The sequence below is a fragment of the Hyaena hyaena genome, unplaced genomic scaffold, assembly GCF_003009895.1.
Source record: "Hyaena hyaena isolate Hyena2069 unplaced genomic scaffold, ASM300989v1 scaffold_178, whole genome shotgun sequence".
In the NCBI taxonomy this organism is placed as follows: Eukaryota; Metazoa; Chordata; class Mammalia; order Carnivora; family Hyaenidae; genus Hyaena; species Hyaena hyaena.
This window is the reverse complement of record NW_024080807.1, coordinates 193,460-337,638: the sequence shown is the minus strand read 5'-3', so window position 1 is coordinate 337,638 and position 144,179 is coordinate 193,460. Positions and strand designations below refer to the sequence as shown.

Sequence of the window (144,179 nt, the reverse complement as noted above, 5' to 3'; positions counted from 1 at the left end):
TCTTATAAGCTGGACTTGCTCTGATAGATGCTTCCAGCCCTATGAGAAGGCACTGTGTGCCCAGCAGACACCAGCTCTCCTGTGCAAGGCCATGGTGCTCAGAAGGTCATGCTACCTTCCAAAAGTAAAAAAATACTGTTAATCAACTTCGACCTCATGGACTCCTCAGGGAATGTTGCTATGGAGAGATGAGTATTGGTTCTAAAGTAGAGTATTTATTCCCTAACGTATCATATGTCCATTTCAAAAGTAATTAACTTCAACATAAATCTTCCAAATGGTATTTTATATATTTGTCTTTATGGACAAATCCTATTCTTTTTGAACAGAATAAAAATTGAATACAATTCACCAGTATGGACATCTCTTAATGAGCTCTGTTGCAAGGCTTTGATGGTGCTGAGGTTTATCAAGTTGAAAAGGATTTGGGCTCTTACCTAAATGACCTTACATAACTGATAAAATGTAAGGGTTTTCTTTCCTTTCTGCGTTTCCCCCATGTTTTCCTGTGTACTCACTCCTTTCTGTGAATAATGTCAACGATTGCAGATCTGAATTGCCTTGGCTTTGACAACCATTGATGTCTACAGTGACAACAGAGAAGTTGTGTGATGCGGTCACAACTCTGATGTATGTGCGGTAACAATACATACAGTTGGCGTGAGGGCAAGCTATGCTCTCCCAAGAGTACTGTATCTGTACTTTGGTGCCTGTATTTGGCTTGTCTTTTTTTTCAATGTTTTATTTATTTTTGAGAGGCAGAGACAGCATGAGCAGGAGGAGGGGCAGAAATAGGGAGAAACTGAGGATCCAAAGTGGGCTCCCCATTGACAGCAGCGAGCCCAATGTGGGGCTTGAACCTGCAAACCATGAGATCATGACGTTAGCCCAAGTCGGACACGTAACCGACTGGGCCACCCAGGTGCCCCTGGTTTGTCCTTTTTAACTGCTCACAGCTGCTTTGGTATTTTTTTATTCCTGGCTTGCAATTGTATTCAAAACATGTAAGGTTGCCAAATAGATGAGTTTCTTAATAGACCAGGTGCTGAAGTAATGAGTTCATTTATTTTGTACTTGTACAATTATTTTCATCTGCGGCATTCCAGAGCATGTATTGTGTAGTGGTAACTGGGTTCTGAAACCTTGGCCTTACTACTTGCATTTCCTTTCTGACACACTTAGCAGCTGTGTGACTTTAGGCAAGTTGCTTAACCTTTCTGTGTCAGTATTGTGGTCTCTATAAAACAGAGGTTAATAAGAGTACTTAACTCATGGGGCTATTGCGAAGACTAAATCTCTAGGGTCTATAGCACCATACTTAGCATATACTAAGCACTCATTGAAAGTTAGGTTTTGTTAACATTGCTATTGCAAACCTAAAACCATAGATCTTCTGTGTTAAATTGGATCAACACAGGTGGTCAATATCCCTGATCTATCTGTAATTTTGCTTCCTGCAAAGATCTTTTCTAAGTGTAATCAACCTTCACTTTAAAATACCAAGGGAACTACGACGCCCTTTTCTTTAGGTGCTTACTGTACTGCTGATTGCAGTTAGGGGAAAAAATTAATCTCCAGAGGGCAAGAACTATGGTATTCATTGCCATGACCTAAAGCACAAGCACTCAATCAAAAATTAATTTTGAATGGAGAGCAGACATATATTTATGTATTTGGTAGCTTTTTCACTCAAAAAATATATAAATGCATATAAAATAGCTTAATTGTAAAACACATAGAAATGTATATGTGTGTATAAATTTAAATACAAAATATATTGTGTATATATATAAACATACATATATATAGTGTGTATATGTGTGTGTGTGTGTGTTTATATTTATACAGTGTGTGTGCATGTGTGTGTATAAATTACTTCTTGAGGAACACCCCTGATTAATGATACAGAGGAAAACTTGCCCTGGGAATGAGTAATGTTTACTTGGTAAACAAAATTTTCAAAGTGTTTTTTCAGCTCTGCAAATCGCTAGAGAAACCAAACATCCCAAAGAATGTGACTCTCAGTAATAACAGCAGGACTTTCCTCTCATGTCCAGATCTTTCTCTGGGAAAAGGAAAATCAATACCCTGCAGGGGATTTTCCAGGTTGACTTCCTCCAATGTTGTTTGGCTCTGACGATGCATGTTGACAGCCCAGATGGAAAATGTTGAAACTCTTAGAAGAGCGCTCTTCCAACTACATCAAGCTGAAGCCTGTGGAATATCTCTTTGATATAACTACTCTGTTTCATACCCTTCCAATTCGCTCAAGTTCAGAAGGAAAGCATGTGGATTTACCGTGTACCACTTATCAGTGATATCCAGTCTGTCTGGGTCATTGGTTATCTATTATAGTACTTGCCCAGTGCACGTTCTCTGAAAATATTCACATTCAAATGTGTGTTATGGCTAAAGAAGAAACGTTGTACACTGTAGGGTGTGTGTTTTGTGTCGCTACTTCCAAAGACAAACTTCACCTTTGAAGGCAGCTGGAAAAGAAGAGGAATTCACCTCAGTTAAGCAGGAAGAGGTGGGAGGCAAAGCACAGGAGGACATGAAGTGGCCTCTGCATAAAGTACAGTGGGTGTGCCCCAAGTGTCTCTATGTACAAACATCCCTTACCCACACTCCCACCTCGCTGCTCCTCTTCCCTGCTTTCCCTCCTCTGAGGGGACACTCCCCTTCTTACCTCTCCTTACTACCAGAGAAGCTAGCTTGGACTCTCCGCACCACCTTGTGGCGACAGCTAACAATCTTTTAAGAGTGCTTTTTGTTTCTTTTGCTCAGAAGCTTTCACGCAGCCATTCTTTTTCTAATTAAACAAGTTTTATTTTTTTAACCATGTAGGATCACTAAAAATTTGTTTCATACCATTAAATACTGTCACAGATGCTATTTTATACCTTTGTAGTATAGTGGTTGTTAAGGATGCTTTGTCACCGTTAGTTTTTGCATACTTTTTCTTTTGTGCCAAGGATTAACAATCAACTTGGGGGTGCCTGGGTGGCTCAGTTGGTTAAGCATAAGCGTCTAACTCCTGATTTCAGCTCAGGTCATGATCTCGATCGCACAGTTCATGATTTTGAGCCCCGTGTTGGGCTCTGTGCTCACAGTGCCAAACCTACTTGGGGTTCTTTCTCTTCCTCTCTCTTCCCCTCCCCCACTCGCTCTCTCTTTCTCTCTCTCTCTCTCTCACAATAAATAACTTTAAAAAAATCAACTTGTATAATATAAACATTTTTTTCTGTTAAACATAAAGCAGAACTACCACTGAACCAAAGAAGCAATAATTTTATGAAATAATAATATAAAATGTTAATGTCAGGAAGGATGTGGAGACAGAATCATATTCTGGGCTTACAGAACTCTGCTTAGGGTTTCAAAGCTTCATTCCAACACATCACTAGAAAGCACAAGGGAATTGGTTGCCTTTCTATCTTCATAAGCTAAGGCGTCCTCAAATAGTTTATAGCAGTAATAGGCCTGCTATTATTCACCTCTCTTTCAATACAACTACACATTATTGATATATCTCAGACTCTCCTTTGTTCCTAAAGATTCAGTAACTTGGAAGATAGATAGTGTGTCCTGGTTGAAGAATAAAGTCTCCATATAAAAGAACGGTTGAATTTGAAGAAAACTCTTTGCAGTGCTTGTATTGATCAAATAGAAGGCATATGAACAAATAGCTAAAGGCATGGAGGTGTCCATGGATGAAAAGAAATAGCAAATGAAATGAAATTTTCATCTTCAAAGAAAATAGCAAAGAGAGACTTCTAGGTTTGGAAAGAAACTTCCAAATCCAGATTCATTAGCTGAGAAAAGGAAGAGACATAACCAAGGTCATCCATGCCGCTTTGGAGCAGTGTGGGACAAGAGCCAAGTGTCTCTGATCTCCAGTTAATTGGACCTTCTTGCAACAGAGGACGAGATTCAGGCCGTGCTGAAATAATGTCCATGAAGCTAAGCAGGACAGAGTGTTGTTCTAGGCTGTAATACAGAGAACTGTAGTTTTCTGTATTACTCTGTATTACAGAGTTCTACGTAGAAGAAGAGGAGGATTTGATCAGAACCGTAGGTACACCAAACCACCTTGTCCATATTTCTAGATGACTCCATGAATAAAGAAACAAAGGCTACTTTTGGGTTTCTTGCCAATCACATTAGCAGATTTCAACAGATTGTTAGATTAAAGGTTAATTAGGTAAGTTCTGAAACTGTTTCATGCTTGGGCTTGTAGCAACTACAGACATGGCCCTCCAGTTTGCAATAGGAATTTCTTGAGCAAACTTAGATTGAGGTTCTTGGTGGGTAACATCCCTCTTGGCATATCTTTTTAAAAAAACAAACAAGGATTTTATTTTACGTAATCTCTGCAGCTTAATGTGGGGCTTGAACTCACAACTCTGAGATCAAGAGTCGTATGCTCTACAGACTGTGCCAGCCAAGTGCACCCCTCTTGGCATATCTTATTTCCAAAGAAGCCAAGCTTCCATGTAACTGTTATCTGTTCTAATCTCAGTCATGGATTTCAAGGAAAGTTCTGCTTATGTAAATAGAAAAACATCACATCTGATTTATATCATATTAAGCTAAGGAGGATTTCCCTCCCTCCGATAGAGATCCTCTCTCAGTAGAGCTAGGACACTCTTAGTATTTTTTATGGGATGGTGGCCTTTGCACTTGAGGCATAAGTGACAAGGAAGACACATGGCGTTGGAATGCAACACGCTCCCCCAGCATGTGCTGTGCCGTGATCTGTATCACTTTTGTGGAGCACATCAGAGGCATTCATGCCGGGACATCTGCAGTTGTGTGATGTCAAAGAAAAATTTACAGCAGGCTTTGGCTTGACAAGCTTTGAAATATTTCCCAGCTTTTCAGAGATATTACAATATTTTCCACATATAATGGATTTATTTTCTTTTATGCTGCTGAAATGTGCTCTTTAGGAAAGACACCATGGAAAGTTGCCTATTGTCTACAGGATTCTAGCTCCTGTACATTTCAGTGCTCTACACATACAAGTTAGGGCCTGGGCTGAATAGGGAGAGCAATTATCACTAACACGTTATGTTGCTGAGCTACCAATCTTTATATAAAATGGGGTGTCTAGGTATTCAGACAACGAAGGTGAGATCATACAAAATAGTGGCTAAGGATTTGGCCTCACAGACATTGTTGCTATTATGTAAAATGAGAATAGCTATCCTTTAGATTTGCTGTAAGTTTCAACTGTATAATACAAGTTGAGTACTACTCGTACTTGCACAGATTGAGTGTTCTAGAAATGTTATCTATAATCAGCATGACATGATGCTAATACCTTGGATTGGAAGTGGGAACAAGACAATAATCTACACCTTGTTTAAGTGATTGGGGATATTAAAATATTTGAAGTGACTTGATCAATTGATTTTTTAAAGATTTGGAATAACACAGAATTACGCTTAACTTGCCTTCTTTAAACAGTTCATTTCACATGGAGTGCCTAGCATAGTGCTTTGCATATCATTTTGGAATAATAAATACTTGCAAAATAAATTCAGTTTTAACGGAATGAATAAATGCATTGTTATTTATCACACACATGCAATTTGTTCTTTCACATCCCATGCAAAAACTGCATAGAGATTTATCTTTCACCTTCATTTGCCTGAGAATATATGAGAACTCTAGGAAGATACAAATACAAGACGATGAGTACTCTTACGTTTTGGGCCCTCATTTAAATAAACATGTTCATTCTGAGTGACAATATGCTAGTCATGATGATAATATGTTACTATTATACAGTGTCTTGCAGTTTTTAAAGTACATTCACATGAAATATTTCACTTAGACTTTCTGGGCAAAGGATGTGGAGATGATTGCCATTATTTTACAGAAAAGGAAAAATGTTCAGGCAGAATGACTTGTCTAAGGTCATACAATTAGGAAATGAAAGAGAGAGAAGAGTCTGTGAAGGGCTTTCTCAATACATGTTTCTTGGATGGATGGAAGGATGGATGGGTGGATATGTATACATGAACTAATGAATTAGTTATACATATTCTAAATCTACTGCTTTTTCTACTACAGCAAAACAAAGAGATTAAAGAACTGTATCTTACTGCTTGTATCTATTCCTATTTTTATTTCTTTTCTATTTATGGCAAAATTACCTACCATATTTGAAAAACAAGTTAATCTGTGCGCAAATAATTATTGGCACCTACCAGGCATTAGGTACTGGCAATATAGTTGTAAGAAAAAAAGCAACCTCCTTAAGGAGTTCATATTCTATTTGGGGATTAGAGAGCCCAGAAAAGAAACACTACGATAGAATAAATGTGATCTGCTCAGCTGTTGCTAATTTATGGAGAAGGGAAAATGGAATAATATGATAGGGACTAGAATATAGAACATTACAAGGAGGTTAGTGTTCTTTCAGGGCTAACTGAGAAGGCTTTTCTTCAGAGGTAAATGGGGAGAAAGCAGCTGTGAAGATATTGGGACAGAACCTTACTTTTTCTTTCATTATTTTTATAAATGGCTTTAAGAAATCTATATTTATATGCCTCTCTTTATATTTTTGAATATTAATTATAAGCAGTCTATTAATTCTAAAATCTTCATAACTCTTTATTATTGCTTATAAGCATTCTCTATTAATTTGTTTGTTTATTTTGAGAGAAAGAGAGGGAGAAGGAGAGAATCCCAAGCAGGCTCTACACTGTCAGCGTGGAGCCTGATGTGGGGCTCGAACTCATAAACGGTGAGATCATGACCTGAGCCGAAATCAAGAATTAGACGCTTAATTCACTGAGCTACCCAGGTGCCCCGCAGTCTCTATTAATTTTTCAAGTTATTGCTAATTCTCAGTATTTGTAAAGCTACTTAGATTTTATAGTGAGAAGGTTTATGCTTATATCTTTAAATCATTTTTTATCTTTCTATATTTTGCCTTAATTGGACTGAATCAAATTTGGGGAACTAAAATTTTGCTTTATCTTTTTAAGAAATTCCATTTGTATTAAAACAGTCTGAAGAGAATATGCGGTACCAAATGATTTAAGACAAACTGGAGTAAGACAAGAAAATCATGAGGGCAGGAGCAAATGAAAATTCCCTTTTTCCACAAATTTAATTGGATCCTGGTCATTATTTTTTCCACAAATAATGCTTAGAGGAAATTCATGATTTAAGCAACCACAGTTTAAGAGATGTGGAATCTCTCACCATAGCTAGACTGACGTATAGTAAATCCAAACTAGAACCCTAAGGAAAGTCTTGGAAAGAGCCCAGTAACTTTATTGTTTTTGAAGATAGTTGCAATAAAAATGTGCAGAACATACCAAATTTTGGCGTGACCTCAGATCCTCTCCTGACAAGTCCAATGCATCTCTGTGGGTGCATCACAATGGCAAGTCAGGGGACAGAGTGACAGACCATTATGTGCTGTGAATTTTAGGCAATGAAACAATATGCCGACAAAGGAAGCCATGAATTGTAAAAATGCTATTTGCAATTTTCAAACTCACAGACAATACAATGTTACTCTAACTGTAATGTAATCCAAGTGGTAGAATAGACAATTAAACCATGGTATTTCTGTGTTCAGGAGGAAATAAGCTAAATGCATGTATGTAAATAATATACAAAAATAATTTAAAAAGTGAAAACCAACATGGGGGGTTTGAAAATACAGGCATTTATTCACTAGACAGCTTAAGAAGTTTTTTCTTTTTGCTTTCTTTTTTTATTAAGATGCTTATTTTAATTCCAGTATAGTTAACATGCAACATTATATTAGTTTCGGGTGTACAGTACAGTGAGTCAACAGCTCTATACATTACTCAGTGTTCATTGTGTCAAGTGTACTCTTAATCCCCATCACCGATTTCATCCATTCCTCACCACCACCACCTTGTGGTAACACATCAGTTTGCTCTCTACAGTTACGAGTAGGCTTCTTGGTTAGTCTCTCTATATCTTTTTTCCTTTACTCATTATTTTGTTTCTTAAATTCCACACATGAGTGAGATCATATGGTATTTGTCTTTCTCTGACTGATTTATTTTGTTTAGCATTTTACTCTTTAGCCCCATCTGTGTCATTGCAAAAGGAACAATTTCATTCTATCTAATGGCTGAGTTATATACACACAAACTCACACATACACACCTCATCTTCTTTATCCATTAATCAGTTGATGGACATTCGGACTCTTTCCATAATTTGGCTATTATTGATAAGTACTATAGGTACTGCTATAAACATTGGGGTGCATATGCCCTTTCTAATCAGCATTTCTGTATCCTTTAGATAAATACTTAGTAGTGTAATTTCTGGGTGATAGGGTAGTTCTAGTTATAATTTTTTGAGGAATCTCCATACAGCTCTCCAGAGTGGCTGCACCAGTTTGGATCCAGGAGAACCATCAGTTCTATTTCTACTATACAAAGACTAATGGCATCCACTAGATTAACAGAAGATAAATTTGGACATTTGGAGCTAGAGTGTCATCATAATGTCATACTTACTGTCACAATTAAAAGATATTAGTTTAGATATAATATTTTTAAAAAAGATCTCTCTGGGTTCATGATTAGAATATATAGCTTCATAGATGTTTCCCAGCAGACACATAAAAATGCTGCTATTCTGTCTTTAATATCTTAATAGGAATTCCCAAGGGCATAGCACTGGATTTAAATGAAACATCAGTCATTTTTGGTTGGCAAGTGCCACTTCCTCATTTGAAATTTTAAGTGCTTTCTGAAGACAATGACATTTATAAACTGAAAGGAAACCTGACATGCTTACAAACTGTGAAGAAAGTTAATCTATAGCTTGTGGTAGAGTGTTCTGATTTTTAGCTTATGGTTACAAAACCAAATTTAGTTATCCAACCAATATCTAGTATGCTAAGCCAGTTGAATGGATAGAGTTCTCAGAAAATTAAATGAAACAAAATGAGCTCTTTTAAGGTAGGTAAGTCTTGTACCATAAAAGATAACGGCTTTTCAAATAACACCAATTGGGTTTTTCAATATTACCTATTAGAATTTTGTTTTCTTTCCTTTTTTGGAAATGTTTTAAGTGAAACATAGAACCAAAATCTACAATTTGGCTTTCTTTCCTCCAAGGCATTCTTATGTTCAATTCCCACTATTTTTAGCTTTATTCAGTTGTTCCAATATTTTTTTCTCAGAAAGTAATTTTTTCTCCACCTTCAAAGAGAAAATTTAGGAAAGGTCAGAAAATGCAGACTCCCTAAAAATGTACTTGGCCTACTTCTTCTCAGAACTTAAAAACAATTGGGTTTCTTTAGTTCATTCTCTCCACAGAACAAAAGCAATAACAGAATTTGTTGTTGTAACTATATAACTTGACCAATGGCAGACTATTAAGCTTAGAGCTCAGGACCATCAAACCACTTATGTCTCTACTGGTAAGTAACTTACCTTCCTTTATAGTTGGTCTCTTTTTGTCACTGGTTCTTATAGTCGAGATTGATCTTTATAGCCACATGCATTCACCCAAAAGACTTCACTGGTTTTCTTCAGGTTTCCTGTTCGAAAAAATCAAGAGCTTGGCAGTAGCCGTATGTCTGACCAGTGTGCACTGATCAGGTAGGGTATGCAGAGGTGGCTTTTACAATTCATTATAGGGATTTGATATCATGATATAATGGTAGAATGTAGGGATGTGATATCATGTGATATGTGATATAATGAGTTACAAATAAATAAGAACAAGTGATACCTACAGAATTCCTAGAAAAGCATGAAGCCAAGAAGGAATCCAGGGTAATTCACAGGGATGGAAAGTAGTAAAATGAAAACTGTGGTGATTTCAACTTTCTAGGGAGTTGAGTAGGTGTTTGAATAATATGAAATAAATCTCTATTCTCTTCCTTTCCATGTACAGAAGCTACTGAAGAAGGGGGAAGCCTGAAATGTCAAAACCCCTGCTATATGATGACACCCAGAGTAGATGATTCTTTGTTGAGTGGAGCACATTAGTGAGTCCTTCGGGGCTAAATGTAGTCTCAGAGATGAGTGAATCACCAGTGGCAGATTACCTTGAAAGACATCATAAGGTGATGGGCCAGAAAAATGACGGAGCAGAGTAAGTGAGGTAGGAGAGTCCTTGAGAAGGGGACAGGCTGAGTAACACGATCAGGGAAGTAGCTTAAAGACTTAAGAACAAGGATAGGCAATAATTCATTTTGTGTTATTTGCATCCCATCACTGTAGAAAATCACTGTGTTGCATCTCAACTGTGGTAAAAAAAATTTTTTTTAATGTTTTATTTATTTCTAGGAGAGAGAGAGAGAGCGTGAGCAGGGGAGGGTCAGAGAGAGAGGGAGTCACAGACTGAAACAGGCTCCAGGCTCTGAGCTGGCAGTCAGCACAGAGCCCCACGCGGGGCTCAAACCCACGAACCGTGAGATCATGACCTAAGCAAAAGTCGGACGCTTAACCGACTAAGCCACCCAGGTGCCCCTCAACTGTGGTAAAATTTGAAACAAACACAGAGCTGCAAGTCTGGTGAACTCAGTCATTTTTAAGATTTGGCTCAAATGTTACCCCCTCTTCATATCTTCACCTGACCCACCCATACCTCAAGAAGTCCATCAGAGAAAAGCAATTTCCTCTTGCTCTATGTTCATAGAGTACTCCATACATAACTTCTAGAACTTACCTACTGAATTATATAGAGTTGCTTTGAAAATGTGTCTCCTCCATTAGACTATGAGCTATGTTAAGTGAGGGCCCTTTTTGATTCATCCCTGTAGCCCCCAAATATTAACACCATGCTAGGCTTGGTCCCAATAACCATTCAAAAAAATCTGGATTGAAATAAATCAGTCAAAGCAGTTTTCTAAGAATGAATCAATTTTTTAAAAAGAAATTAACAGATAAAAATAGAAAGTTTCAACAACTTGTTGATCACATAGCTGGGTAAATAGAGAGGTACTATAATTAACTGTATTATAGTAGCAGTTGGTATGGACTTCTAAAGTTTTTCAGAAGAAAACCATGTCACTTCCAGAACACATGGCACTTTGTACACAAGTACAAGTCCCTTATGGCCTTTATATGACTGTATTGCTACTAATTATTTTCACGTCTCCCATCGATGGTAAACAACTCTTCTTCATTCCCCAAATCCACCCCTGCAGCTATAGCACCTGAAGTACATAGTATGGATCTTAAAAAAAGTTTGAGAAAGAAGGGAGAAGTGAGGTGAGGGGGGAAAAACAGACAAAGGGTAAAATTTTAAGAGCATGATATAAAAATATTACAAAAGAATTTTTGCTGGGTTGGAGGCGTCTAGGCCAAGTAAGGCAGTCAAACACACACACGTTTCCAACTTGACTGCGATTGAGCCAAAAGAAAATCTGATTCCTTCCGGTCTCCTCCTTGTTCCTCAGGTGCCACATGCGTATCTGACTAATGTCAAAACAGAAAGCTGGACTCTCCATACGAAAATGTGCTGGCAGGCCATCCGGTGACCTTTAAGAATCAATCGCTGCAAATGGGCATTGGAGCAAGGGGAAATGGTCCTCAAGTGGCTGTCTCCCTTCTACATACACTGGCTGGCAAAGTGGTGGGCAGAAAATTACAAGGAGCACATTTTTTGTTTTCAAACTGCCTGCCCAAACCTTTCAGTATTTTCCATAGCTTTACTGCAAAAAATAACACTAGCCTTAAATTTAACAGGATGTGAAGTCTCCGTCCATGTTTTGTGACAATTCCCCTCCTATGCCGCAGCTCAGGCTCCTGGCCTCTCGCTGCTTACCCAGTGTGATCTGCGTAAATTGTTTTAACAGCCAGACACCAAGAGCAAATATTGCCCTTCTTCTTCCTGTGTCCCGGAATTTTCCCCTTATCCAAATGCAACCTGGCAACTGGCCAGAGTCAGAAGGGATTGCCTAGGTCTTCTTATTAGCTCGGTGTGGATAAACAGAGCTGATTGGCAGCCCCCAGTCTTCCTTCTGTACTGAGCTACTTCCTTTCCCTTTGCAATCCTAGGGTCCAACCTACCTGAAGCTGCCCACGGGGTTTCTTTTTAGAAGACCGTGCAGCGTGGGGTGGGAGACAGCAAATGCAATGCCTGCCCAGATGGTTAAAATACAGCTCTGGAATAAGATTACTCCTTTAGCATTTCTCCAAGTACCTGTTCACAAGCTTAACACATTCTTTGTTACTGAATAATTCATAGAAATTGACAGCTCCTGTTGTTCTTCTCATGAAGTCACGTTCACACAGGAAACACGTGTTTATTTCTTCATTTCTCTTTTGTTTGGTTTTGGAATGGAAGGAGGTGAGGAAAGGCAGTTGCTTCATTTTTTAGTATACCTTCATTTAAGATTACAAAAACCTTTCAAAATCACACTATATTCGAACTTTGAATATAGGTCACATTTTCCTAAAAGATAAGTTTCTACCATAGGCAGAGGAGGTCAGTCAGAAGTAAAGTTAAGCTGCTCTCTAGAGCAATGCTGTATAGAATAATCTGCCTGGTTATAACATTTTGTCAGAGGCTGATGGCAAGCAATTGCCTCACGGAATAAGTTTATATAACATTCAGAAGTGAAGCGAATATAGTAAATGAAATACAATCGACAAAACTATTTTGTTTTTCATTTTGAACAAATCTGCCCACTATGATACATACATGTAATAGTCACTGTATATCCAGCTGTCAATAAAATGGGACAATGTAAAATCTTTTGAATAAAATGTATATTACATTACCAATGAAAGCACCTTATTAGCATTGTCTCTTCTTATTCATGTATCATATGGGAATAAATTTCAATGTCTCTTCATCTTTGTCCTCCTTCTTCATATTTCTTGGAAATTTGCTGTGAATGTGTCTTCAGGGCCATACAGTCATTGAGCTTGGAGAGTCTATTCCTGTGATCTTAAAGTCTATGGATGCAATGGGAAAGGCTTCTTTGTGACAGGTTGGTGCAAAACTACGTTTGTTATACAGCACAATGGACATCCTTCCGCTGGCTCCAACACACATAGTAGACAACATTAATGAAGGAAGCTACTTTCTCCTGCAGAGTAGAGATTAGACTCAACCTTGCCAAATACGGAGACCCAGACAGCTAAGTAAACCTATCTCTTGGACTGCTTATGGAGCTGGGTTCTCTGAAGTCCCACTATATGTTTTATCATTGTGATCTCTTACCTATCACGAACACTCTTGGAGTCTGTCAAGGCCAGTTGGAGAAACATGGTCAGGACACAATTAGCTACTGCATTTCTTCAGTTCTGAATTAGAGAGAATGAAGTTTTTGACCTCTCCAGTTTTATGAGTCAGAGAACTTTCCAGAATACTAATAGTCCTGGACAAACCCTGTTCCTGGAGCAGCTAGTGCCACGACAGGGGGGTTCTGTGCTTGTAGAAGCAGCACATTCTGTTCCTTTTCTTGTTCAGCCAGCCAGAATAAATAAGAGCAGGGCTCCCCTCCTGCCTACAGCTGCATTCCAGTGCGGAAGGAGAGGTGCCCCTGACACACGGCGTTTCCTACTGGGAAATGTACTAAACTTAACCAGAAGTTCCTGGCGAGGTTGGTATCACACAGTCGGCAGAGCGCACTTTGCCTCCTTCCGCACACTCTTTTTCCTCATTATCTCTGGAGCAAGTTTCTTTGGCACTCTGGAGGATTTATAATTATTGTGTCTTAAACTTGTAACTCTCTAGTAATGACCAAATAGTGGAAATTTCAGTGAGCAGAGCATTTTACTATACTAATTCCAGGCATGAGCTACATACAGGAAGATTTTTGTGTGTGGCTTTTGCTTCCACAGGCCCCATGCGGAAGTGAAACTTTCCGGTGCTCCTGTCTGCGGTGTATTAGGCTTCCTGTCTAATGTTACCTCTTGGGGACAAAGGCACCTTGCTTTTCAATACGCCATCCAGGGGAAGAGGGATGAGGGGTCCGATTCTCTGATGGCTCTGGGGCACCACGTCGCTGAGGGCTGCAGGCAGGAAGCCCCACTCCAGGTGAGAGCACCCCCCAAGCGCGCTCCATGAACCTCAGCAAGTTCATGACAAGGCCTTCCTCTACCTACTCCAGGCCTGCAGACCCCGCTGCAAGCATTTGACTCTGGATCCGCTCACCTAGCGCCACCCTCCCTAGCCCTGGTAGCACTGGCTTTGACCAGAGTGGACTTCCCACCCCACCTCAGCCCAGACTTCCTATCCAACGCCTCACACAGCTGAGGCGTTCTCTCCTGCGTCCCACACAGACCTGCATTCCTGCCTTCCTGCCAACCAATGCCCCTGTGCTCTGGGGTCCTTTCACTCCACATCTCTACTGTGTCTCTGAAATTAAGGTCTGTGTCTCGGAAAGCAGGACGTTGGTTGGACCAGAACACAGAACAGCGGCGGCCGGTGGGATGGGAGAGGGCGAGATGCTGGGATTCTAAGCATGGTCTGGGGAGCGTGGGTACTTGCTGGTTCCCTGACCTCACGCAAGTCTCTGACCTGCTCTCAGGCTTGGTTTCTTCATCCTAAAAAGAAGATAGTACTAATACTCAAGGAATAATGGCGTATTCTCTTTGAAGCCTTTAGGACTGGGCTAGCAGGCTCCTAGGGCTTCTCACTAATTGCTTTTTTTTTATTACAGTGACACCAACATACCTTTTGAAAAAATGAATCTCACCAGTTGCCATACCAGAAAGCTTTCAAATCAGATATGCCTGGGAAATGCTGTGAACAGATGCTTACCCAAGGTCACATGGGGGTGGAGCCTGCCAAGTCTACTTAATGGCTCTGTCTCCATTTTTCTGACCCACAAAATGGGACCAATAATAGTCTCTTCCTCCTATTATTTTGTAAATCACGTGCCACATATTAAGCATTGAGCAAAATACCTGGCATATCACATGTTAATGAGGACTTTTACAACTGTTATTATTACAACTACTTAATGATACTGAGCATTCTTGCAGTTAAAAAAAAGAACTTTCTAAGTTACTGAACCATGTGTTTCCCAAACTTACCTGGCCACCGATCTCCTTCCTGGTGACCAGGGGAAAACATGAGCTAAAGAAATGAATCCTTTATTTTTTAAAAAATTTTTAATGTTTATTCATTTTCGAGAGATGGAAAGAGACAGAGCATGAGTCGGGGAGGGGCAGAGAGAGAGAGAGAGTGGGAGACACAGAAGCTGAAGCAGGCTCCAGGCTCTGAGCTGTCAGCACAGAGCCCTATGCAGGGTTCAAACTCACAGACTGTGAGATCATGACCTGAGCCAAAGTTGGACACTTAACCAACTGAGCAACCCAGGCACCCCTACTCATGGACTTTTGAAAGTTAAATGAGAAAATTCACTTGAAGAAGGTGGTCCAGGTAAAGTGTTCACTATAAAGCTACTCTTTCCCCAGCTTGTACCTGACTATAATATTTATTTTTTAATTTTTTAAATATTTTTATTTATTTCTGAGAGAGAGAGACAACATGAGCAGGGGAAGGTCAGAGAGAGAGGGAGACACAGAATCTGAAACAGGCTCCAGGCTCTGAGCCAGCTGTCAGCACAGGTCCTGACATAGGACTCGAACCCACAAACTGTGAGATCATGACCTGAGCCAAAGTTGGACGCTTAACCAGCTGAGCCATCCAGGCACCCCGAACCTTACTGTAATATTGATTGTATCCCATTTTATACTGGTCCCCATTATTTCTTATATTGAGACTTTTTTTTTTTTTACCAGACGGTAAGGCAGATTATAAATTCTCTCCCCTCACTTGACCCTTTTCTAAATGTCTAGAATATACTGAACACATAGGAGATTGTCTGTGGATCACTGTGTGAAGAAATAGTGGAATGTCAAGTATTAATCAGATAAGTGTAGGAAGAGAGTGTCAACCTGGCTTCTTTCTAGAACCCTTCAAATCAAGACCTAAAGGAAACACCTTCTCTAGTTTTATGTTCCAAAGTGAACAGGACCGACTTCTCCACAGATCCCTTGGCATATTCTATTCTGCTTGGATTGAAGTATTATTATATCGGATATGCCTTAAAGTTCAATCACAAAGTCTCCAAGTTGAGGCAGCAAATTCCTATAGGTATTTTACTCTGTATAATCCTATCTTCCCAGAATTAGTCTGCTCTGTTCATTTCACTGTTCTGAATAGCTTCCAGAACACTGCCAGTGGTTACCCACAGCCCCTAGGGCAGAAGTCAAAGTCCCTTAATTGTTTTAAAGATTTTGTGTTAAGATAATTATGTGTAAGATGAACCTTGCATCTGAAAGTCTAGTGACCTCAAATTTCTACCTTCCATAACTACTCAGAAGACAAGAATGGGCTTTGTGATGGCTAATTGTATATGTCCACATGACTGGGCTAAGTGATGGCCAGAGAGCTGGTAAAACCGTGTTTCAGAGAGTCTGTGAGGGTGTCCCCAGAAGAGATTAGCATTTGAATAAGTGAACTGAATAAAGGCAAATCACCCTCACCAATGTGGTAATCTTCATCCTGTCTCTTAAATTGAGAGTTTAGGTAGAACAAAAAGGTCAAGAAAGGATAAATTTGTTCTCCCCCACCCCCTCCGCTTAAGCTGAGAGATTCATCTTCTCCCACCCTTGAACATCCACACTCCTACTTCTTGGGCCTTCAGATTTAGCTAGGGATTTTCACCATCAGCCCCCATTTCTCAGACCTTTGGACTCGGACCAAATTACAACACCAGTTTCCTGCTTCTCTAGCTTTCAGGCTGATGTCTGACTTCACAACAATGTCTGCCAATTCTTATAATAAATCTCCTCTAGTCTATTTGTTTATGTCTCTATCTATCGTTGATCTCCTATTGGCTCTGTTCCTCTGGAGAACGCTGATGAATATATACCTCATAGGATGGCTATACTACACAGTTTCAAATTAAAAGTTCGTTTACACTCTCTTTATTTTGGAAAGCTGAGAAGGTAGGAATTTTTTAAAGTTTATTCATTTTGAGAGAGAGAGAGGAAGACAGAGATGGAGCAGGGAGAAGGGGGAGGGGCAGAGAGAGAGGGAGAGAAAGAGAATCCCAAGCAGACTCTGCACTGACATGAGGCTCGAACTCATGAACTGTGAGATCATGACCTGAGCCGAAACCAAGAGCTGGTCGCTTAACCAAGTGAGCCACCAGGTGCCCCAAAGATAGAAAAATTTTAAAAATTAGCCAGAAAAGTATATTTCCATTTGGGAAAACTAAGTTAATATATATTTTATTTTTAAACAAACATACATTGTGAACAACAAGGTTTATTTAAAACAAAATAAAACATAGGGAGTTTTTTGCTTATTACCTAGCACACGTTTTGAAAGCAAGAAGAGCTTTATCTTTTCTCCCTATTCAGTACAGGTCCTGATATTTAGCAAGCCATAAATATGTTTTTCATATAACAATTTCTATTCAAGTAGAAATATTAATCAAAATCTATTCCTTAAAAAATTCAATGAAACCAATATGTTTTTATTATGCCAGACACCAGGTAAACATTCAGGATCTTGAGATAAAGTCTAAATTTAACAACACTTCTCACAAATGCATATTGGCAATAAATTGAGCAGTGTTTCATTGTTGCAATTGGAAGTGGCTGGGAACACTGGGCCATGTCATTAGTTTTGACAGAGTCCACTAATGTGCAAGACAAGAGACTGGGAATCACTGGGCTCAAAACCAGTACTGTACTTTATGACACATTAAAAGGCATATCTAATAAAGGGTTACTATCCAAAATCTAGAAGGAATTTATCAAAATCAACCCCCCACCAAGAAAAACCAAGAAATCCAGTTAAGAAATGGGCAGAAGACATGAACAGACATTTTCCCAAAGAAGACATGCATACAGATGGCCACCAGACACATTGCAAGATGTTCAACATCACTCATCATCCAGGAAATTCAAGTCAAAACTACAATGAGATACCATCTCTCCTGTCAGAATGGTTAAAATTAACAACACAGGAAAACAACAGATATTGGTGAAGATGCAGAGAAAGGGGGGCCTTTTTACACTGTTGGTGGGAATGCAAACTGGTGCAACTGCTCTGGAAAATGGTATGGAAGTAAAAAGTTAAAAATAGAACTGCCCTCCCTCCTACACTGTTGGTGGGAATGCAAACTGGTGCAGTCCCTCTGGAAAACAGTGTGGAGGTTCCTCAAAAAATTAACACTATAACTCCCCTATGACCCAGCAGTAGCATGGCTAGGAATTTACCCAAGGGATATAGGAGTGCTGATGTATAGGTGCACATGTTTCTCAATGTTCATAGCAGCACTCCCAACAACAGCCAAAACATGGAAAGAGCCTAAGTGTCCATCAATGGATGAATGGATCAAGAAGATGTGGTTTATCTATACGATGGAATACTACATGGCAATGAGAAAGAATGAAATCTGGCCATGTGTAGCAACATGAATGGACCTTGAGGGTGTTATGCTGAGCAAAATAAGTCAGACAGAGAAGGACAAATACCATGTTTGCATGTATAGGAGGACTAGGAGGAACTTGACGGAGGACCATGGGGGAGAAGGGGGGAAATAGTGGAGGAGAGGGAGAGGCAAACCATGAAAGACTCTTGAATGCTGAGAACAAACTGGGGGGGGGGGGGGGGGGGGAGATGGGCATGGAGGAGGGCACTTGTGGGGATGAGCACTGGGTGTTATATGGAAACCAACTTGACAATAAACTATTTGTAAAAAAAAAAAAAAAATAGAACATCTATGACCTAACAATTGCCCTCCTAGGTATTTATTCAAAGGATACAAAAATACTGATTCAAAGGGGCACATAACACCCCCAATGTTTATAGCAGCATTATCAACAATAGCCAAATTATGAAAAGAACCCCCAAATCTATTGAGTGATGAATGGATAAAGATGTGATGTACACACATGCGCACGCGCACACACATGCGCGCACACACACACACCCACACACACACACTGGAATATTTCTCAGCCATCAAAAACATGAAATCTTGCCATTTGCAACAATGTAGATAGAGCTACTAAGCAAAATAAGTCAGTCCAGAGAAAGACAAATACAATGTGATTTCACTCAAATGTAGAATTTAAGAAACAAATCAGATGAACATAGGGAAAGGGGGAAAAAAAGAGGAGGCAAACCATAAGAGACTCTTGACAATAGAGAATGAACAAGGTTGCGGGAAGAGAGGTGGGTGGGGAATGGGTTAAATGGGTGATGGTAAGGAGGGCACTTGTTGGGATGAGCACTGGGTGTTGTATGCAAGTGATGAATCACTACATTCTACTACTTGAAACCAATCATACATTATACGTTAGCTAATTAGAATTTAAATAAAAACTTGAAACAAACAAAAAAGGATGAACTTTGTTGTCCTTCTTACGCAATAATAATAGAAAATTAGGATTGCGTTCAAGATTTCTATTTTTTTTAACATTTATTTATATTAAGAAACAGAGAGAGAGCATGAGCTGGGGAGGGGCAGAGAGATGGGGTGACACAGAACCTAAAGCAGGCTCCAGGCTCTGAGTTGTCAGCCAGAGCCCAATATGGGGCTTGAACTCACAAACTGTGATCATGACTTGAGCCACAGTCGGACACTTAACCAACTGAGCCACCCAGGCGCCCCCCAATCAAGACTTCTATGCAGATCCTCAAATCCCCACCCAATCTTCTGACAAAATTCAAATCCTTCTTAACTCTTTTTTGGATTCCTTCCAGAGAATTTACCATTCTTTTCGCAGAGGTGACAAATCTAGCACTGTGCTCCTAATTGGGTCCAAAAAAAAAAAAAAAAAAGAAGCTAAAATCCAAACCGCATTCTGTCTTGACTTATCCCCAAAGGTTCCAGCTGTTGCAGAAAAAAAATAGGTTACATGTGTCTATTGTATCCGGATGGTGATAAAACAGATGCTATTAGGAACTCGATTGTTCCAATGCAAGGAAATAAATATGTAATGAGAACTTTTGGCTTGACTCCACTTCAAAGCATTTTTCATTTGTGCCACAAGATGGCACCTCGTTCCCGCTCACAGCTCTGTTGCCGGCACTGAGCCAGCAACAATTTCTTTTTTTTAACACTTAGGGTTGATAATCAGCACTGTCATTTTGAAAGGGTATTTCTTATAAGTAGAAGTTTTATTAAGAAACTTTGTTAACTGTTACATTAGCTTTTTAGTCTTTTTCATGTAACTATGAAAATGTATTATTTTTGGAGAATGCGTTTCTATTAAAGATGAACAAATGTTAGGACAATAAAATGGAAAGCTACTTACTGTGTCCGAGGGATATTCACTAGTCCACTTAATATAGGCAAGGCTGTGTTTCACGTGTCTTTCATGCCCAGTATTAGCTTTAAAATCTGTCAACAAAATGATAGAAATCTTTCTTTTAAACAATCAGTAAAAATTTTTCCATGAGAACCATGAAGAAGATACATTATTTTTTGAGGAAAATGATTTCATTTCTTGGTGTTGCAATTGGATTTTGGGCTCTGACTTTCTGGATAGTTTTGTAACTCAGGAAGCTTGGCCTTGTTTCACCTTTTGCTTTGCATGGTCCATTGTTACAGTTCTGAAGCTTGAGGCATTTCTGGGCTGTTTTGCAGCGTCTTGAACTGTGGCTTCTTTTTGTAGCATGAAGGTGATGGACTCTCCTCTCTAGGAAGAGGAAGGAAGAGGGCAGCATGAGAGTGTGTATGTTTGTTAGAAATATAGACTGAGATGATGTAACGATAAGAATTTTGATGAGTATTTTTGAGAAGCTATCAGATTGCTTTAATTAACCAATTATGAGTGTTCCAAGCCCATCCCCTGAGATACAGGGGGTATGACAGTGGGTATGACATACCCCCTCAGTGGGGATGAGACTAGGCAGCTTTATGTTAACAAATTGTCCAATATGATTCTGACACTGCCAGGTTTTGGAATCTCTGACAAGGTAATTGGCTAAAGACCAAACAAAAGATAATAAGAATTTGAATGGGGGGTGCTGGGTGGCTCAGTCCATTAAGCAGCCTAAGCATTGGACTCTTGATTTGGGCTCATGTCATGATCTTACAGTTCGTGGGTTTGAGCCCCCAGTTGGGTTCTGTACTGACAGCTCAGAGCCTGCTTGGGATTCTCTCTCTCACTCTGTCTCTACCCCTCCCCGCTTGTACGCGTGCTCTCTCTTTCTCTCTCAAAATAAATAAATAAACTTTAAAAAATAGAATTGAACTCATAACATTAGAGGATAGAAAAAGTATTCAAGGATCTACAAGGCATAGGAACAGACCACTGTGAGAATTGAAGAGGTGGGTGAAATCTATGATGAGTTCAAATTTTCCAGTTGAGGTGAATGGGAAGACTATGGGGTCAGTCCATGAAAAGGAAATAAATAAACAGATGAACTTTTTGGAGCAAGATGAGTTCTAATAAAATTTGAACTAAATATATATGCCATATATTATAAAATATAATATATACCTATATAACATAACATCCATATTATATAATATATAATGTAACAACATATATAAATAATATAAATAATAGTATAATAGTATATATGTAATACATATATCCATGTTGCTGTATCTAATCCAATATGGTGGAGGCCAGGAATTATCAAGATACAAACAATAGTGAACCCCAAGAAGGACAGAACCCTAAAGAGCACCAACATTTAAGCCCGGAAGTTGCAAGATCACATAAAAAAACATTTTGTATGACTGGTTCAGCATTTTACAAATTTAATTTAATTTAAGAAGTTGAAACTTTAGGGGCGCCTGGGTGGCTTAGTCGGTTAAGCGTCCGACTTTCCGACTTTCGCTTAGGTCATGATCTCGCGGTTTGTGGGTTCGAGCCCCGCGTCGTGTTCTGTGCTGACTGCCAGCTCGGAGCCTGGAGCCTGTTTCAGTCTGTGTCTCCATCTCTCTCTGTCCCTCCCCTGCTCACGCTGCCTCTCTCTCCTAGAAATAAATAAAACATTTAAAAAAAAAAAAAAGAAGTTGAAACTTTAGACTTGTGTTCTTTAATTTGACCAGAGACGTCTTCTTTCCAAATTTTCTAATGATTGATAAGTATAATGCTTATTTATATTACCTGCTTGGCCACCATAGTTATTGAATTTGCCACCTTAAAGTCAAGGAGTGGGTAGGGTTTGGGAAAAGATGGAAGCCTGGGAAAGAACAAGGAGAGAAAGTATGAAGAAGAAGGACGTAGTGATCCTTGTGTTAAATGAGACTGGGAAGTTAGATGAGACTGGTACTAGAAACAACCTAAATTTTCACCTAATAATTTGTAAAAGAATGCATTTATTCCGCAAGTGTTTATTGAGCACTTTCTCTGCACCTGGTAGTATGTTAAGAGAAAGTGAGACAACAATAAACAAGATAGTTATAATTCTTATCTTTGTGGAATTTAAAGGTCAGAGGACATAGAAAACTATGCAGGGAATATACAGTAATAAATCTTCTGAAAAAGGGAGCACCTGATGGCATTGGGTAATGGATGAGGAGCCACTAACCCAGATGTGGGGGATGGGAAGAGTCAAAAGACCCCTGGAGGAATAGATACCTACAGCTGGCCCCTCCTGTTTGGATTTCTGGCTTCCTGTGACTTGAACCAATCTGACTTGAACTTTGGCTTCTGCTCCTCTTGCCTTTGCACTCTTTCTGGCCTTCCTGTTCCCTTTTAAACTGGGCCCCAAGAAATGGATGGAAAGTTCCCTTTCCTGTCCTATGCCCAAAGAACCCCCCCATTGTCCAGGTAGGGAAGCTTTTCTCCTTCCTTTGTGGGAAAAGTAAAAATTCAGGCAGAAACCAAGCCATTTCAGATATCAGCCCATAATGAGACTTGTTGACGTATAAGCTTATCAATTTCATAAGTATTTATCTAGGCAGTCCTATTCAGTATCAAAGGAACCCAGTAGTCCCCTTGAGCTGAGAAGACAGAACTGGGCTTCCAAGAAAGTCAAGGATGCTAGTATTCACAGGAAGGATATAAAAGAGGAAAGAGATGCACAGAGAGAAAACTCCAGGCATCTGCAAGGGTCCTCATTAAGTATTCAGCTGACTACTAATCAGCTCATGCTGAAGCCAGGGGAAAAACCATCTGAATCATTTGGACGGAAGAGTTAACACTACACTAAAAGTAATGCTAGTGTCTGTTTCCACTGGCCAGAGTGAAGAACTCATAATTAATGGGGCATTGGTCAGAATGCTAAGACAACTCTTGCTTCAGAAGTGAGGAAAAAATTAACCTGAAGCTAAATGTTTCCACCAACAAAGCTTAAAAGATCTGGGGATTAAACTGTTTCCAGGTTACTTAAGAGTGATCCAGAACAAAATTCAAGAATATTTATTGTAAGACAGGGACACCTGGGTGGCTCAGGTGGTTAAGTGTCTGACTTCAGCTTAGACCATGATCTCACAATTCATCACTTTGAGCCCCACGACAGTCTCTGTGCTAACAGCTCAGAACCTTGGAGGCTGCTTCAAATTCTGTATTCCCTCACTCTCTGCCCCTCCTCCACTCACATCTGCCTGTCTCTTTCTCTCTCTCTCTAAGATAAATAAACACTTAAAAAATTTTAAAAGAATATAGTAATACAAAAATATCCAGCAACCATTACTGTAAATATCAAAGTGTCCACCATTTAATCAAAAATTACTGCCCAAAAAAAGTCCTGTAAAGAACCAAAAAGATACAGTCCATAGTGGGAGGGAAAATTCAGACAGTTGAAAGTGATCTAGAAAAGTGAAGGTCATGGGATTAGTAGCCAAGGGCATTACAATAGTTTTAACTACATTCCATATGTTTCAGAAACTAGAGGAAAGATGGAGCATGCTAAATAGAGAAATGGAAGATATAAAAGATTCGGTTCAAACTTCTAGAGATGAAAACCACAATATCTTTGATGAAGAACACAAGGAGTGGTAATAGAGTTTACACTACTGAAAAGACATAGCAATGGGAAGTGACCAAAATGAATCACAGTGAGAAAACAAGACTGATCTGAAAAAGTAAATACATAAAGCGCCAATCACTGTGGAACAACTTCATGAAGCCTAATATATAAATAACTGGAGTCCCTAAAGGAGGAGGCTGGGAGACAGGAAAAATATATTTGAAGAAATAATAGCCAAAATTTCTCCAAACGGGATGAAAAGTCTCAATCCCAGATCCAGGAATCCCAACAAGCCCCAAGGGCAAAAAACATGCCGAAAAATATATCCAGGCATATTATGGTCAAGTTGTTCAAAATCAGCGATAAATTAAAAACAGTCAGAGAAAAAGACCCACTACACACAGAAGAATAAATATGATGACAGTACATTTTTGTCAAAAATAATGCCAAGAGCAATGTGTTTAAAACACTAAAAGAAAGATAACTAACATCCTAGAAGTCTTTTTTTCTTTTTTTTTCCTTTTTTTAACTTTTAAAATTTATTTTTGAGAGAAAGAGAGAGACAGAGCATGAATGGGGAGGAGCAGTGAGAGAGGGAGACACAGAATCTAAAGCAGGCTCCAGGCTCTGAGCTGTCAGCACAGAGCCCGATGCACGGCTCGAACCCACGGACTGTGAGATCATGACCTGAGCTGAAGTTGGACGCTTAACTGACTGAGCCACCCAGGTGCCCCAGCCTAGAAGTCTTTACCCAGCAAAATGTCTTTCAAAAAGAAGGTGAAACACAGACTTTTTCATAATATAAGCTGAATGAATTCACTGCTCACAGACCTGCATTTTAAGAAATGTTGAAGGAAATCTGATAAGCAGAAGGCAAATGATACCAGATAGAAGGCTGGAGCTACACCAAGAAAGGAAGATATTGGAATGTTGATTGCATGGGTAGAATGCTTTTCCTTATTATTGAAACTTCTTTAAGGGTAATACACTGAGAATGCCACATATTATGGGGTTTATAACACATGTAGAAATAAAGTATATGACAATGGCAGAAAGCTCTGAAGAGGAGAAATGGGAATATTCCATGGAGAAGTTCTTACACTATACAGAAAAGTAATGAGAAATCACTTGAAGGCAGAATGGGAAAAGTTAGAGATACACACTCTACACCCTCCAGCAACGACTAAAATAACATAACTAAGAGTCATAAGTCACCAGCAAAAAAACAAGGCAGAGTTATAAATGAGACTTAATTAATCCAAAATAAGGCAAAAAAAAAAAAAAAAAAAGNAAAAAAAAAAAAAAAAAAAAAAAAAAAAAAAAAAAAAAAAAAAAAAAAAAAAAAAAAAAAAAAAAAAAAAAAAAAAAAAAAAAAAGAGAGAGAGAAAAGTGGAAAAAAAACCCAGATGGAACAAATAGGAAACAGTAATGTAATAGATTCGGAACCAACCATATCAATAATGATATTGAATGTAAATGGTCTAAACACCCCAATTAAAACACAGAAATGACCATATTGGATAAAGTAGCAAGACCCAACTATACACTGCCCCAAAGAAACTTTAAACATGAAGACACAAATCAGGTAAAAGTAAAAAGATGGAAAAATAAATACCAGGCTAACACAAACCACTGTCAACTAAATATATAAAAATTACTTTGCTATGAATAGCATCAGTCTCCCAACTAAATTTATTTGTGTGAAAAACAATATATAGGGGGAGGGCTATGGAATATGTGAGGAATTTCTGTACCTTCCTCCTAATTTTGCTGTAAGCATTAAACTGTTCTTTAAAAAAATAACATCTTTAAAAAAAACAGTGTCTACTATTAAGCATCTTCTGTTAAACGTCCTGTTAACTGTTTGTCCCATAAACATTATCCAACTATCTTTCATATATTTCCTAACTGTAGGAGAGATGAAAATGTTATTTGTTAGAGTGCAGTGACATTTTAGAGCCACTACTGATGGAAACCAAGTGTTCAATGGGAGAGGGGACCTTGGCACCAGTAGATACATTGTTGGTGTCCAGACATCACCAAGAGAAAACAATGTCATGTTGTCCCTCTACACTCTGACAGAATCAAGTTGGCAATGGGCTTTGAATAAGAAAGACTGTTCTACAGAAGTTGAGAAAGTCTGGCTTTCTCGGGGAAAGGTTTTCATTAAAAATCACATCAGCCCTGGCGGTGAGTCTGAGACCATGGAACATTCTCAGACACACCAGGGGCCTTCGCAGCTCCAGCTGAGATGAGTCACCAGACAACAGAGGCAGCACAAATGACTTCAGCTGAGTAAAAGGGCACAGCAGCTCCTGTCCTCGGTGTAACGGCAGCTGGCCCCAAGCTGGAGGAAAGCAAATGTCCCAGATTGTGTTTCCCAACTCCCATTCCTGAAATCAAATATTCTCCCGACACTCTGCACTCCCCCAGTCCTGATATCATTTGTTTGTGTGAGTTATCCAACAAACACGTAGTGAAATGTTTTGTTACTTAAACATTTTACATTTACACTTTTTATTTTTGAATAGTTTAAGATTCACAACAAGATGAAAAGTGAATATAGATAGTCTGTACCATTCACCCAGCTTTCCCTAACGATAATGCCTGATATAACCATGGAGCATTGTCAAAAGCTGCAAATTGATACTGGTACAATACAATTAACTAAACTACAGACAATGTTGGTATTTCACCAGTATTTTCATGGACTTTTTTTTTTTGAGAAAAAAGGTACATGGACTAAGAAATCTCATCACATGTATATATTTGTGTAACTATCACAATCAAGAAACAGAACTACTCCATCACCACAAAGAAACATCCTCGCTTTCCTCCTTGATAGTCAAATCCTACACCCAACCCTAATTCCTAGCAACACCTGGTCTCTCTTCCACCGCTATGACTGTGCCATTTTGATAATATTATATAAGTGAAATTGTACATTGTGTAACCTTTCTAGATTGTCTTGTTCACTCAGCATAATGACGTTGAGAACCATCCAAGTTCTCATATCAATAGCTCATTCCTTTTTACTGCTAAGTGGCTTTTTGGTGGTTGCATGTACCCCAATTTGTGTTTCCATTCACCCATTGAAGAACAGTTGGGTTGGGGTGCCTGAGTGACTCAGTCCATTCAGCGTCCAACTCTTGATTTTGGCTCAGGTCATGATCTCATGGTTGGTGAGATTGGGCCCCACATCGGGCTCTACGCTGAAAGTACAAAGCCTGCTTGATATTCTCTCTCTCTCTTTCTCTGCTCCTCCCCGGCTCATTCTCTCACCCTAAATAAATAAATAAACATTATAAAAAAAACATCTGGGTTGTTGTTTCCAGTTATATAAATAAAGCTGTTATGAACATTCACGTATGTTTTAGTGTGAACACAAGGTTTCCTATGTGTAGTATAAATACCCAGGAGTGTGAAGGCTGAGTTATACATTAAATGACTGTTTCAGTTTATAAGATACTAACTGCAAACTTGTTATCAAAGTGGCTGCGCCATTTTATATTCCTATAATATAAAATGGCTGCACAGTGACATGTGAGTAATTGATACATCTTTGCTTCATATCCTCATTGGCATTTTTTCAGTGTTTTTTATTTTAGCCGTTCTAACATATGTGCAGCAGTATTTGTATGATTGTTGTTCATTATATTTCTTTCCCATTAGGCAGCCAGTTCAAGAAAGTTTGGAAATGTGTCTTGTTTCCGGCCTGACCAAGTTGGTGCTCGGCACACACGTGCTATCCAGCTAAGAGGATGTAAGCAAGAAGAAAGAAAGGAAGGGAGAGTCCAAAGGTGAAAAGTAGAAGGTAGCAGGGAGGCTGGGGAGAGAACATGAGGGAGGAAGAGTGAGGAATCTGAGGGGCCACAGCATTGGCTCAAACTCCAGGCTACTGTGTTATCTGCACGAGTAGATGGCTGGATCCCCAGTGATGAGAATATTCCTGCTGCTGACTGGGTGTCCATTCACACAGTGGAGAGGCCACATCACTTAAAAGCAAATGAGACCTTCGACAGTATGTCGCTCCTTCCTTTCTTCAGTAGGAGGAAGGTCACACCTACCATCAAGAGGGGACCTCCCTCTCCATGACTTTGTTCTTTATTAGCCAGGCTCATTTCTTCTTACAGCAGACTGAAAGACAGTGCACCTGCTGTGTAGATGGGGCCCGTGTCCAACTTTGCAGTAGACCTCTCCTCTTCAGATAGAAACCTCTTGTTTTCCTTCCTGTTTTATATTGATGCTGCTTTTGTGGGTGACAGGAGAGAATGCTTTCAAGGCTAATGATCTTGCCAAATCTTGACTATGGCTTATGCACATGCCTAGTGCTAAGGAATGGGGAGAGAAGCTTGTTTTAGGCTCCTTTTCAGCCCCTCTTACCTCTTGCAGGAACACTTGCTCGTTTTTTCTTCGGAATACTCCTCCACCCGGCTCAGCGCCTTGAATCCTTTTACTCCCACCACGTCCCACTGAATTCCTTCTCTCTTCGCAAGGAATAATAAGATTTGCTGTATTATTTTCCCTATGACCAAATACTAATGTTCCGTTTTTGGAATTTTAGGCAACAGCCAGGGAAGCAGAGTTTTTCCATTCTTCCCAACAAGCCTTCGAATTCATGAAGATGGATCACATGTGGGTTGTCCATTTTGCCTATTTACAGAGTGAGCCCTACCTAAAAAACCTAGCCTTATACTAGTTCCGTTTGCTGTGTTTTTCTACCGGAAATAAGCTATCCCATGAAAGAACTTCACACAAAAACACTTTATTTATGCTGATACTACATGCTTTGTATCACATTTGTTACAAAACACTCTAAATTCAGAATTTTTTTAGAATTTTAAATACTAAATATATTTAGCTTCTTGGGATTTGGCAACCTACTTTAAAATTTTGGAGGGGGGAGGTGCCTGGAGGGCTCAGTCAGTTGAGCATCTTGACTCTTGATCTTAGCTCAGGTGGATCCCAGGATCATGGGATTGAGCCCTGCGTCAGGGTCCATGCTATGTGTGGAGCCTACATAATCCTCTTTCTTCTTGGCCTCTCTCACCTTCTTGCGCGCTCTCTCTCTCTCTAAAATAACTTTTTTAATTTTTAAAAGATCAAAAAATTTTTTAATGTTTATTTACTTATTTTGAGAGAGAGAGAGCAGGGGTGGAGCAGAGAGAGAGGGAGACATGGAATCCCAAGCAGGCTCCACACTGTCAGTGCAGAGCCCAATGAGGGGCTCAAACCCATGACTGTGAGATCATGACTTGAGCCCAAATCAAGAGTGGGATGGTTAACCGACTGAGCCACCCAGGAGCTCCAAAAAAAACCCTTTTTTTAAAAGTTAAAGCATATTTGGAGATACTCTAAACTACATATTTCAGAATTATTCAACTAATATTTATAATGAAATGACTATAGACAATTCACTGTGCTAAAGTCTGGAGGGTTTACAAAAGGAAACGAAAACTTTTCAATTAAATAACATTAGGCAGTCTACTGGACGTGGATTTTTCAATAACCCTCATAAGAGGATTTTTAAAAATTTAGTATTATATCCTACCTTTTTCATTGTTCTTGGGTCACCTTTAAATCAAACGTTTGTTCATTGTAATGATGTAAGTCACAGATTTAAACTCAATTTCTTATGTCAAAATAGGACCTTAAAGCTACTGTGGGCTGGAGGCTAAGCACATGCAACAATTGTCTTCTGTAGATGTGTAATATCGGCCAAGGACACAGTCCAAGCTCTCCTCCCTGCAGGCTCTCCGTTCATACATCCCGGCCCCCAGTTCCCCTTTCATTCTGGTAGGAGAGTGTTCAAGAGTATAATATATAGGGGTGCCTGGGTGGCTCAGTCAGTTAAGCATCTGACTTCAGCTCAGGGCATGATCTCACGGTTCATGGGTTCGAGCCCCACGTCAGGCTCTGTGCTGACAGCCAGCTCAGAGGCTGGAGCCTGTTCCAGATTCTGTGTCTCGCTCTCTCTCTGACCCTCCCCTGCTCATGCTGTCTCTCTCTCTCTGTCTCTCTCTCTCTCTCTCTCTCAGAAATAAATAAAACATTAAAAAAAATTTTAAGAGTATAATTTATAAACTATATAGAATTGAATGGAACCAAATTGCATACAAAATAATATTCTTATTGGAGATCCAGGCATATCTTTCTTAAAGAAAGCTCTTTTATTTTTTTTAAGTTTATTTATTTATTTTGAGAGACAGAGAGAACACGAGTGAGGGAGGGGCAGAGAGAGAGGGAGAGAAAGAGAATCCTAAGCAGTGCTCTGACAGTGTAAGCTTGACGGGGGGTTCAAACTCATGAACCCTGAGATCATGACCTGAGCCAAAACCAAGGGTCAGGTGCTTAACTGACTGAGCCACCTAGGCGCCCCCCAAAAAGCTCTTTTAAACTATTGTTTTAAATAAATTCATCTACAGATAATACCAAAAATAAGTTAAAATGTCTAAAAATACCACTCACATTAAGGATAAATACAAAACTTAGCTGTCAAATATTGCAAGTAAAGATGTGTATAATAGGTGAAAAAAACCCATGTCCTGTGGCCAACAGAACTGATGCCATATTAGCTATGCAAAGGGACTCAAAAATAAGAGAGCTGTAAAATCCAACGTACAACCTCTGTTTTTCTAGTTAAATTTCAGCTTCAGCTTTCTTGTTTACCAGTGTATTTCAAGTCTGTAGCAAAGTGTCTGACTCAAGGGTGAATGACTGACAAAAAAAGTTAAAATTGTTTAAAGGATGCATAGACTTCCTGCAGAGCCCATATGTACAACCACATCTCAATTAAGAAAAGACAGACTGAAGGAAATCTCTGTTAACCATGAAAATAGATTTTTAAGAGAAGGAAAGAGAAAAATTCTCTTTAATTAGGAATCACAAAAGCAACAGAAAAAAACTGGCAGCGTAAGAAGTGAGCTCGGTATACCACACATGCCCAGTGCTCCAAGCGCAATTACAGTACAAGCTTCCTGACCAGGGGATGACATTGTCATAATTAACTCGAAGCCCTGTGGCTTTATAGCTTGGAGACTATGGAATTTTAAAGGACAGAGCACTTAGTATGAGGACTGAATAGATCTGTGTAAAGCAACACCATTCTTGCAAATCCACCGTGGCATTAGAGTGATGGGGTCTATGACTCTAGCATCTACGGCATTAAGCATTGGAGAATTTCCTCCACTGTCCTGAGAAATCCTTTCCAAGGAGCCAGTGATGTAGATTCAGAGAGTTTTGGGAGGTGGAATTCCTCTACTGCTTCTTGTTTGCAAATTGCATCCTCACTCACTGCCCAGGATTCTGATGAAGAGCTTCGAGCCGTTAGGAGAGTAAGGAAGCATACTTTTAAAGAATAAAGAATGAATGGACTAAGTAATAAAGAGACTGGGAAGTAGTGATCAAGATGGTTAGATCCGAATTAAAAGCAAAAATTAAATTAGAAAACAAAACCAAAAAGTGAGAAGATAACGGGAAGTTAAAGAACCAAATAGTTTCAAAATGCAGGGTGAAGTATGAAAAGCGAGCTATAGTAAAGCAGCAATTTGGAAATTTTTTTAATGTTTTATTTATTTTTGAGAGAGAGATAGAGACAGTGTGAACAGGGGAGGGTCAGAGAGAGAGGGAGACACAGAATCAGAAGACAGGCTCCAGGCTGTGAGCTGGCTGTCAGCACAGAGCCCGACACGGGGCTTGAACCCACAAACTGTGAGATCATGACCTGAGCTGAAGTCGGACGCTTAGCCGACTGAGCCACCTAGGTGCCCCAGCAATTTGGAAATTTTAAAAGGAAGCTTAGAATCATTTCTGTAAAAGCTTAAGAGACTTACAATTGATCTTGGAGCTAAACCCTCAGAAAGAAAGTTTAAGCTTCAGGTAATTGATGTTAGAATTAGCTCCTATAGGAGCACCTGGGTGGCTCAGTTGGTGAGCATCCAACTTTGGCTCAGGTCATGATTTCCTGGTCTGTGAAGTCTGTGCTGACAGCTCAGAGCCTGGAGCCTGCTTCAGTTTCTGTGTCTCCCTCTCTCTCTAACCCTCTCCAGCTTGCTTGTTCGCTCTCTCTCTCAAAAAATAAATTATCTTTTTAAAGAAAAGAATTAATAGTTCCCAATAGTTGTAATAGGGAAGGAAGTAGATAGAGTTGGTGTGTAAAGGTCAGGCCAGGTTCTGAAAGGCCAGCAGATAAACAGAACGCCCTCTAGCGGCTAATAAAGAGAAATATTTGCCTTGTAATACAGATTCCCTCTTCCACACCACTCCCTTTCATTTCCCATATTCTTGCTTATTCTTATTCTTGCTTAACAGAAGACCATCACAAATAGTAGGGTTGTTTGGAAAAGCCTGTTTTTCCAGATATACACTATTAAAAGAAAACAACTTATGGAATAATTGCTCCAGGTGACGTGAAGTTACTGGTAATCAAATATGGAAGAAAAAGGTTCACAAAGCAATTAAAAGCAGAATTTATAGCCATTCACATACAAAACTAATCATATAAAGGACAAGAAAGGTAAATTGGTTCATTTTAACTCTGAAGTAGCTTCATTTCAGTGAAAACAGATTATCCCCCAGAGGAAAAAAAAAAAAGCAAAAATCCAATGTTTTTCCTCTTCAGAAACAAAAGACATAACTAGTAGTCATTAGAGATTCTTCTGAGTGAATGACTGTCAGATTCACTCAGATCTAATATTCATTTGAGTAAGTATCATTTACTCAGCAAAAGTGGTTTGTTAAAGTCAAATTTTTGCTGATTATGTCTGAAAGGTGAGAGAATAAAATCTCCATTTCTTGTCAGATAATGTACATCTCAATGTGGGGTCTTGCAAAGAGAGGAAGAAAATGACCTTGACAGCTCATTGTGCCAGGTGCTGAGTCTTCATCACTGCTTTTAGTCCACAAGCAACTTTGTGAGGCTAGAGATTATTATTCCCACTTTACTGGTGAGAAAACAGAAGCTTAGTAAGTCCAAGCAATTTGGTTCTAATTTATCGACGTGTAGTTTGTAAAGTGATTGAAATAGGTCTTCATGATCACATGTTGTCTACTTAGATTTTTCTGGATATAAGTATTCACTTATAAGAGCAGTTGTAATCAAATGAGAAATATTGTGAAAACACTTTGCAAATTCCAAAGCATTATATAAACTTATGGCATTATTTTGCTTGTGAATATTTAATGGGGTTATTTAAAAATATTAAGGAGGAAACTGGTTCAACTCAGGCTTGCATCCCACATTTGTAGATTATTCCCCGCTATTTCCAATTTTTTTTGGCATTCCATCTGTTGCACCCCATTAGTCTATGTCCATAGGTCATAAACTTTCCAAAGACATAAAACCTTATTTGTCAACTTTTCTCAAATACCTTATTCATTTCGTGCAATTCATTTTAGTATATTTCTCTTTACTATTTCCTTTTTAAAATTATCTCTATATATACCACCTCTAGATTAATAAAAATGTAGTGTTTGCATGTTGGCAAAATAAGAACAGGAAATAAGGAACAGACCAGTTGAGCACAAGTGAAAGGCCTATGTCTGTTGGGATATGTTTCGTAGTTGCCCATGAGTAGCTTGGAATCTTCTAAAAACTCGTTACAGAAACCTGGGCATGTTCTTCCAGGAAGGTAGTGTGCCCTCAGGCATGTTTCTTGGCGAATGCTGCTTCACCACAGCATGGCACACTGGGAGATGTTTCATAGTACATAGCTTCTCTTGGACTTTCAAATGTATATTTATATATATATATTTTTTTAATGTTTGTTTTTGAGAGAGAGACAGATACAGAGCGCAAGCTGGGGAGGGGCAGAGAGACAGGGAGACACAGAATCTGAAGCAGGCTCCAGGCTCTGAGTTGTCAGCACAGAGCCTGATGCAGGGCTCGAACTCATGAACCACGAGATCATGACCTGAGCCGAAGTCGCACGTTCAACTGACTGAGCCACCCGGGTGCCCCTTGTATATTTATAAAGACTCTGAGAAGTTCTGCTGTGAGCCTGTTTAACTCTGAAATAATTTTCCATGACTTTTTATATTTTCCATGGAAGACAGCTCTGGCCAGGGGAGTAAGGGATGCTGCCATCTGTCTATTCAGTTATCTGTTTCCTGCACATGAAGTACCAGTTTGACCTTGCTGGACTTGGATGGCTACAACTGTCAGTCAAGATTTTGAAGGGCTAAGATGATCAAACTAAGATATAAACTAGATTCATGGTCCAAGTCTATGGAAAAATGATGGTCCTTGATGATGAATAAGCTTTTCACAAAGCTCATTTTATTCGAGTTGAAGGATGGGCATTTATTCTGAATCCCTCCACTTTGTAAAATGAAATGTTGGAGATGGGAGATTTTAGCTGACTCGGTCAGCTATGAGCCTCATCATGGGACATCACAGGACGATCATCTCCATCACGGTGGAGACAATATCTGTCTTTGTTCACAGTTCTAAGGCCAACACTCTAGTGTAGAGCCTGGATCCGAGGAGGCTTTCAATGAAATTTGTGAAACAGCAGTTATTCTGATTAGTGTTTCATTTGACAAAATGTACAGCTGGCACCCCTATATTGGTCTAACTGCTTCCAACTCAGAAATCTTGGAACCACTGAACTAGATGAAAGTCAATTTTGCTAAAAATATATAATGCAGCAGGGATAGCTTCTCTTCTATAGTGTTGTCACTGGGAGGCAGCTTATAATTAAACATTACACACCCGGCCCCTTTTGCAGCCTAGGGAGGCATGTGACTAATTTCAATCGACAGAGTGAGTCTGGAAGTGATTTATGTCACTTTTAGATCAGGTGTCTCTCCATTAGCAAGGTGAATACACAGGAGTCCTAGGATTTGGGGATAATGGAGTCACCGGATCTCGGGTACCTGAATCATCTTAACAAGCAGAGTCAGTTACCAAACGAGTCACACGCATTGAACTATTAAATAAACATGAAACAAACTTTATTGTGTTAAACCACTCATATTTTGGTATTTGTTGCATTAGCTAGTGCTAGCTGATATCAACATACGGATTCACAATTATGGGCATATACTAGAAGCATAACCACCAAAAGGTTAATTCTCTAGGTAATGGGATTAACAGATTTTGCTATGTACTTTTTCAAACTTACCATTTTTTAGATTTCCTTCAGTGAATAGGCATTACTACACATTAGTTTTATAATTAAGGGGGAAACACAAATAAATTATAACTATTTTTGAATGACTCCAAACTCCAAGACCTCTTGGTCTTTTGTTTTTGGGATCCTTCCTCACTCCCTGGATTTTTCAAGCCCTTTGTTCTGGACCTCCAAATGGGCATATTCCCATCATCAGTCAGAACTGGCAAACCGAGGAATAATCCCCCAGAGGCATGTGAGGAATAATCACAACCCAACTTCTCTTTTTGCTGCTCCAAAATTGTGGACTACTGCCTAGCAGAGGAAGACCAGCTGGGTCCCTGTACTGTATAGGTGGAGCCTTCATTACTTCATTCACATTTGTAACTTTTTATTCTGAAATAATTTCAAACTTCAAAAGAAGAGATTTTTTAAAAACCCTTCACCCAAAGTCTTCTATTGTTATCATTTTACCATATTTGAGTCATCATTCTCTTACTATAGATAGATGATAGGTGATAGATGATAGATAGATAGATAGATAGATAGATAGATAGATAGATAGAGGATAGATTATGGATGGATGGATGGATAGATAGATAGATAGTAGATTATAGAGAAATGATAGAATTCTGAAGCATTTGAAAAAAAAAACTTAAACAACAAGCTGAAGACATCTGGCAATATTCATCTAAATTCAAAGTGCAGTTATTAATTTAAAATTCTTGAAAAAAACAATTATTAATTCTGTAATTTTATTCATAGTAATTTATTGGAAGGAAACACTTATAATCACAGCAAAGTTCATCGCACTGAAAAACAGATGGTCTACGTATCCAACAACTTTCAGTGAGGAAATCGTACAGTGTCATAATGTACAGTGCACTTACGGGGCTTCCCTGGGTCCTCCTGTTTGCTATTCATCATTGGCCTCCACAGCCATTAAGATGAAGTTCAAAGCTCTTAATAGGTCTGCCTCTGTGCATTGCATCTCTTTTATTACCACTAGGACTCTCTTGATCCTGCCCTGCCTTAGACTCCTTCAGAAAAAAATGATCACCCAAAATACCCTCAACCTCACATGGCTTTGATGAGTGTTGGTTTTATCACGTTTGTCCCACCCTTCCTGTATTAAGGATCAAACCAGGAAAATCATATGTGGACACTCTGTCCTCCTTGGGTCTCAGGCCCTCCTTCTTGCAGGCCTAGGAAACAGGGAATGCAACTTGCCCAAGGGCAGCAGCAAGAAGCTTGGGCTGTTCAGGAAGGTCTGCTCATTGTCAGAACAAACTAATTTAGAATGTAAGCAGAATCCTACCAAATTTTCAACAGATAGCCTATCCTAACTCCAAATAAAGAGTCAGTGCCTCAAACTTATACATATTCATGAGAATTCCTAAGAGAAGAAGAATGCCAGCTTCATTGTTTGCCACATCAGCTGAAGAAGTTGATTCCCCGGCTCCACCAACACGAGCTGCCAAGATCTGTGTATCCCTTTCTGGCCTGTAGATTCACCTTCCTGACTCAGAACAGTGAAAACAAATATATTGTTACAGAAGTTCCACAGGAAATCACTTTACTTTGACATCCCAAATTCAGACATTCTGCAGTAAAATAAACACAAAATATCAAATAGGGAGTGTTAGGGGTAATTGTGTTCCTTATACAAATACTTGTATGGAAAACCATAGAATTCGGTATAGCGCTTCTGAAATAAAAACAAGTAAACTATGAAATACGCCTCATAAATATTACAAATATTTCAATAAATGGATAAATTCTGAGAACTAAAATGGAAACACTCCAAAATACAATATTTATTCAAAAAATGGCATCATTTGCAGGAGAGAAAGGGCTTAAAAAAATGGAATACAAAAATGCAACATTTTCAATCCATTTGACTGGAAACATCAGTACTGAATCTCTTGCTTCTCCCAAAGAACGTATGTGATACCACATTAAAATTTAATTTTATTTAGTTTATTAATACGATCCAAACAGACTTTGCTTAAGAAATGAGGAAAAGACACACAACAAGATTTGGCTGAACGATACAAAGGAACCTAAAAAGTGACAAGATCTTCCACTGGTGACAATTTTACTCAGGAAAGTTAGTTCATTAACTAATATCAAAAATAAATCGACAATAGCAACTGTGACTCAAACTGAGCCAGAGTGCAGCACGTGTGACACCCAACATGGTCAGTGAGGCACTGCAGGGACCTCACACCCTCCTAGGTTGGCTCATACCATCCACCTTTGACCTGAAACCTCATAAAGGACCCCTCACAGCATGGGGTGTCCAGCCAGCTACATTTTCTCCTCAATCAACAGTCCACTGTAGACCATTTCAGTGTTTCTCATAGCTTCTTTCTTTTTAGAGAGTGGCAGAGCTCAGGAAAAACTCACCTGGCCAGGGCAGAGCAGGGAAGGATAAAGAAAATACTTTGAGATGGGTTTGGGGTCATTTGGGGATACCAACAGACTCAAATAAACCAAGAAACTAGAATGGACATCTTCAAAAAGCACTGAGGTAAGGGGCTCGTCAGTTTTTCACAGAAAAGGACAGAGCTGGATGACAATGAAAGACACAAAGAACCATTGTTGCACGTGGGAAGTCCCACCCAAAGAACAATAAACAGGAGGAAACACAGAACAGAGAGTGCTTTCTTTATATGGTTCAGATGACAGTGTTTTCAGAAAGGAATATAGAAGTCAAATGACCAATTAAAACGTGAAATAGTGATAATGAGTGTTTACATAAAATGAAATATGGAAGGAAATCAAACACTCTTTCACTTCCACTTGACTTTCTCCAAATTTTTAAAAGGCTTGTGTCAAGTCAGTCCAGTTTTGCCTTATTGGCAATAGATATATTTTATCAGACATATCTATGCAAAAAAAAGAGAACCCAATCGGCATCGCTCCGGTATATAGGGAAGGATGGATGTAGGGAAGTACATGTGTGACAAGAGGGTCTCCACCCTCCTCATGCTCCACTCTTCATATCCAAAGTGTCTTTAACCTGACACGTTCGGATCACAGAAAACATCGTCCCCCAGCACAGAATTATGACCACAAGTGTGTGCTGCGCGTCATGCTGCCGAGTACCGTGAAACATATGAGCAGCTCAAGAGGGTGATTTCTGTGCGGAGAAGATGAAGAAGAGGCCCCACACACCAAGGGCTCTGCTTTATATGGTCTTTCCACATGTGGAGGTAATGCTGTCATCCCTTGAATCTGAAAATGAAAAAAGTAAACAACGCCAGTGATTGAAGAGCAGGTCTGCGGCCAGGCTTCCTCAGCCCCCCACTTTTGCAGGGTAAAAGGGGTGGGTGGCATAGGGTGGCTGCTTAGGGAGTCAAAGTTCAAGGGAGTTGGAGCCTTAGGGATTCTGAGGGAAGTGGAGAAGAAAGCCAGATGCGCCTTTGGGAGTAAGAGATACAAACCAGGCTCTGTTGCCTTTTGAAGCTCTCATCCCAGCCTGTCCCCACTTTATTCTAACCTTGGTTTAAGAGCCAGTCTCCCTCTTCAAAGGAAGTGGAATCAGGAGTTTTAGGGTCAACCCAAGCAGTTATTGAACAAATAAACTATCAGACATATCGAAAGACAACCGATATGTTGGATTCATGGATAGTTGTCTGTTCCTTAGACTTTACCTGTAGGGCATTAGGTAAAATGTGACATCGGGTTTCTCCGAAGATGAAAACAAAGTAGGGCTTACCGACCACTCCGCGTTGTCTGTCTTGGAGCATCTCACGTTCACGGGCAAGCTAAGGACAAGCTTGTTGAAGGAGAGACCTTCCTTTTTAGCCCATTTAAATTTATTCATTGCGTCCATGAAAGAGAGGTTTTTATACTGCTTGGGGCTTTTGATAATGAAAGGCCAGGTCCTGAATTTAAAATAACCACAATTGGTCATATTTAGAACAAAAGCATGACATGTTTCCATCACCTTTCAACATTCTAAAATAGACCTCATTTTGGTCCAGTTTTACACACATAGAAAACTTAATGGAAAGGGTTGATAAACTCAGCAGCAATTGCCATAAGAAATACATACCAAGTAAGGATTCTTTTGGAAAGAATGAAATTCCTTATTGTAGTAGCAGATGGGTACTACTCTAGACAAATAATTTTGACTCAGAAAGCTTCCCCAGCCTCAAAACTCCTTGCTTATTTGTTTTGGCTCTAGTGAACAGCGTAACTTGGTATGCATTCTGTTCTGCAGAATGTAACGCTAATGGCAAAATGAAGAAATCTGTAGGTTTTTAAAGAGTAAGATGGGGTGCCTGGGTGGCTTAGTTGGTTAAGTGTCCGACTTTCGCTTAGGTCATGATCTCACGGTTCATGGGTTCGAGCCCTGCATCGGGCTCTGTGCTGACTGCCAGCTCAGAGCCTGGAGCCTGTTTCAGTCTGTGACTCCCTCTCTCTCTGACCCTCCCCTGCTCATGCTGTCTCTCTCTCTCTCTCCTAGAAATAAATAAAACATTTAAAAAAATAAAAAATAAAAAAATAAAAAAAAAATAAAAAGTAAGAGATAGACATTCAATTCCATACAGTTGAATAGCCTGACCCCTGCTGGCTGTCCTGTTTTGGCTTGCCTAAGAGATAATCAATTTAAAAATTCCGAGACTGAACCAGTCAGTGTTCTAAAAGTTCTACTGAGCCAAAAAATACTCCGTAGAAGACAGACTCTTGCTTCTGCTTGCTGCTCTCAAAGACACATGCTAAAGGAAAGAAGAGATCTCAGAATGAGACAATCTTCTTGAAAAGATACTCTTCAATTGATGTCTTTCATTAAATGTAAGTTATTTTTTTTATTTTTACTTTTTTAATTTATTTCTAGGAGGGGGGGAGAGAGAGAGAGAGAGAGAGAGACAGCGTGAGCAGGGGAGGGTCAGAGAGAGAGGGAGCCACAGACTCTGAAACAGGCTCCAGGCTCTGAGCTGGCAGTCAGCACAGAGCCCGATGCGGGGCTCGAACCCACGAACCGCGAGATCATGACCTAAGGGAAAGTCGGACGCTTAACCGACCAAGCCACCCAGGCGCCCCTAAATGTAAGTTTTATATTATTGATTCCTGGAAAAAGGAAAAGTGTAAGGAAGTGTTGGAACACTACCGGATTTACATGATAAATCCATGGATCTTCCCGGATATTATCATGGGTAACGAGCTGGTATTTGCTCCCATAACATCTTAAGAAGATATTTCAGGGATTTCGGTAATTACCAACTAATTAACTTCCAGTTGAGGAATATATACTTTTAATATTAGATCTTCACAACTTCTTCATTTATTTATGCCTTTAATTACTCTCTAATACACACAAGCTACTCAGTCACATTGCATATTATCTTTTTAATTAAATTAAACATCTTTCATTGACTTTTAAAATAAAAATAAATTTTAATGTCTAAAATAAAATTATTTCCCCCTTACTCTAATGAGCGAAACAATGAGTAAAACATTGGGTAATTCTGTCTCCCTCTCTCTGTGTTCCTCCCCCGCTCGCATTCTGTCTCTCTCAGAAATAAACACTAAAACAACGTTCTAATCAAATATTAAAAATAAAATTTGCTTTTCAAAAAAAAAGATGTCTTTCTTGAAAAAAAGAAAATCAATTTCATAACTGGTGAGAAATGCTGAAAAGGAAATCATTGGGATGTAATTCCCTAAAACACCTCAAGGTGGCACTAGAATCTGTACTAAGGCGCTAAAGTGTCCTGAATCCACAGCGCTGTTGGCTGCCTTGCTGGGAAGAGTGAATAGTGTATTGTACGCAGATGAAATGTTTAAAAAGCTTTGCTGCTAGAATAAATCAGGAAAATAGTATTTTTTTTAGATATCACAGCATAAAGTAACAGAAATGTTGTAAGCAAACTTCCTAATTTACTGTCAATATAAGAAAAAAGATGTAGAAAAGGGCAAACCTAACAGTTTTCACTGAGACAAGCATCACTGAGGCTGGTGACCTCCGGACATGGTTGTGAGCCTCTCTGAGGTGGCAGCTTGACTGATACTTATTATCTCCTCTCCATTTCTGCTGACTTTGTTCTGGCCTCTATTCTATAAGGACATCACTTCAGCAAACCTCCTCCCCTCTCCAGTCTACCCTACACCGTACACCTCCTGATTATCCCTGGAGAGAAGAGAAGGAAGAGACAGAAAGAGGAAAAATCTTGAAAAAGTAAATATTTACCCTGAGTATTTTTTGTTAAAAGACTTAGCTTTACTTAAACATTTTTTAATGTTTATTTATTTGTGAGAGAGAGACTCAGAGCATGAGTGGGAGAAGGGCAGAGAAAGAGGGAGACACAGACAAACCAGGATCCAGGCTCCAACCTGTCAGCATAGGGCCCAACGTGGGGCTCAAACTCATGAGCTGCGAGATCATGGCCTGAGCTGAAGTCGGACGCTTAACCGGCTGAGCCCCCCAGGTGCCCCTAAAAAATTTAGCTTCAAACCAGAAACAGGTAACACTGAAGTAGCAAGTTCTGCTCTTACTGGGACTGGGAGTTGGTCACGGACATTGGGAATGGTCTAGAAATTCAAACAGTTATATTTCTGCACATCTGAGCAGGGTGTAAATGTCTACCCAGATGCATATATAAATAAGAGGGTATTATTTATGTTTCACTGTAGTTGATAAAAACAAATTATATTAACGTGATGATTTATTATGGGTGAGAAGTTTTCCTTCATAAATTTAATTGACAAGTTGATTTTAAAAGTATATATATAAATCAAATGAACATAGACTACCCTAAATAATTCTGGGAAAAGAAAAAAATGACATTTTGGAACTTACATGCTCTTATTTCAATACTTCTCATAAAACTATGATAACAGAGTGATATGAGAGAAAGGCTAAACTTGAACATCAGTGAAACAGAATTTAGAGTCCAGAAATAGTCAATATATGATCTAATGATTTTCAACAAACATTCCAGGGTAATTCAAGAGGAAAAAGGTGGGGTTTTTTCATCAAATGGTTCTTGAGTAACTTGATATTCATATGAAAAAGAATGAACCTAAGTATTTACCTCATAACATACAATAATTTACTCAAAATGGATCATCAACCTAAATGTAAAAGCTGAAAACTGTAAACATTTTAGGGGGAAAAAAACCAAGAAAAAATCTTTACAACCTTGGGTAGGCAAAAATTTCCTACACAGAATAATCAAAAGCACAAAATAAACCCCAAAAATATGATTAAAAGGTCTTTAAAAAATACAATTAAAAAATGAAAATGAAAATCTCCACAGACTAGGAGAAATTATTTGTAAAATGTATCTGACAAAAAGCTTGTATCTTAAGTATAAAGAATTCTTTAAACATTATAAAGAATTCAGGTGCCTGGGAGGCTCAGTTGGTTAAGGGTCCAACTTTGGCTCAGGTCATGATCTCACAATTCATGAGTTCAAGCCACACCACAAATGGGGTTCTCTGCTGTCAGTACAGAGCCAGCTTCAGATTCTCCGTCTCCCTCTTTCTCTGCCCCTCTCCTGCTTGCGCGTGCTCTCTCTCACAAAATAATAAATACATAAATAAATAAACATTAAATATATATACATATATATAAGGAACTATATTCCTAACTATATTAGGAACTCTAACAGCTCAGAAATAAGAAAACAGTAACCTGAGGCACCTGGGTGGCTCAGTCGGTTAAGCGTCCGACTCTTGACTTCGGCTCTGCTCATGATCTCATGGTTCTTGAGTTCGAGCTCTGCCATCAGGCTCCGCACTGACAGCACAGATTGTGCTTGGGAATCTCTCTCTGTCTCTCTCTATATATACACCCCTCTCTTCACTTGTATTTGTGTGTATATGTGCTTTCTCAAAATAAATAAATAAACTCAAAAAAACTTAAAAAAGGAAAACAAGTAACCCAATGAAACAAAGAACAAACATTTGAACAATTAAAAAGAAACATATATAAATGAGCAATAAACGCATGAAAAGTGGCTCAACACTGTTAGTCTCAAGAGAAATGGAAAATAAAACCACAATAAGGCACCACTACATACACATTAAAATAAATAAAATCTAAAATATTGTAAATACAAAACACTGGGAATAATGTTAAGCAATAGTAGCTACTATACATTACTGGTGAGAATGTAAAAAGGTACATCATTTTTTTAAAAATTTTTTTTAATGTTTTATTTATTTCTAGGAGAGAGAGAGAGACAGTGTGAGCAGGGGAGGGTCAGAGAGAGAGAGAATCACAGACTCTGAAACAGGCTCCAGACTCTGAGCTGGCAGTCAACACAGAGCCCAACGCGGGGCTCGAACCCACGAACTGCGAGATCATGACCTAAGTGAAAGTCGGACGCTTAACCGACTAAGCCACTCAGGAGCCCCAAAGGTATATCATTTTGGAGAATATTTTGAGAGTCTTAGGAGATAAACATAAATTTAGTATACAATGCAGTGACTCAACCGTTCCGTCTTAGTTCAGTGTTTTTATACAAATTAAACAAAATTATGATTTAATGTTTTTATTTGAAACAGTGCACAAATTACAACCTTTATAACAGTAATTTATTCATCTTCATAGCAACACCTCCATAGAAAGACATCTGTAATAACCTTCAATTAATGTTAGTATTGTTTATTTCTTTTTTATTTTATTTACTTATCTTGAGAGAGAGAGAGAGCACGTGCATTCGAGCAAGTCAAGGAGGGACAGAAAGAGAGAGGGAGAGAGATAATTCCAAACAGGCTCCGTGTTAGCACTGAGCCTGACTCAGGACTCAATCTCACAAACCTTGAGTTCATGACCTGAGCAGAAATCAAGAGTCAGACACTCAACGAACTGAGCCACCCAGGTGCCCCAGTATTGTTTACTTCTAACAGAATTTGAGATGATTGTGTCTTCTTTTTAAAACCTTTTCTTCTTCAGTCTTAAAACCCCTATAATAAGCATGTGCAATTTTTACACAATATAAACACAAAGTGATTTTTCTTACAAAGAAAAATACGAACACGACCCTTGACTCTTTTTTAGAAGTAGAATAAATTATATCAAATTTTCCATCACATCAGCCTCACTGGAACTACGAAGTGTTGATGCGTGGTGCAGCAGAGAATACAGAATTTATCTAAACTCATGATCTATTCTGTTATCTGATCTTTATGAGTGTTTTGTTTTTCCTTAAGCCTTGCCAGATCTGTAGGAGGTAGAGAAACACTGCATCCCCTAGAACAGACAAATCCCGAGACAGGATATAGTGGTCTCTGTGTTTCTATCAGTTCCTCCTCTAATCCTAGGATTGTTACAGAATGTTTAAAATAAGACAAAGCACCTAACTGATCATTATATTCAAAGCAAAGAATATGTGATTTGAGGCTACATTTTATAGGATATTCCTCTTTAGTACTGTACCCTGAAACCAAATTTCCAATATTCTTTTAAATAAAATAGAAAAAAAAATCACCCAAACTATTTCTCTTTCTGATCTTTTAGCCAGCACCTTGTTGGTTTGGCTTTCAGTAACATTATGTCAGTATGATGAGCTAGCTTCAAAGTCTGATTTAAAGCCTACACATTAATTTTATAACAGAGGCTTCTTTTCACTCATATTTTTGAATATGTAAATTTAACCATGTAGTTAAATGGTTCCATGTGGGCAATGACATCTCAAAACTGGTCTTGTTCTCTGATGGGATTCTCCGTGTCTTTTTAAGTAATGAAAAACCCAACTTCAACATTTCCTGGGATAGACCACAGGGGTGGACTCAGAGGTCTCTGTAACATGGAAGTGGAGCATTTTCAGAGGATTTACACAAGTTGAACACAAAAGGAAATGATGAGGCTGTACAATACACTTTGAATCTCCTTGCCTTATAAAACAAACAGCTTTGAATGTCCATGTGTTTTCAACGTTCTCTCAGATTAATCCTTGAATAGGAGACGTTTCTAGCCAATATGTAAAAAAAAAAAAAAAAACAAACAAACAAACAAAAAAAACCCCCATAATATTCTAAAGGGAAAAAAGGCTACTAAGCATTTGTAAGGAACAATATTGATATTTTAAACAAGATTATCCTCTAGTGCTTTATAATGACAGATATAGACTTCTGGCGGTCATTGGGTTTTCTGGATAGGAACTCACTAGAACATATTCGTCAATAGTAAGTATAATTCAAAAGAAGAGTGCTCTTAGTTTATAATTTACAATCTCTATAATATTTTGGAACAGAAAGGTAGACCATAATTATATTCTACTTCAGTGAGTGCATTTGCTGCAGTCTCATTGAGTGTTTTTTAGTCCTTAAACATACTCCCTCAAAAATTTATGCGTATCTTTTGTCCAATTTCATCAATCTCTTTTATGTTGAAAAGTCCTAGTCATTAGACAATTCTTCCTTATATTAAAACAAAGTCCATGCTCCAAAACTTCTACCAACCACTCTAATTCTTTGTGCTATTACTCAGAACGAATAAAATCATTTTTCCTACATCAGCCCTACTATATTCAAAGCAGAACTTTTGATTTCTGCTTCAAATATGTTTCCCTACAGTATTCACACATCCTTATTTACCCCTTCCTCTTCTTTTTCCCTCATCATCTCCCTGCAATGCCATCCACCGACAAGTCCAGTGTGTACTATCTTGAGAAAGTAACCTGCTTGCAACCATTTCTCACCAGCTCTACTGCCACCACCTTGGTCCTAGACACATTCACCTCTCAACTGGGAAATCACAATAGTCTCCTGGTCGGTATTATTATTTCCAATCTGGTCCTCCTAGAGTCCTTTCCCAATTCGGTAGCCAAATCAATGTTGTTTATATCCTACAATGGGTTTTCTTTGCACTTAAAACCCAAAGTATTTATGTCACCTATAAAGTCCTACATGATCTTTATGTCAACAGCAAAGTCCCACTTGAAGACAACCTCCTCACTTACTCTCTACCATATTTCACTCTCTTCCAGCCAAACTCACCTTCTGGCTGTTCTTTGAACATGCTACCTTCATACCCACCATAAGGTCATTACAGTGGCTCTTCTCTCTGCAAAGAGTATACTTTAGATCTTTCCATAGCTGCCTCTTAGACAAATCACTTAGGTCTCTGCTCAAACATATTCTCCTGCTGTGGATTGAATGTTTATGTCCCCTCCCCAAAATTCATATGCTGAAATCTTAACATGCAAGGTGGATGGTATTAGGAGGTGGGGTTTTAGCGAGGTTATTAGCTCATGAGGGCGAAACACTCATGGGATTAGTGTCCTTCTAAAAGCAGCTTGAGAAAGCTCCCTTGCACCCTCTGCTATTTGAGGTTACAGGGAGAAGATGGCCATCTACAAGGAAGTAAGTCTTCACCAGACACTGAATATGCTGGTTACTTGATCTTGGACTTCCCACCTTCCAGAACAGTGAGCAATAAATTTCTATTATTTATAAGCTACTCCGCCTATGGTATTTATGTGATAACAGCCTGGACAGACTGAGACACCTTCCAGAGAGGCTTTTACTACCCTAACAACAACAGCTACATACTTTCTTCACTGTCTCAATTATTTTCATAACTAAAATTTTATATTTATATTGCTTATTGCCTCTCTACCACTGTGGAATATAATCCGAAGAGGGCAGGCATAATATGTATCTTGCCTATTATTTACCTTAAGTAGTTTCTATGATGTGCAATTGTGCAGACAGAGTGAACATAGCCAGCCTGAGACTTCTATCCTTAGAAATGCCCATTTGGAAGGCTGCCCTTTGGCTGATGTCAGGGAACTTAATTAGTAAACAATTTCCTATACTGATATAAAACTTTCTCCAAATGAAGAGTGACTCATTGTGCCTAGATTATTTGTACACATAATGCAATTTATGTTGACCATCTGCTTTTCTTCTAAGACTCTAGATTTTGATACTTACCAGGCAGAGGACACCTATGTAACCAGCCCTTCATAAAACCTCTGGGTATTGAGTCTCTATGAGTGTCTCTGGTTGATGACACTTCATGCATTTTGTCATACTTTGATGCTAGTGCTATTAAGTACATTCTGTGTGACTCCACTGGGGAGGCCCCCTGGACACTCGTACTGGGCTTCCTCTGGATTTGATCCATATCCCTTTTCCTTTTGTTAATTTTGCATTGAATTCTTTCTCTGTAATGAATATCAGCCATGAACACAATAATAGGCTGAATCCTTTTGGTCCTTTTAGAAAATCACTGAACCTGGGGCGCCTGGGTGGCTTAGTCGGTTAAGCGTCCTACTTTCACTTAGGTCATGATCTCAAGGTTCGTGGGTTCGAGCCCCGCGTCGGGCTCTGTGCTGACTGCCAGCTCAGAGCCTGGAGCCTGTTTCAGTTTTTGTTTCTCTTTCTCTCTGACCCTCCCCTGCTCACGCTGTCTCTCTCTCTCTCTCTCTCTCTCTCTCTCTCTCTCTCTCCTAGAAATAAATTAAAAAAAGAAAAAAGAAAAAAAGAAAATCACTGAACCCAGCAGGAGTCTTGGGGACCTGGACATACCAAGGAAGAAGCTCCCATTGTCACTCTCATCACTAAAACCAATTAAATAGAATAAGACTTAAAAAAAATTCTATAACATGGTGATAAATCCAATAACCATGAAACAAAGCCCATCTTTCTCCGAAGTATACTACCCCACTATGGAATCCATTCACTACTTACGTGACTGGCCTATAGATCTCCTTAACGCCAATGAACTGAAGTTGTTCCATAATGTCGGGAATACTTGCACATCGAGTAAGATTAATTCTTGGGTAATAAAGAAGGTATGAAAGACACATTTCATTCCTGGTGCTTAGTCCTCCCTGAAAATGGAGATGTTTTATTTAGAAAAGTATTATGTTCTACCAAATCTGACACAGTACACAAGCCACCAATGTCATACAATTCCATCCAATATTGAAATGTAATAAAATCTTAAAGCTGAAAAATAATAATCTCGTTGACAATTTTGTTCTTAAAAAAGGTAGAGATACATTGAAAAAGTAATAGAAATATTTCCATCTCTTTAAAAGTTGCCTTTCTTCAACAACCTAATAATCTCTTTCAAGTTCTGTTCATATCATGTGAACTTCTCACCACAGGGAGGATTATGGGAAGGTTTGGTTAACAGGGTACCAATCAGTCAGTTTGATGGAATCTTTACCTAATTGCACTGAATTTTCTATAATCTTGTTTTCATGTGCATAGACATCAGCAGATGCATACCACAGGGAAGACAGATTTCACATTTTCATCCAGGTAGTAAATTATCTACTGAAATTAAAAAGGTCAAAAGTCCTTAGAAGAACAGAATCTAGAACAGAATCTAGAACTGCTACAATATATTATCCACGCTATTGAATTTTCAACCAAAAGTTTTTAAATATAAAACAAAACAGGAAACTGGGAACTGTGCTCAGAAAAAAAGTTAGGAGCAGAAACGGACTGTGAGAAGATACAGATGCTGGATTTAGTAAAAACTTAAAAACAGATATAAATATGTTCAAAGAGTTAAAAAAATAAGATGTTTAAAGCCAAATACACTAAAATGAGTAAACAAATAGAGAATGACACCAGAGAAAGGAAAACATAAAAAAGAACAAAATAAAACTTCTAGAGTTAAAAGTTATCATCTTTGAAAAAAAAGTCACAGGATAGGTTTAATTTATGGCAAAAGAAAGAATCAGTGACCTTGAAGATAGACCAATAGAAAATTTCCAATCCAAAGGACAGAGAAAGAAAGAAAAGAAAAAAACTATAGAAAATGAAAATATCCCAGAAAATATCTCAAAATACAATATTAAATGTTCCAACGTACATGTAATTAGAATTCCACAATGAGAAGGAAGAGAAAAAAAAGATAGAAAAAATATTTGAAAAAATAATGGCTGAATCTTCCCAAACTTAGTGAAAACATGAACTTACAGACCCAAGAAGGTCAAAAAATGCCAAAGATAAATATGAAGAGAGCCAATACCTAGACATATCAGCCATATAGCTGAAAGCCAAAGACAAAGAGAACATTTTGAAAGCAGCAAGAGAAAAATGACACACAGCATACAGATGAACAATAATAAAAATGACAGCTGACATTTCGTCATAAGTGATGGAAGTAACAAAAAGATACTGGGATTATAGGAGCTCCTGGGTTGCTCAGTTGATTAAGAATCCTACTCTTGATTTTGGCTCAGGCCATGATCTCACAGTCATGAGATCAAGCCCCGCACAGGACTCCTCACTGGGCATGGAGCCTGCTTCAGATTCTCTCTCTCTGTCCTTCCCCTGCTAGTGTTCTCTCTCACTTGCTCTCAAAAACAGACAGACAAAAAACATATTGGGGTTACATATTCAAGTGCTTCAGGGAAAAATAAACTAACTAAGAACTCTGTATCTAGTAAATCATCTATTATTCAAAAATGAAGACAAGGAGCATCTGGGTGGCTTAGTTGGTTAAGCATCCGACTTCGGCTCAGGTCATGATCTCATGGTTCATGGGTTCGAGCCCCATGTCGAGCTCTGTGCTGACAGCTAGCTTGGAGCCTGGAGCCTGTCTTTGGATTCTGTGTCTCCCTCTCTCTCTGACCCTTCCCTGCTCACGCTGTCTCTTTCTCTCTCTCAAAAATAAATAATACATTTTTAAAAAATGAAGGCAAAAGAAAGACTTGGTAGTATCGTTCATAGTTATTAATGCAATGGCTAATACGCAATGATTTTATAAATTGCAAAATGCAATGGGTTGCACTTGATGAGCAAAGCAGGATTGGGGAAAGGAAGAAGCTGATCTGCAAATGAGGTTGCAAGTGATGCCTCAGTAAATATCATATTTAACTTATCCTTCAGCTGGGATGGCTATTCATAGAGGTACCACATTATTAGAAGGGAGCTGGGCAACTGCATCTTCCCATCAACCAGTCATCGGCTGCTGGCTGCCCCAATGCAGGGGGAATAACTTCAAGTGAGGTATTCCCTGACACCAAGGGTAGTGCCCGGTGAGTCATATTTTTAGTGGCTGTAGTTTAGCTGTACTGGACCTGAAGAGGGAGAGTATCCAGGCAGACCACCAAAATACACACTAAAATAACAATTTATTATGTCTGTAGTAAAATATTCCCTGCAAAGAAAATCATATACAAGGCACAAGATAAATAAAGTCAACATCAGTGGGCTGGCTGCACTCTGCTCATTTTTAATCCTCTCTTCCCCACCCTAACTGAAGACAATGATTATCTTACTATTTGATTTATCATTCTATTGTTTTTCAGACTCTTTACACTCAGTTTATTGACGTATGTATGCATCCCTGAATGACATTTTAATTTTGTATGTTCTACAACTTTAGATATGTTATCATATCCGTTGCAAATTTGCCCTTTTCAATCAACATTTTGTTCTTCAGGTATATCCATGTTGATAATGTGGTTTTTGTTCATTAATTTTTATAGACATATACTATAAATATATCATATGAACATATTCTAGTGTATTTATGTGTTCTCCTTTTGTCAAGAGATGGGCTGTTCCAGCTTTTTGTTCCTGTACTGTTACATGTTACTATGAATAATTTACATATTTCTCTCCTGGAACACTCCTGCAAAAGGAACCTTAAGATGAAATCTATACAGGAATGGAACTTGGTAGAATGTATATGAATATCCAGCTTTACTAGATGATGTCATGCTTTTCCCCAAAGTGGTTTTATAAGTTTACATTTAGCACTGTGTAAGGGTTCCAGTTTAGCACACTGTAATTGCAACTTTAAATATTGCCAAACTGATGGGTATAAAATATCTCATTTTGGTTTATATATGCATGATAACTGATTTCAATTGAAATTGAGCATCCTTTCAGATGTTTATTACCTATCTGGGCTTTTATTTCTGTGAAATGTTTTTGTCTATTGCTCCTTTTCTATGGTATGTTTGTCTTACATTGCTGATTTATGAAATTTCTTTTTTTTAATTTTTGTCATCTGTATACCCAATTGTGCTAATATTCTTTTATGGAAAGTCCATCCTTTGCCACTTAAATGAATACCGTGACTATTCTAAACCATATTCCATATTCAAACCTATATTTCATATAGGCAGTTATAGGTCAGTCTCCAAAACTCCCATTATGTTCTACTGTTCTAATTGGACTCAAGTACACTATCGATCACCATAGCTTTAAAATAGTCTTCGTATCCAGGAGTTTGTCTCCACCTTTTACATTTTAGTAGTGTCTTGCCTATTATTAACCTTTGCTCTTCTAGGTAGATTGTAGAATCAACTGGTTCTATATAAAAGCTAAAACTAAAATTTTTAGAAATACATTTTTTAAAAGGAGAAAAATGTTTGCAGCTATGACTAGACAAAGATTTCTTAGGTAGGATACAAAAATCTAAAGTCATAAAATTTCTGTGAAATTTTTACTGGTATTATATCAAATTTTTAGGCCAATTTGAATAAAAAGATTATTTTATTGTGCTTTTCTATCCATGAACATAGTATCTCTTCATTTCTTTTGGTGTACTATAGTGTTTTGCAATCAAGATTTATACTTTTTTCCACAGAGACCAAATATATCTAATATTAGATTTTACTTCTATAGAACTTCTTGAGATAGTTTCTTATATACTAAACTACAGTTAATTTTAGATATCAATTTTGAGGAGGTTTTTGATGTAGAGAATTACAATGTCTGTGAATTCTGTGTTTTGCTTCGTTTCTTCCTTTCTGATCTATGGATCTCTTTTTTTTCTCTTTTCTGTAATATGTTGAATAAAAATAGTAATAATAAATACCTGTCATCTCCCTGATATTAAACTAATACTTCCAATATTTCAGTTAATTAGTATTTGCTAAAGATTTTTCATAGTTAAGCTCTATCTGGTTAAGGCAATTCTCCCCTATTCCTGCTTCGTGAAATGTTCTTTTTTTTTAATGACTGACTTAAATTTTATCAAGTTTTTCTTTCTGCCCGTATTGACGTGGTCACATGTCTTTTTCCTTCAGTCTCTTAATGTAGAATGATATTAATATATTTTCTATTTTAAACCAATTTTACATTCCTTAGCTAAGTTAGACCCAAATTTGCCTTAACATTTCATTTTTATATGACGCAGAATTTGGTTTGTCAATACTCTGTCAAAGATATTTCCATCAAGTGCATGTTGTTGACCTCTTTCATATTGTCATTATCAAATTTTAGTGTTAAGAGCATGCTAACTTCATAAAATGAGCTGGTGGAAAGCGTTCTCTGGAAGAGATTGGGTAAGGCATGAATGTTTGTCAGGACTCCCCAGTAAATCTGTTTGGTCAGAAGACTGACCTTAGTTAGGGTCATACAATTCATTCTTCCTTTTTAAGTCTTGATTCATCTAAGTCCAAACTCAAGCAGATGGTCATTTGTGATCATAGGCCTTTAATAAGTTTTGGTGACGAAAAACTAAAAGATTAAAGATAGCTTTTCATGAAAGAGTGAATATATTACACTGCAAATATTGCTATAGTATCACTAGTTAACCCGATAAAGTGCTAATTTCACTATTATGATGTTTCATGCTCAAGAGGTTCAGGAATTTTGCCTCTGAATGAGGATGCTTTTACATTTTCTCCTCTAAAATCACAGTTTATTTCTCTTTCTCCACAAATGAATTTTAATAATAATAAAAATTTTCTTACCCAAGTCATCCGGGCTCTATCTTTTGTGTTGTAACGACACTCAGTAATTAGATTATCTCCCTAAAACATAAAAATAAAAGCTTTCAGATAGGAGTTTTAGGTTGCTTTATTTATCTAATACATTTGTAGACCAATAGTTTTATTTGCTATATGAGTAGATTCATTAAGTAATTTGATTCAGGGAAACCTTTGATCTACTTAATTCTAAGAATGCTAGTATAATGAACAAACAAACAAACAAACACAAATAAGGCTCTCTCCGGCCAAACTCCACCATGTTCTAGCTGCATGACCTTAAGCGAGAAAAGAATTATCTGGGCACAATTTATTAATTTAAAAACTAATTATATAAAATAGCTATTATTTTGCACAGCTGTTGTGAGGAGGTTAAATGATATAACACACATTCAGTTCTTAGATTAAATGTTCTTAGTTTCTATGTTTCCATAGATACTAGTTATTGTGTTACCTCTTCATTTATATAATTTCCTTTAAAAGTCTTTAGTCAAGTCTTTATTTCCTTGCTTCAGAATTCTGAAGCAAAATAATATTAATTTATTGCTCCAGTGTTTTCTAACCTTTTGAACAATTCAGCACACATGGCAAATAATTTTTTATGGCTCACCACTCAGGTAAATGGACAGAAGGCTATTCACAGATCAAAGACAGCTTGCTCTGGGTGTTGGTCCCTAGCTTTGCTCAGCCTGGACTATGAATCAAAAAGTGCCAAGATCAACATCGCCACACACCACCCTTCCATTATAAACCCAAGTATTGTTGCAAGCTCTATTGCAGAGTATAGTATAATTAGTTCTGTCCGAAAACTTTGTCAAATGAAGGAATTGTCCTTATATTCATTTTTACTGAAATGTAACTTCCCCAAACTATCCTATGGTATAAAAAAAAAAAAAAAATCTCTGATTTTTTCCATTACCAGAATTGCAACCCAAAGGTTTACTGGAAAGTTCGGTAAGAAAAGAGTAATGTCTGGTACTCAGAACCGAAGTTTTTATTTTCTTTTTAAAACAACAACTTGAATTGCCCCTGGGAATAGTAAGAAAAATGAGTTTCGTTTTTGGAAAACAGATCAAACACATTCCATCTGGTTGAGCCACACCCACGGTGGGTGGCTTGAAGAATGTGAGTACGATGCAATTCACTTTTCAGCTAGGAACCTTGCTAAATCTCAGTAGACAGATGCCTTAACTCTTCTTTTTTTTTTTTTTTTTTTTTTTNAGAGGGAGTCACAGACTCTGAAACAGGCTCCAGGCTCTGAGCTGGCAGTCAGCACAGAGCCCGACGCGGGGCTCGAACCCACGAACTGTGAGATCATGACCCAAGCGAACGTCGGACGCTTAACCGACTGAGCCACCCAGGCGCCCCGATGCCGTAACTCTTCTAATATTCAGTGAAAGAGAAGAAAACATTCATACTGGTAAGATGGTTTGTTCTTCCTTTAGGTACTGAAACTCCTGAAAATTGAAGTCGAAATCGTCGTCATAAGCCAGTGATCTCATTTCCTCCCCTTTCCGAAAATGACGGAGCCTGATGCCCCTGCCCGCCAGGTGAGCGTGAAGAAGAACAGCAAACACGTGGATTCCGCTCGGCTTCTCGGCTTCCAGAGCCTGCGGGCCGGGCACGCAGAGGAAGACACAATTAGCCCAAACAGGCACGTGTTCAGACAGTTCACAGTAAGAGAGACTTGGAGCGACACCCGAGAAGAAAATCTAAAGCAACTTAAGTGAATGCTTGAGCAGCCAAACATTTTCAGCCTGGATTTTTCATGGCTTACTCCTAGCAGGGTTAGCTTTGTGAAGTGACACTTGGGGGCAGATAAGAAAGGGAACGAATATTACTGAGGACCTACAGGGCCCATCCTAAATGTTATCTTTCTTTCTGTTTCTTTCAGGAGGTAAAGAGTCAATCAAAGCTCCTGCCAAAAAGATTCCAGCATGTTAGTGATCTGTATATGGAAACTCTTAAAAGGACAAATTATTCCCACTTTTGAAGATAAGAAAACCAAGTGGAAGGGTGGAATTATGTGAACTGCCCATGCCCTACAGCTAGTAAATGATGTAATGGCAATCCGAATCATGGTCTAAATAACTCAAAAGGCTTCACCTTTGCCCTTCAACAGTCTGCCATCTGTCTACAATTCTTTACGATTCATAAAGAATGTGATCGGGTATGATTGAAATATATTTGCTGAAGAAAACTATAAATGGAAGTAGCCATTATTAAATACTTTAAATGTTTTTTTCTTATCCAATATGTGTTTTTATATCTGGTATTCTTGCTCTTTGCTTTAAGTAGGGAAACTATAAAGCAGAGAAAAGGAGAAAAAATTGAAAATGAATACTGGAAAAAACAAAAGCAGATAAAAGGTAGAGAAATGAAAAAGAAACTAGATAGCCAAAGGTAGAACTTGTAAAAGATAAAACAAAACGTCCAATATAAAATAAACAAGGGAAGGAGGTGAGGAAGGAAAACACCCTAGATATTATTCTTGTCCAGAATTCTACTCCTATAGACTTCAAGATTTAAGAAATCATCAAATGTCTTGCCACAATGGTAAATAATGGCTTTAAAACATGACAATAAGAAAAAGATTAATAATAATAAACATGAGATTTTCCAAACATAGTCTTCTAGAGCATTGATTAATAAATAAGTGGCAGCTTACAGACTTCGATGCTCCACATACCTCTTCTAGGCATTCCAGAGTACAGTGACCCTCAGACCGAAATTCAGGCATCCCTGGAGGGATGGTATGGAAAAGGCTTACCCAGAGGCCAGCCTCGATCACCCCAGCATCATATTTCCTTATATCTGTTGTATGAAATAACCTCAGCCCAGAATTATCTATTAAGCCTGGAATAAGAGCATATAGTTAAAAGTGAGTTTGAGTTCTTAAAAAAATAAAAATAAAAATAAGGTTCTCCACACTCAGTTGAAATGGGTTTATTTATTTTCCTTAAAACCTCATAAGGGAAAAAATTACAAGTAAAGATGACTGAAAGACGGCATTCAGTTTCACAAATAGGAATTAAAAGACACGCCGCCATATGGTCTGCAACCATTTTTGACTTGCACAGCCTACCATGGGAGAAATATTTGTGTGGTCTAGCTAATATAGTCCACAACTATCTAACATAAAGACAAAAGGAAAATTCTAAAGTCATTCAACAGAATGTAGTATAACTCAACAAAAGTTTTATTTTATATTGTTTTCAGGTAAAGTTCAGTAACATTTCTATAGAGGTAGAAGCCCCTTGGTTCAGAAGCGATCTGCTATTAGAATAAACTTCTAGTGAGAACTTTTTAAATAGTTTGCCACCATTGTTTTAATCATTCAATAAATGGTCATTCAGTCAACGGAAAATGTAAGAATCTATTATGTGAGTAGCAAGCACAATAATAGGCATGTGAGGGTGAAAGATGAGTAAGACACATTTCTTGCTGTGACAGTTTTCATAGGGGGGAAAGTGTGAGTCCCAAATCCTTCATAAATATGTTCCACTGACTTTGAAATTAATTGATCCCTTTCTGCAGGGGTGACCTACGTACCTGTGACCAGTTAGGAACCACTGACATATACATAAATTTGTATTAATTGGTGTGATTAGTTTTATTGTTTCTCTTTCCCTCTACACCATAATTTTCATGAGGGTGCTTTGGTGTGTGTTTTTTGCTCACATTATATCATTAAGCACAGACCCAAGACAAAGCTGGTGCAACTGAATAATTGTACGAATCAATGTACAATAGTAACTTTCAATTGCTTCTGTTGATAGCATCATACTGAATCTTTCAACGTCTTGGTTTTGGAATATTACAGAAGTCAGTTTAGAAAAGTAGATTTAGAAATCAAATGTAAGTACACTTCTCTCTCCATTTCAGTACCATATTACAGTGTCACTGCATAAATATTTCCTAAGCATATTTATGGTTTTCCTACCACACAATAAAATCTTAATATTTTCTAGTGTGATGAATGGTAGCTTTTCATATGTGCAGTTAGAAAGAAAATGTTTCATGAATACCATGTATTTGGGGCTAATTTACATCACAAAGAGAAAAGTCTATTATTCTACTTTCTGGAAAGTAGCATGCGGATTGTTTTTTTCTTATTTTTTTAAAATGTTTATTTATTTTATTTATTTATTATTATTTATTTATTTTTGAGAGACAGAGAGAGCATGAGTGGAGGAGAGGCAGAGACAGAGGGAGACAGAATCTGAGGCAAGCTCCAGGCTCCGAGCTGTCAGCACTGAGCCGGATGCGGGGCTGGAACCCAGGAACCTCGAGATCATGACCTGAGCTGAAGTCGGACGCTTTATAGACTGAACCATCCAGGTGCCCCATGATTTGTTTTTTTAAGATCAGTAACCACATGTGCCCATTTGCCTGGTTCAGTACTGGTTAATCACTGTCATCCCGGTGTAATTATTAATAGTACCCTCTTTGGCTCTAAAGAGTATCCTAATTTGGATGGCAAATGTATAGGTTAATTCTTTCTAACAACAGATGCTAGTTTATTTCATCCCTGTTAAGTTAGGTGTTCTAAAACTTTTAAAAAATCAGAGGTGGACTATATGAAGAATAAACTCACCCTCCTTATATGTCGGATTGTCGTAGTGGACTTCCAGGAGCACATAGCGGGGATCTAATGGTGTGCCAAGAGATAATCCAACATGAGGTGGATAGGAAAAACCCTAAATAAGGAAAACTATATGAGACATGCCCTATGAAAGTCCCTACAAGCTCTATTCCTCTCAAAAACCAACCATTCTCAAAGATATCCCGGAACCCCATAACCCATCGTGGATAAAAATAACGGGAAATTTTAAAATGTAAGGAAAGAATCACTGCCAATCTAAGCCATCCTCAGATCAGAAATAGTGTATAAAGCTTTACTTCTAAGTATTAGAACGGTGGGGGAACCACCATGATCAATGAACTGTGTCACATCTCAGTAATCAGTCATCAGCCCCACCTCTCCACCAATGGCCCAGGCAAAAATCACGGTCTCGCAGGTGAGGAATGCATCGGGCATGTTGGGATGGTAGCATTCATGACCGTAGTCCAGAACGCTGTCATTAAAGCTGCTGCTGCATTGATAGAGCAGGATGTGGTGGACCAGACTCTCATGGCCTCTCTGTATCACTGGCTCCACCTAAACAGGCACAAATGAGAGGGAGGATATGATCAGTCAAACCCCCCACGACGCCCCACGGTAAGCATGAAACCAGCGTAAAAGATTAGCAGGCTTGCAAGGGAATAGTTTGCTCAACTATGCAAAGGTTACAATGGAGTTCAAGTTCTGGATATGAAAACCATGATGATGATGGTAACAATGGCCATGGCAAAAATGAGATAACGCTTTCCTCCAAGAATCAGAGGATTTACTAATCTGTGTTTTGAACTCGCTTTTGTTTTCCTTATCATTCTGTGTGGCAGCTCTTTCAAAAGTTGCTTTCTTCCAGGCTACTTTGCCTTGTTCCCTTCCTTCTTTTTTACTTTCTTTTCTTTTTTTTTTCTTCCCACATAGAAAAATAAAATTAAAGCTATAGCTAGGCATAAACTCCTTCAGTCTCCCTCTCTTCCACCTCAAAATATTACCTTTATCCATCCCCACTGAAAGTGATAGTATTATCTATCTGTCTATCTATCAATACCTATCTATCTATCATCTCTATATCTACCTGGTGCTAAGCATAGTGCTGTGCACAAAGAAGGGTTCAATAATGGATATTTTTATTCTAGCAATTAAAATCAGATTCTAATAAGAATCTTACTGTTAGAATTTGGGAGAGAAAACAACGTTGTAGTGATGTGACACTGTGACACTGCTCAAATTAGGAGAGGGACGGTAGAAACCAGTGCACAGAAACGGAGCAATAAAGTTGCTGACAGTATATGTTTCTTCCACTTTCCTTCCTGTAAATTCCCTTCATGACACTTGCGTGCTTCAGCCCAGGGAACTCACAATGAGCTGAGCACATCCTAAGGTCCCAGAGTCCGTTACCTGCAGAGGACGTACAGGAGCCCTGTCTGTACTTAGTGTAGCTGGGCTATCAGTGCTTCCATCAGCCACAGGGTTCTCTGAACCCTCCATTCATCTGTTAAGAAATCCTGGTCTGTCCCTAAATTTCCAAGAATTAACGTGTCTTTGAGCTCAACACCCTCCGTCTTTAGCCTTGACTATTCAAATGCAGGTGAATGCATTTTGAAACTCTTGCTTGTTCTCTGCTTTAGAAGTGCTATAAAGAGGAGGTGTTTTCAGCTATTGTCTCCTAAGCCTTTCCATTTTGATTTTCTACATGGTCTTCCTTCCTCCCCACCCCCTCCCCCACTCTCTCTTTCTTTCTTTCCATCAGAAAATCTAAGCACCCGAACAGGGAAGCAGTAAGTAGTAGGCAGAGATCTGAATAGGCAGCCAGGGGTTCGACTTTTTAAATGCAGCCTGTCTTCGTGTTACATAGTGAGTCATGCCATAGCTAACCCACACATACATTTTTAACAACACACTCACAGAAATGACACTGCACATGGCTTTGTTTGCACTTGTCTCATCTCTAAAAGACTGTGCACCCTGAAGGCAGAACCTATTTTCTGTTTTGCTTGAAAATGACAGTTATTGTTCAAGCATGCTTGCATAATACATTACACAGAAGGGTGACCTAGGATTCCTATTAGATTTTAGTTTCCACATCTAGTTGGAGGTCTCTTGTGAGACTTGACTTATTCAGGTGCGTCAGCACTCCAAGCGGGACAGGGCACTGCTAATATGTCCACAGCACAATAGGGATGTGAGGCATTTCGCTAAGTGCCTTATCAGTTGAGACAAAATCTGTAGTTTGTACTGACCTCCACAAGGTAGGTCCTACAAAGGAGCCATTAGGCCTTTAAAGAAAACCTGAGTGTTGCCAAGGCAGCTACAAAAACAGATGGCCTTCATCAAGGCACAGCAAGAGAAAGCTAAGAACATGCATGAAGAACATGTGTGGCTGGGTGGTGCCTGCTTTGAAGGAGTGTCACTAAGTTTCTTGAAAGAAGCTTTTAAGAGCAAGTGTTGTTTTGCTGTTGTTTTTAATATAGGAAATGCTGAAACCAACACCAGGCTTCCAAACTACCGAACACATTCTAGGAATAATAATAGTGACAGCTGTATTTTACTTAGCATCTTCTATGTGCCAGCAGCTGAATGAGTCATTTGCTACATTTCATTTAATATGTACAACGAATCTATAAGGTATATATTATGGTCTCCATTTTACAGGTGAGAAAAACCGAGACTGAGAGGATTAGGCAACAAGCCCAAAATACCATAGCCAGCCAATAGTAGATGGGGATTTGAGACTAGACTGGTCTGACCCCAAAGTTGGTACTTCTCCCGCTGCAACACATCACTGGAGAAGGACACGCTGGAGATGCATCAGGACCTGGAAGCTCTTGCCTGTGAGTGGGGGGAGGAAAGACTGGGAGCCGTATGTCGGGGAGGGGAGTCTCCTGCCCTCACCCCAGTCCCGTATCCTTTGGCTCTTAGGGAGAGGAGACAGAGGCCTTTTGATATGTTCTTTCCTTTTTTTTTTTTTTTTAATGTTTTATTTATTTCTAAGAGAGAGAGACAGCATGAGCAGGGGAGGGTCAGAGAGAGAGGGAGTGACAGACTCTGAAACAGGCTCCAGGCTCTGAGCTGGCAGTCAGCACAGAACCCGACACGGGGCTCGAACCCACGAACCGCGAGATCATGACCTAAGCGAAAGTCGGACGCTTAACCGACTAAGCCACCCAGGCGCCCCTGATATGTTCTTTCCTAAGGAGAGCAAATAACAAGGTCTCTCCTCAAAACCTGGTGAGGTCTTCAAGGAAAATTAAACTGTAATCTGATCTCCAGATTACGAAGTGAGGGTACAGCCTGGAGGCTTTTTCTGAGAAAAAAAATGCATGTAAAAGACAACAAGAAGGGGCGCCTGGGTGGCTTAGTCGGTTAAGCATCCGACTCTTGCTTAGGTCATGATCTCGCGGTTTGTGGGTTCGAGCCCCGCGTCGGGCTCTGTGCTGACTGCCAGCTCAGAGCCTGGAGCCTGTTTCAGTCTGTGACTCCATCTCTCTCTGACCCTCCCCTGCTCACGCTCTCTCTCTCTCTCTCTCCTAGAAATAAATAAAACATTAAAAAAAAATACTTAAAAAAAAAAAGACAACAAGAAGACGTTCTGCATGCAAACCTGAGCACTGATCGCAGGAGAAAATAAGAAAGCCGGGAAGAAGCAAAGCTCTTGGCAAAACAGAGAGGACGTGGGAGATGAAAGTGCAAACCGAGAAAGAGAAGCGCCTCAGAAGGATAACTACTGAACTAAGAGGCCACTAATGTTGGAGGAAAAGTACAGGGCACCAAACTGTGAAGAACAGAAGAATTTGGGGGGAAGGAACTTTAAGGTGACCGTGTAGAAGACTTAAGGGTGACCCTAAGCGTATTCCTATGGGAAGGCATGACCTGCTCAGTGCAGGGGTCAAGTTCCAGGGAACGGGAGCACCTCGACTGAAGCGGGTCTGGCTCTCAGTGCCCCACACGGAGAATTTCCTGCCACGCTGACCGAGCGCAGTGATGCCAGCACACAGCTACCAATCCCAAAAAAGCCTGCTGCTCGGTATCTGCTGCTTCCCCAACCAGGTCCACAAGCCTCTGAAGCAGTGACAGCTCCTGCTGTGACATTCCTCCTTAGCCCAAATAAGGCTTCTGCAGAGACCGGAGAGCACTGAGGAGGACGGAGAGAGAGGTGCTCCGTGATATGTCCTTCTTGTAAGTGGAATGCCAGCATTAACCACTGCTCTTTCTTGGGTATTCGGCAACTGTCCACACGAGAAAGACTTTTCCTTTTGCCTCACTGCATCGTTCGAAATAATGGTGGTGTTAGACATTTTTATATGCAAAAGATTTCTGAGACAAATAAAACTATAGTGTAGTGAATCACTGCTGTCAGCGGTAGCACTTCAAAAGGGCAACTTATTTTGGTTGCTTCTGAGATGTCACATTATTATCAAAATCTAAATGGGAATGCCAAAGGTTGCCTCTATTAAAACAAAAACTTCTAGAAATTGCCAAAGGAGGTCATGGCAACATAAAGTATACAAATGCGGATAAATTGGTATTTCTAAGATTAGAACAAACATTTAATTTAATTTTTGTTTTAGGCTGGCTCTATGACTGCAGAAGGAATAAATAAAAGGAATCGAACGTCATGCATATGGAAGTGGGTGGCAATGACACAAACACTTGATGACATATTAAACCGTGTTATTGGTTACTGTGTTCGCATACACAGGTGGCATTTACAGACCAGAATGGATGACAGTTCCATACACCCACCTTCGTATGCAAATAAAGGCCAGGAAAGGATGGCCTGACAACTGTAGGTTACCTGTTAGCCCCAGTGCCTAGTAAAAGAACAGCTGAGAAAAGAAATCACAGGTGCAAAGGAGGGAAAGAGGAAGTCTTCAACCTGATGGATTCTTAAGAGTAAAATGGTCTTGGGGCACCTGGGCGGCTCAGTCGGTTAAGCGTCCGACTTCGGCTCAGGTCATGATCTCACGGTTTGTGGGTTCGAGCCCCGCTGGGCTCTGTGCTGACAGCTCAGAGCTTGGAGCCTGCTTTGCATTCTGTGTCTGCCTCTCCCCCATTCACACCGTCTCTCTCTTTCCCTCTCTCTCCCTCAAAAATAAATAAACATTAAAAAAATTTTTTTAAAGAGTAAAATGGTCTTTTCTTGTACCCCGTGTCTTCAAGAAATTAAAAATAAAACTACCCTACAACCCAGCAATTCCACTACTAGGTATTTACCCAAAGATACAAAAATGCTGATTTGAAGGGGCACATGCACCCCAATGTTTATAGCAGCACTACTGACAGACAATAGACAAATTATGGAAAAAGCCCAAATGTCCATTGACAGAAGAATGGATAAAGATGTGATATATACATATATACAACGGAATATTACTCAGCAATCAAAAGGAGTGAAATCCTGCCATTTGCAACAACATGATAGAGCTAGAGTGTATTATGCTAAGCAAAATAAATCAGAGAAAGACAAATACCATGTGCTTTCACTCATATGTGGTACTTAAGAAACAGATGAATATAAGCAAAGGGAAGGAAAAATAAGATAAAAAGAGAGAAGGAGGCAAATCATAAGAGACTCTTAAATACAGAGAACAAACTGAGGGAATGGGCTTAATGGGCAATGGGTATTAAGGAGGGCATTTGTTGGAATGAGCCCTGGGAGTTATATATAAAGTGGTGAATCACTGGGTTCTACTGAAACCAATACTATATTATATGTTAACTAACTTAAATTTAAATAAATAAATTTTTAAAAATTAAAATTAAAAAATGAGTAAAAAAGTCTCCAGTTAGTTCAGGTAACTGGGACTTTGAGGTACTCGTTTTAAAAAAATTTTTTAATGTTATATTTATCTCTGAGTGAGAGAGAGACAGCATGAGCAGGGGAGGGTCAGAGAGAGAGTGAGACACAGAATCGGAAGCAGGTTCCAGGCTCTGAGCTGGCTGTTAGCACAAAGCCCGATGCAGGGCTTGAACCCACGAACCTTGAGATCATGACCTGAGCCGAAGTCGGACGTTTAACTGACTGAGCCACCCAGGTGCCCCTGAGATACTCTTGATAAGACTTAGCAGTAAAAAAGCGAACAAGAATAAGAGAGCTGCTAAGCACAGTCAAGACCAAGGAGGAAATTAACATTAACTATAAAACTGGGTATTGAAAAGCTCCAAATATTATACTGTTCTCATGACCCCATCATCTTCTCTTACCCTCTTTCTCCAGGTCAATATGTCTAGCATAATCACTTCAACATGAGACTGCTTAATACGTATTTATTGAATGGAAATGAAGCCTTTCCATGAAGTCTTTCCATCAACAACACGGAGTTAGCAAATTAAGTGCCTCCTAATTTCTTGATTCTCTCAACTCCAGTGACCTACCCTGCCCGCCACTGTAGCACCCAATCCCACTCTCCCAGCCTGCACACAGAACCACCCAGGACTGTGCTCCCTCTGAAACTCTCTTCCAGTCCCTCTTTCCTGCTCTGTTGGTTGTCTCTCGCCTCCCCAGCCTCTCTACATACCACTTCCTCCCGGGAGGCCACTTGAACTGCTTGTGTACCAGCCCCTCACAATCGACTCAGACACTCACAGCTGGGGATCAGTCTTGTAATCTCCCCCTTCTGATCCTCCACTTGGGAATACTAAACATACTTTCACAACTATTTTATAAAAGCTCAAAATCATGATTCACATTTGTGCTTCTATGCATCAATCCTTATTTTGCCGTGTCTGTTCCTTAGCTATGGAAGCGCATAACCTGTTCAGTGAATGGTACAAGTTTCAGAAAATGAAAGCAGTCTGCTCCCCTTGCAAACCTTTTAGAATCTATGCATACCTCCTAATCAACACTTGGTAAATGACTCGATTATTTTGGTAGGAAAGGAGAGAATTTCAATTCACTCTGCCTCTGCATGAGGGCAGAGTGGGGTGGAATTTGATACAAAGAACATAATAAGATTGGAAAATTTTTTAAATTATATAATATAATGAAATGATCCAAGGAATTTTACTTGGTATGACCTTGTTCTATAGAACAGGATTAGATGGGGATTCGAATAGGATTAGACGGTCTCTAAGTGTCTCAGAATTCCTTAGAACCTAGAACCAAAGCACTGTATCAGAATATAAGGTTACGAAAACCTTGGTGGAAAATGTATATTGTCTTTCTGTCATTAAACGCTTGGTGTCCTTGACAAAACTGTGCCTGCCTGATGGTCTTGTATCTGCACCTACTGTGAAACTGATTCAGTTCCAAAAGGCCTTCTCCCAAAAAACCACTGAGCATTGGCAAACAGAAGAATCCACATGCTTTTACAAACTTCAAATACCAATTACCTCAACAACAATAAAAATATATATATTGGGGCGCCTGGGTGGCTAAGCTGGTTAAGTATTTGACGCTTGATTTTGGCTCAGGTCATGATCTCACGGTTCGTGAGTTTGAGCTCTGGGTCGGGCTCTGCGCTGACAGCTCAGAGCCTGCTTGGGATTCTCTCTGTTCCTGTCCCTCCCCTGCTTGCACACACGCATGCTCTCTCTCTCTCATTCAAAATAAATTTAAAATAAAGAAATATATATACACATATATATATATATTTAAATGTTTATTTGTTTTGAGAGAGAGAGAGCGGGGGAGGAGCAAAGAGAAAGAAAAAGAGAGAGAATCCCAAGTAAGCTCTACACTGACAGTGCAGAGCCCAACACAGAGCTCAAACTCATGAACCGTGAGATCATGTCTTGATCCAAAATCAAGAATCGGATGCTTAATTGACCGAGTCATACAGGCACTCCAAGAAATAGCTGTTTTACTTAACTCCCTTGTACTGGGTTGAATAGTGTCCCTCCAAAATTCATGCCCACCTGAAATCTGGGTATGTGATCTTACTTGCAAGGAGGGTCTTTGCAAATGTAATTAGTTAGGATGAAGTTACTCTATCTGTCCAATGACTAGTGTCTTTATAGAAAGGAGAAGGAGATTCAGATTCAGACACACACACAGAGAAGATGGCATGTGAAGATGGACACAGAGATTAGACTTAAGCTGCCACAAGTCAGGGAAAACCAGAGACCATCAGAAGCTGGAAAAGCCAAGGAAGCGTTGTCTCCTAGAGACTTTGGATGGAGGATGGCCCTGCCGAAGCCTTGATTTTGGACTTCTGGCCTCCAGAGCTGTGAGAGAATAAATTTCTGCTGTTTCAAGCTACATGGCTTGTAGCCACTTACCATAGCCTCCCTAGGAAGCTAATACATCCCCAGTTCTCAATGCTTTTCATCATAAACTAACAGTTCACAGATCTGTACATTTATACCTAGGTCATGATTATCCCTGCATTTGTTTGTGACAAAAAGTTATTGCAAATATACATTGCTTCCCCTTACATGATTGTTGTTAAATAATTCCATGTAGTTACTTAGTCATAAAGCTGTTTTACTTAATGAATATGCAAGTGCCCTTGACAGAGTTAAAGAAGTTTTATTATCTAGAGCTAAATGTATGTGTATCTTTAGGTTTTACATTTGGGGGGTAAAAATAAGTGGGTGAGAAAGGCATTCCAAGTAGGAGAGAAAAACAGGTGTGAGAAAAACAGGAGGTTATTAGAGCTCTTATGAGCAATTTTCCTATACTGATTCTTCCAAGTCTACCCATTTAAGATGTTGCTTGTTGAAACATGAGGTAAAGGCACAGCTCTCCAAAAACAACTTGCAATTCAATAAATTAGAAATTAAAACAAAAGGAGAGAGGTGATGGGCGAAATCCGTAATGAGCTGGAAATTTGGTAAATCTCCATCACTTTTCTTCCTGCCCATTCTTGTTCGTGGCACCCTGCTTTCCATCCACACCCCAGGTGTAGGCTGCTGTCCGTGTAAGAGCCAGTAAACCATCTCTGGTAGAGGTTATCCAAAGGGCAGCTGGTTCATAATGCAATGCAGCCTATGAAAACATTTCATCCAGAGCTAGCAGTGTAGACAGACAATTATAAAATCATGCTAATATATGCTCATGGGGTTGTGGTAGCATAGGATAGTAGATAGTCTCTACCCATCTCTCTTTCCTTACCCTCCTCTCTAATGGGGAGAGCTCTTTTCCCAAGACAGTATATCCAACTTATGAGAGGAGACAACCAAATTGAGCGGGAAAATGGAATCATTGTCTCACTGGTAATCCACTTTGAAAAAGGTCAGAGTTCAAAGCAAAACCTGACTTGCTGATACGGGGCTCAAACTGAGGAACCGTGAGATCATAATGCGAGCCAAAGCCCATGTGCCCCTGTTTCTTAATATTCTTGCAGCTTTATGGCTTTGTGATTTCCAGCTGTACAAACGAGCATTCTACTAGCACTGTGAAACAGTCAACAATTCCATTTTCTTCCATCTCAAAGACTGGGACAGTCACCATCTTGGTACCTATAGCAATATCTAGAATGACAACACGAGGGGTCTCAACAAATATAACTTTCACCACCTCGGTGTCACAAAACATACCCCAGATGCCATCGACAATGACCACAACCCACAACAGTTCAGAGCCATCTGTTTCTTCATCAGTAACAAGTATGTATCAAAATTAATCTATGTTTCCTGTGCTGAAAATAGTAGTTAAATGCCACATTTATGCCTTTGTTCCAGTCTGCAAAAATAGAAATGATGTCATGTTAAATAAATTAAGGGTATAGGTCCTAGTATTCTTGTCCCTGTGGAAAATGAGTTTCCAATTTAATCAGGCCCAGTAATGACTATGAATAAGTGATTTTTCCTACCAGAGGATGTACTTTGACATGAGTTGAAAATATGTCATGTCTTTACCTCCTGGACCCCTCCTTAGAGAACAGAATTAGGCAGTATCAGTCTACATGAATTCTAAACCAAATGGTTGACTTTGATTTTCACTCATATGTGCCATAAAGATATTTTCCAACAGTATTAGATACAATCACATGTGTAGTAACAGAGTGTCAGTGCTCTTCATTTGCTGTATTTGTTTAAAATATAATGCCTGTGAAACTACAAATTCAGAACCTTCACATTTTCCTTTGAACTTATTCAAAGTTTAGTTCCACTTAAAGATTACATTTTTGGCAAGAGCAGACTTTATGGTATCTTCAGTGTATCGTTTTAAATGTTTATTTATTTTTGAGAGAGACAGAAAGAGAGACAGCAGGGGAGGGGCAGAGAGAGAGGGAGACATGACCCAGAGCAGGCGCCAGGCTCTGAGTAGAGCCTGACACGGGCCTTGAACTCACAAACCGTGAGATCATGACCTGAGCCAAAGTTGGACACTCAACCAATTGAGCCATGCAGGCTCCCCTTGTGTATTTTTATATGTTTCTACTCCACAGTTTTATTACTACAACTTATATTTTGAAGTCAACTGTAACATCTCAAGGCCTTGTGATGTGATAAAATCAAAACAGTCTCAACTTCCAATTTATTCAAAGGGAGAAATTTCAGCTAGAACCATTTATTCAGATTGGATCCAGTTGCAAGATTACAGCTGTGTTGTCCAGACCTATTGTTAAGGCATGAACTCTTAAGAGGATCAGTAAGGGGAAAAAAAAAAAAATCCCCAAATCATGCTGACTCTGAAGTTGTGGTAGGCGATCCAAGTTCAGCACCACAAACAGCTTCAGATGCTGGGATCGCAGTTCTGGGGTGGAAGGCGATGGGGAGAAGTGTTAGATCAACTAAAGCCCAGCAGTCACTAAACACAAAACAGGCTGGAAAGCAACTTTCTACAAGGAGACGTCCTCTTCCCCCATTCAGCATTCTTAAGTTTTAGCCTATGAGGATGTTTCTTAAAAACACCAAAGTGTATTCTTTTTTGTTTTCTTCTAGTCACAGCAACTATTAATTCTAAAAAAAAAAAAATTACAATATCAAAATTTGGTGGTATTGCATTAACACTGGAAGTCTGTTGATTCTTTACAGTGGATGTAAAATGTATTATTCAAGAAGAGGCATCTGGTATAGAACTATGTGAGTTTTGATCAGCCAGGACATTTCTGTGTTTCTTCAAATGTCACAAGAAAATACCAGAACGGGGCCACAGATTCACGAATTACATTCCTGCTAATCCTCTATGCCCAAAGTAGATTGTTTAAAAACATGAAAGGTGTCACAAGTTTGCGTGTCATCCTTGCACAGAGCCCATGCTAATCTTCTCTGTACCATTCCAGTTTTAGTATGTGTGCGGCCAAAGTAAGCACTATTAAAGCTGTTTTATTGATGAATATGCAAGTACCCTTGAGAGTTAAAAACATTATGGTTTACAGTCATCAGTTTCTGAATGTGAATTAATTAGGTTCTTTTGCCAAACACTTAACATAAAAATACATAAATATAAAATATTTTAAAATTATCTTTAAGAAAGTTTATAACAGCATTCTTAGTACACATATTATTCTTTGAATTTTAATAGATTATTAATAAACTCTGAAGTTGCTTTTAGCCTTACATTAACAAGTATTAATGTTCAGTTAACGGAGATATTCAGTAAACTGGAGGTCACCTAGCTCCTCTAAGAAATGTTACATTAATACCAATAGGGCCTGCAAATGTTGTGAGAGATCTGATGGTCAGGACACTTAGGTCCCTTCTTAGCTGTGCCATTAAACAGCTATGTGACATCACTGTGAGCAAATCACAGCACACTGGCTTTCTTTCCATCATTATATATATTATATTTAATATATTTATATTAATATAATATATTTAATATAAAATAGATATTACACATATATATATTAGAGCTTTTAAGAGCTCTAATAATCTCCTGTCTTTCTCACACCAAGCTAGTATACTTGGACAAGTCAAGAAGGACATTCCATCCTTCCCACCCAATTTTATTTTACCCTGCAAATGTAAAAGCAAAAGTAAGATGCAGATACATTTAGCTATAGATAATAAAACTTCTTTAACTCTCTCAAGGGCACTTGCATATATATTTTTTACATATATATAAAATACAACGTCGAATTCTCAAAACAACCTCATGAGTTTAGGTAATAGAATTATCACATATTTTATAAATGCAGACAATAACGCACATGTAAGTTAAGAAATGTGCCCAACTGTCAGAGCCCAGATTTGGCCACTGGTGACCTGAATCAGGAATTAGTGCCCCTAAACCACCATGCTGATATACAGTAAAACCTTGGTTTATGAGCATAATTCATTCCAGAAACACGCTTGTAATCCAAAGCACTTGTATATCAAAGCAAATTTCCCCATAAGAAATAATGGCAACTTAGAGGATTCTTTCCACAGACCCAAAATACCCATATAAAATGATTATAATACCATAATATAATTAAAAATAATAAGGAAAATACAAAATAGAAAGGAAAATAAACAAATTAACCTGCATTTACTTTTGAAAACCTTCATGGCTGGCGTGAGGGAAATGAGAGCAGAGGATTACTGTGTAGGACGACTTTCACTATCACTAATGGAATCACTGCGACCAATAGGCTCAATGGAATCTTTTTCTGCATGGGGGCCATTGTATACATTACCATGGATGTTCACTACAGTACAGTATTAATAAATTCTTGCCATATACTGTATTTAATGTAACTGGCAATAAGGCAGCAAAGGGTCTATATCTGCAGACAGCCTGACCTAGAATGAAGCAAAGCGTTCCTAAGCTGTCTCGTGTATAGAAAAGCAAAGGACTGTCCCACTGGTGCTTTGAAGTGACCAAAAATTCACTAGTGCCAGTTGTGGGCACCTTCCAGCAATCTAAAAATCACTGATTTCTGTCAAACACTGAGGCCTGAGACTGAGCATCCAAGCATGGGAGACAATCACCCACAACCCCACAGCGAGAGACAGAGAGTGACAGACAGACAGACACTGAGAGACAGAGAGACAGAGAAGAACCATTGGCTAAGTTGTGATGATGTGACATTTGGTGTCATGTACTATGTATGTTGCAAGACAGTGCTCATTTACCTAGTTAAAATTTATTAGAAATGTTTGCTCGTCTTGCAGAACAAGGTACTTGCAATCCAAGGTTTTACTGTCCTCCTATCTTGAATGGCAGGGGAGTAAGTGAGACAGTGTCAGTGCTCTACCAAGGTCCCTCCAGGTTTCTTTAACCTTTTCTGTATACCTGTCACCCAGGTTCTGGGGGCCTGGCTTCCAACCACTTGCACTTGTGACTTTCCTCAAAGGCCTGGTCTTGGACTCACTTCCCAAGGAGCAAGAAAGGCCCAACAATACACATTACTCTGAAGAAAGGGAAAGGGACATCTCTAAACAAAATGTGTGTTTTCCCTGGGTGCTATGGACTGAATAGTTACGTCTCCCTCATATTCATATATGGCTATTCTAACTCCCAAGGTGATGGCATTGGAAGGTGGGCCTCTGGGGGACAATTAAGTCATGATGGTAGATCTCTCATACATGGGATCAGTGCCTTTATAAAAGAGACCTCATAGAATTCCTTTGCCCCTTTCACCATGTAGGGACCCAGTGAGAAGATGGCCGTTGATGAACAAATTGATCTCACCAGATACACAATCCTCTGGCATCCTGATCTTGGATTCCAGAGCTGTGAGAAACAATTTTCTGCTGTTTCTTAGCTGCCCAGTCTATGGTGCTCTGTTAGAGCACCCTGAGTGGACTAAGATAATGGGATTAGGCTAAAGCTGAAAATACAATGCAATCACACCCTTGCTTGTCTCTTCCGTTCCTTACCCTTACTCTCCCACTTCTCCTGGCACTTCCTTCATTAGTCATTTGCACACATATCCTTCTCTCAAGGGACTGTATCTGAGAACCCAGTATAAAACAAGTAGCATAATGGAAGAGCATTTTATTAGGCCACATGTTTTGGGGTTTCAATCTAATTTGAGGGGCTTAAAATCTTGCCCCCTTACTTTCTATTACTTATTTCTTACTTATTTCTCTATATTGTAGTATATTTGACATACAACATTGTGTAAATTTAAGGTGGACGGCATGTTGATTTGAAACACTTATATACGGTGGGGACTCCTGGGTGGCTCAGTTGGTTAAGCGTCTGACTTCCGTTCAGGTCGTGATCCTGCAGTTTGTGGGTTCGAGTCCTGCAAGGGGCTCTGTGCTGACAGCTCAGAGCCTGGACTCTACATTGGATTCTGTGTGTGTCTCTCTCTCTGCCTCTTCCCTGCTCACTCTCCATCTCTCTCTTTCTCTCTCAAAAATAAACTTAAAAAAAAAATTTTTAATATAAACTTTTTTAAAAAAAGAAACATTTATATACTGTAATACAATTGTCATTATATGATCATCAAACATGCTAAAAGACTAGGTCTTAATTATTCCCACCACAAAAATGAATTGATAGTTATGTGACTTTCCATCTCTTTTTCCTAGTTGCTCAACTTCTGTCTCAGTTTCCTTATCAGTAAATTAGTGATAAGAAGGTTTACTTAGAAGGTTACTTGAGCATCAAATAGCTGGGACATCTGAAGCAACTGACACCTTGTAGGTGTTCAAAGAATGATGTATTTTTATTATAAGTTGGATTCTTGGCTTTAAATACAATTTTAACATTGCACCCAAATAAATAAGTCCGTACTAGTAATTTATTCACAAGGTCCAGTATTTCAAAATCTAATTTTAAGACTTTTATGTTACAAATATTCAGGCAAAAAAAATATATATCCATGGTCACATGCTTTATTGCAAATATGTAATCATATGAAATATATATTTATGTGTGTCATGCCAATTTATTTAGGATTCGATTGTCAAAGTTTTTTTTATGTAATAATATTTTCTCTACAAGAGAACGTTTTCTGCAATATGACCTCCTCCTTCTTCTAAAAAGAAACATGATTACACTGACACTTCTTTATTTTATTTTATTTTATTTTATTTTATTTTGACAGAGAGAGAGCACTCAAGCTGGGGAGAGAGGCAGAGGAGGAGAGAGAATCTTTTTTTTTTTAAGTTCATTTATTTATTTTGAGAGAGAGGGAGAGCGAATGAACAGAGGATGAGCAGAGAGACAGGGAGAGAGGGAATCCCAAGCAGAATCCACACTGTGAGCACAGAGCCTGATGTGGGACTCGATGTGAGATCATGACATGAGCCGAAATCAAGAGTTGAACAGTTAACTGACTTAGCCACCCAGACATCCTGAGAGAGAGAGAAAATCTTAAGCAGGCTCCATGCTCAGCATGAAGCTGGACACAGGGCTTGATCCCATAACCCTGGGATCATGACCTGAGCTGAAATCAAGAGTCGGACGCTCAAACGCCTGAGCCACCCAAGCACCCCTACACTGACATTTCTCATGTGTATTTATGCACCGTTTTGAATATAGATTTCCCTTACCATTTTGCTCTGAAAATGTTTTCTCTCAAAGAGATGTCTTCCAGTCATTCATGCATTCTTCATTCATTCATTCATTCACTCAACTAACTAAAGAAAAAATACCCCACCTATGACTCTTTGTCAGATGCCAAGAAGTAAACCAACATGGATTTGACAGTCATGCAGTTTATATTCCAGAAAGGTAGAGAAGTTAAGGCTAGAGAATGATAATTTTTGGTTGCTTCCCAGCATCAGTTCCCCCAGAAGAACTACCAGGATCCTGCATTAGCTCAGCCACACCATTTGACAAATGATTCCCACTTCCCTTAAGTGGCCTAAATCCATCTGCATGATCTCAATCTTGAAATGAACTTAAATTTGTCAAACCACAGGGACTTTTTACATGGCGGCTGACAGAAGAGCTGTCCTCCCAAAATAAAAGACAAAGTGCTATTTCAGGAGTTTGGGCTACCATTTTTCTACCATAAGGGAAAAGGATGCCTAAGGATGAGGCCCACACAGTATTAAGGGCAAAGCTCAAAATGAGGCTGTAGCTCTTGAAACATCATAGATCTCTGCACAGAGGGATATGCTTGGAATAAACCCAAGCGACATTCAGCTGAAATAAAAAAGAGTTCGATGCTGATAATAATTATCAATGACAATTGTTTTCTTCAATCACCTTTGGTTTCCTTCCCCTCTTCATGGAAACTGAGCTGACTACTACTACTTCGGGATTAATTCAGAAGCTTTGTTAATTCAGACTTCTGAAAAACACAAAAAGAAGTTCCCCAAATAACTAGTAGTTGTGTCCTATAATGTGTCTGGAAACCACATATTCTCATGAGAACACTGAATATTTAGAGCATGCCAAAACAGTATGAGTCATCTTAATTTCTATTTCTCACTTTCAAAATATTTTTCAAGTTATTCTCTAGGCACAGCATACATCCCAGTCCACACTTCTATACATCCCACTTGGATTACACCAACAGCCACCTACTTATATTCTTGGACGCTTAGGAAGTAGCTTTCCAGACAATACCCCATATCCCAACCAATCTTCCCAAATCACTTTTAATCTTGTACATTTGATCGATAATATTCAATGGCTCCACACCACCCATTCTATAGCTGATCAAGTCCACTCTTCTTTTTCTAACATTCAGGATCTTATGTGGTTTGCTGCATGTTACCTACACAGTCCCCTGTGAGTGAATTCCCGGTCACAGGGATCCGTTCCTTTTATGCACCATGTTGTTCTTACCTCCATGGTTTCATTCCGTGTTTTCTTCACCCAATATGTCCTCCTCCTGACTCTTGAAAGTCCAGGTTTTGTTTCCCCTGGATACCTTCTCTAATTACTTTGGCACACATTTGCCTTGTTTCTCTAAGCTTCTTTCAGGAGGCAGTACTATGTGGTAGCATGAGGCCAAAGACTTGGTTTGGAATTCAACATCTGGCACTTACTAGCTGTGTGACCTAAGACCGATTGCTTAACTTTACTGAAACTCAGTTTTCTTATTTACAAAATAAAAATACAAATCAACTTTTAATCCATTATAAAAAGTAAAGGAGAAAATGTGCCTAGCACATAATCCCTTGCATCAAGCAGTCTCAAACTAGACTCAGTTCTGTACAACTTAGTACTTTTTTTATTGAATGTAATTAGTGCATACACAACAGTTTCTCTCTTTATTTGGAGTAGCAACTCGCTGTTTTGCCAACTTGTTGACAATTCATTATGTGGAGCAGACTTTTTCAAGGACTGTATTATTTGTTGTAATTGTCTGTTGTAATAAAAATATACCATCAAGACTAAATCTTGCTAGCTTTCTTTTTGGTATGCTCTTGCTTACATCTTTATAAGTATGAGCTGTTTTTAAACAATACATTGAATTGTTTTTCAGATTAATCTGCATTTCATGGCAATTCATGGAATTGAAAGTTCATAGAAAGTAGATGTGATTTTACTGTTTCACTCTGCAGGATTTAAAGTTCTCTAAACTAATTTTATTATTTCAACACGTGACTTTCCATGCAACAACATGTATATCAGAGATATGAGCATATATGGATTTCTTCAAATGCTGTGCAGAGCAGGGAGACACATGTGGATCAACAGGTTTCACGGAGGATAAGAATTCAGAAAATGGGGGGCTTCTCATAGGAACATAGCTCATCACAGAACGACAGAGGACAAAGATCTGTGTAATAAAATGCACAGGAACTACAACTTTATTTTATGTGACCCTTCTCTTATCCTGGAGAAGTGAATTAAAGGTTAATAGAGGAAAGAACTGGAAGCAGCACTCACTTGAGCAAAAAGATAAGTAAACATTAAATTACCAAAACAATGAGGAGAATAGTTGCAACATTTATGTCACGTAAAGGGCTGGTTCCTTTAACACAGTGAGAAGGTAGCCATAACTGCTAAGTCCAGATACAAGACCTCAGAATTAAACCTACCTTGCTGGGTTAAGGCAGCCCAAGCAGACTAATACAGAAAATTTGTAAATGGCATCAAACTGAAAATAATTTAATGTTGTTCTTTATTAAATTATATGAAATTTAGGCAATGAACCACCATACAATCAAAGTGTTCTTTGACTTTGACACAAGCAAGTGTCAAAATATATAACGTAATCCTATTGAGATCTAAAAATAAAAGCAAGAACTTTATAAACTTAAAACTTAAAAATATAAACTTTATATTTTATAATAAATATAAAGAAAGAGGGATGAAAATACACACAGAAATAAACATAAACATAAAGGTATATGATTGCATACATATAGAAAATTTCAGGGGCACCTGGGTGGCTAAGTCAGTTAAGTGTCTGGCTTTGGCTCGGGTTATGATCTCACCGTTTGTGAGTTCAAGTCCTGCATCAAGCTCTGTGGTGACAGCTCAGAGCCTGGAGCCTGCTTCAGACTCTGTGTCTCCCTCTCTCTCTGCCCCTCCCCAGCTTGTTTGCTTTCTCTCTCTCTCAAAAATAAATAAACATTAAAATTTTTTTTTCAAAAAAAAGAAAATTTCAGAAAAGTACAAGAAAATATTAATTTGGCTTACAGGAAATAGAACTTGAATGGTAGAAGTTAGAGCTTTTTGCTTTTTACTTCATGGCTTTCTGTATTTGAACTTTTTACACTTAACAAATACTAATTTTATAATATATTTTTAAAATTCTGGTTCATCACCTACAATTTGAATGTCCCTGACAAGTTAATGAATATGTGAGGTAGAGATTATCTGTCTCCTACTTCACAAGGTGATCTTAAGAATTACATGAGAGAATGGGATGCCTGGGTGGCTCAGTCGGCTAAGAGGCCAACTTCAGCTCAGGTCATGACTTCACAGTCTGTGAGTTCAAGCCCTGCAACAGGCTCTGTGCTGACAGCTCAGAGCCTGGTGCCTGCCTCAGATTCTGTGTCTCCCTCTCTTTCTGCCCCACCTCTACTCATGCTCTCTGTTTCTCTCTATTTCTCAAAAAATGAATAAAAATGTTAAAAAAAAAAAAAAAAGAATTACATGAGAGGGGAGCCTGGGTGGCTCAGTAGGTTGAGCGTCTGACTTCAACTCAGGTCATGATCTCACAGCTCCTGAGTTTGAGTCCCGCATTGGGCTCTGGGCTGACAGCTCAGAGCCTGCAGCCTGTTTCAGATTCTGTGACCCTCTCTCTCTCCACCTCTCCCCTGCTCATGCTCTGTCTCTGTTTGTGTCTCTTAAAAATGAATAACATTAAAAAAATTTTTAATTTTTTTTTTTAAGAAATTTTTAAGAAAAAAAAGAATTACATGAGATATTGGGAAACTCCTCACAGTGCATGGTATATACAAAGCGTTCATCAAATGTTCATTTTGATATTTCCCATGCATAATCTATCTATGTTATTACATATGAATTAGATATATGCTATGCTATTATACTTAATCATATAAAACAGAGCCTCCAAGAACCTTCAAAATTGTTTCTTTCCCTACACAATGCAAATTAATCTATTTCCTCTCATGGTGTTTTAAATTAAAACTTGTTATTTAGAGAAATAATTGACCGGATGTATTTGGGGCTAGGGTTCTAGAACAATATGTTGATCCTCTGCAAACCCAATTATATATTCCGAGTTTTTAGGCTCTTAGAAAAACAAAAAGAAAAAACAATAAATACCAAAAGAGTTTTCTACCCCAAACCTGTTGTCAAAACTTCACAGTCCCACAGCAGATGTGAGTATAGGTGGCTCCCCCCTGACTAGGTGCAGCTCCCACTGGTAGGATCTCCACAGGGACCCTCAGACCTTTCTTGGTTCTGCATCAAACGTTTTCTGTCTCCGGATTGTTTTGCACTTTGTAATCTCCTTTGAAGTAATGGTTGCTAGTCTGCTTTTTGTTGTTGTTGTTGTTGTTGTGTGTGATTTTTCTTTCTTTTACAGTTTAAAGGCCTAATAATTCCATCCATGAAAGGACAGAACTCAATTACTAACAGATGATCCTTATGATAAAATGTCACAACCCCAAACTAGAGGAAAGAAAAACAACTTCATTTTTCATTTACTCCAGTACAACTTAAACATAAAAAGAACCAATTTAATTGTCTGTATTATAAACTATCTTTTGAAAACTTATTTTCAGGGCACCTGGGTGGCTCAGTCGGTTGAGTGTCCAACTTCGGCTCAGGTCATGATTTCTCGGTTCGTGAGTTTGAGACCCGTGTCCGGCTCTGTGCTGACAGCTCAGATTCTGCATCTCTCCCTCTCTCTCGGCTCTTCCCCTGCTCATACTCTGTCTACTTCTGTCTCTCAAAAATAAATAAACATTAGCCTGGGTGGCTCAGTTGGTTAAGCGTCGGACTTCAGCTCAGGTCATGATCTAGCAGTTTGTTGGGTTCGAGTCCTGAGTTGAGCTCTGTGTTGACAGCTCAGAGCCTGGAGCCTGCTTCAGATTCTGTGTCCCCCCTTCTCTCTGCCCCTCCCCTCCTCATGCTCTGTCTCTCTCTGTTTCTCTCTCTCTCTCTTTTTTTATAATTTATTTATTTTTGAGACAGAGAGAGACAGAGCACAAGTTGGGGGGGAGGGGATAGAGAGAGAGGAGGAGACACAGAATCTGAAACAGGCTCCAGGCTCTGAGCTGTCAGCACAGAGCCTGAAGCCGGACTCGAACTCAAGAACTGTGAGATCATGACCTAAGCTGAAGTCGGACGCCTAACTGACTGAGCCACCCATGTGCCCCTCTCTGTTTCTTGATAATAAATAAATGTTCAAAAAATTTTTTTAAATAAATAAACATTAAAAAAAGTTTAACTTCTTTTCATATCCTAAAACTTCTAGTACTTGTGTTTGTACATAATTTACCTTAATAATTTGGCCATTTTAAATAAAATATATTATTTTAACATTTACTCATCATAATTTAAGGATTGTATTTCCTGAAGAAATTGAACTGAGAGTAGGAAAATCATCATTGAATAACATTTCCTATTCCTTCAGGCACAATTTAAATATTAGACCTAACTGTCGGCAATACAAATTAATAACACTGCCTCATGCAGAACTCTTTGCTGGCTTTTATCCAGAGGTCTTGAATTCATTGCTCTTTAATTTTAAATTAAATTTAAATTGTAAAGTATATTCTGGTTTATCCTATAATGAAACTGATGTTGAATGTTTTTCTCTCTGATATCGAACAATGTTGCTTTAGAACTGATAATAAATGCAGGTCTTCAAATCAGACTTAATTTTATTGAATTTTGGGCCTCTCTATGAAGTGTCTGCAAGCAGCAGAACAGGGCTGTTCAGCTCAGCCTTAAATTAGTTACACAATCCACACGTTGTTTACAACTCACCATTATTGAATTAAGTCTAGATTCGAGTCATTAATCCAACACTCACTGAACACCACTATCAGGAAGTGTTCCCCAGGCTGAAAATCCCAGGATGAGGTGGCACAATGGGAGGCGGCTTCTGTGCTCTGGCCTGGTAAAGAGAGGAGTCGCATAGCCAATATGGTGGTGCAATGGCATCAATCATAGCTACCGCTTGTGAGCATTTACATGTACCAGGCACATTGCACGTATCATCACATTTAATTTCATTACATCTTCCTGCGTTCCGGAGACAGGCATTACTCTCTTTGTTGCCCAGACCAGGAAACTGAGGCACAGCTAAGTAAACTGAACAAACTTGCAGGGCTGCCGTGTGGTAGGCTTTAACGGCACCCAGGGCTGACCACCAAGTGCCATTCTCTGAGAAAGTGTGCCTGCCTCCCTTCTCATCTGAACAGGCTGCTGTGGGGTTGTGAAAGGGCAGTGATGGTTAGAAAGGGAGCTGAAGTAGGTTCAATAATTTTGTACTTTAATATTACAGTATGCTTTAGAAAGCCATTTGATTTTTTTAAATGAATATTTGCCTTCTGGTTGGAAAAGGGATAATAAAAAAAAAGAAAAAAAGAAGAAGACTACCTTTGCTTGACCTCCTCCAATTTGCTTCACCATCACTATAATTAAGAAATATAGTCTTTTATATTTCAAGAAAGCAAATAAATGAGTAACGGTGGATGGCTTCTGTACTTCTGGCTCCTGTCTTATTTTCTGTGTGTTTCAAACATGAGTTCTCCATAAAGAGAAGTCTTAGTTTGTAGGGCAATTCCAAGAAAACGGGAAAACAAAAAAACTGGAGTGTGTGCAGACTATGACTGAATTAAACACTAGTCTTCTGTGGGTGACTCTCCACTCTGGGTGGATAACCCCTATTCCACGGAGCCTTTGCTCAGCTTAGTAAACAGGTTCACACTGAATTCACCTTTTCAAAGCCTTTAAGTCTCCTGCTGCCTTCCAACTATTTGAATAAAGAAGACTCCTCTTTCCAGATGTAGGTTTCTGGAAAGCAAAGCAAATGTTTTATTAATCTTTGAAGTTATTTGTTTGCTTGCTTGATTTTGAAAAGTTTATATATAGAGAAAATAATATCACATTATTCATATAAAAACCATCCAGAGTTAGGTAACATCTTGACATTATTCCTACTTTGCTAACCATCTTGCTCCCACTTACTCCAGCACATGTCTCTGTTCCCTCTAGGTACTCATGGTGACCTGAATTGCCAACCTGACCATCAAGGTGAGTGCCAAGTGCAATCTCAGGTAGTTAGCCTTAACAAGTCTGATCTGCTTTTTTTTCCCAAACATGCCAGCCAACTCCTTTAAATCAAACCTAAAGTAACGTTTGCAATCAATACTTTTTATCAGTTTAAATAGTCTCAGGTCTGCAGTTATAGAAATTACATTAAAAAGGGATCTACTTATGAAGGAAACATAAAAAGCATGGGTGATTTATGCCACATTTTCTCAATCAGATAAAAGCCACACTCAACTTAAATGTCATAATTTACAACCTGCGGAGATATTCAAAGAGAATTTTGCAGTTTCAGAAATGTGGCCAACATCCTTTCTTGACAGTTGAAAGAAGAAACCTAAAAAGGATCTGATAAACTGAGTTGTGGTAATAGTTCCAAAAGAGAACAATCATCTTCTCTCCCCCATGAGCCATCACTTCCTTCAGACTTGTTTAAAAGTCCTAACCCCTAACATCAAGCCAGGGGGGAGGGTTTCAGTCTCTACTTCCACAGTGACCATTGTGTGCACTCTTTCCTTATTTCCAAGGACACTTCCCAATTGAGGTTGTTTTTTCCTCTCACACTCATTTTCCCAACGTGTCCAGGCTAACCCCTTGGCTCTAATCCTCAGTATTCTAAAATATCTACAACAAATCATACCATTTCTCCAACAAAAACCCAACAGTGCCACTTTGCCTCAAGAGAAACTCACTTCTTGTCTTACAATATGTGTTCTCTGTGGCCCTTTCACAAGATCCCCAAACATTACCAGGAATACATGTTCTCTGTGCCTTTGGATCATGGCATTCGAGCCTTCTCATCCTGAATCTGGCAAAATTGAATTTTATCCATTAGAACTTGAGCTTCCAGTAGGAAAACTAAATGTTCAGAACACCTCTCAGTTGGAAGACATCTGAATTCTCAAAACTTAAGACAATGGTGCCTTGAAATATATTGATACACTCAGTAAGAAATTAAGGAAGACCAAAGGTAAAGTAAAAAGAATATAAAGTCAAAATCAAAGCAATAAAAACAGAAACTAAGGCTCCAGTGGGAACATATGTGATATTATGATCCTAGAGTCTCCAGGAATAATGGTCATAGGTCAGGATCATCCAATGATGTGAGACTAAACTTGACACATACCTCTCCCTCCTGCACCCTTCATTTAAATATAGAACCTGAACCCTCCAAGCTCATACTAATCCAGTAAAATGGTGAACTAGAAAAAAAATCTAACTACCAACAAAGGCAGCGGATGAAAAAACTTGTCTGTTTCTGCCACAGTTTTGGGTTATTATGGATCAAATGTTTTTCTCCCCTCCCCCCTCAAATTTATAGGTTGAAGTCCCAACTTCTAATGAGACAGTATTTGAAGATGGGGTCTTTGAGAGGTAGTTACGGTGCCTGAGGTGATGAAGGTGGGGCCCCCATGATGGAATTATACCTTTGTAAGAGACACCAGAAATCTTGCTGTACTCCTCCTCTGCACCCCATGCTTACACAAGGAAGTGGTCGTATGGGCACAAAGTGAAATGACAGCTGTCCACACGCCAAGAGAGGAGGCCTCAGAATGAAACCTACCTGACAGCACCTTGATCTTGGCTTCCTGGCCTCTACAACTGCGAGAAATAAATTTCTGTTGTTTACTAGTCTATGGTATTTTGTTATGGTAGCCCCAGCTAAGACATGGGTAGAAGAAAAATAATAACAATTTTCGCCCCTGGAGATGTGTAAACAAAAGTCCAGCCTCAAGACACAGTAAGATTTGAATTTATAGTCCTGTATGGCTGGGGAAATTTCAAACCAAGAAAATAAAGGATCCCTCATGGGTTGCCATCCCCTGGCATCTGGCAAAAGTAAATATAAATGTAATACCTCCTGGAGGGAGCATCCTCTCCTCCGGTACCTTGTGATTTCCATGGATTACATTAACTTGGCAAAACTTAGCAAACACTTGGGGAAACAAGAGACTTTCCATGACATATTTAGATTCCCAATGATTTAGGCCAGTGGAATTATTAAACATAAAATAAAAAATAACTATATTTCATTTTTTAAATGTTATTTATTATCTTTACATGTTTAAAGAATAAAAGATGGGCTTCAAAAGATGAGCAAGGAATATCAAGATTGAATCAGCATATTTGAAAAAGAACAAAATTGAATTTCTAGAAATAAAAAATAATTGGAATTTACAACTCTATGGATGAGTTAAATAGCATATTAAAAACAATTTAAGGAAGAATTACTAAAGGTGAAATATCATTCGGACCTCAAACTTCTCCAAGACAACATTTCTCTCACTTTTATTAAGATATAATCTGGGGCGCCTGGGTGGCTTAGTCGGTTAAGCGTCCGACTTTCGCTTAGGTCATGATCTCGCGGTTTGTGGGTTCGAGCCCCGCATTGGGCTCTGTGATGACTGCCAGCTCAGAGCCTGGAGCCTATTTCAGAGTCTGTGTCTCCCTCTCTCTGACCCTCCCCTGCTCACGCTGTCTCTCTCTCTCTCTCTCCTAGAAATAAATAAAAATATTAAAAAAAAAAAAGATATAATTTGACAGGGGTGCCTGAGTGGCTCAGTTTGTTAAGCATCCAACTTCAGCCCAGGTCATGATCCCATAGTCCGTGAGTTTAAGCCCCACATTGGGCTCTCTGCTGTCAGCATAGAACCGACTTGGGATCCTCTGTCTCCCCCCTACCCCCCACACCCCTCCCCTGCTCACACTCTCTCTCAACAATAAATAAACATTTTTTAAAAAGGTATAATTTGACATACACTAAGCTGCATATACTTAAAGTATAAAATCTGTTAAGTTTTGACATATGTACATACGCATAAAACCACAGTCAAGATAATGAATATGCACATTATCCCCCAAAGTTTCCCCATGGTCCTTGCCAACCTCTCATTGCCTTCCCATCTTCCTTCATACTCATCCCTGGACATGACTCAAATGGCTTCATGTCACTACAGATTACTTGCATTTTTAGAATTTTATAAAAACTAGAATCACATTATATGTACTCATTTTTACTGGCTTCGTTCATTCAGCATAATTATTTTCAGATTAATCTGCTGGTTTTATGTATCAATAGCTCATCCATTTTAATTGAGGAGTGGTATTCCATCATACGTATACACTTGATGTGTGTATCCATTTATTGATTAATACACATTTGGATTGTTTTCATTTCTTGGCTATTATGAAGTAAGCTGCTATGAAAACTCTTTTACAAGTTTTTGTATGATCATATGCTTCCATTACTCTTGGATACATAGCAAATAGCAGAGTAGCTAAAATATACGACAATGTATGTTTAATTATTTAAGAAATTGTCAAATGATTTTTCAAAGTGGTGTACCACTTTATATTCCCATCTGCAGTATATTAGAGTTCCAGCCGTTCCACAAATTGCCAACTCTTTAATTTTCATACGGCAATTCTTATAGGTGGGATCCCAATGTGATTTTAATTTACACTTCCTTAATAAGCAATGATGCTGGGCATTGTCTTAAGGAAGTGGACATCAGGCAGAGAAGGAGAGTGGTTTCTGAGGAACAAGAAACAAGTGAGGTTAGTCTTATGATTTGTTCAGATGACGGTCTGGAAAGATTTTTCAGGCTATTGCATAGGAAAGTGAAACTCAGGCAGAACCTGGCATTCTCCTTGAGTTGTGGAGATTGAATGGGGAGTCTAATGAGGCCAAGTAGGTTACAGTTCACAGAATATAATATGGGAGAGGGAAGAGATGCACAGAGAGACAGCTCAGGACATCTACATAAGGTCTGCTTCAAGTGCGTTACCGAGTACTGATCCTTTTATAACAGGTAAAAATCGCCTTGAAACATCCTACCCAAGACAAGGTAAAAGTTATTCTAAAGGATTAGAAGAAACAATGATGGAAATATCACAATGCAGAGAATAGAGTCTTTCCCCAACAGAGTGGAAAATCTTCTAATTCACGCAGCATTAGGTAAAAGTACTCAGAAGGGCTTGCCTTGCAGTGGGTAAAATGAGTATCTAACAAAGCTCATAAATAAGAAGTGAAAGGTCTGATTTCAAGTAACTTGTAACCACATCCCATAACAAAGCTCAAAATAACCAACATCCAGTAAAGTAAATTAAAAATGTCTGGCATCCAACCAAATATTACTAGTTATACAAAGAAGTAAAAAAATAAAACCCATAATGACAAAATTCAAACCACACTAACCCAGAACTCACGCAAATAAAAGGAGCTGTGGATAAGGATATTAAAACAGATATTACAACTGTATTTCATATGTCCCAAAAGATAGGTCAAAGACTGAATATGTTAAAAAGAGACATGGAAGATCCTTTTAAAATACTCAAATCTAAGTTTTAGAGATTAAAACTACAATGACTGAGGTTAAAAATACAGTGTACAGTATTAAGAGCGTAGATCATAAAGAAGAAAAGATTGGTAAGTTTGAGGACAGAATAATAAAACTATCCAAAATAAAAGCAAGCTAAATCAATAAAATGCAAGTGAGTTGCAGGATAACTTGAAGCAGCCGATATACTTACAGTTGGGGTCACCATAAAAGGGGAAAGACCGAAAAACCTATAACTAACAAGAAAACCTATAACTAACAACAGACTGACTACTTTCACCCTAAAGGAAGGAAAAAGCAAGGAATCCACTCTCACCATTCCTATTCATCATTATACTGGAGGTTCTATACAATGAAATGAAGATGAAATTTTTAAAATAAATTCCTATTTAATAGGTAATGGGTAAATTCCTAGCAGTGCTATTGCTGGGTCATAGGGGAGTTCTATTGTTAGTTTCCTGAGGAACCTCCACACTGTTTTCCAGAGGGGCTGTACCAGTTTACATTCCCACCAACAGTGTAGGAGGGTGCCCGTTTCTCCACATCCTCGCCAGCATCTAGAGTTCTCTGATTTGCTCATTTTAGCCACTCTGACTGGCGTGAGGTGGTATCTCAGCCAACAACTGAATTCTAACAATGCTGCTTGAACTAACAGGTGTGTTTAGCACACTTAAAGGATACAAGATCTGTATATAAAATTCATTTGTACACACTGGTAACAAATATTCAGAAAATGAAATTTGGAAGTAAATACCAACAAAAATATTAGATATTTAGGAATAAATTTGATAAATGGTGTATATGACCCCTATATTAAAATTAAAAACACTGCTTAGAGAAATCAAATAAAATATTCATGACCTAGAGTTAGGCAAAAATTTCTTACTTATAACTCCAAAAGCATAATCATAAAATTTTAAAAAACAGACTAGGCTTTGCCAAAATTAAGAACTTCTGTTCTCCAGAAACACTGTTAAGTGTGAAAAGACAAACCACAGATTAAGACAAAATATTTGCAAATCAAATACGTGGTAAACAAATTGTATCCAGGATATTAAAGCCTATTCAAGGCTCAATAATCAGAAAACAACCATCCAATTTTAAAAATGGACAGAGATTTGAAGAGGCGCTTCACCAGAGAAAATAGAAGAATGGCAAATAAGCACAAGAAAAGGTGTTCAACATCCTTGGTTAGTAGGGAAATGCAAATTTAAACCACGATGAGATACAACTATTAAAATGACTAAAATTTTAAAAGACTGACTATTCTAAGTGACGGTGAGGACGTGGAGCACCTGAAACAATCACATATTTCTGCTGTGAATGTAAGATAGTGCAACACTTTGGAAGACAGTCTGACAGCTGTTAAAAGTGTTAAACACATTGCATCCCATATGACCCAGTCATTCCACTCTGAGGTATACATCCAAGGGAAAAGAAAGCATATGTTCACAGAAAGAGTTGTGCACAAATGTTTGGGGCAACTTTATTTGTCATAGCTCCAAAATAAAGGCATGCAAATATCCACCAAGTGAATGGATAAACCAACTGTGCTATATCCATACAATGGAACCCTATCCCACAATAGAAATAATGAACTATTATGAAAAACTGTCTTGTATCTCGGTTAGAACTGCTTCTTGGGGCAAGGGTACTGGTGTGCCAGTCCCAAGACCAGACCTAAATGGCCTTAAGTTTCTCCTCTCTCATATGGAACCTTGCCACCCCCATTAGAACAAGTTTAATTTAGATGTCTGGAAAACAAGATCCATTCTATAAAGGAGAACCCACTTCCCCGCTGAGGCCTCCTAGACCTGCCCACAAAGAGCTGACTCCGACCACAGAAGAAAGCCCAGGCACCATTTAAGAAGCTGCCGCCCCAGCCTAAGGCGGTTACCCTTTACAGACGTAAGAGTAGGCAAAGCGATAAATAGAAGAAGCCCCTGGTTGATCTGTAAACTGCAGTAAGTGTGTATTTATCTACTGCCTTTGACTGTTGGGTGGTTTGGTGCATAGTAATGGCTGATACAAAATGAATTTAAAAATTCTGGTATATTCAGATAATTAAACTCTATAAAAAGATAAAAATAAACACATTTTTTTTTTTGGACACACGAAAGCATGGCAGACTCATATACTGTGCTGAGCAAGAGAAGCCAGACACAAAAGAGTCTAAAGTTCATAAAGTTTAAAACAGGCAAAAGTAATAAGTAGTGATCAGAGTCAGAAGAGTAGTTATGTCCAGAGAGAGGAAGTTACCTGGAAGGGGTCTTAAGGGCCACTTTTTGTGGACTGCTAGTGTTCTATTTCTTGACCTTAATTCTGATTCCATGAGTTAGTTCACCTTATGAAAATCCAATGGGTTGTATATGATATTTGTGAATTTTTATGTATGTAACTCAATAAAAGGGGCTTTTAGAAATATTTTGGTTGAACAGGAAATTCACCAAAGAGGAAAGATAAATAAAAAGAGCATCAGTCTCACTGCTAGTCTGAGAAAAGCAACTGTAAACGATCATAAATATCAGTTTTCACCCATCAGTAGACAATAAATTTAAAAGACTGCAATACTCCGGCTTGAGAGGAAATGAGGAAATATTCACACATTGCTAGTGTGCAAATTTTAGAAGGTAATCGACAAATATATTCGATTTTGGAATGCATATAACCTTAACACATTTAGAAATCTTTCCTACAGAAATGAAACCACTAAGGATAGATAGAAAAGAATGTTTATTAAAGCATTGTTTACAGCAGCAAAAACATTAAGTCACCTTGAAAGTGAATCAACTATAGTTGGCTGTAAAAAAATGTGGTTTATACATATTAGGGGATTTCATTATGCAGATATTAAAGGTGTTATTATATTTTGACTTGCACTTATATGGGTGGAAATTTGAAAAAGCAAACTTCAAAGTAGTATGTACAGTGATCTTACTCTTTTTTAAAAAAAAAGGGCGATTAACTCAATAAAATCGTATATAATTTTCTAAGTGTTTTCGTAAACATAAAGGTATAGAAGGATGCAAATAAATATGTTAACATTGGTCACCTCCAAACTGGATTTTAGAAAATGGGGACACCACTATTATACACATTTCACTTTTTTCTTCTTGTAATAAGTATATGTCACATTAAAAATGAAACAAATACACATTAGGTACTACTTTTTTTTAATTTCCAGCATTTAAATTTTTTAAAAAAGAACATCAAGTCACTTAATAAATGCAGTTTTCAAATCTTATGTCAAATCAGTGCGGGGAGACACAGACTTCATACAACATTGGTTTAAAAAGGAGGAAAAAGTGGACGTCTGGGTGGCTCAGTTGGTTAAGCGTCTGTCTGACTCTTGACTTCAGCTCAGGTCATGATCTCACAGTTCATTTGGGGGGATTGAGCCCCACCTCAGGCTCTCTGCTAACAGCAAGGAGCCTGCTTAGGATTCTCTCTCCCTCTCTCTCTGCTACTACCCTGCATGCATGCTCATGTGTGCCTGTGTTCTCTCTCTCTCAAAATAAATAAACCAAAAAAAAAAAAAAAAAAAAAGGAGAGAGAAAAAGCTAGGTGTTCCCTTAAGAAAACAGGGTACAGTACAAACTCCTTAACCTTTCAAACAGTGAGGGATAAAAATTTAACAGTTGTGATCTCTTTTTAGTATTATTAGAGGAGCACCTCATATCACATATGAAATTCATGATTATTAATTCAAGCTGAAGAAAAAATAAATTATCCATAAAATATCTTTTAGCAACTTGGAATAAATATGCTTTAAAATAATGTGACTGAATCAACAATCTGTTGGAAAATTTTATTTGCTATATGAGCGGAAAATATTACTCAGTACTGACACTTCCTGTTTATCATTAAAAAAAGAACTGAGCTCTCTAACCTTGCAAATTTAATTCAGTAGTAAATCTTACAGCCTCTTGCAATAAGACCTTGCCTTACATAACAAATAAACTGTGACTTGGCAGGCTCCTTCTTAAAAGAACTAAGCTTTATATCTTGAAAGTGAATATAGAAATAAAGAGCAAAGGTAGTAGAAACAGTGAAATCCAAAAAAAAAAAAAAAAAATTAACATACCCAATGAAATGCAGTTGGATATAAACAAGTCTATTTCAATCCTTTCCCTTTGTAATGTCTCAGAAAAGTCAATGAAATCAAAATGAGTTTTACAACTGCTCTAAATTATTGGATAATTATATCTAAGTAATTTAAAGCTTTGAAAATGCTTTAAAAATTATTTCATTATAGATTATTAAAAGATGTCAGAGCGGAAAGGGACACAAACATCTAGGGTATATTTTTTATCTTGAAATTGTTTTACATTTCATATCTTGAAAAAGAAATACAGACAAGTAATAGCAATTTGGAATTTATGGCCTAAATTTGAATTCTAGTTTCAATTAATTAACTGGAGGAGAAAAGCAGAGTTTTTTCCCTAGACTTCATTTTCTTCAACCATGAAATCAAATGTTGCCAAAAGCAAACAGGTTTAGAGTGTCAGAGTAAAAAGAAAGTGACTGTAGAATGACAGTATTTCATATCTACCATTCAGGTGCTTTATAAAAACATCTTCAGATAATTTTCCCAGCCATCTTCTGAATAGGTAGGATCTCTATTTTGCCATTGAAGAAACTGAGCTTCAGAGCCCTATTGAAGTTACCCAAGTTCACGTGAGTGGTAACTGAGCCCGGATTTGAAGCCAGCTCTAAGTGAACAGGAAGACAGGGACCTCCAAACTCAGGCTCATATAAACTAAATGAATTGTGCAAGTTCCCACTGCTAGACTATGTGAATGATGTTTTATAATACTAAGTACTCTGTGATGTTAAGTAAAACACCTACTTTTCCTGAGCCTCAGTTTCCTAATCTGCAAAATGGCATAAGTAGGAAATAAAGCACAATTTCTGTTACATAATGAGTAATCAACAAATATTTGTTTTCTAAAATTCAATGCTTTTAAAGCACTTTCAGAGTAATCTTGAGAAAATGGGAATTGTTATTTCCATTCTACATATGGGTATGTAATCTTACCAATATAAAATGTAAGAGAGAAGCAAAGAGACATGTTTAATGACATGTTCCTCACTGTCGTGATGTGAAACAACAGTGTTCAGTCTCCATCCAAAAGGACTAATTTTGCCTTGAAGTCATGAAGTTAAATCAGCTATTCTGAAGGATGTGCCCAATTTCATTCATACAGATGAGTTTAGAAAGCGGAAAATTTTAATACTTACAAACATTATCACCTACATTTGAAGTCTCGTTTCAATTAATTAACTGGAAGAGAAAAGCAGCTTTGTTTACTACACTTCATTTTCTGCAAATCAAATAAAATGTTTTCAAACGATAAGGGTTATAAAATTTAATGGCTGTGGTCTCTTTTCAGGATTGTGAAAGGCCATTTCCCTGAGCAATTCATGTCACATACGAACGTCATATGATTATTAATTCAAGCTGAAGAAGAAATAAATTATTCCATAAAATGTCTTTCAGGATGGTTTTAAAGCAGCATTTTTCTTTTAAATCTTGGGCCATAAGTAAATTATCTCTTGAGATCTACATTAGGCTGGTGGTCCAATAAAATGAAAAACTAAATGATACAAACTTCTACAAAGAAGCTCACATACATTACATACATTTAAATTATTAACAACACATAGCTGACATTGAAAATGGGAACAGAGGTCCAACAAACTCAATAGTGAACAAGTCTACAGTGACAGCAACTCTAAGGAAGATCCCTTCATTTCCACAGAAGCTGAAAGGCCACCACTCTCTTCCCAGGAACAGCCTGCAGCCTTTCTTTCAAGAATTAAATGGTTCTAAGCACATCGCGCAATTAGGAGGTAGCCTTGATTTCTATTTTGGAGAATATGACGCAACTTACCAGAGTTTTCACATTAAGTAAAACTGGTAAGTTCATGTCTGGGGATAAAGCCACACAATGGTATCATTCAAGATAAAAATCAGTGACCCCATTTAGGTACTAAAGGCCAGTCTGCACTCCCTTTCAGTATTTCACACTAGGGGCTTTGGTACGATTCAGACATTCTCTGATCAGAAAATGCAGTTACCCTGACAACAAGCCATTGGAGAGATTCTGCATTCTAATCTGACAGAACTCGGGGATGGATTTCAACGTTAGCCAACAGCTGTGAGTTGGCTCAAGCACGGGCAGATGTTGGTTTCAGCATCAAGTATTCTTTGCCACATGTGGGACCAGACGGAGCTTCTGCACAGACAAATGCGTTAATACTTGGGAACTGTTAACGCTGAAGCAAGAGTCTTACTTTTTAGCCGGTGAATGTTGCTCTGCGCAAACCTGAAAGTCATGGTTTGAGACTCAACTAGCAAAAGTGCTCATACATGTTTATTTAAAAAATATACTGTCTTCTTCAGGGAAAAGTATACAAACAGGGAACTTAATCAACTATGGGCAAGTTAGTTAACTTCTCTGGGCTTCAATGCCTTCCTCTGTAATATGAGGATAATATTACTATCTACTTCCTAGTTTTTTTCTGATGATTGATGATCCATAAAAGGTCCAATGCTCTCAATTTTATCAGGTGCTTAAGCATGGGAATGGAGTTTGTGTCCTAGGCATCCTCCCCACACATCTCTACCTCCCTAAGATCGATTTAGTTGTACTTTCCGCAAATTATTCTTTCCATACGGCTTGAGATGGTGTTCAGACCTTCACTCCTTTCTTTTGTGTATGCTTTGGACTTTGACAGCAACGTTCACTCTCCACGGCTAGGGTTTCTCTGTTATTCAGGTGTGCATGTCTTTTCCCCAACTAAGCTAGGAGGTCCTTGGGGTGAAAGACTATGTCTTACATAGCCTTATATCTGACAAAAGGCATAGTACTGGGGCACCTGTGTGGCTCATTCAGTTAAGCATTGAACTCATGATTTTGGCTCAGGTCATGATCTCACGGTTCGTGGGATCGAGCCTGGCATTCGACTCTGGGCTGACAGCGTGCAGCCTGGGTTCTCTCTCTCCCTCTCTCATGGTCCCTCTTCTGCTTGCTCTCTCTCAAAATAAATAAATAAACATTAAAAAAAAAAAAAGGACTTAGCTGAGGTAACACATCATCTGGAAAATATTTTTTAAAAAAAGACATAGTAGTGAGTGCTGTCCAAAGCAGGCATTCATTAGACACTCTGATTCTTCTTTGCAATCGGGAGGGTGGTGCAAAGGGATGTCTCCAGATGATTAAGATATAGACTATATTAAATACACTGATTTCTGAAACATACCACAAAGGACCTCTCCTATATTCTCAGGACTTCCTCATGCCAAGCTAAAGGCGGAAAGGCTATAGGTATGATTTATATGCTCATTAACAGTTATTTACACGGTCTTGCCCTTACTTAATATTTAAAGTTCCGCCTAAAACAATTCAGTGAGATTTCAGCGATAAAAAGGTCTCTCCTTATTGGCAATGAATGCATTTAGTGTCAGCAAGGTCGCCTTCAGTATGCAGTTTCTAAAAGAAGCCATTACATTATAAACATTAATGTATAGAGTTAACTTCGATGTATATATTTCACTAGGTCATAAATCTTTTCCCTTCATAGGAGAAAGTATCCCTTATATCTGAATTAGTTCATGTTGAAATTTTATAATGAAAGTCAGCTGTGGTTCCAGGAAACAGCTGGTGTTTTTGCCTCTCTCCTTCCATGAAGAAATATGCAATGCATCAAGGAATGACCTACCTCAAAACCATAAACTGCTTAAATTTTTTTCATGTGCAGGCAACTAGCAGTGTATTTTGATAGTAGATGTTTGATGTGTGTTCAGTTTTTACAATATGTGTTGACTGAAACGGCATATTACTACAAAAATGTGTATCGATGCTACTTAACATGAAGAATCTTTTACTAGGTGCTAGAAAATATAACCTAAAAACAGCCTTTCCCGGTCTGCTGGGAAGTTCTAGTAAACAGAGAACAATGATTCTCAGTCAAGGAGCTTGTTATCAAAATGACTTGGGAACTTTTCCAAAGTTCAACCACCACCACCACCAACAAAAGGGCCTGGGCTCCATCCCTAAAGATTCTATTAAGATGATTCATCCTAGGATAGGAATCAAAAAAACTGATTCAATGAAGAAAGAATCAACCATAATGTTTTTGATATGTGAGAGTAAAGTTTTCTTTATAAAACGGAAATATTATTAAGCTTTTACGTATAATCTAATTTTTTTATTTTTTAAATGTTTTATTTATTTTTGAGAGAGAGAGAGAGAGAGTGCAAGCTGGGGAGGGGGAGAGAGAGAGAGGGAGACAGAATCTGAAGCAGGCCCCAGGCTCTGAGCTGTCAGCACAGAGCCCAATGCAGGGCTTGAACTCACGAAGCAAGAGATCATGACCTGACCAACGTCAGACGCTGAACTGACTGAGCCACCCAGGTGCTCCATTTTTTTTTTTTTTAATATTTTAATGTTTATTTTTGAGAAAGAGAGAGAGGCAGAGAGAGAGAGAGACACAGAATCTGAAGCAGGTTCCAGGCTCTGAGCTGTCAGCACAGAGCCCAACGTGCCTCAAACCCATGGACCACAAGACCATGACCTGAGCTGAAGCTGGATGCTCAACCGAGTCACCCAGATGCCCCTAATCTAAGTTTTTGATAGAGAAATACATTCATTTAGGGGCACCTGGGTGGTTCACCGGTTAAGCGCCCAATTTCCTGCCTCAGGTTTTGTGTCTCCCTCTCTCTTTGCCCCCTCCCCTGCTCGAGTTCTCTCTCTCTCAAAACTAAACATTGAAAAAAAATTTTTTTAGAAAAAGAAACATTCATTTTAAATGCTCCAAGAGAGGCTTGATATTTTAAAGAACACATCTATCCAGTCCTTTATAATTTGATTAGGGTTATATGAAACTAACCTTTGATTTATGCATTTTATAAACTTGAATAGTAGATATCTCATTTATTTAAAGTGAGTTTAGGGGCTCCTGGGTGGCTCAGTCAGTTAAGCATCCGACTTCGGCTCACATCATAACCTCGCGGTTCGTGGGTTCGAGCCCCGCATCGGGTTCTATGCTGGCAGCTCAGAGCCTGGAGCCTGTTTCAGATTCTGTGTCTCCCTCTCTCTCTGCTCCCCCCTGCTCATGTTCTGTCTCTCTCTGTCTCAAAAACAAAAGTATAAAAAAATTTAAAAAAATAAAGTGAAATCATACCACATACATAACCTTTTTCTGCTAATTACTAAAAGTCCCATTCATAAAAACTAAAAGTCAGTGTTGCAATCAAAAAAGAAATAATGGATGTCATCCTGTTTTGACAGGTGTATAATTTTTTACAGCAAAATAAAATTGACATATCTTGTGGGAACACACACAAAAATTATCATTTCTTTTACAACTTTTTAGGACAACTTTTATTAGAGCTTATTTTCTGAATTTTACACAGATATCAAATTTATAAATTTGTTTTATAAATTTCTGGTTTTGTTAATTCCAACACTTAACTAAAGTCATAGAATTTTGAGGGCTAACAATTACTTAGAACAACCTCTCGGTTACACAGATTTATAGTCTCTGAATTGTTATTAACATGAATGAATCTCTGGAGAAGCGCTGTGGTGTAGCCACATTAACTTTCAGCTGAGTGAGGGCCAGTGCAGGATTAAAACATGTGCCCTCAGTCTGGTTCACAGGCCACACTGAGATGCCAGTACTTCCAGCTCTTTCTCCAACAACAGAGCTCTTCTTGTTTTTAGGGTACTTTTCTCTGGGTATTTTGCCATAAATTACACTCCCAAATTAAAATGTTAGTATTTCAGGGCACCTGGGTGGCTTAATTGGTTGAACATCTGACTTTTGATTTTGGCTCAGGTCATGAACTCATGGTTCGTGAGATTAAGCCCTGAGTCGGGCTCTGCACTGACAGTGTGGAGCCTATTTGGGATTCTCTCTCTCTCTCTCTCTCTCTCTCTCTCCCTCGCTCTCTGCCCCTCCACTGCTCTCGCTCTCTCTCTTCCGCCCAAAATAAAAATAAACTTTAAAAAATAAATAAAATGTTAGTATTTCTTTCCACAAGTCTCTTTTCATAGACCATTACAGTGAAGGGGGATAAAATAGGTCATTATCATTATTTTCACTTAACTCCAAAGAGGACTATGCCTCTGCTCAAACAGGAGGCTATGGTCTTCTTCACAATGATCCTTATGCTATAAGATGTGTCCCGTAAGATTAGTAGGCTACTCTCTTTTCAATGAAATTATTTCCAATTCCTTTCTCCCTAACATCATCTGTGAGATTTAACATTCTGCACCTTTTTATAGCATAAAAGATGCATAATCTTCCACCTAATCATCTTAACTTGTCTTATTTAAATAACTTCCTAAATCACAAATGATATTTTATATATGTTTTTTCCTGTTAAGAAGCATTTCCAAACCCATGTGTGAAAACAGCAGAGTTCTGTGTGCTCAAATGCTGCCCAAGTAGGGCTAAGTCAATTCCCAAGACCTTTGAGCTGATATCTCTGGCAGGTTTGGATGATATTACTCATGTGTTCTTTGGCCTAAGCACTGATCCTGTAGGATTCAAAAGCAGCCCTGGTTCTGAGAAACTGACTCAAAGGCCCTGTGGCTGCATATAAGCTATCTGACATGTCTCACCCAAATTATTTGTCACTGCTGTATATACCAGCTAGAAGGCTTGGGCCAGCAGAACTACATAGAGAAAAGTCCACTGTAGATCTGTACTCAGTCTTGGCTCTGTGTCTCAGAATTCATGTATAGGGTTAAGCAAGTTACTTATGCAAACTATGCCTCGGTGTGTTCATCTGCAAAGTGGTGGTAATTCAACTTGCCTTGAGGGAGGCTGTGAAAATCTCGCAAGAGAATCTATTTAAACTAGTAAGAAATAGGTAAGTATGCTACCTGCATTTAATTAAAAGTCATTCCTACTTTAATATTCCTATGTTTGGGACACCTGGGTGGCTCAGTCAGTTAAACATCTGACTTTGGCTCAGGTCAATCTCGCAGTTTGTCAGTTCGAGCCCCGCATTGGGCTCTGTGCTGACAGCTTAGAGTCTGGAGCCTGCTTCTGATTCTGGGTCTCCCTCTCTCTCTGCCCCTCCCCTGCTCATGCTATCTCTCTCTCTCTCTCTCAAAAATAAATAAAAACATTTTAAAAAATATTCCCATATTTCTACTTAAACCTACTTTGCCATCAACACCTAGAATCCAACATAAATATCTTAGTACGAATTTAGTGCTTTCAATAAAAGTGCTGTTCATTAAATTATTTACCAACTTTTATGGCCAATAATTATCAATAAATGTTCTGATGCTTTTCAATTTTGTCATCCAATGTTTTAGACTACTTTAAAAAGACGTACTAGACTGGGAAGAGAATTGGGCAGTAGAAGAGTAATAAAGAAAAATAAGTATCTCTTTCTGTCTGTTGAAAATGGTATTATTCAAGACCAACTTAAGGAAGGCTAATGGTGACCTAAGAATGTGAAAGAATATTTCCCAGAGGATAGTCACAGCTGGCCTTTATCCTTACTGAGACAAGAACAGGAGGAAATTAGCTTAAATTTCATTTGGGTTAGAATAATGAGAGCAAGCTATGAAATCTAATTCCCAGGGAATCTTTTCTTCAAAATAAAACAAAAACTGACTTCCTACCATGGTTTCAGGGCAGCCCTGATAACTATGAGAAAATACTGGATGAAGTCTGAGTCATCTGTCTCTATAATCCCCATCAAGAGAAGAAAACGAGCAATTATGAGCCCTTTATGCAACAGGTGTTTTCACTGGTACTCATTACATCTCCACTGGAAAGCATTTTTCCCACTTTACAAGTGAAGATGCAAACTCTGAGAGCTGAGTTTGCCCAAGGTCATCAAGCTAATGAAAAGCAGAGTTGGATTACAATCCCTACCTATCTCCAGAGCTCATACTAGGCGCTATACCAATCTGTCAGCCTTGCTCACCCTGCACTGTTAGTTTTATTCTTACTTAAAACTTAAATTCTGTCCAAGATTCAGATTTAAATTTGGATTTAGATTTAGATTTTTTTACCTTTCTTTCTTCCTTTCCTTTCTTTACTTTTCCTTCCCTATCTCTCTTTTCTTTCTTCTTTCTTTCTTTCTTTCTTTCTTTCTTTCTTTCTTTCTTTCTTTCTTTTCTTTCTCTTTCTTTCTTTCTTTCTTTTTCTTTCTTTCTTTCTCTCTTTTCCTTCCTTCCTTATCTATTTACTTATTTATTTACTTATTTATTTGTTTACTTAGATATACTTCATTTTGATTATTTCCAAGATTTAGAGGTATCTGGAATCCAATGTAAATTGGAAATACAGCCAGTATTTATGAGCTACTTAATATATGCCAAACATCTAAGAACTCTATGGATATTATTTCATTTGATAATGGCAGTTACCATCTGAGACAAATCCTATAATTATTCCCATTTACAGATGGAAATCTAGGTTTCAAAATACATGCTAGAAGAGCCCAGGCCCACGGGACTAAAGAAAGGGGCTTTTAAACTTCAAGGGGAGTTGTGGGGTCCTAAGCTTTTTTACCAGGTATGCCTAGGGATAGTGAGAAGCAGGCATACCAGGAATTCAGACCACAGGGCATCCAAACCCCAGCACATATTTCACTTTTAGTTTTAGCAAGTCACAGATATTTAGAGGTAAAAAGAGCCATTTGGAACCATCGAATCCCATCCCTTTATCTTACAGACAAGGAATTTGAGGACCATGGTGAGGTTAAGTACTTTCTCTAGGGTCAGAAAGCTAATTAGTGACAGAGTTAGCAATAAATCACTTCCATGAAAAGACATGCTTTCAAAGTGAATTCAATTACCTTGTACTCTCAAGTGGCTATTAAGAACACCCAAGTAGTTAGACAATCTCTAATATTTCTGTGAAGCAGATGTAACTTGAGAAGATTTAGAAAGAACTTTGCAACAATGAACACTAACTCAGAAAGCTTTAAAAATGTGCTAATTTGAGTCAACTCAGCAGTGTTAGGAGCAATGTTCCTTTCACTTTTATTTTCTGTACAAAGTTATAATTTCAGCCACACTAAATGGCCAAGTACTTTCATCTCTTGGATAAATGACATATATAAAATTTCAGATCCACTAATATATATATTATATATACAGTTGTTAATAATTACAAACCTTTGACACAAATTTCCAAAGAAGAGGATGATTCTTATGACTTTACAGCATAATTTTTCTACAAGATAAAGAATTATCCATTTTGTCAATGGGTGCCAATGGTAATGCATTGGTATTAAGAATTTAATAACCAAATAGTGTGGCCATGTATTTAAAATGACTGAAAAGTACTTTCCCAGAAAGCATACTTTGAAAGCAAATTTCTTTCAACAAACTATATAGATCTAACTAAATATCCAATGAAATATGGTTGAATTGGTAAATAAATAAATAAAGGGAAACATTGGTAAGCCAAAAAAGTTCCACAGAATTGGAGTGAAAACACAACTATTTGGTCAACAGTCAATAGCAAACACCTGCTAATCTGCCACCTAATTAATGAAAGGAAACTGAAGGTGAAGACATGACAAAAGAATGATAAGTAAAGCACAGAGTCTGTGGAAATGCATCCTAATGAGAAACCGATTCTGTCAGGGAAGAAAAACATTTCCATCAGGGAAGAAAAATCACATCAATGAAAATACATTTTGAAATATCATTTCAGGGAAAAAATGGGAGAATATATACTGACAAAGAAGAAGCCATTCTAGTAGTCAAATCATGTAGTTTGACACTGAAAATTCTTACAATTCACTGAATTTAACCTGGAAGTCTTACACATTTTCAGAAATAGAAATCCTCTATCACACTTGACATTTCAGAATATATTAACACTGAAGTTTCTCATGCGATGTTCTTTTATTTAGAAGAAGAAAGGAGAGGAGGAAGAGGAGGAAGGAGGAGAGGAAAGAGGGAGGAGGAGGAGAGGAAGAAATAAACATAATCGGGAAACTGACCAGGAATGTTGATTTAACATGGTACATAAACCCAAATGTTCATACTACGTGTCTAAGATAGGAAAATCAAGTTTTAGGTGACTATTTCATGGCTGTACAGCACTCTGGCTTCAAGGACATTTCATGGTCATTCAATATCAATTATTCTTAGATTTTTCTGGTTCGAGGAAACATTCCCCCAAATTAAATCACTCAGATTTATGAGTACCACCAATGGAAAAAAACAGCAGTATCTAACATCAAGTCAAGAAAGATGCTCTGTTCAGTACCAATTTTTTATACAGCAGAGTATATCATTCTTGAATTTATTGATGAAAAGAAAAATGACAGTGTTTGGTTTATCTCCACTTCACATTTCTCCACAGCCAAAAGTTTTCAGGGTGGCCTCCTTATATGAAATGAGTGACAATCTAGGTTTTATTTGGAATTCTGACTGTCTAGAAAGGATTGGCTGGTTTGGGATCCCTCAGCAACCCAGAAACCTAAGAAGATGATAACAGATTAGCAACTGTGTTTATTGCTAGTGATCTACATAATTTTATTTAGTTACTTTATTTAAAACTATGTGCCAGGCATTTTTCTAATTACGTTAAAATCTTTTGATTCACTTAACAGTCGTAACAACCCTATTAGCTGAGAACTATTATGCCCATTTTCCAGATGAGAAAACTGGGGCACAAGGAAGTAAATAATTTGTCTGAGGTCACACAAGTAAAGGGAATCCTCTCTTAAAACTCAGCAATGGTCAGTCTTTTAGCATGATGGTCTTTCTTTTTCTGGGTCTCCTTATTAAACAGCAGTTTTCAATGAAAAGTCATTCAGACAGCAACACTGAAAATAAATGGCCTGATAATAACAGTTGGGTTTGTTAAGGGTTTTCTATGTGTCAGATATTGTGCTAAGTGGTAATAAAATTTTATTAACTGCTATTTAATCTTTAGTCTAAACAATTCCATAAGGAGGGTACCATGCGAATTTAAATGACAAAATTGAGCTGTGGGTGAAAGATTAAGTCTCCCAGGGTTAAATGACTGATAATGGAAAGAAAGGATCCAAATCTGGCCCATCAGAGTGCAGAATCCTCCTATGCTACCACGAGGTGTACTGCTTCCCTTTTAGAAAGGTGGGCCTTTAAGGAAACATGGCGATGGGATGATGAGTCAGCAGAGTGTTTTCCTTTTTCAACCTCTTTAACATAATAGGCCATCAGCAAGCATTTATTAAATCAAATAAGATAGATCATGCTTAAACGGATGAGTTAGGAGTTTAGTTTATCTATGAGGAACATTCTCTGACAGTAAAAGATCCCCCCACACACACATACACATACACACACACACACACACAAAACCAGTGTGTTAAACCAACTGATAACCTCAGCTTCTACCAGAGCATATCCAATCGTTACCATTAGGTGATAATGATGTCGCTATTGACTAAAGAGAGTGGAATCACTTTCTCTAAAATAAATTTAAGTATAGGGTAAAGCTACATATTTGGCAAAGCTTAAGTAGGGTCATGTTTAAATATGGAGATATAGGCTCGACAGTGGCTCGAGAGATAGAGACACAAGGCGATCCCATATGAGGAGTTGTGGTTTTAATATAAATTAGCAAGAGCTTTCTTTTTTTTTTTTAATATTTATTTTTGAGAGAGAGATAGAGACAGCGTGAGCAGGGGAGGGTCAGACAGAGAGGGAGACACAGAATCTGAAACAGGTTCCAGGCTCTGAGCTGGCAGTCAGCACAGAGTCCGATGCGGGGCCCAAACCCACAAACCGCGAGATCATGACCTAAGCGAAAGTCGGACGCTCAACCGACTAAGCCACCCAGGCGCCCCAGAGCTTTCTTTTTTATAATCTCCATTTCTGTCTTCTAGTGTGACATGCTGTCATCTGACAATACCGTTTTGAAACCACAATTTTAAACATCTTTCACAAAAATCAAAATGCAAATCAATAAATCTGAATCTCAGGGGAACTGAAATCCCCAATAATTTTTATCATCATCCCATTATTCCTGTGGATGAAATTATTTACCTCTGTTAGTTTATAATTTTAGAAATGATTTACCTTATTATTTTATATTTTGGGTAGTAAATAGTCTTTATCATTATATGATTAAAATTTAAATTAAAAGCATAATTGTTCTTTTTTTAAATGTTTTTTATTTATTTCTAGGAGAGAGAGAGAGAGAGACAGCGTGAGCAGGGGAGGGTCAGAGAGAGAGGGAGTCACAGACTGAAACAGGCTCCAGGCTCTGAGCTGGCAGTCAGCACAGAGTCCGACGCGGGGCCGAACCCACGAACCGCGAGATCATGACCTGAGCTGAAGTCGGACGCTCAACCGACTGAGCCACCCAGGCGCCCCAAGGCATAATTGTTTTTAACTTCAGTCATTCACGTGAAGTATATTCACACACAGCCACTGATATATTTTATTTATCTGCTTAGTTTTATAGGTATTACAACTACAACATGTATGTTGGGCAGTACTATTAACATTCAATTGCAATCACACACTTCTCTTTGTTTGAAATGAGAGTCCAAACAATAAACCGGTTTCTCACAATATTAGTATCATCAATATGCTCTTAAAACTCGCTGCAAATGACACATCATATAATACAATATAAAAGCAATGTTCTTTTTTCTGAGAAAGTACTTTTTGGTTATTGTCTCAAAAAAGGACTGAGGCTTTTTGATACAGTGATTCGTGGGACATAAAATACGGAATAAGGATAGGCATCTAGCTGACAGCTCTTCAAAACACAGGCGTCTTTGAGTCTATGAAAAGAAGATATATTTTTCTTAAACCACTAGACATCATCTCTGCTAAGGAAAAGAGAATGGAAATTGGGTAATTTCTTCAGGTAAGTTTTAGATCTATGAATTCTACTCTAGAAATGCATTAACATTTTATTGTAAACTGGCATGAGCTGTGAATTAAAACTATTTTTTAAAAACTGTCTCAAAACGCATACAACCTGAATTTTTTACAACATAGATATTTTGAATTTATTTCCCAATAGAGCTCTTTCTTCTCTCTTAAGATTTTATTTTTACGTAATCTCTACACCCAACATGGGGCTCAAACTCATGACCTCGAGATCAAGAGTCCCCACATGCTCCTCCGACTGAGCCAGCCAGTCTATTTAAGTTCTTTTTTTGGAATATGTTTCATAGTACTTGATGACCTTTAGGATATTTTGGGATTTAACAACAAACTCGGGAATCTATTCTGTAAGTGGTATTCTTAAGTAATAATAGAATTTTAAATGCCAGCCACCCACCCTCTGTCCCTGAAGCAACCAAATCTTGTATAACCAACCACTCCTCTCTGACCTGCAGCCTCTTCCCCAAGCCCCCGCCCCTTGCTAGGAGTAAAGAACTTCCATCATCTGGGGTGCCTGGGTGGCTTAGTCGGTTGAGCGTCCGACTTTCTCTTAGGTCATGATCTGGCGGTTCGTAGGTTCGAGCCCCGTGTCGGGCTCTGTGCTGACTGCCAGCTCAGAGCCTGGAGCCTATTTCAGAGTCTGTATCTCCCTCTCTCTCTGACCCTCCTCTGCTCACGCTCTCTCTCTCTCTCTCCTAGAAATAAATAAAAATATTAAAAAAGAAAAAAAGAACTTCCATCATCTTACAGAACTCCAAATACTCAATACATGCCCAAATATCTGAGTATTACTATAAAAGCATGCACTGGGAAAGCTCGCTAAAAATTCTTAGATAAGATACCAGGTGAAAGTCCTACATAGAGAGTTAGAACATATACTGACCTCCCTTAAGAACAAATACTTTTATTTCATTCGACTTAATTATTAGCATTAATAATAAGAATAAAAATGCATTAATGTAAGTAGTTCAGGGCTTTATATCCTATCAGTTAACATCTGCTGAAAAACAAATCTGGGGTCCATTTTGTGAAACATTTGCTTTTATTTCTGAACTGGTGCTTTTACATTTGTCCCTTAAGCTGGGTTCCCATTAAATTTGCTGCAAATGACACACAGTATTATATGACACATAGTATATATAAATATAGCATTCTCTTTTCTGAGAAAGACTTTTCATTGGCATAAGGCAAGGTCTTAGGCACTGGTATTAAGGAACATGCAAGAAACAGAAAATAACATTGCACAGAGGTAAACGGCTTATTCGAAGTCTCATTGTTGGTAAATCTTCTGATTGCATCAATATTCTACAATTATTTAGGACTACTTAGTAATTCAATAAACATTCCCTTCACCCGCTCTTTCCTCTGTAAGGTAGTGACGAATCATATCAGTAAGCAAAAGGCAGCTCTGTGGTGTTACACGAATATATTAGAAACTGACAAATCTAAGTCTCTATGTAAAACGTACTCGGTGTTTCCATCTCTGCCAAAATGTTTTGAGGTTAACAGGGAAAGTGTTATGACGACCACCCTTTGTAGAGGAAGAAACCAGGCATTACCCCAGGGCAACTTACCTGAGAGCACACACTTAGTTAAAAGAGACGACCTGCAAGTCAAACCCATGTATTTCCCTCTCGATTGTAGAATCTACACGTTTTCCTCCTTTCTCACATCCACACTGCTTTGTTACAGTCTGAAGACTGACAAAAAGCTGATGATATCTGGCCTTCTGAATGCTTAGAATTTATATGCCTGATTTAATTATATCTTACTCTTCCCTGTGTCTAGGACACTTCTACACTCTTACTATAGTTTCCTGGAGAGTACGAATCATATATTCAGCCTCTGTATAATGACCAGGCAGTGCCTAGCACAGAGTCAAGGACATGGAATTCCTTAAAAATGTGTGTTCATTCACTAGCTAGATGCAAAAGTTTTGGAGGACTGTTCCTGGTGGAGTTGGGAGGGAATTAGGTGCCACAGGCAAACTGGGTTTCTTTATTACACGATTCTGTAATTTTTAATTCTGTAGGAATCCATTAATTTTCCTATTTTCAAAACATCACTGTAAAAATCATTTTTTGACAATATCCAATGTTTACAATGAAACGGCCATTCTCAGACAATCTTGGCATGGAATGTAATGTTCCTATATGTAGTTTATCTATATGCAAATATATTATTTAAACTGCAAGTCCAGCAATTCCAACTATATAACATGTTGCCTAAGAAATAGCTAGGGTTGGGGGCACCTGGGTGGCTCAGTTGGTTAAGTGTCCGACTTCAACTCAGGTCATGATCTCATGGTTCGTGGGTTTGAGCCCCGCATCGGGCTCTGTGCTGACAGCTAGCTCATAGCCTGGAGCGTGCTTCAGATTCTGTATCTCCCTCTATCTCTGACCCTCCTCTGCTCACATTCTCTCTCTCTCTCTCCGAAATAAAAAAAAAAACATTTAAAAAATTAAAAAAAGAAATAGCTAGGGCTGTTCAAATGCATCCTTAAATTTTACCTTAAAATGTAAAATTAGGAACCAAAAGCCAAAATCCTAGCTGCGATCCAAGATTTCTCTCTAAATTCAGTGAGTCGTAAAACATGGTGTGAGTCAGAGAAGCCAGTTCTTTGTTCTTGAAATAACTTTCAAACAATTGAAAATCATTTCTATTTTTTAAATCATTCTCATCTTAACAACAATTTCTCCTCCGTTTGTACAAATTAAATTTAGCCTGTGAATGAGTCACATACCTTTATTACATGATGCTTTTCCTGGAATACAGGAATCTTAAACATTTGGCACCAGTAGGTCGTACCTTTGTTTGGGATGGGGACCTGTCTTAATAAAAAGGGGAGGGGGACACAAAGTCACATTCTCTTGACACACTATTAAACACGAGAGTGTAAGTAAAATCTCTTACATGCTTTCCATAAACCCACCCGTCCAATCATAAAACCTGAAAAAACTTACGTCCTGATTTACCAGGTCAAAGTATGGTACGGCTGTAGACAACATGCTGGTTTTCTCAGGATTCAACAGCCGCAGACTCTTGGTGCCACGATTGGAGTCATGATACTTGGGGCCAGCTTCTCCCACATCTTCATGGTGGTAAGCCCAGATCACTCTCACTGTGCTCTCCTAGTGAGCAGACATGGGCACCATTATGTCTCATGAGAGCACTCCCCTTACCATTGAGCTGAGTTTAAGGAATTCTATTTAAACCAGTATAGAGATGTGAAAAAAAAAGAGAATAATGACATTTGGAGTTCTTAACATGGTCTCTAGCATTAATTGTGTCCATTTGATTCAATCACTACGTGTCCACATAGATGAGTTGCTTTTTGGAAGAAACCGTACCTCTTAGCACGCAAGACTATATCTTCCAAGACAGAAGAAAGGCAACTGACTCAGAGGTTATACTTCCGTGCACATGGCAACAGTAAGTCATCGTCACGCCAGATCTGCACACTAGCAACTAGTAGTTACCAAGCAAACATTCTTGTTAAGAGGCAAGGATTCTGGAAAACTAAACCCTGTTTTAATGCCAGGCAACGTTTTAGGGAAAAATAAATAAATGGAGTGAAAACTAAAGTTACTTTCCAGGTTAGCACCTTTACGTTCACTATAGATTTTTCCCAGGACTAGCCCTGTCACATGTACGAATTGACAGAAAGTGTAAACGCAGGAGGAATTTCTGGTTCTGGGTTTACTATCCTAGAATCTAACATTAGTCATTTTATGAATCCTGGGACTTTCCAAGGGACTACGGAATCCCATCAAGGGAAAGTACTGTCAGGTGAAATTGGTTTCCATGTAGCAAACAGGAGACATTGCCTGGGGGGGGGGGCAGGGGGAGGGCTTGCTGAGGTATGAAGAAATTGTTCAGTCCTCCTACAGATAAAGGTGTCTTCGCCAGATCTTTGTAATAAGAACTTTGAAAATAAATAATAAAGCAAGCCATTTATTTTAAAAGCTATATTCTTTCTTAATAAGTCAAATGACTATAATTATTTTTCCAATTAAAGTGTAATTGCACTGTATATTACATAAAAAGGGATCTACATTTTTGCATGGGTTTTTTTCTCCCTCTTTACTCTTTATGCTGAATGTTAATCAAAACTGCTTCAGATTTTTACATTCCCATTTTTAAAGCTTTGATTTATCAAATAAAAAGGATAATTTGATTGATCTATACAAAATGAAATTGATCCAAGAAAGTCATGGAAACTTCCAAAGTACCACATGAATTATATGCTGTCTAAATATTTAATTTGCATGTGCATAAAGATATTAATTTTTGCATGAAGTCTGACAATAAGAAATCTTGTGTCAGTAGGCAATTTTAATCAGTCTACCATTCACCTTGATTTTAGAAATTTACAAAAATGAATCAGTCACAAATCAGATGAATTATGCCCTAAAATTCAGTGTCATAATTCCCTCTTGTATAATGCATTTTTTTCAAACTTTATCTATTGTGTAGTCTCAAATTTTATGGAGGAAAAACCAGAAATCTTACTGATAAAATCATCCCCACTTTAAATGGCCCTTCCAAAGGTTAGGTTCACACAAAAATTGCCTTCACTGAAATGTATAGTCTTAGATTTTCTGTGGCTTCTAAAGAGAATTCAAAGATATTCCAAAACAGACTGTGTGACTTTGTTTTCAAAGGTTATTTTTAAACATTTGTTCCTTTTTTTCTACAAAGTGTATCACCACTGTAAACAAGCATACAATTTATTCACGTGGCAGTCACTCACAGACTACTCACCGTTATACTCTTGTCATTTACGTCACATGTATGCAGTTCTCTGGTAAATTCGATTATTGTGTGAGTACTATTTTCCATGGCATATTCCAGGTGGTAATCTTGCTGAGCATCTTTTTTCAATTCTCTATTTGCATTTGTAAAATAATCCTGTGGAAAGTATGAAAAAGAAAAATTAGGATGTCCCAAATTCACAGTGAAAAAAATTTGGGCTAAGGATATTTAGGGGTACCTGGGTGGCTCAGGCAATTGAGTGCCCAACTCTTGATTTTGGCTCAGGTCATAATCTCACAGTTCGTGTTCAAGCCCTGCATCAGGCTCTGCACTGACAGTGAGGAGCTTGCTTAGGATTCTCTCTTTGCCCCTCTCTCTGCCTGCCCCCTGCTCACACCCAATCTCTCTCAAAATAAATAAATTTTAAAAACTTTAAAAAAGGAATATTTATAAAACCTGAAAAACAAATTCTGGATTTGCTTACTATAGGATACTGTATCTCTAGCCATTTGTAAAGTCCAGGGAATTTTGAAGGAACTGGAGTATCCCAACTAGGAAATCAGTTCCCCAAGAAAGGGGTCCATATTTGAATTTCGGGCCCTTCAGGAAAATGTGGGAAGGATTTTGTAGTATTATAGAGCATCAAAAGAAATGGAATAAACAGACATTCAAGATCACCTACTACTTTCCCTTCATTAATACAAATGAAAAGAGGAATTTCAACACTGTGAAATGGCTTGTCCCAAATGGAATTGACTAGTTTGTGACAAAGACAGAATCAACCCCAAGGTAAGCACTTTTCTTACTATTACACCAAGTAGAGGTTCTCTTCATCACTGCTGAAAGCTACGAGATCCCATCTGAGGTTATAGGTTATTTTAGTATGTGCTTTAATAGCGAATGCTTATTAAAATGAAATGCAATGGAAAATTAAACAAAACTAGTTGAATTATAAGATACTGAAAAACTGGAGAAATTTGTTTTATGAATCAGCTATGATTTTTGTACTAAACTGATCAAAGTGGTATGCAGATCACTTCTGAGAGGCAGAATGCCTGCAATGGAGAGATCATGGGTTTTCAAATCAAAAGGCTAGGATCTGACCCCTAGCTCTATCCCTTAATAGCCTTGGAGAATTGTTGAAGTCAAACTCTGAGCTTTTGTTCCAACATTAGTAAAATGGGGATAATACATACCTATTTTACGGATTTTGAAAGATAAAGAAATAAAACCATATATATGGGGGAGTTGCCTATTTAATATTGCCCATTTAATGCTAATTTCCTTCCCCCTTTTGCAATATCATTTGGTTTTTATCCAAACTATTTCCCGATATCATTTACCATTTGTTTACTATATCAAGAGTCATAAAATTCATGCTGCTAATTTTCATTTCTTCTAGAAGACACAAAGTTTGCCTTAATTATACTGGTTTTTCCATACATGGTGATTTTTGTCTTTAAAAACTCATAAATGGTTGGGGCACCTGGGTGGCTCAGTCAGTTAGGCATCTGACTCTTGACTTTGGCTCAGTCATGATTTCACGGTTTGTGAGATAGAGCCCCACGACAGGCTCCCCACTGACAGCATAGATTCTCTCGTGGAAGTCTGTCTCTTCCTCTCTCTCTGCCCCTCCCCACTCCTCTGTCTCTCTCTCTCTCACAAAATAATAAAATAAGCTTTAAAAAAATGAAAATTTCTATTTAAAAAATATCACAAATGACTGATTTAGAAAACGCATGCTGAAACATAGTTACACTTATTTTTATTAACATTGAAATTACATTTGAAGAACTGATTGCTCTGCTTAGCAAAAATAAATAAAATAAATAAAAATAAGTTATACAAGAAAAACCTTAAATTGTAAATGTCACACTCAAATGGACGGCATTTGGTATTTTTATTCCTAGGACCTTTCCAAGGTAGCTATCAAGTGTATGTAAATTTCACATCCAGATACTGCTCAAAACCCACATTATTAGTGATGCGTAGAGCCTAAGTAACCTTTTTTCATGCTGGTAACAACTACAACTCACTGAGTACATACCATGCACCAGGCCCAGTTAAAGCCATGTACTGATACATGCATATGTATTAACTCAGTTGACCTTTACATCAAGTCTATGAGATAGAACTGTTTTCTTATTTCACTGATAAAGACACTAAAGCATAAAGTTAAGCATCTTGGCAAGTTCACACAGCTGGTAAATAGTAAAGTCAGTATTCAAAGCCAGACAGTCTGACTTGAGTCTGTATCCTCTTCATTGTTATACACTGTAGAGGCCATCACAGGAAAAGTATGAGTTAGTTTGTGTCTACAGAAAATATCTACACTAAGGGTTTGTTTTTTTTTTTTAGGTAAAATGTTACTTTTTCTACTGCTAAAGTTGGAGGCTGTCAAAAAATGTGTTCTGAGAACCAGTTGTAACTGTGAAAACAATTCAAATGAACTACTCCTATCACATTGTGATTTTCCCACTTTTGATCACATAGATCTTCAATATGTAGATGAGATAGCAATGCCTATGGACAATGAGGGATTCAGATCTATTGTGCCTTTATACTGAGTTCACATTTCACTACATGATTCAAGCAATCACAGTTTTTGCAAACAAAAAGAACACAACCCAAAATGCAAACAGCTGGAAGAGTACAATAATTACCCTAGTCTTGCAAATATGTTTCCAAAACCATTAGTCCCACAGAGTATTCAGCTGGCTGGCCAACTTTCATTCTTTCTATTTCCACTTACCAATAACAATCCCTTTCAGCTATCCCACTTTCTTCCGGCTTTTCAGATAACTTAGCTATGAGAAAATGGGAGAAACTGAACTCAGGTCTCCTTGAGTGCATCCACCCTGCGTAAACCACTGAGCGTCCAATATTTCAAAAGGATGGCTGCTGGATATGTCAAAGCTCCGGCCTCCTGGCAAAATGTGATTGTCTAAAAGATGCTGGTATCTTCAACCTTCTTGAGGGAAAACATGAATGGGTTTTATTACAACTGAAATGTAAAATATCCTAACCACCACCATAATGTCATTATAATTTGTTCACATTTTCCAATTCTTAAGGCCTATCTTAATAGTATTATTTGCTACATGTTTACTTAAGCTGGGTTCCTACGAATGCTTAGAAATCTACGTGTTAATCTCTTATTATTTTTTTAGGATGCCTCCCAAGACAAATATTCTAACTTTCTCTGTTTAAGACGCCAATGTTTCCCCACCCTCAGCTTGTGATCATGTATGTCCCTGTAAGAGAATTTCAGTTATGACACATGACAGCCCACACCTTGCCTTTCATTCTATCCCAAATAATATCCATTCTTTTGGAATCATAAAAATACCCAGTCTAAAAGAAAGCAGGAGCTGGGCATCTGGGTGGCTTAGCTGGTTGGACGTCCAACTTCAGTTCAGGTCATAATCTCGCAGTCTGTGAGTTCGGGTTCAAGCCCCACATCAGGCTCTGTGCTGACAGCTCAGAACCTGGCGCCTGCTTTGGATTCTCTGTCTCCATCTCTCTCTGTCCCTCCCTCACTCATGCTCTTCTCCCTCTCTCTCTCTCTCAAAAATAAACATTAAAAATTTTTTTTAAAGAAAGCAGGAGGAGAGAAATAGAAAACAAACAGCAGATGGTACAAGTACAAACAAATACTTATAAATGAAGTAAAAAGGAAATATTACAATAGATCCTACAGACATTAAAAAGTTAATGATACTATGAAGATGCATGGTTGGATCAGTCTTTTAAGCTTCTGACTTTGGCTCAGGTCATGATCTTGTGAGTTCGAGCCCCACATCAGGCTCTGCACTGGTGATTCAGAGCCTGGTTGGGATTCTCTCTCTCCCTCTCTCTCTCTCTCTCTGCCTCTTCCCCACTTGCACCCTCACACTCTCTCTCAAAATAAATAAATAAACTTTTTTTAAAAAAAGGTTAATAATATTATGCACACCTGGACATAAAAAACTTGGATAATTTTGACAAGAAATGAGCAAAGTTTTTGAAAGACACAAACCAGCAAAATTTATTAAAGAAAACAGTTATTCTGAATAGCCCTATAATCTATTGAGGAGTAAAAAAACCTTCCTACCAAAAAAAAATCTAAGCCAAGCTGCTTTCACTTGGAATTTTACCAAATACTTAAGGAAGAGTTAATCCGAATCCATCACAAACTCTTCCAGAAGATAAAGAACCAAGGGCACCGCCCAACTCCTTTTTTGATGACAGCCTTATTCTGATACCAAAATCAAAGACATTATGGAAAAAAAATGTACAGAGCAATATTTTTCATGGGCCAAAATACAAATTTTCTTTAAAATATATATTAGCAAAGTGAATTTAGTGATATATTTTTAAAAAGATAATATACCACAAACATGCAGAGTTGATTCAACATTATAAAATCAATCAATACAATTCATCATATCAAAGCCTAAAAAAAGAAAACCATACAATCATCTTAATAAATGCAGAAAAACTATCTGAAACATTCATTCATGGTGAAATCTCTCAGGAAACAGCATCTTATAAAGAGCACCTGTAAAAAATCCTACAGCAAACATCATATTTAATGATGAAAGACTAAATTTTTCCACTAAATTTGGGAACAACTCAGTCTTGGGAACAAGGCAAGGATGTCCACATTGCCAACTTCCAGACAGCCCCACTACTGACTGTCCACCTCTGACAGTTTATCTCTATTTCTCCCATTCCCTAACCATACACGTCAAAGTTCTGTCCTTGACATTATACTCGTGTCTTTGTATTTCATCCTTTGGGAATCTCATCTACTCCAAGAGTTTCCAATCATCACCTTCATTCAGTATCACACATCCAAAAGTCTAACTCCACTTGGAAGTCTTAGTGTCATTTCAAAATGCCATATATCCAAAATTGTATTTCCCCTTTGTCTGTAAGACTAGTTTCCCTGATTTTCTCTCATTACACTGCCATTCTCCCATCATCCAGATTCAAAACTGCAATCTTCGTAAACTTCTTCCTCGATTACTCACACCTCCACAGTACCCATCAGTTCCTCCTCTGAAAAACTAACCCATCTTTCACTTCTACTCTATTACAACTTCCTCTACCTCACTTCAGACTATCACCTGCATTATTTCTGTCAGTCTTCCTTGAAAATCACTCTCAGTGTCACTGTATTTTATTCAATGGTATGTAGTTCAGAGTTCCAGAATTCAGATTCAAGGTTTTCTACAATTTAGCCTAACTTGATTTTTCATTGTTTATCATTAATCCTACCACATGCTCTGTTATCTATTTATTACTCCCCTCAAATTCTGCCCTTTTCCATCCTTTCCTTTTGTTCACACTCTTCTTCTTTACTCCCCCCCTACTCTCTTCACCCCACTGAGAAAACTAACTCCACCCATTGAAACTTAACTCCATTGAAATGCTTCCTTCTCTTCAAGACTCATTATTCTATCTGATCTATGAAGTTTTCTTTGATCATTCCAACTGGAAATGATCATTCCCTCTTAGAATTCTGACTCCTCTTTTGCATTCCCATGTAGCCTGCAATATATTCTAGACATAGAATTATCTTCTCAACCACGTGGTAACTGCCTAAAAATAGAAAGCCAGTCTTATCAACCAGTTATAAATTTGTACTTTCAATATAGTTGTGTGCACTGTAAATGGAGCAAAAAGAGGGAGACATTATTTTCCCAATTGCTCTCAATTACATTTACATATGGTTAAGATCCGTGTGGAATGTGCCTAACCAGATGCTTGGGATGAGTTGAGTCTACAAGATCAGCCATGTAGACACATCTGGCATTGAAATCTGGGAACATTGTTGTGACCTTTTAGCCCCTAAATGGACATGAATCTTATGGAACTGACATCAGGATTCAGAAAAAAAGAGTTTATGCATACAACAGCTCTTTGAAATCCTTTTACACTAAGAGGGCATTCCCCACGTATTTTAAAGAAATAAGACCAAAAAAAAAAAAAAAAACAGATCTAAGAGAGAGAAACCATAATTTCAAAATGTTTTCTAATGTGGATTTAGATCCTGAGTGACGTATGTTGCAGATGCTTATTAAATATGTGTAATTTTAAAAGGAGCATCCTGCCTTTCCTTTTGCTAATTCTAAACAAGGGAACACTTATGGAAATAAAAGATAAGAACTCAAGAACCATAATCCAATATTCACATCTTAATAGTATGAGAATAGATTAACTTGGGGGTGCAAAATTATTCCCTAGAAGTACCTTCTTTCTTCCTTCAGCCTGTGTTAAGAAAATACATGAACTATAACCAAACACAATCTTAATGGTGTCGACATTATACAATTAAAAAAATGACATATTGGCAAACCTTAAAAGGATAATTAAGTGAAGCAAGAAGAGAGAAAAAGACCAAAAAAAAAAAATCTGCATCCTAAATTTCCTATCTTTCAACTATTCTTGCCAGGAGGAAGAAAAGAAGGAAGGGAGGGATAAAAGAAGAGATGAAAGGAAAGCAAGTCAGTCAAAGAACAGTTGAACTTGAAAATCCTTCATGCAGACTGGCTAAACCTAAAAGAGTATGCTCAGTGAGGTTAATGGTTTCCTGACAGTTTGACAAAGGGATAAATGTTATCTCAGTAGATAATTAAATGGAATCTTTATTTTGTACTATTATCTTCTTGGAGAAAAAATAAACTGGAGAATGAAACTGATAGTAAAACATCGACCAATTAAGAATCTGATACCAATAATATCACTTAGAAATTTATATTCACAAAACCATACTGTGCAGTACTTATGAGATATTTATGGAATTCTCCCAGATCATTATTGATCCCTGATTTTCACCTTTACAATTAGAGCCAAATGGTGCCCCTTTCCCCACTCCCAGTCCTTTAGATGCAGCACTATCGTACATCCATGGTAAAGACCATTCCTCAGCCATCTTCCTATGGTACTTGATATTCCAGTACTTTTAAAATAAAAATAGGGGGTTCCTGCATGGCTCAGTTGGTTAAGCATCCAACTCTTGGTTTTGGCTCAAGTCATGATCTTGTGGCTTGTGAGTTCACGCCCGGCACAGGACTCCACGCTGGCAGTGTAGAGCCTGCTTGGGATTCTCTCTCCCTCTCTGCTCCTCCCCTACTTGCGTTTTCTCTCTCTCTCTCTCCCTCTCTCTCCTCTCTCTTTCTCAAAAATAAATAAATAAACTTAAAATAAATAGGATTATTGATCCACAATGCACAGTTGGATGTCAGCCATTATAAAAATCAATTGTATGATATATATTGCATATATTATAAATTAACATAAATACAATAATTTGTATTTTAATGTATGTTATGTATGTTAATATATTGTATGTTAATATAAATTAACATAAATACAAAATAACAAAATTAACATAAATTTGATAAATAAAAGGTAGGCTTCAATTAAGTACCATTAATAATGGACTTTATGAGGACAAGAGGGTTGAGGAGACTCAGAGAACCATGGTTCTGTAAAGATTTTGTAAAAGTTTAAAAATGAAAATTGAAGATGTTTTAATTATGTAAATATAAAGCCGATTTGCAGAAGTCATTCTTCTTCATATTTATTCAGCTTTAATATTCTGTAAAGTGAAATGTGAAGTAATGTTACCCTAGATGAGTGGCATTATGTGGATTTCAATCATATTCTAACTCAGCTGCCTACATTCAGGTCAACTTTAATAAGAATTGTCATTTTTGGTTTTTATGGCGGATTATTATTATTTTAATCAGCTATTTATCTTGTTTTATTTTTTAAAGATAGAATATTACCTGCTACCCTTGAAAATCTCAGTTGATAATTAGACTCCAGCAATAAAGTTAATCCGTGGTTGTGTCATAAAAATGAAACATGTTCTCACAGGATATTTTTTCTTTTGAACACTATGCTTTGAAAAAGATTATGAAATATACCATTGAGGTTTCAAAATGCTGTGTGGCAAGAGTAACGTAAGTCGGCATCAGCATCCACCAGCATTTATCAGTTAGCATGACAGCAGTGATCCTGACTGCCACTTTAAAACTAACCTCCAAAAAGCTGGCTGTGATAATCCGCAAGATTGCTTCAACCTCATGTTAAAAAACATGATTACACAGATGTTAAATTGGTTCTTAAGCATCGTCAGTCTTTTTCTCTCTCTTGAATAGAATCTCTGCAGCAGAAAAGAGCTTCCACTGGTACTGTGTTAAACAGGATGAAGTGAAAACCCTTCTGGGTATAATAAAAGATATGAATAAACCCAGCGCAGCCTGGAGAACTGAATGTAAGCACAGCTGCAAAGGAACCTTGAGAAAAATGTTACCATCTGTCATCATTTTCTTCAACAGGTGCTTGTAGTTTTCCTTCTTTTTCGAAATCTCAAAAAGCCTTGTTACTTCAAACATTTCTGTTTGGAATATCAGCTTCTATAATAAGTGTTATGGTGGTTTAATAATATTGATAGTATAATAATAAATATTTTTGTGTTAAAGAGAATCTTTGATCCTAAAATAAAATCACAAACTGGATAAACAAACTTCATAAACATAATCTTCAGATTTCAGTGTAAGCTGGTTTTAATATGTCATTTCTTCACTAATCTTAGAAATTGGAGAAGAATGTCAAAACAGAAGGGGTTTGCCTTCTAGAAACCACTTCAGATAAAATCGAAACTCTTTAGGTCTAATAAGGGATCTGTGAAACAGCTACTGGAATGCCAAAATAGAAACCCTGTTGGCTTCTGTTGCAATGAGGGGCCCACCTGAGCAATCTGGCCTCCCTTTAAGTGCCACCTTCTGAAAATACACATCCTGCGTTTTCCCCTCCAGCCAATCATCTCAGTTCAGTTTTCATGTAGAGTAATTTAATACTTTGCTATAATTATAGGATTATCAAAGATAGAGTGTAAAATGAACATTTTGACTCTTTAGGTCTAATAATAAACTTCAATAGAAAAACCAATTTCAGATGTTATCATAGAAATAAGATGTGTTTTAGCTTCATTGCATCCTATTCCACCAGCTTAAGTTTGTTAAAGTTTGCATGACTTCTTTTAACTGCCCATGACCAGTGAATGCAAGATATAAAAAATTTGAGAAGAAAACTCCCTCCTTTCCTTCCTTTCTCCCTTCCTCCCTTCCTTCCTCCCTTCCTTCTTTCTTCCCTTCCTCCCTCCCTCCCTCTTCTCCTTTCTTCCAACATATTTCATTGAGCAACTAGTATTCCTCAACTTCTACTGTAGGCCTGAGGGCACATGACTATTCAGGAGAGTAGACAAAGTCCACACTATAATGAAACTTACAGTTTAGTCTGGGGTGGGTGGAGGCAAACAATTAAAAAAAATTTTTAATAATAATATAATCAAAATGCTTAGATAATAAGTACTTAAAAGACAACAAAACAGATTATAGAGAAGAATTGGAAAGGCTTTAGGCTGAGTTATCAGAAAAGTCACCACTGAGGTGATGATATTTACTCTGAGAAATTAACTACAGTTAGAAGCCAGCCATGAGAAATATGGAGGAAGCAGGTTCCAGGAAGAGAGAGTAGCTATTGGAAAGGATTTGAATGGGGGTGGGTATCCATTCTGATGAAGCAAATAAAAGCCAGTAGGATGAACTATATAGCGCCCAGGAGAGAGGTCAACAGGAATCAAATGAGGCCCCGGGCACTGCAATACCTTATAGGTTAGTGTAGAAAGTTCAAATTTAATACTAAGCTTCTATCAAAGTCATCCCAGCTTTAAGCAGCAAGTGATATATTCTGATTGACATGAAGTGTGTGTGTGTGTGTGTGTGTGTGTGTGTGTGTGTGTGTGTGTAATATGGCAACTACCATGTTGAGGATGCCAAGGAATAAGAGTGGAGGTCAGAAGACAGGAGTCATGTGGTGGTCCCAGTGGTCTGTGCTTGAGTGCTCATGGTAAAACTGAAGGGAAGTGGGCAGGTTTTAGATTTAGTTTAGAGGAAGAGTCAACAGAACCTGAACATGTGTTTCATATGTGGGGTGAAGCAAAGAGAAGAAAAAAGTATGACTACTAATTCTTTACCAGAGTTACCAGAAGGTGCCATTTACTGAGACTGGGAAGGCTGGGAAAGAAACAGGTTGAGGTGAGTAAGATTAAATTTGAGAGGCCTACCTAGACATCCCAGTGGGAAGGTCAGAAGACAGAGAATATGCAGACTGGTAGGAGAGAAACCAAAATAATGCAGCGATCAAGTTTCAAAAATTCACCAACTTCACATTCAGCTTCCCTCTTGAAGCCCTCCCAATTCTTCTGAGTTATGTACAAGTCACGAAGCATTCTTTTTCTTTATTTTTTTTTCAGATTTCAAACACACATCCACTAATATACATTCACTAAACATAAATCAAATATAGTGAAATACATAGTAGGGAGAGAGATGAAATTCTCTCACAGGCACTATAATGGCCTAGGGCCCACCCACTCACAGAGACAGGACAACTCGTGAGACAAGTTAAAAAAACATCAACACTTTCCAATATAGTTGCTAGTATCTTCTCTCCTATTAAGGTCTTGAATAACCTAAATGCATGCATGCAGAATAAAGTTATTTTCAGCATCTCACTAAAGCTGGAAGGCAACCTGAGGGACACCTGTTCCTAGCTCCCACCAAAGGATTTCTCCCAGAAATACTTTTAAAGAGATGATTACACAGTATTTAATGCATCATGAGTGACAAGCTCATGAATTTACAGCTTCGCAAGGCAACCCGTTCAATTTTAAGACCTCTCACTGTCAGAAATGGATTTGTTATATTAAGCTAAAATCTTCTACTCTTTAATGTGTATTAATTGGGTCTTTTTTTCTTCCTTCCGGAGCCTAACAGGGAGCATCTAATCCATATTTCTTGAGGAAGACTGTCCACCATTCTACAAACAATGATCCCGTCTCTTCTAATCATTTTATTCTCTGGGCACAACATTGAAAACTGTTTCCCATTGCCCAGGGAACCCTGATTTGCAGATATTTCAACCCTGTTTGTAATCCTCTTTTAGAATATTTTTTAAAATGTTATTCTAGAACCTATCTTCTGATGTGATTAGCCTAGTACAGAGTACTATGTCAATATTACTCTCCTTGATGTAAACAGCAGAGTTTATAGGCTAATATTGCATCTGTGTGTATAGCAAACACATGTTTTGAGTTTAAAATAACCTTACAGACCTTTTCCATATGAATTCCAGTTAAATTCAACTTTATACATTTTTAACCAAGTGTTTAATTCTATTTGTATTCTCAGTGAATTTTTAACTTTGAGTGTCCTCTCATTATTTTAATATATCACCATCTTTGAGTCTTTATCCTGTAGTCTAATGCAGATAGTCTGTTATCAACATATTTGGGGCATGAATGTTTAAATATTTATGATTGTAACAAACTCAACTTTATTAGTCATCTTATACAAGAAATCATGGGGGGCGCCTGGGTGGCTTAGTCGGTTAAGTGTCCGACTTTTGCTTAGGTCATGATCTCACGGTTCGTGGGTTCGAGCCCCATGTCGGGCTCTTTGCTGACTGCCAGATCAGAGCCTGGAGCCTGTTTCAGAGTCTGTATCTCCCTCTCTCTCTGACCCTCCCCTGCTCACCCTGTCTCTCTCTCTCCTAGAAATAAAAATATTTAAAAAAAATAAAAGAAAGAAATCATGGGAAACCTTGCTAATTACCTTACCATCATTCAGATGCACCATTTATTTAATACTACAACTCCACATCCGGCAAATCAAATGCAAGAGAAAATGCAGTCTTGTCCGTATAATCTGTGTTTGTTGAAACCAGGCCGGTCTCTAGTCATTATAATTGCAGAGTATTCACAAATCAATTGCTTAAAGTTTGTCCTCAGATTTTCTTAAAAATTGTTATCAATATCCCCATCTATACCGTTAGCAGATACCTTTTCCCCAAGTTGAAAAGCTGCCATATTTGTCTCCATGTCATCTTTTGACAATTCTGACATTTCACTGATTGCTTGATTGATTACAATAATATGCTGTATTTATTAAGTACTTTCAATGTGCCACATGCTTTGCTTAAGAGCTTTACATGCCTATTTCACTTAACCCTCACCCAAACCCCATGCTTTCGATGTCAAGAGTCCCTTCTTCATAAAGGAAACTGTCACTTAGAGAGGGGAAGGGTTTGCCAAGGACCACGCATCCACTATGTAGCCAGCAGTGCTGGGATTCACACCAAGAATTCCCGCTTTTAATCATTCGGCAGTTAGTTATTCAGCAGGGATTTCTTGACGACCTGCCAAGTACACGGAACTGGTCTTGGTACCTCGGGAAGATGTGGCAACACTGACATTCATCAACTTGTAAATGTTCCATCCATACCCTAATAAAATACTAATTATCTACCACTCCTGCTACTTTTTCTCCTTCTCCCTTCTGTGGTGATGGCTTTAGGGCATTTCACTGCTTATTAGTAAGCTTGGAGAATGGAGGAAGGCAGGGAGAGGGTATCTATTCACCTAACTGGAAAGACACTTGAGAAATTTTCCAAATACAAAGGGAGAGCATTTTGTTACTGTTAATTCTAATGAAAGATTTCAAAGTGGAACATGTCCCTTGGCTTAAATACAGGCTGAGAATTATCTAGAACTTTCATTTATTAACGTTCCTTTGATGCCCTGTAGCCATATATAACTTATAAATTTTAGACTCTGTGTGGGCAGATATTCCTGTTGCCTAGAAATAAAGCAGCTAGTACCAACTGGCAAAAGTTGTGTAGAAATGATGGAGAGTATGAGAAGGAGAGAGATTTCTGGTCAAGCATATGTTGAAATACACCACTACCTACAGTCTTCTCATTGCTACTCTTGTTTCAGCATGTAAGTTTAAAAATATACTTAGAATTGTCAATAGCTTTGTTAAACTCATCTCAGAAGCATTCCCATTTTAGGGAAATCCAGTTTATTCTTCTATTTTATAAAATAACTTTCAGCATCCAAACATATGCTAGCTCGTGCTTCAAACATCAAACGTCAAAGGCACTCTGAATTGCTGTGTATGGAGTTCTCCTTTGCATGCCCATGCCCAAAGCCTGGAATCTTTGAAGCTTCTGTAGGTCTACCACAAAGGAGTCACCTGATTCCTAGCAAAGAACTTGACCAAATGAGATCAGTAGTTTCCGAATATGTCTGCTGATCATAATCACCTGGGAAACTTCAAAACATTTGTCCACCTCCTCAGACTGTGATTTAATTGGTATGGGAGAGGGAGGGCGGTTACCTGGACACTGGAATTTTTTAAAAGCCCCCAAGTGATGCTAATACACAGAGAAGTTCGGGAGCTCTGGCATAGGAAGTATCTTTCCCAGTTCTCGGCTCTCTGTTGGCTCTGCTCCTCATCACTGGGCTGTGATCTGTCACAGCATGATTCCATTCTGGCCCTGGATGTCCAAGTACCAGCAGGCCTAGCTCGACCCATGAGTTTCCTTGTATAAGTCAGTTTCAGAGCACGACATTTGTGGGGTGGAAAAGGACAGCAACTTAGTTTTATCTAACAAGCTGAGACTTCAGAGTTTTAGTTTAAAAATTGCCTAAAAGATAGAAATCTACAGGCACATGTAGTTTTGTTAATCTAGCTTCTCCACGTTCTTTAGGTCTCTAATGTTACTACAGATGAGAAAGAACAGAGTGTAAGAGAAAAAGCATTCGCACCTAGAATTAAGAAAGAAACTCACTCTTAGAAAATCACCAAGTCTCTATCATCAAAGCTTGAGAGACTCTAGTGTAGCTTACTAAACATCTGTGTAGAAATGCCACAGAAATAGAAAAGAGAGCTTGTGTGGATCAGACACATTTGTTAAAACATTAATTATATTTCTTCCAGGTAGGCAGTTTCCTATATTCAAAGTCTACTAACTTCTTTGATGCACATGCCAGATAATCTTCTTCATAGTATATAATATTTTGAGTTGTAAACACTATGATTAATCTCCAAAGACAACCTTTAAGACTTGGGACATTTGCTTCCCTTCATGTCTTGATTATAAGCATCCTTGTCTGAAATAGCCACGTGGTTACCCCTTATCACATCTCTATTTTAATTCTCAGCACTTCCTTATATTTTTCTTGTTTATGTACTTCTTTATCCCCCACCAAACTGTGAGCTCCATGATACCACCGACTTCACCTCACTTAATGCTATGCCCTTATAACCAGTCATTGGTTAAATGAGTGAACGAACATTCCAATATTCACTGCCTATAGGTAAGTATGTCACTCAGTCATGTGAGAGTCACAAGTGACTCCCTATTGTGTGACCTGAAGCCTCAACTTTATACATCTACAAACTGGGAGAAATAAGACATTGTTCTCACAAGGATATCATCATAATTACAGGATAGTACACACTTTAAGGACTTATCAAAATGTATGGCATATATTAACAACTCAGTGATTGAAAACTCATATGATACAAATGTATCTCTGTGACACTTACAGTGGCACAAAAGTAAGAGAAATACTGTTTTTATTTTGCCAATCTGTTTTAATATGGATTTCATGATACATGTTCTTTCACTAGTAAGGATGAAAGTTGGAATATGTATTTTTTTTTTAACTATTTTTATTTACTTCTAGGATAGAGAGAGAGACAGCGTGAGCAGGGGAGGGTCAGAGAGAGAGGGAGATACAGACTCTGAAATAGGCTCCAGGCTCTGAGCTGGCAGTCAGCACAGAGCCCGACGCGGGGCTCGAACCCACGAACCGCGAGATCATGACCTAAGTGAAAGTCGGACGCTTAACCGACTACGCCACCCAGGCGCCCCGGAATATGTATTTTTTAAGTTTATTTATTTTGAGAGAGAGAGAGAGAGAGAGAGAGAATGCATGCACAATTAGGAGAGGAGCAGAAAGAGAGGGAGAAAGAATCCCAAGCAGGCTCCATGCTGTTAACACAGAGCCCGATGCCGGGGTTTGATCCCACAAACCATGAGGTCATGACCTGAGCAGAAATCAAGTTGGACGCTTAACTGACTGAGCCACCAGGTGCCCCTGGAATTTGAGTTTATGGGTGCTACTGCTTACCTACAGAAGAAAGAACAGCAAATCAGAACTCAGAGGAAATAAATCCAGGCTGCTGATCTGTATGGCCTCCAACAAGCCATTTAACAGGTACCTAACACTCAGTTTCTCAGCTATAAAATTGGGGGTGTGGGGAAAGTTAGAAAATTTGAGGGGAATCAACTGAACTCTGAGCTCTTTTTAAGTCTGTTTATTTTTTAGTAATCTCTACACCCAATGTGGGGCTTGAAATCACAACCCTGAGATCAAGAGTCACATGGTCATCCGACTGAGCCAACCAGGTGCCCCTGAACTCTGAACTCTTAAGAGCAACAATACACAAAATCAACATTTAACTTATAAAAGCAATAATTGTTTAAAGATCTTCTCATAATTTTGGGCTATATGAGATGAATAGGAATGACCTCAACAGCAAATTAAATCTGGTCTATACATTATTTGCATAACCCTAGATATATTATTCTAACTTTACAGTTAACAAAAGTATCCATTTGAAGTTATTTTTGTAGAATTTTCTGCTTATGTGCTATATGCTATCATTATGAGCAGTTTTTTTTTTTTTTTTTTTTTTTTTTAAGTTAAAAGACAGACTGGGAAGAAGTTTCCTGGAGAAATAACTTTCTATTTAAAAGTTCTGTACTAGTTATTTTCTTAAGTTACAATAAACAGCCTTGTGAGGCATCCATATGCACAGTTTTGTCTTTTTTTTTTTTTTTACATATGGACCAAACATTTTCAAAAACACGATGATGTATAATGAATTCATTCCTTTTGCCAGCAACTTTATTGTAATAGGGCTGTATTACCAAAAAAAAAAAAAAAAGAAGAAGAAGAATCGATAAGCTTTGAAGTGGACTCTGCCTTCCCTTCCCAGAGTCCAGAAATATGCCATTGGCTGTTCAAAGCCTTGAACACTGTTGGTCAATTCAGGTGTATCGCTCCCTTGGTTCTCAGGTCTGCCTTGTTTCCTCAGGCTGGCATTTTGAAATCATCTGCTCTGCCAGGGAGAACCACACAGCTGAAGAGTATCATCTTGTGTGGAGCATTACACTGGTGCGTGTGTCCTTACTACTAATGCACAAAGCACGAAGCTTGGAGAGATCCCCTCGTCATCTGGAAATTGGGGTGTGTGTGGGGAGGGGGGCATAATCTGAAGACTTATAAATATCTCTTAACAAAGCCCCAGCTGAGCTGTGTCAGGACTGTAGGCTCTCTTCATCTTTCCCTTACAGCTTTTCAATTTGCTTTCCAAACATTTCTTTGTTGCCGTTGGCTGGGGCGCACTTAAAAGCAGCACATCGTTAACCACAAAGAATGCTCGCTGTTTTCTGTGATTTCAAATCACAGCACAATTTCCAAGCACTTCCTCAGCGAGCAGCCCGGCAGCAATTACCCGGCTGCTGAAGACTTACTTCTCGGCACAGAAATGTTTCAGTTTTAGAGACAGCCAACACCACAAGCCTGTAACAAATGATGACATATGCTTCAGCCTCCATTCACTAGTGATTTCTACCCCCAAAGGAAGAGTGAATCAATTTTTGTGCAAATTCAATGGGCACATCCGACAATGCTGCCCTCTTCTCTTAACTCACACAAACTAGGCATTCATCAACCCGGATTACTTGCCTCCAATGGGGACCCACAGTTGCTAAGTGGCTGGGGTGGGGGTGGGATTGCACCGTGTCAAAAAGGGGCAAAGTACAAGGAAAGGACATGAATCCATCAGGGAAGTGAGAGTTGAGTTAATTCATTGAGAGAAAATAGTGAGGTTTCAAAAGCCAATGCAAGAGGAAAGCCTGCTTCCCACCCCCCACCCCGGGCAATCCTGTGAAAGACAGTGCAGAAACTGACCTCAGCAGCATCCGAGGGGTCACATCACGCCAAGAGCAAGCTGCTCTACAACAGTGTATCTGATAGAGACAGGCTCCACCTCCCAACAACATTTTTCTCTCCCATTAGATGGTACCTGGTTATACACCATCTGAGGAACTTTCTCCAGGCTGGGTTGGTGGGTTACAAAAGGGGAAGGGCAAATTTCCATAATGCCTCATCTCTGGGTCTCTAGGTTTAAGGGTGGCCAAGCCTATTGCCTTGAGGCAAGGAAATCAAAATTTGATTTTTCACTCCACAAGCCCACAAGTAAATGTCACACTGCCCTCCGGAGGTATTCTCATTGGGTCCAACCCTGAATTACTGATTGGCAACCACTGAAAAAGATGGGGCTGTAGAGGTTCACTGGTCTTTTTTGGCAGGGGTGTATGGAGGAGGAGAACTAAGTGTTCACTAATTCCTTGTGAGTGGTGTGGGAGAGAGGGTACGAGGAAAGAAGGTGAATAAGTATCGCCTCCCAATCTCAGCAGCGTCAAGAGAGATTAGATGCTCGAGTAGACAGACACTTGCAAGTGGTGGTAAGGAGACTGTGACAAGTCAGTGGGGATGGGTGTGGAAGGAGGTATTTTGCAAAGATGGCCTCATTTGCATATTCCATTCCCCTGTGATATTGGAGTTTACGTTTCCTCTTGAATAGATAGGATAGGACCAGAACAGAAGATTCCTCAAAGCTAAGTTACAAAAGGCTATCCAGTTTCTCGGGATATTCACTCTTAGGACCCAGCCACTCGGCTGTGAAGAAGCTGAGTAGCTGCGTGACTCCAACCACTCACTTTGGACTTGGCATCAGGTAAAACAGAGATCTGTCCCCACTTAGCTCCTCCTCAAGTTGCAGGTGGGTGAGCAAACGAAGTGTCCCTGTATTGAGCCACTATGTCTTGAGTTGGTTTGTTAGACAAGAGACAGCCAAAAAAAAAAAAAAAGAAAAGAAAAGGTCCCCTCTGACACTAGACATTTCTTGGCACAGAAAAGCGGGGCCTGAAGAGACATGGGACTTTGGCTCTCTGCCTTTCATGGCTTTTCATAATTTGGGTCATTTCTTCACTAACCTTAGCTTTTTCCCTCTTGGCCCCAGATTAAGTTGTCCATGGGCTATATCTCAACTAAAATTGTGTGTACATACATGTTCTACATGGTTACATGGTGCTCTGCACAAAATGGAATTGCCGCCAGTATTTAGTAATCGGATTTACCCACATCTAAGTTTCTGTCTTCTCCCCCCAAAAAAGCAAAAACAAAAACAGAAGATCTGCCAATACTTGATCTGCATTCCCATGTAACAGCAATTTGGTCACAAAAACTCTTTTTTCCTCAATCCTCTGTCCTGTCTGTTGCATTAGATCAAGTCCATTACTTTGTTATACTTGCTGTCTGACCTCAAAGGCATGTGGGTTTGTGGTATCTATTTTAACCAACAATTCTTTACTGGTTGGCTGGAATTTATTCTCACACAGTTATCCAGGAGTTCAGATCTTACTGAAAAGTTTAAGATAATCAGCAAAATGGAAGTCAGAATGATTTAAAAAAATACATCTAAAGGTCAAGTTTTTAAAAATTAGATAAGAACGGATGACATAAAATATATGAAAAAAAAAGCCACAAGGGGAGGTGACTGGGGTGTCAACTTGGGTTATTACCAGGCAGCTTGAAGCCATCTCCAATCTTCAGCAGCTGTTGCGTATACTTTTGAGCCCTCCACACCCCCCCCCCCCCCCCCCCCCGCTTCAGGGAGCTAATGCTTTGTCTTGCAAAGTTCGTTCTCACTGGAAGCAAAACTACCTGAAAGCCAGTCTACTAATTGAATTGAATACACTGCTTAAGAACCCTATTTACCTTTCGGTATAGTTGCTGAGGATAGCCTTATTACACCACTGTATGAAGACTCTCAAATTAATAGTTTTTAGAGAGAAGATTCGATTTCAAGTTTTGGACAATCACCTAGCCTAGACCACCCAGCTGGAGCTGATACATTTCATTTTATTTTCAGTGTTTGGTGTTTTTGATTAAAGAGGTTTTTAATAATTTTTTCCACATAACTGACTAGCATAGTTTTTACTGTATTCTATATGTCGTAGGAAATAGACCAGTAAAGGATGTCAGTCCACTAAGAAAATAATTACCATTTGTATATGAAAATAAGAATTTTATTTCCTTAAAAATAAAGATGGAAAGGAATATCCTATTTCGTGCTCATTAAATATACCGGGGAAGTGACCGTTTTCTAAGGTTTATCTCATAGTGATAGGTATTCACTGATTATTTTAAGAAAAGTTCCATGGTTCAAAGCCAACCCAAAGAGCGCTTAGTCAATTCTCATGCAGTCTTTATGAGAACCACCAGCAGTGTGAAAACACTCTAGATTAATGAAGTCTGTTTTTGTTATGGGCCAGTTATGGCATGTTGAAATAGGACTCTACTCGTGGTCTTTCACTTTATATCAAATTGGATGGGCTTTCTAGAAATGCTACTCTCTGGAGAGAAGCAATATCAAGTTATCCTTTAAAGTATACCCTGCTTAGGGGTGCCTGGGTGGCTCAGTCAGTTAAGCATCTTGATTTCAGCTCAGGTGATGATCTTCTGGGGTTCCTGGGTTTGAGCCCCATGTCAGGCTCTGTGCTGATAGCTCAGAGCCTGGAGCCTGTTCCGGATTCTGTGTGTGTGTGTGTCTCTCTGCTCCTTCCCTGCTTGCACTCTGTCTATCTGTCTCTCTTTCTCTCTCTCAAAAATAAATAAACATTATAAAGTATACCCTGTTTTAGGACATTACCACAGTAAGATTTTCCATGTCCCTTTCAACAAAACATGCAAGGAGAATTAAGGGGTCTATTACCTTCCCCACCCAAAACAAACAAGCAAACAAACAAAAAGACTTGGCTTAAATAAGTATTTAAATAAGGTATTTTCTACTTCATATCAGAAGAGAGTTACTTTATTCTAGCCAGTGAGGCCCATGTTTGGAGTCAAATTCTTGGTTGACAAATGTAATGTCTGCTGCAGGAAGAAATGTATGCATCAATGACTTCAACAAAGTGCAGTCACAATTCTTTTCTCCATCCTCATAAAACTTAACTTTATTGGAGCTGTAGCATACTTATTTTGGGAGGGGAGGATTAATTTACGAAAAAACAGACAATGGGATGGTTTGGAACTTTTTATTACTGTCATTTTCTTTATTTCTACCCAGAGTTAATAGCTCAGTGACAGAATTAGGGTTAAAATTGGATGGCATCTCGGCCAGAAAGTTGTGGAAATCAAACTTAGAAGTCAGGAATAAAGTTACTGAGAAAGGCACTTTGAAATCCATCGGGGTCTTTGATTTTCATATCATCAAACCTTAACACAATGCCAGAACCGCAAGGAGTCTTCATTTGGAAGAAGAGACTTTTAGCAAAGGGCAGTATTTTTGGATGAACTTTTATAAGTAAGAGTATAGTCACCACGATGTTATGTAACTGTGGAAAAGTGTCCAAATGTTGTCGAGATCAAATAAACAAAGATGTCCAGAAAACCTAACCACCTAATCATTCTGGTTACCTCACAATTCTTTTCTCCCCCCCCCCCCCATGCATAAATAGGCATGCCTGTGAACAGGCAACATATCTACTCTGACTCTTTCAAAGCAAATCAGCAGCTGTCAAATTAACTTTGTTGGCTATTAAAGTAATACTGCGAGAAGTTTCTCCGCTTAATAGAGGATTTTGCCCGGGGAAACTGAAGACTTTGCAGGTCTCTGAATGCGGCGTTTTAACGGGCTCCCAGAATAGCAAAGTTCCTAAAGAATTCTTGGGGATCTTTGAATGATCTCAGATGAGGCAGCGGACCTCAGCTCCGTGCCTGGGACTCCAGAATAGCTATGATTTGGGAAGCTCTGGGATCCTGGTCGTAGACAGCAAGACAGCAAAGTGCTATAAAGCTCACAAGTCCCTCCAACCCCGAGAGCCGTCCCGTTAGATCCCCAAAGGGTCGCTCTCCTTCCCCATTAGGGGCGAATGGGGATGCGTGGCAGGTGTGTACGTAGGGGATCTGTTAACGGGATGCCTGCCGGGGACAGGAGAGCGTTCAGGGACAAGCTGCCCGAGGTCACCCGTGCTCAGCTTCCCGGGGCAAAAACTCGGGGCCGGGCGGGGGAAGTGGGGAGCCCAGCCGCAGGCGCCTTTGGCTCCGGGGGTGCGGGAGCTGACCGCCCAGAGGAGCGCCTGCGGGACCGGGGCTGCGGGGTGCGGTGGCGTCCAGCCTCCGCCGCAGGGGACATCGGGTGGCCCCGGGGACGCCCGTACCCGCGCGTGCCCTGGGGGCTGGACGGGACGGGGCTCGGCGGGCCGGACTCCCGGAGGGGACGCGCTTACCTGCAGGTAGGGCCGCCCGTGGGCCACGCCGCCCACGACGACGTCCGCCGAGGCCATGGCCCCGGTGGGCGAGAAGCCGAAGCCCACGTAGCCGGCGGTGCGCACCTCGAGGCGGAAGGCGAGCCGGCCGCCCCGCGGGCCCCAGCTCAGCCAGTACTTGCCCTCGGAGTCGAGGAGGGTGCGGTGCGGGAGGGCCCGGCCCGAGCCCGCCGCCGCCGCCGCCGCCGCGCCGGGGAGCAGCCCCCACAACAGGAGCAGCGGCCAGCACATCGTCGGCGCCTCCTGCCCGCCGGCACCTGGGTCGCGCAGACTGGCGGAGCGAGCAGGCGGCTCGAGGGGCGGCGGCCGCGCGCGGGAGGCCTGGGCCCGCCCCCTCGGCCCGCCGCGCGCCCGCCCGCCGGGAGGGGCTCCCCCCGCTCCCAGTCCCCCGCCCCGCCGCGGGCGACCCTGGGCCCGTCGGGCTCACAGCCCATCCACCTGCCGCCCCGCACCCCGGGCTTGGTCCCCGGGGCCTGGGTTCCGTGGGGAGGGAAGAGAGGGGCGTCCTGGGTGGAGAGGGCAGAAGATGAGAAAAGGGGACTGGGGCCCGGGGCAAAGGAGAGGGTTTGCTCATCCTGGGAGAGCGTGGGCACCTGCTGGGGCCTTAGGGTGGGGGGTGCGGGTGAAGGAGGAGGTGCGGGGTGAATCCCTGCGGCAAGGAGAAATTGGTGAGGGAGGACAAGTTTAATCTATGAGGGAAGGGGAGGAGCTGAGTGATGAAAAGGGATAATCTTGGGTTTGGTGGAGGGAAAATGAGGGAAAGTCCCAGCCCGGGCAACTCTTCAACATCTCTGTATCCACTGCGGTTGATTTTCCGAAGCCATTGTACCCAGGGATCCCCCTACCCCACGGAGGGACACCATTCATCTCTTCCAGGACATTTCTCTCACCCGTTCACCCTGTAGGAACCCTAAATCGGGGAAGTGTGGCTCACGATGGGTGGCAAGAATCCGGCTCTCCGATGCTTGCCTTCCACCTGCGTTTGGTTTACTTTGGTTTTGATGGGACAGCTACTGGCAAACTACTTTGCCACCAGTGGGGTAGGTCAGAATTAAAGTATCTTTTATTTTTTTTAATTTTTTAGAATATATTTATTTCTAGGAGAGAGAGAGAGACAGCGTGAGCAGGGGAGGGTCAGAGAGAGAGGGAGTCACAGACTGGAACAGGCTCCAGGCTCTGAGCTGGCAGTCAGCACAGAGCCCGACGCGGGGCTCGAACCCACGAACCGCGAGATCATGACCTAAGCGAAAGTCGGACGCTTAACCGACTAAGCCACCCAGGCGCCCCTAAAGTATCTTTTAGAAGTTAGATTATAATTTGAAATCTTTTCCGATTTCAAGTTTTGATCGTAGTCATGTTTAGCATAAAGTGTTTTTGCCTCTACCTTTGACCACATCACTCCTGTCTTCAGAACGCTAATAACTCAATGTGGCAACTGTAGATTACCTTCTTTATTTAGTCATTTATTTATATTCTGTCATGTTTCCAAAAAAAAAAAGGTTTTAAGGTAACTTACAAATAGACAATGTAAAATAGAAATCAAATACTAAAGGATTTCAGATGAAAAATAGGTATAAGAAGACTACAAATGTGTACTATTAATTCTGGATTTGGGGATTCCACACAAGCCACCTGTACATCCTGTTCCCCCTCTTGAAGTCGTAGTTCAGCCTGCTGTTTCTTCCTCCTAGTTTCTTTCCATTTCTTTCCCCAGAACTTTTCCAAAGTTACAAATCCACATCAAAACTGTGTTCTCCCAAGGATCCAGGCATATTTCACCATGTCTGGAAGGAAATCAAGTGGATCGGCTCACCAGAGAGATCAAGGAATGTCCTAAGAAGAACCTATCCCAAGAAGAGAGAAAATAGAGATCTACAGGGTTAGCCAATGACAATAGGCCAGCAACAGAGAAGAGTGTCATTGAAACTGTCAGACAAGGCAAGAAATGAAAAAGCCGGAGATGCTGCAGTCTTAGAGCTGAGTTTCTATAATCATCAGGGACATGGCTAGTGCTGCTGGCTCCAGCCATGAAGAGAAGAGGAAATGTGGAGAGAGAGGAACAAGATGGTGGACATGGGGCCAAGAGGAATGGGTCTTAGCACCATGTGAGGCTCACTCACCACACTGAGCAGGATTTCATGGAAATTCAATTATTCCAGAGCCATCAAAGGCAAACTTCCTGCTCTGTGACCCTACTTTTATTCTAGCATGGAGGGACCTGGGATACACAGGGATACACTTGCTTCCTGAGGCTTGTTATAGAAGTCCCAAATCCCCATCTAGAACCTGACTCCTGTTTAGTGTTCTAGCCTCACCTTCCCTCCCTCTCATCTCACTCACCCCAGGCCCTCTAGACACATGAAAACTAGCTCTAGAATTTTCAAAAGAGAGTCCTGCTGTTTCACATCACTGCGCCTTTTCAGATTGCTCATTCTGCCACATTTGCCTTTTCTCCCCTATGTTCTTTCAAGTATTTTCTGATCCTTCCTCCCGTACTCTTGCCAGATGACACTGGACCCTCCATGGTGGTGTTCATGTAATGTTCCATCCAAACTTCATGATTACAGCCCTAACACCTTGATATCTTTATGTTTGTCTTCCTCCATTAGCCTCTTTAGATCAGGAACCGCTTCTGGTTCCTGGTTATAAACGCATAGGCCAGCAGGCAATAGGTGCTTAATAAGCACCTGTAGAAAAAGTGAATAGATGCATTTCCAGATCCTCCTGGATCCTCTTTACAAAGTTGGACAGAGGAGGGAAAGCTTGGCCCCTAGATACGTTGGATATTCTGCTCTGCATTAGCATTATTGAAGCAAAAGCAGAAAAGAAGACCACACGTGGATCACAAAAGGGAAAGTCTTAAGTGGTGTTTATTATTTCATTAAGTAAAAGCATTGAATGCCAAGTTTACTGTCTTTTGTTTGTCTGTAACTGACATTGTATCTGAAAACCCTGAGTGCTCAAGAAATATTAAAACTAATAAAATCATCTTGAGATTCGGCTCAAGAATAATAATAAACAGATCATTATTAGCATAAGTCATATGCAGGGGACCGGCTCTGCTTTGGCTTGAATTATCTCAGTAAATGAAGACAAAAAAGAAAATTTTATCTAAGCGCTTCATACGCTGCCTGAGTTCCCGAGATCGACACCAACTGCCCGCTCAGTTGCACAGAGGACTCACTTTCCCAATTTGGAAGTTAATTACTGTATAACTGCTTGTCTTAAATTTGTAAGGAAAGCAAGATGAAAGCATAGGTCTATTAAAAATTCAGACTAATATGGCAGACAGGAGAATGAAATCAATGGTGAGGGGTTTCAGTGTTATTATTTTTTTAAACTATTGTTTTGGTAAAAATGGTACTTGCTCCTTATTTAAAGGGGAAAAAAGTCAGGAAATGCAGGAAAGTATGAATAAGAAAGTAAACTAAAAAGATCACCTGAAATTCCACCATCCAAAAATATCCCTTGTATGCATTCCGAGAACATCATTCCAGAACTTACTCCCATTAAAATCTTGGAGGAAAAGCCTCTTGGACAAGAATTTGCAAAGAAACAGGTGAATTAATTTTGGAAGACTCCACTGGAAATAAACAGACTCTAAACATGCCGGTTACAATCCCATTTTTTAGGTTTCTTCTCTCCACGTGTATCCAAAAAAGAAACAGAAGCAACAACAGTAGAGCTTCAGTAAGGTCTTACCCAAGTACAGAACATTCAACCAAATTACTCATTCTTAAAATGAATCATTTTCTCACACGTTTCAATCGGGAATTTTAAATGTAGTGTTTATTTTGAATCCTCACCCATTCTGATACACAGCTTGAGATCAGCCAGTGTGACTACCCCCATGCTGAGCTCCTCACCTTCCTACCCTCTGCTGTGGAGGTTTATTTATATTTCCACATTCATCAACTGCAAGGGGGGAGGAGGAGACAGCAAAAAAGCCCAAGGGACTCTAACAAACCAATGCAAAGTTCCTAGGTCTGAGCTGCGATTGTCTGAAATAGGTTATTTCTTACTTAAATATGGGGGTATCATAATTTTCTTGTCTACTTGTACCTAAGGTGCAACAATAATACTAAATATTTATAAAGTTCCTGTCTTCTAGGGAACTCAAAGAAAAATATTTATATAAGTGATCTTAGTAGTTCTCCAGCATTCAAATAGGGAAACTGAAGCATTTTCTCACTCTTATGAGGATAGGCTCAGTTAACAGAGGACAAAAGCTCATCATTGTGGTGTGGGAAACAAAGGCAGAAGGAAATGATAGAGAAGTGAAATATCTTTATAGTCCGCAGCCCACTGACAAATACTAGAAGCAGGCAGAACATAGCATTCCTCCAGGAACTTCCATCTTAATGTTAATGCTTTGTCAGAGGGAAAAACAACCTTAGTTTTGACAATAGCTAGGCCTCCAGTATTCTGTGAGTCTTCCTTAGCATATGGCAATCTTTTTGGAATAATCAGTCCCTCCTCACAATCCCAGGGCAGATCTTTCTGCCCACAGGTCCTGTTTCTGTGATTTAGTAAACCATCTTTTTGAATCCAAGATGTCTCCAGAATTCTTTCTTGGCCGTGTGCTCCGATTCCCTACCACCACTCCAAAATCCATCAATCAGTTCAAGTTAATACTATGAGTCAGTACAGAAAAGCCAAAAATAGAACTTTGGTTCCTTCCTCCCTCTTTGTCTCTCCCTCCCTTCCTTCCTCCCTTCCCCCCTCCCTCCCTTCCTTCCTCCCTCTCTCCCTCCTTTTCCTTCCCTCCCTCCCTTTCCTTCTCTCCCTCCTTCCTTCCTTCCTTCCTTCCTTCCTTCCTTCCTTCCTTCCTTCCTTCCTTCCTTCCTTCCTTCCTTCCTTCTCTTTCTTTCTTTCTCTCTTTTTTTCTCTTTCTTTCTGTTTTTCTTATATCTCCATATTTTCTCTAGTTCTCACCTCACCTTCAATAAAAAATAATAATTTTAAAAGCCAACAGGTCATCAACATGACATTTTCTTCCAGAAGAGCTGATAATTTTCACATGAGCAAGATGCTATGATCCACTACTAGCCCAATAATACACTCCTCACTCCAATAAGGGGTGAGAGTAATGATGAATGTGGTGTGTAGGACGAAAGTGAGGCTATGGTGCATGTACTTTTATTATGAGGAAACTGAAATGGGCTTAACTAACTTCTTGAAGTTACTTTGAAATGGAGGGCCAGTTGCCATTGGAAATCACTGTTAGACTCTTACATATGAAAACAAATATCACAGCAAGCAAACCACTTTCTCTGTTGCACAACCTACACTTTGGTGTTATCCATAAACTATATTCTGAAATAAAACTGTTTCAACTTAAGAAAAAAGTCTGTGAATGAAAAAAAGTATTCTATTTTCTTGCTAATGACCATCTGTTAGAATTTCCCTTTACCGGGAACCATGATGTAGTACCAATAATGTGGTGGGGAAGAAATTGATTTATACTAGTATTTAGCCTATATTATTGTAAAGCCATGCTTAAAAAGTTGTTTTGGTACTGAAGAGAGCAATAGGCCCTGGAATTATGCCCTTCATCAGAGTGATCTGTAGCATATTGAAAATAACCAGGTCCTCACATTTTGGCAAACTGCCCTTCTGCGGGGAGGAAGCCATATTAGCTGTCAGTGATTGTGGGAGGAAAATGAGGCGTGGTAATGTGTGCTGAGTCAATCCTGGGAATATCAGTTTTGGAAGGAGCCTAGTCAGAACTCTCATCCTGCAGCTGGGGAAAGTACATACTGGAGAGAAGCGAATTGTTCAAGGTTCCAACGATTTAATAGACACAAGCAGGAGGCTTAGGTGCCGGGCACAGGTAACAATGTTTGACTGCTTCCACATCCTTCTCTTCACAGTTAGTTCTTTTAGATGCCTCATGTTCAACATTGGTATTGGTTTTACCAAGTTCCAACTTCTGTAGCCATGTTTGGAGAAAGAATAGAGAGGAAGACGACAACATGAATACAGTGCTATTCTCCCACGCCTAGGGCTCCCTAGATATTATCCTTCTGGGTTATGCAGTAGATTTGGCATCTAAGTAAGTACTCGTGCTTCTGTGTGCTTACACTTCTGTGGATGTCAATTTAAAGAAAAGCTTAAATGCTTAGATAAAATGAGCAACAAGTATCAATTCAAAGCTGAATATGAAGTTGTCTCCATGCCAAGAATGAGATGATTCAGTACCACTTGACTCTCAAGTTCTGCATGTGGTTTTGGAAAAATTTAAAGAAATCTGTGCTATAATGAAAAATCATATAAATATAAAAACGTCAATCTCCAAAAAGTTAATTGAAGTCATTGCAATACATAGGCATAATAAATAATAAAAAATAGGCATAAAATGAAAATAATAGTAAATAATGAAATAATGAAAAAACAGGCATAATAAATAATGAAAAGAGGTTTCCTTAAACAAAAAACTGGAATACTTAGCAATTATTTTCCCATGTAGAAACTGTCAAATATAAGACACAGTCTGGGAATGAGTGTTAAATAAGGCTTTGACACTCTCTAATCAATACTTGGATAATGGAGAAAAATGTGGCAGTGGGGCAGGTTGGAGACCCTGAAGGGGAAGCATCGTGATGCCAGAGACCTTAGGGGTGACGAGGGGTGGTAGGAATGGAGATGATGCTTCCCAGGCCTCCTGGGCCCACAGGTCTGTTGGAGATAGTGAACAGGCCACAAGAAATGGGCCAACACCATCCCAGAAAGCAATAGGAATTGAGAAAGGAGATAAAAAAGGGATTAAGGGCCAAAGCATGGGAACCAGAGAGATGGGCAGCACTGGTAGGCACCTCGAAGGAGACGACTTTTGAGCTGAGACCTGGATGATGACTAAGAAACGACCTGGGAAGATCCACAGGCAAGATGTTCCAGAAGGAACAGCAAGTGCAAAGGCCCTGCCTCGAGGGGTTGACTAGAGTCAGAGGTTGCAAAACCTGAATTGAGCACAAAGCCCCACAGGGAAATGGAGCCCTAATTCTAGCCCAGTTCTTTATGACCCACAGCCCCCATGGTCTTTACATTTCATCTTTACGTTGCCTCTCAACACAAAACTTCTGGCCCTCAAAATTCATCTTTTTGATTCAGTAGAGCTCCTTGGAGGTGTGTGGTCTTATTTACGATGGTGAAACTCTGGAAAGCACCAAAACCCAACTACAGAAGAACAGCGAAGCAAATTGTGGCCCACTTCACAAGCAATCTTTTGCAGTAGTTGAAAAGGCTAATTATAAAGATGGAAACACAGGGAAAGGCCAATGATAATACATTAAGTAAGAAAAAGCCCCATGCAAAGTAGTCTGTATGCCATGATTACAATTGTGCCACAATATGGCTGTCCGTAGGGACTGGAGGCAATGTAAAGATGAAAATACTTGTGTGTTTGGTTGGTGGAGTTGTTTTCGCCATGCTCAAAATTATACTTTACAGTTGTTGTTCATTTGTTATTCTAAGGAGTCTGTGTGTCTCAATCTACCCCACCCCCATGAGCCTAGTGTAGGTCCGCCTGCCTCTATAGTTTCAGGAGTGTGTCAGATGGCGTTGTTGTGAGGATAACGTGTTAAATCTCCTCACCACAGACTGTACCTTTACGTCTTGGTTCTTGAGGCATGATAAGTTAGTGACATGGCTGCTTGTGCTTTATGTGTTCTACCTCCAACCACTCATTTAAATACTGTGTTTCTTTCTTTTTTAAGTTTATTTCATTTTGAGAGAGAGAGAGATGCCAGCGAGGGGCAGAGAGAGAGGGAGAGAGAGAATCTCAAGCAGACTCTGCTCCATCAGCACAGAGCCTGATGTAGGGCTTGAATTCAAGTTCTGTGAGATCAGGACCTGAGCTGAAATCAAGGGTCAGTTACTTAACTGATTGAGCCACCCAGACACCTCTGTAATTCCTTTTCACCGCGATTTTAGCCTGGTCCTCAAAGACCAAGAATCAAAGGCCTCAAGTCCTCTTCACACTTCTCAGATTTTTATTTTTTATTTTTTAAAAAGATACATATTAGAAGTTAAAGAAATGAAAGATTAAATAATTTAGCCTTACAGGGGCGCCTTGGTGGCTCTGTTGGTTAAGCGTCTGACTTCAGCTCACATCATGATCTCATGGTTAGTGAGTTTGAGCCTCACATCGGGCTCTGTGCTGACAGCTCAGAGCCTGGAGCCTGCTTCAGATTCTATGTCTCCCTTTCTCTCTTTGTCCCTCTCCCACTCACTCTCTGTCTCTCACAAATGAATAAACATTAAAAAAATTTTTTTTAGTATTCTAAAAATAATTTAGCCTTACAGAAATGCAGTTTGGTCATCAGAAGTCATCTTTTCCCTTACTTAGATAATTTTCAAAAAGTTATACATTTATTTATTTGTTTTTATTTCTTTCTGTTGATACCTACTTTTTTCCAAATTTTTATTTTAAATTCTAGTTAGTTAACATACAGGGTAATACTGGGAGTAAAATTCAGTGATTCATCACTTAATACAACACCCATTGCTCATCCCAACAAGTGCCCTTCTTAGTACCCATCACTCATTTAGCCCTTTTCCATTTTAAACTAAATATTCAGATTGACTATCACTATTATAATTGGCCAGATAATGACTGTCACTTCACTTACGGCAGAGTTTACCAAAACAGAGTCCATTAAAACCCCAGGCCATTACAAAATTAGCCATAGGAGTAAAACTACCAAGAATAATGAGAAAGCAGGAGCATGACCAGAAGGGTAATTTCTAGAGAGCCCACAGCTTGAGGAGAATAGCACTGTATTCACAATGCCTTCTTCCTCTCTACTTTTTCTCCTTCCAACATGTCTATGGAAATTAAGATTTGGTAAAAACCAATTTCAGCAGTTAGCTTGAGACATTTAAAGAATAAAGAATAACTATTAAGGGAAAGTTAGGGACAAAGCCAGGTATTGTAATCTTTGGAAGTAAAACCATAGTAATGGTAATGATCCTGGCAACAATAATAACAATAAATGTATTAAGTGCTGCAAGTATGTTATATGAACTTCTTTAAGCTTAAGAGTAGTTATATGAGCGCAGTGGTGTTGTCTATTTGGAGGAAATTAAGAAAATTGCTTTTCGATTTTTGGATCTTCTCTCAATTGTGAAGGAAGAAATCCCTTATAATATTAAATAATGTATTAATACCATACACTGTTATGGATCTTAGAAAAATTTTCATATTTGTTATCAAATCACTCTATTAGTAGCATTTTTATTGAAAAAAAGTAAAAATAAATAAAACCTCCCAAAAAACCAATTTGCTACAGATGCTTGAAGCTTTTCTTGACACAAATCTCTAAAACTTTATGAAGTTACTGTGCCCCAGAGGAATGGTTATATACTGAAATTGGTCCTATGGTAATGGAACATATAAAAATTTAATGGGAGGGACATACGTGAAGAGGCGAAGTGAGTTTAAGTGAAATTGAAGGAAGTGAGTCATCTTTTTACATTTTATTTCTCTGTTATTTTCTTTCCACACCCACTCCCCCAGCACACACACATTAAGGTAATTCAGTTATTTTTGCTAGGGGGAATGGAATGGTAATGATAAATTTATTTTTCTCCTGTTTTCAGATGTTAAGAAAAGGAGTAGATGTGTTGAAAACTCAGACTTCATGCAAATAAAATGAGAGTTGATGTCTTGTAAAGAACAACTTAGAAAAAAATAAATAATCAAGCTCTCTTTCTCAAGTATGTAATCAGTGCTTGGAATTCACAGCAGCAAAAAGTTATGGAGAAAATTGCCCTGATCACTTTTTTTTTTTTCCAAATTGTAGGTTTATTTTGTGACTCCTAGTGACATTACAGAAGGAAGGAATTTAGATAATTCTGACAATGACTAAAAGCATTAACCAGATAATAGGTATGAAATATTTTGAAAGCTTAATTTTATTTTATTTTAATGTTTACTTTTTAGAGGGAGAGAGAGAGAGTGCTCATGAGTGGGCGAGGGACAGAGAAAGAGAGGGAGACACAGAATCTGAAGCAGGCTCCAAGCTCTGAGCTGTCAGCATAGAGCCTGACTCAGGGTCTGAACCCACAAACCATGAGATCACGACGTGCACTGAAGTCAGACGCTTAACTGACTGAGCCACCCAGGTGGCCCTGAAAGTCTAATTTTAAAAAGAAAACTTGTTTTGTTTTTTTTTTTAAACTGACAGCATTTTATTATTGCTACTTATATTGCAGGTCTGCAAAGTCAGAAAAAAAAATATCCAGGAGACTAAAATAACTACCATGATTTTGGATATAAAACAGAGATCAAAATATTATTTCTGTATCTCTAACACTACTGAAAAGCATTTTTTTACAATCCTAACCAATGTTTCGATTTGAAAATATTTCAAAAATATCTGCCCTTGTAAGGTAGGTTCATCCATGTAAAAAATATTTAGAAGTTCTAAGTATTCTAGGAAAGGGAACTGACCTGACCTATGAGATCGCTTTGACCTGCTTCCCGCAAAGAGGAAGTCACATAATGAGCCAAAACAGACCATCCCCTCCTCCATTCTTCCGCCTCTTTAAAAGTGATACCTTAATTTGGCCTTGCAAAAATTCCTGGATCAATACATTTCCCAAGGAAATAATAAGTAATACTGAGTAAAGAATATTAATTTTAATTCTCTATTTCACTGTGAACAAGAGTAAACACTATGCAATAAAAAGCACGTTATTTGAGAGTGCCTAAGTGAGGCAAACTAATAAGTCATATGGCAGTAGTTTCTTAAGGCATGTTTATTGTCAATTCTCAATTACCTATGGAAGCAAATGACCCCTTTAATATGAAGAAATTACCTGAAAAGCAAATTCTATATGGTTTTTTGGTAACCAAGAGTGGAAAAAGAGGGGTGCCTGGGTGGCTCAATTGGATAAGCGTGAGACTCTCGGTTTTCGCTCGGGTCATGATTTCACAGTTTTGTGAGTTCGAGTCCCCTTTGGGGTCTGTGCTGATAGTGCAGAGCATGCTTGGGATTCTCTGTCTCCCTCTCTCTCTGCCCCTACCTCACTCATGCTTTGTCTCTCTCAAAATAAATAAAAAGACTTTTCCCTTTCTCTCTGCCCCTCCCCTCCTCATGCTCTGTCTCTCTAACAAAAATAAAGATTAATTTTAAAAAGTTTTTAAAAAGTGGGGGCGGAAGGGGGGCGCCTGGATGGCTCAGGTGGTTAAGCATCCAACTTCAGCTCAGGTCATGATCTCACGGCTATGGGTTTGAGCCCTGCATCAGGCTCTGTGCTGACAGCTCAGAGCCTGGAGCCTGCTTCAGATTCTGTGTCTCCCTCTCTCTCTGCCCCTCCCCTGCTCATGCTGTTTCTCTCTCACACAAAAATAAAGATTAATTAAAATTTTTGAAAAATAAATAAAAAGACTTTTTAAAAGAATGGAAAAAGAGAGAACTAGAAAAAGCAGCAGATTGAATCCCACTGAATGAGTCAGAGGAGTAGGAGACAGAAGAGATAGGGCAAAGGGAAATACCAAAGTCCTGTCCACATTAATCACAAGGCGTCCACCTGCATTGTCTCCACCTCCCTTGATAGCCAACTCTCCATCGATTATGGCCATTGCCCGGATTCAGCTAGTTTGTGGTTTTTCACAATAGAAACAAAGTTTTCTTTCTAAACCCAGAGAGTAGAACCTTGGGAGGTTCCAAAAGAAAGCAGAAACTTAACTAGATTATCCAAGACCACTCTGCCCAGCTAACTGTGATATTGATGAGGGAGAAACCAAGTTGGTGCAGAGATGAGAGTGGGAGTAGAGCTTATCCTATCTAAAGGAAAGGTAATGATCAAAATAAAAAGCAAAAGTACTTGTTAGATATGAAATCATATTTATGAGCAGTGTCCTCTGTAGTTGGGTCAGTAGAATGATCTCCGTGTATAGGACAAATTTTAGGTTGGGGAGCACTGGAACTTCAAAATCAGAAGGTCTAAGAAAGAACAGTTTGAAAATTAAGAAATACACCTCAAATATTTAATAGAAATAAATGTTCACGGGGCGCCTAGGTGGCTTAGTCGGTTAAGCGTCTGACTTTCGCTTAGGTCATGATCTCGCGGTTCGTGGGTTCGAGCCCCGCGTTGGGCTCTGTGCTGACTGCCAGCTCAGAGCCTGGAGCCTGTTTCAGTCTGTGACTCCCTCTCTCTCTGACCCTCCCCTGCTCACGCTGTCTCTCTCTCTCTCTTCTAGAAATAAATAAAACATTAAAAAAATTAAAAAAAAGAAATAAATGTTCACACTATGCATTCTATAATGGAGAAGTTACTTTATTCAGCTTTTTGCGAAATGCTACCAGGATTAAGAAGCTTCTTACCAATGTTTAAAAATTATTAGATCAGCTAATTTTTCTGAGAACTTCTAAATAAGTGAACATAAAAAGAAAACTCACATGTATTGGAAAACAAAACTTTTATTTTTTATTTCTTTTTTTTTTTTTTTTTTAGAGAGAGGATGAGAGAGAGCATGAGTGAAGGAGAGGGGCAGAAGGAGAGAAAGAGAATCCCAAGCAGGCCCCTCACTCAGAACAGAGCCTGATGCAGGCACGGATCCCACAACACTGGGATCATGACCCGAGCCGAAATCAAGAGTTGGACACTCAACTGACTGAGCCACCCAGGAGCCCTAGAAGCAAACATTTCTGAGAGACCATCATGTTTACCCAGCCCTATCAGAGAAAGCTTCCTTAATTCATTGGGATTAATCTCTTGAAATCCTTTTTGTTTGAAATTTGTGAATTTTTTAATTTAGATTGCATCCCAGGATGTTATTTTACTTACTTATTCACAGGTACTTTTTAAAAAAATTTTTTTTAATGTTTTATTTATTTCTAGGAGAGAGAGAGAGAGAGAGAGAAAGAGAGTACTCACAGATACTTTTGAGAACCTGTGCACCTACAGATCTAGACACTGGTGATGCTTGCTGAATAAAACTAAAAAAAAAAAAAATCTGTCCCCTCATGGAGCTTGCATTCTAGTGATTTAAGGAACTCAGAAAGGGTTAGAAGAAGAATCAAATTCTAGGTAGTCAAAAATGGGATAGGCTCCCCGCCCTTTTGAGATGGGTACGGAACACATTTTCTTTAACATAAAACCATTTTTGAAATACTATCACTTTCTTATTTTGAGCTATATCAAAAGAAAGAACAAAATAAGGGCCTCTGTTTTCCTAAGTAAATAAAGTGTTGAAATGTTTTGCTCCATGTGGTAAGAATTATCGGAACATGGAGAGTAACTAAAACAAAGCAAAAATCTGGGGGAAGAGTATTTATATAAGAGAGAACTGCATCAAGATAGTCTCGCTGGTGCCAAGACACAAAGTTTAAACCACCATAAAGACACAATGCGTCTAAGGTCAAAAGAAACAAATGAAGATGTGCTGTTCTGAGCAGGACTAGAGTACAATGTTCACAGAGGTCTAAAACGCTAATGCATTTCGTTATGTGGCACCTCAAAGCATAGCTGTCTAAATTATCAAGTTCGTTTATTAGGAAGCAAATTCAGTCAACCAAATGAATGCTTGGGTATGACATTTTGAATTATGAGTTTTGTTACGTAAACATTGTCATCTCTTCCTGTCTTCTATTCACTCAAATCGCTTCACACACAATTATTCTTTGGGTCCCAGGGTCCCAGCGTTCCAGCTTCACTTCCAGACTCTTATTTCCTCTGCATCCTGACATTCTCCTCCAGACCCCCGCCTCTGACACACACACACACACACACACGAGTTAAAATGCATCTCTAATTTCATAATGCATTTGATAACCACATGTTTAAGAATATGCAATGTTAGGGGTTAACTCTATGCGCCTAGAAAACACACATGCACGTAGAGCATCTTTCTAATGTCTATTTAACACACTTTTGCAAAAGTTAAAACTCTGTTATGGAGTCTATATTTGAAAACAGAATAGAATTTTTAAGAACACAGTAGAAACTGAAACCTTTCTTCTAATATACATTTTTTTTTCCTAGCCAGTGACTGAGAAGCTTCTGAACATCTTGAAAAAAACATTCCCCTGCAATTTTAGTCTACTCAGCAAATCAAAATGTTTGATTGAAAGCAGATTCAGGGGGTGCCTCGGTGGCTTCGTCGGTTAAGTGTCCAACTTTAGCTCAGGTTATGATCTCATGGTTCAGTTCATGAGTGAGTTTTTGCCCCGCATTTGGCTTTGTGCTGACAGTGCAGAGCCTGCTTTGGATTCTCTGTCTCCCTCTCCCTCTGCCTCTCCCTGTCTCACGCTCTTTCTCTCTCAAAAATAAATAAATAAACATTAAAAAATAAATCAAGCAGATTCCGATTTTAATGTGTTATTTCACTGCTTGCAAGTACGGGTACATTTTTGCTTTGCAACATATATAAGATTATACTGGAAGCATTTTCAAGTGATACATACTTTAAATGGTGTGGTATCAAACTGAATAAACCCAACTTGTGACGATAGTGATGGCAGTGACTGATCATTGTCATTTATAATTTTTTCTCACTCAAGCCTTCCTCTTTCTCTGCCTGCCTTCCTTCCTTCCTTCCTTCCTTCCTTCCTTCCTTCCTTCCTTCCTTCCTTCCTTCTCTCTCTCCTTGTCATTCTTCCTTCTCTTTCTGCAAGCAGATTATACCTATAGGTAACAAGGTATGGGTTTAATGTTTTAGAAAATGAAGAGCAAGGACTTGGGGGTAGACTACCTGGAGTTGAATTTCAGCTCTCCCACTTGCCAACTGTGCAAACTTGAGGAAGTTAGTCTTCTCATTTTTTATAAATATTTATTTTTGAGAGAGAGAGAGTATGTGTGAGCCGGGGAGATGGGGGCAGAGCGAGTGGTGCACAGAGGCTCTGAAGTGGGCTCTGCACTAACAGCAGAGATCCCCATGCAGGGCTCGATATCACAAACTGTGAGATCATGACCTGACCCAAAGTCGGACACTTAACTGATTGAGCCACCCAGGCGCCCCTCTGTGTCTCATTTTGCATAACTTATAAAATGTGGGTAACATTAATACTTATCTTATAGGATTGAGCTCATATTTACAAAATCCTTAAAGATTGGCACCTGGGTCATGATCTGTTGTTTGTGAGTTCGAGGCTGCTTCAGATTCTGTGTCTCCCTCTCTCTCTCCGCCACTCCCCCACTCTCTCAAAAATAAATAAACATAAAAAAAAAAAACTAGCACTAGGAAGTATAAGTACATGTTAAATAAAAAACGCAAACAGACCTAAAATAAAACTATTCTTCACTCCTGGAAATAATTTCTCTGGAACAAAACCATGGAATGTTAGTCAAGCCACCGAGTATTTTTGTTTATGTCCCCATTGCACCTGTTCTTGCACAGCAAATATACTCTGCTTCAAGAAATTGAAATTGATTCCTTCTTGCCCATTTAATTCACACTTGCCAACAAGAACTCCAGAAGTTATCTACTGTTTCCATTCCACTGGTTGTTAATGAAAGGGAGAATTCCACATCAGTGGCAAAGTAGCGTGGAAAAGGAGAAAAGTACAGCCGAAGCGACTGAAAGTAAAATACAGGAGAGCTGAAAAAAAAAACATTTAAAACCCCTGTAATTAAAAGCATGCAAAGAGTTCTGTTGACCTCGGCTGACTCCAATAACACAGTTACAAGAGAAGTGGTCTACTCCAGCCTGTCGTTAACCGTAAATACAGAGGTGAAGAGTTCCAGAAAAAAAGAACATCAAAGGGAAAGACCGAGGAGACGAAGGGGCCCCACCCAACCTCCCTGGATGAGCTGGGTTTCACATAATTTTCCAGCAGACTAACCAAACCAGCCGCTTTGACCCTAAGTGTGAATTTTCACCAGCTTGGGCAGACGAGCCTCCAAGCAGGAGCTACAGGCGGTTGCCTGGATCAAGGTGCACCCTGAAATTAGAGACAGACCTGACATTCCCTCATCTCTTGAGTGGTGACTGCTTGAGACCCTTGAGTTGGACTTGAATAAAGCCCCTCTCAGACTTGCAGACTCCCCGCTAAGGCTTTTGATATCACTTGCAAAACACTCGCTTTCCTATGAGCTGCATCGTGTTGCCCTCTGACCTAATGGAAAGATCTCGTCCCTGAGAGAGTTCTGAAATAGCTGTTCCTTTATAAGAAAGTGAAAATGAAAGTCTATGGACCTAGGGAATTATTTTGAACTAATCGTTAATTCTGCAAATTTAAATGTGAATATTTGGGGTTATTTTTTATTGTTCTTTAATTCCTAATTTACTAAATCACTATTCATTCAATGCCTAATCTCCAAAAAAAAAAAAAAGGAGTGAAATGTGCAAGAAGAAAGTCCAAAAAGTAGTTTTATTTATCATCTATATATTTATCAAGAAAAGGATAGTGATTTTTTTTGAGATCAGAAGACATATAATTTCTCTGTGTGGCAGAGATTGATGGCTCTGTATGGTATGCTGACAATACAGTGTCACTCTTGGGATACATAAGTCCCCTTACCCGTAACCCACCACCAGTCTTGCCCTGAATGTCTCCATTTCTAAGCATGACACCTTTCCAATTAATTAATATAAATTAAGAAAACTTTCTGAGCCTAAGTGTCCATCAACTGATGAATGGATCAAGAAGATGTGGTTTATCTATACAATGGAATACTACATGGCAATGAGAAAGAATGAAATCTGGCCATGTGTAGCAACATGGATGGACCTTGAGGGTGTTATGCTGAGCGAAATAAGTCAGTCAGAGAAGGACAAATACCATATGTTTGCACGTATAGGAGGATTAGGAGGAACTTAATGGAGGACCATGGGAGAGAAGAAGGGGAAAAATAGTTGGGGAGATGGAGGGAGGCAAACCATGAGAGACTCTTGAATGCTGAGAACAAACTGAGGACTGATGGGGGTGGGGGTGGAGGGGAAGGGGGGTGATGGGCATGGAGGAGGGCACTCATGGGGATGAGCACTGGGTGTTATATGGAAACCAACTTGACAATAAACTATTTGTAAAAAAATAAAAAATAAAAAATAAAAAGCAAATTTATAATTAAAAAAAAAGAAAGAAAACTTTCTAGCACAAAAGTGACAAAGAATAATAGAACACACTTCCAAATAAAGATGGGCAACTGAACACTTGATTTGCCTGGACTCCCTCCCTCCTGAAACTCACTAACACATTTTCAAAGCCCTAAACCCACAAAGGAAAAGAGAATGCAAAGGGTTGGAAAA

The 144,179-nt window shown here is 38.9% G+C and overlaps 1 protein-coding gene and 1 non-coding gene across 2 annotated transcripts; both read right to left on the bottom strand.

Annotated features, from left to right (window-relative positions):
* Positions 1 to 37,798: 37,798 nt before the first annotated feature.
* MOXD1 (monooxygenase DBH like 1) lies at positions 37,799 to 127,213 on the bottom strand. Its single transcript, XM_039240431.1, has 12 exons — positions 126,944 to 127,213; positions 105,680 to 105,826; positions 103,879 to 104,046; positions 103,659 to 103,742; positions 57,630 to 57,809; positions 57,246 to 57,348; positions 55,338 to 55,504; positions 54,067 to 54,258; positions 52,634 to 52,693; positions 47,652 to 47,794; positions 38,719 to 38,887; positions 37,799 to 38,234 (listed from the first exon to the last, which is right to left on the bottom strand). The coding sequence occupies exons 1-12, from the start codon at positions 127,211 to 127,213 to the stop codon at positions 38,064 to 38,066; spliced, it is 1,854 nt and encodes a 617-aa protein (XP_039096362.1). The 3' UTR covers positions 37,799 to 38,063.
* Positions 68,358 to 68,464, bottom strand: LOC120237250. Its single transcript, XR_005529902.1, has one exon. It is a non-coding gene; the product is annotated as a U6 spliceosomal RNA (small nuclear RNA).
* Positions 127,214 to 144,179: the final 16,966 nt, after the last annotated feature.

What these genes read in the sequence shown, in the direction of transcription:
- MOXD1 (XM_039240431.1), bottom strand. Translation starts at nt 127,213, where the DNA reads ATGTGCTGGCCGCTGCTCCTGTTGTGGGGGCTGCTCCCCGGCGCGGCG. An exon ending in TAAATGACAAGAGTATAACG is followed by an intron (nt 104,047 to 105,679) that starts GTGAGTAGTCTG and finishes TCTGCTCACTAG; the next exon opens with GAGAGCACAGTGAGAGTGAT. An exon ending in CAATCCGACATATAAGGAGG is followed by an intron (nt 55,505 to 57,245) that starts GTGAGTTTATTC and finishes CTCTTATTCCAG; the next exon opens with GCTTAATAGATAATTCTGGG.